This window comes from Astyanax mexicanus, chromosome 2 (assembly GCF_023375975.1).
Source record: "Astyanax mexicanus isolate ESR-SI-001 chromosome 2, AstMex3_surface, whole genome shotgun sequence".
Classification (NCBI taxonomy): Eukaryota; Metazoa; Chordata; class Actinopteri; order Characiformes; family Acestrorhamphidae; genus Astyanax; species Astyanax mexicanus.
This window is the reverse complement of record NC_064409.1, coordinates 62677665-62821843: the sequence shown is the minus strand read 5'-3', so window position 1 is coordinate 62821843 and position 144179 is coordinate 62677665. Positions and strand designations below refer to the sequence as shown.

General features: G+C 38.1%; 6 protein-coding genes across 13 annotated transcripts in view; 3 read left to right on the top strand and 3 right to left on the bottom strand.

Moving 5' to 3' along the window:
- The window catches only part of LOC125799100 (piggyBac transposable element-derived protein 3-like), a 73563-nt gene extending 23584 nt beyond the window's left edge, over nucleotides 1–49979 (bottom strand). Inside the window, exons 1-2 of the mRNA XM_049475065.1 lie at nucleotides 49875–49979; nucleotides 30040–31704 (exon numbers count right to left, since the gene is read on the bottom strand). Of these exons, the coding sequence (XP_049331022.1) occupies nucleotides 30040–31704; nucleotides 49875–49979 (1770 nt within the window). The remainder of the gene's footprint in view (nucleotides 1–30039; nucleotides 31705–49874) is intronic.
- A 9588-nt stretch (nucleotides 49980–59567) lies between these two features.
- On the top strand, nucleotides 59568–65510 carry zgc:172145 (Ferritin light chain, oocyte isoform-like). Its single transcript, XM_022672134.2, has 3 exons — nucleotides 59568–60078; nucleotides 63570–63716; nucleotides 64847–65510. The coding sequence occupies exons 1-3, from the start codon at nucleotides 59911–59913 to the stop codon at nucleotides 65138–65140; spliced, it is 609 nt and encodes a 202-aa protein (XP_022527855.1). The 5' UTR covers nucleotides 59568–59910; the 3' UTR covers nucleotides 65141–65510.
- A 1508-nt stretch (nucleotides 65511–67018) lies between these two features.
- myod1 (myogenic differentiation 1) lies at nucleotides 67019–69320 on the top strand. Of its 2 annotated transcripts, none has more exons than XM_007228103.4 (3): nucleotides 67019–67791; nucleotides 68000–68078; nucleotides 68202–69320. In XM_007228103.4, exons 1-3 carry the CDS (start codon nucleotides 67282–67284, stop codon nucleotides 68423–68425), a joined length of 813 nt encoding a protein of 270 aa, XP_007228165.2. In that variant the 5' UTR covers nucleotides 67019–67281; the 3' UTR covers nucleotides 68426–69320. The 2 variants fall into 2 exon arrangements, with proteins under 2 accessions (XP_007228165.2, XP_007228164.2); XM_007228102.4 differs by having other exon boundaries at nucleotides 68199–69320.
- Nucleotides 69321–71958: 2638 nt separating this feature from the next.
- On the bottom strand, nucleotides 71959–81329 carry tnnt3a (troponin T type 3a (skeletal, fast)). Of its 5 annotated transcripts, XM_007228099.4 has the most exons (14): nucleotides 81253–81313; nucleotides 78982–79021; nucleotides 78848–78858; nucleotides 77203–77373; nucleotides 76072–76089; nucleotides 75136–75154; nucleotides 74900–74945; nucleotides 74686–74802; nucleotides 74506–74583; nucleotides 74287–74400; nucleotides 74023–74132; nucleotides 73840–73930; nucleotides 73624–73664; nucleotides 71959–72199 (listed from the first exon to the last, which is right to left on the bottom strand). In XM_007228099.4, exons 2-14 carry the CDS (start codon nucleotides 78999–79001, stop codon nucleotides 72163–72165), a joined length of 873 nt encoding a protein of 290 aa, XP_007228161.3. In that variant the 5' UTR covers nucleotides 79002–79021; nucleotides 81253–81313; the 3' UTR covers nucleotides 71959–72162. The 5 variants fall into 5 exon arrangements, with proteins under 5 accessions (XP_007228161.3, XP_049330658.1, XP_049330657.1 ...); XM_049474701.1 differs by lacking the exons at nucleotides 76072–76089; nucleotides 77203–77373 and having other exon boundaries at nucleotides 81253–81329; XM_049474700.1 differs by lacking the exons at nucleotides 78848–78858; nucleotides 78982–79021; nucleotides 81253–81313 and having other exon boundaries at nucleotides 77203–77455.
- Nucleotides 81330–83235: 1906 nt separating this feature from the next.
- On the top strand, nucleotides 83236–91326 carry prr33 (proline rich 33). Its single transcript, XM_015600993.3, has 3 exons — nucleotides 83236–83464; nucleotides 83901–83950; nucleotides 86806–91326. Exon 3 carries the CDS (start codon nucleotides 86821–86823, stop codon nucleotides 90058–90060), a length of 3240 nt encoding a protein of 1079 aa, XP_015456479.3. The 5' UTR covers nucleotides 83236–83464; nucleotides 83901–83950; nucleotides 86806–86820; the 3' UTR covers nucleotides 90061–91326.
- On the bottom strand, nucleotides 85111–131597 carry lsp1a (lymphocyte specific protein 1 a). 3 transcript variants are annotated; one of them, XM_022672135.2, is made up of 14 exons: nucleotides 131257–131597; nucleotides 111409–111555; nucleotides 106246–106639; nucleotides 105973–106109; nucleotides 103905–104160; nucleotides 103602–103742; nucleotides 100387–100428; nucleotides 99798–99841; nucleotides 96584–96665; nucleotides 95850–95990; nucleotides 94731–94829; nucleotides 92717–92809; nucleotides 92464–92572; nucleotides 85111–86150 (listed from the first exon to the last, which is right to left on the bottom strand). In XM_022672135.2, the coding sequence occupies exons 1-14, from the start codon at nucleotides 131313–131315 to the stop codon at nucleotides 86125–86127; spliced, it is 1770 nt and encodes a 589-aa protein (XP_022527856.2). In that variant the 5' UTR covers nucleotides 131316–131597; the 3' UTR covers nucleotides 85111–86124. The 3 variants fall into 3 exon arrangements, with proteins under 3 accessions (XP_022527856.2, XP_022527857.2, XP_022527858.2); XM_022672136.2 differs by having other exon boundaries at nucleotides 103905–104157; XM_022672137.2 differs by lacking the exon at nucleotides 100387–100428.
- Between the last annotated feature and the right edge of the window lie 12582 nt (nucleotides 131598–144179).

The window sequence follows — 144179 nt, the reverse complement described above, 5'->3', positions numbered from 1 at the left end:
TTAATTAACTTGTTGCTAGGTGAAACACCCGTGCAGTAATTATCCAATGGGAGGCTTGTACCTCCTATTTGCTTAGTTAAATCAATGCAATGACCTTTTTTTGGACAGGCAGTGTATTTTACAAAAAAATATTTTTATTTTTATTCTACGGGTCAGAGAACCAGAAGATGTAAAGTAAGAGACTGGGTCACTTTGAGTGACCAGTCTGATCCTGACCATTAATTAATGTGGTCCCTGGAACCAGCGCACTGCTCACAGGCGGTATGCAAACAACTCAAAAAACAGCTCTAATTTCAAAGCAATGTCCTTATGACCAGCTGTAGACCATGAGGGCATTTTCACCAGCTTTTTGAAATGAAAGCTGTGTTGGCCCATCAGAAGACCACTGTTGAGGGAGAGAGAGAGTGAGAGAGAGAGAGAGAGAGAGAGAGAGAGAGAGAAAAGAGAGAGAGAGTCTTACCAACCAAAGAAGAAAAATATAGCCATGTTTGAGAAGCTGCAGATGTTCAACTGGATTGGCTAGTGGCTGATGACAGTTTTTTGAAATAAGACAGCTTGTGAGAGATGTGCATATGGCTGTGTGTGTGTGTGTGTGTGCGTGTGTGTGTGTGTGTGTGTGTGTGTGTGTGTGTGTGTGTGTGTGTGTGTGTGTGTGTGTGAGCCCACTTCCTCAAATCCTCACGCATAATAGTGCAAGCTACTGAGAAATCTAACGTTAATTTTATTGTATTGCTTATATATTATAGAACAGTATATGTTTTAATATGTGCATGGTGTATGTTTTACCACAGTTACACTTAATTACATTTAAAGGTCAAAAACATGTTTTAGCCAGTAGAAAAAAATTCAATGATTCTTTCTACATAACAAACCTAGATACAACACATATTTAAGAGGTCTAACTATACAATACAGAATTTTAGGGTTTTACAAAAATATTGCAATTCTTTAAATGTAAAGAATTTAAACTAATACTATTTACAAACAAACAGTTCCCCCAGTAGATAAAAGGTCTGGAGTTGATTATAATTTTGCAAAGAGGTGAAATGCAAGTGAATAAAACCAACAATATGCTGTTAATGATTGCTAAATTGCCTCTTTACAACTTCTAGTCAAGTCAGTAAGACTTTCTAGGAAACCGAGCAATCACTGTCAATATCTACAATCAAGAAACTCCTTTATAAATGTAAAATACTGGTAATGCCAGTTGGGCTGACTCAGGTGCTAAAGTTATAAAAGATCCACGCTATAAGCACCGACTTGACTGACTTGATCGCATTCCACAGTTACACTTAATTGCATTTAAAAATTAAAAACAAGTTTTAATAAGTACTGTTGAAATAACTACTGACATGACTTTAATTCATTAAATTAAATAATTAATTAAAATTTCATTAGATTCTTTAGTAGATCTTTGTGATTGTAGATTATTATAGACTTGTATTTTGTATATAGTAGTGATATAGCGTATTGAATGCACACTGATCTAATAAAGACGTAGCCACTGTTTGACTGGAGGCTCCTTTCCTGAAGACATCTTCACTCAGCTGCAGCTCCAATCAGAGTTTACATTCCTCTGCAATCCTTTAATCTGCTGCTCTGATCAAAACACTGCTGTTGACACGTTCACCAATGCAAATACACCTACAAATACCCCTGAGTTTTTAAACACAACTAATGCACAACCAATAAAATGAAACTGATCAAGTCATAAATGTTTATAGTGAACACAGTTTTGTGTAGGTTTCTTATATTAAAATTGATTTTACCTTGTTTCTGCTTTTAAATGAGGACATAAACTTTTAAAGTCCAGGTTAAAAGCTGCTTTAATGACCTTACGAATAGTATCTAATGAGCCACTTTGCAGTGTATTCATATTCACAGTGTCCAGCTGTGATAAGAGCTGGGCCTCAGATCTGTGGTAAGGTGTGAGTGCAGACTGTGTGTAGTAGAAAGTTGCATGTTACACTTATGTAGTTATGTATGGAATCTCACAGGCCTTGCTTTAATTAAGGGCCCATCTGTCGACAGCACAGCTTTGGTGCACAGGCAACATCTCTTATTTAACAAAAGCAAATTTTAATGAAGATCATCTGTCTGTAAATGATGAGCAGCTTCCAAAGAGCGGATTCTCCTGTTAGATCATATTATATATTGTTTGTTCTGTATATCCTATTTATTTCATTTTTTTTTGTGGCAGCAAAACACAAAATCTTCAAAATACCAACTTTACGCAGTGTAAAATAATTTATTTCAATAATTTTGGAGCATTTCTATTGGTCCAATCCTCATTAAAATTTGGACACAATATAAAGAATAACTGCCAGAGAGTCAAAAAGTGAAAATAGGAAAATTGTGTATACAGTTTATAAAAAAACAGGATTTTATAATCTGCTCATATTCCTAATCTAACATTATCTAATCACCATTTTAATGAAACATTATAATTTTTGTTATATTGTTAGATAATATTGCTACAGCTTTATTACAGTGTAAGATATCTTATATACATTATTTTAAAACTTTTCTTTATATTGTATATGTTATATATAATATTAAATATGATTATTCAACATTTACATTCTATTAGCATATTTTACCCATAGTGTTAAATTCAGAATCAGTGTACAGGTTGCAGTTTCCCATTAGTTTTTTTTAGATTCAGATTTTATGTTATGTACCTTGTTCCAGTTGAGTAAATTGACAGAATAACAATGGTTAAAAATGAATTCCCCACAATATTAAGCAGTACACTTTTTGATGTGTCAAAATGTTTTAATGAAAAGTATCTAAGTTCCATATTTTACTAAAACATGTTGAGTTGGGGCAACATGTTGTTAAAATACAGCTACTGCACCTATAACTCAGGCATACACACATGCACACACATACACACTCACATATCATCTTACACACTAGCGTGCCACACCAGGCATACATTACACATATGCGCACGCACAAACACACACCCACTAACACCCTCCCCCCACACACATTTTTCTGTGTTATTTCCGTGCTCATCACAATTTCACACATCTTTTTCGAAGTGGCTGGATAATCCCTGTGTAGTGAGCGTTTGTGCGACGGCGAGGGAGCGGCATGCCAGTCCGGCTGACTCAGGCCCCAAACACAGCTCACAGGGAAAGACCCGCACTTTCAGCACTGACTCCACTAAAACACAGGAATGCACACTTCCTCACTTAAAATTAATCGCCAGAACCCAATACTTCTCCAAAAAAATAATGGAGGTTGTAAATTAACTAAGTTAACAGACAACATGGCAAAATGTACAATGATTTTTCTTTTGCCTCTAGATACAAAACATATTCAATATTTTAACTTTACACTACAAAATTCTAGGGTTTTACTAAATATTTCATTTCTTTAAGTTTTGAATTATTTTGTTTTACAAAGTCATTTCTCAGGGTCTCAAATATAAATGGACTAATAGTTTACTAACAAACAGTTTTCTCATTATTTGATGACATAATTGATAAAAGGTCTGAAGTTTATTATAAGTGTTAATTTGGAAAGAGGTGACAATGCAGTAGAGCTTAGATCGGGCCTAAAATATCCAACCCATACCCGCCCCATACACTGTCATTATGAGCCCAAGCCCGATTTTTTAAACCCAACATTTTTTTAGTTAGTAGAGCATAGAAACTAGCGAAATCTGTTCAGAATGATGTTAATTAACATTGTAATTAACATTAACATTGTTATTATCAGGCCATAGCTTTATTTAAATAAAAATAGCTTAAAAAAACAGATGCCTATGTTAGAAAATCTAAGAGCAGAGAATCTAAGCTGAACAATGCAGGTAAAAAAGACCAACAATAAGCTTTCAATGATTGCTGAATTGTTTTTATAGTGAATAAAAAAATCATTTTACAACATAAAGTCAAGTCAGTAAGACCTCCTCTTAAGGAGGTCAGGCAATCACTGCCAATATCTACAATCAAGAAACTCCTTTATAAAAAGTAAAATACTAGTAATGCATGTTTGGCTGACTAGACTAGATCAGATTCTAGACTAGTCAGGCTGAGTTAAAGGAATGAAAGAACCACACTATCAGCACCAACTCATGAATACACTCTTCCTCATTAAAAATGAAAGGGCATTATCCAAGTAAAATTATGAAGTTAGATTCTGTTAAATTCAATTTAATCTATTAACAAATGTAATTAATGATGTGACAAATATTGTGTCATTAATATTTGCATTAATAAACATTAAAACATTGCATTAACCCTCATTAACCCTCATTCACAATAGTATAATTTCCTAAAAATCAAATCACAGTACAGTAGATCGTCTTCTACTTGGTATTACTAGAAGGAATGGATTACTAGAAGCTGCCCTTTGGCATTAAGTCGGCGCTTATTTTAACAAGCTATGAATGACAAGTTAATATCAATTTACAGAAAGGTTTTAACACTGACAACTGTTGATGTACTGTTTATGAGAGTTAACTGTTTAGGTAGTTATAATAAATGAAGTTATACATTCAGTGATTATTGCATATTAAAACACATATTCTTAGACCACCTTCAAGTATTCAGACATGTCTACATGTCTATATGTATACTTCATCAATTTATCGGTCTGATCATTTGATTTGTAGGGGGCAGTGTGGTATTTCCTGTTATCTGTCATATTCTGTTTCATTATGAGATAATTAAAAATGAGCAAGAGAGTGTGTCATATTGTGGAGGCAGATCATTACAGTATCCCGAGCATGACTGAGCACTAACTCATAGGCTGAGCACACAGTCAGAGAGAGTGGAGCCAACGCTGTGCTGGTGATTTCCAGAATGCCCCATGAACTCTTCACCTACTAAAGTTACAGTGAAAGCTCTTCACACAGAATGCCAACTTGTCTGATTCATATAACATAAATAACAGTAAACGTGTGCAGTAAAGGCTCTTACATAGACTGGCAGCATTACTGAATCTGTTCAACAACACACCTAAACAGCCCGTCCATAACATACAGAGGAGAAATCCTATTTGCTCATCAACTACAGCGGCCATGACTGTTCTCATACTTTGCGCAGTGTGTCACTGCTTGTTAAAGAGTGCATTACCTCACTTGATTTTGCACGGTGAGGAAGCTGGCTTGTTCAACAGAGACATTCTTTCCAGTTTAGTCCTGAAATCATAATGAGCCCACCCTCGAACTTGAGCCCCCAACATGTCTCCAAATGGATCTGGATTTGTAGTTTTCTTTTATTGACTCAGAGGAGTCCAATTCATCCCCTGTTCTCTACACTGATATAGAATGATATATCAGTGTACTCTTTTATATTAAGGTAAATACACTATGGAGCAGTTTCCTAGACATGGATTAAACCTAGTCTTGGACAACACAGCATTTTGAATGGATATTTTAGATTGAAAGGGAAATGTATAGTCTATGAATAGGTTTAATCCCTGTCTTGGAAACTGACTCTATATGTTCAAACATTCATGAACAGACACCCTTTTCTCATGAATGCATTTAGCTAGTTTATTTTAAACCTATTTCTGACACAGACGTGCAATTCACACACAGCTTGTTTAACCCCTATAATTACGTATAACAGAATAATACCTTTTGGAGCAGATAAACTTTAACCTGCATAAAGCCTCACCGTATTGGGCGGCTCTGGAGAAGTGTAACTGTGGTCTGTGAAATGATGGTCCTCCATCCAATACTTGTTGGAAGAGTTAGGGACTTGGGAGTGAGGTGGGGTAATGATTGTCCAACACCCCAATCTCACTAATTCCTATGTAGAAAAAAATTCGCAGCATTTCCCCTAAAAAATTGTAGAGAGCTTTTCCTGGACAGTAGAGACGGTAAAGCATTATAAACTCTTGATTTTGGTAACAATAAGTAACAATAATTGAGCATGTGTGCCAATGTTTTTGGGTATATATAGTGTAACATGATTTTAAATATGGTGGAAAATGTTGGCCATCAATTTTATATGTATTATTTCATTAAGTTCACTGTTTGAAGTGTGAGTTTCTTGAGGACCATTTTGGGAATCTTCAATTTGAAACTGTTAAGGAACCTCTTATGGTACTTTCAGTACATACAGATGCCTCTGTCACTGAACACACTTTGCGAAGTATGAGAACAGTCATGGCTGCTGTAGTTCATAAACAAATAGGATTTCTTCTCTGTATGTTATGGATGGGCTGTTTAGGTGTATTGTTAAACAGATGCTGCACTGACATCATGTCAGTGAATGCGCTGCAATGTACATATGGATACTGTTTGAAAACACATTGTAAAAACAAACCAAGAGCTTATTAATGTAAATAAAAATGACTGTTCTTGAAAAGTGTGATATTTAATCAGACCTTCACTCAACTGAGCACACTTTTCACAAAACTGATTGCAGTAAAACCCACAAATAAGCAGCAACTAAAGACAGCATTTGGTAATGGCCATGGTTATTGGCAGACAATTACTCTTAATTATTTTAACATTTACTATATATTTACATTGAAATAATTATTCAAACATTTTTGGCTTGACTCTTCATTTAACGTAAGTACAGTGTCTATGTGATTTTGACAGCCCTGGTTTGACTAAATATGTATTACCATGTAAAATCTAAGTGTTAAAGCAGATTTTAAAAAATATTTAGTATTTGCTGTATCTGTATAATGTGTATCTGTTATAATGAGTAATGCCCAGCTAACAAATATTTCTTGCTGGTGTCATTAGTTTAATAGTGCTTTACTGGAAGAGTCTCTCTGGTTCTCAGATGTAATTATGTTGTAATACATACTTTGTATAAATGCAAAACTTAGCTCCAATTTTTGTATATAATATATTAAATATCTGACAAAAAATATATATATACAGTGAATATACAGTATGAGCAGACAGATAATCAATACAGATTATTTGAAATTATTTTTAAATTATTTCTAGTGTTCACTCAGTTGTGTGTGGTAAAATGTCTCATCAGGTCAGGGGTCAGGGATCACGAGCAGGGTCTACACCAGTAAACAGCAGTGAGCAGTTTATACAGAGGGGGTCTCTGTCAGGTAGGGTCTGTTTAGACGAGACGTTATTTATGAAGGCCAGCCGGCCCCTCGGCCACAGTTGCTGTGTGCTTGGGGGGTTTCGACTATAGCCAAGGGGGGATAAAAAGTTGGTCATCAGGTCAAGGGCCGATGGGAGTGTGCAGTGAACAGGTGGGGCAGTCAGGATATTCTGGAATAGCCTAGAAGTGCCCACACCTGCCCCACCTGTCAATCAACCGCAGTGAGAGAGAGAGGTAGAGAGATAGATAGTGAGAGAGGAGGAGATGTTCCTACAAGAGTTTTTCTTAAGGTATAGACTGGTTTGAAACCTTAACAGTCTTTAGGCCTACAGTGACATCTCAGCATGAGCTCTATGATTTCTGTAATGATTTCTTTTTTCTGGAGAGCCTGATTGATGAGCTGTCTCAGACTGCACTGAACTAAAAAAATACTAACTTATTTTAATATTTTACGGCTTAGAATATGCTGCCAGAACTGTATGCTGAGGTATAGCTGATGACAAAAAAGAAAAGCCTATAGAATTACTGCATTAACTCAACCAAGTGGTTTCACTGTAGATATGCCATATTTAATCAAAAAATAACACTTAATAATAGCTCTCAGTCATTGCAATCATATCAAAACCACGCTATAGAATTATGACCTGGTGGCACATAAACAATACAAAACAAAGCAAAAATAAAACAAAACTCAGGTCAAAACAACCTAAAAAACCCTAACAAACCAAGACCAGCAATGTCAAAAAACTAAAAAAATAATACTAATTAATTGCTATAACTTCTCACACGCAGTTCCAATCAAATTCCAACCAAAGCTTTCTGTAAGTCTACTGACAGTCCTTTTGCCCATAGTAATACCTTTAAAAAAACACACTCTTCATATGCTTCTGTAAAGAAATATGCTCCAAACAAACAGCTGATCCAGGTCATCCTGAGCCACAGCTCACAGACACAGCCTCTCAGGCCTTTCCGCCACTCCTCCCTCCTACTCCAAGCATAATCATCCATGTTCTGTCCGTGCCTCGGTCTGCACAGCGTGTAGCAGGGGTCCTCTCAGTGCTGTAGGCCAGGGCATGTGTTCCCTTGGGTGCCGGGCAGCCAGTGGCCCGGCCGTGCCGACTCCGGCTCTTATAGACCGCCTGGATCAGCCGGTTGGGCCAGCGTGCTGGGCAAGCAGCAGGTGCAGCTTAAAGAAGGGTCTTCTCCTGTGTAGAGTATGAAGGGCAGCTCAACTGTCTCTCCGAATGGACACACGCGCTCACATTGACAAACAGCCACATACGGACAGACGAAAACAGGCACACAGGCACTCAGTTAGAACTCACATACAGTATGCAGTGTGCAGATATACAGTGCTTCAGAAACATAACTAAATTAATCTGGATAACAGGTACCAATTTGATAATATGTGCTCTTACATATAATTGTAAAATTCTGGTCTTCATAATGTTTAAAATTAAAGGAATATAGACTCATATGAAAGGTCAAACTCCATGTGCTGTGGAAGCTCCAAGTCTACACAGATACAAGATATTCCACTAACAAGTCATAGTTCTCTATTAGTGAGCTCCCACTTTAAAAAAAATAAATAAATAAAAATAAAACACATACATTTAGAAGAAATTACACACATGCAGAAGTCTTAATGTTCTCCAACTGTTTGGATGTTCCGTTCCTTAACAAACAACTAAATTTACCAATTTACCCACTCATTAGGACTTCCCTTATCACTAGAGAATAACACATGGCTCCTTCGATACATGTAAAGTCAGCCATCGCCTCTTTTTGAACTGCTGATGCAGCATTGCTGAGTAGCTCGGAGAAAGCACAGCGACTCGGTTCCGATACATCAGCTCACAGACTCCAAGTGCTGCAGACATGAAATGATGTGGGAAGAAAGAACTATCTACCCACCCAGAGAGAGCAAAGCCTATTGTGCTCCCTCAGGGCTCCGATAGCTGAGGGCAAGCTGCATGAACAGGATTCAAACCAGCGATCTCCTCCTAATCATAGTGGCAGTGCCTTAGCCTGCTGGACCACTCAGAGCCCCCATCACCCACTGTTTACCCACTGCTAAATGTTTGTGGACAGCTCTTCTAATTAATGCATTAAGTAATTTTAAGTTGCAACAGAGTTGTGCAAATGCACACAAACAGCTTGTTTAGTACCTGTAAATAAGTATTGCAAATAGAGTAAGTCTCTTTGGAGCTGATAAACCAAGAACCTACTGACATGTCCCAAAGTCAAGCTTGGTCATCACTTGATTTTAATGATGGTGCTTCATCCAATATGCTTGAAGTGGTGGTGACCATCCAACATCCTGATCTAACTAACACTCTTAACACTTAAATCTTTCAAATCTACTACAAAACATTTTCTGGACAATAGAGACCATTTTTGTGAACATGTTTTATCCATATAGTGTATCAGCAAAACAAATCAGAAGACCAGATTTGAATTTGCCAGGAGAAATATAGAAATGATCCTCAACAGTCCAGAAACACAGTTGCTCTCTATCTTCCTGTGCTTCCTGTGGGTACAGCATCCTGTTCCTCATTCGTTTCAAAATAATAGATACAGCTGAACAATAGATACAGGGATTTAAATACCAAGAAGACATTTAAATGTTAATATATATAAATGTTTGGTCATGTTTGGTGACCAAGATGAGTCAATGACCGCCCCTTAACCCTCCTCATTGCAGTTACCAATGAACAATAATTTGGAGTAAGCAAACTTTTATAATTGTCATTGTTGATTATGTCAACTAATCGTTGTAGCCCCAAAATACACTTCATTTTAATTATACCTTTTACTTATTTACCAGTTTAGAGTGAGAATGAGCATTGGGCATTGGTTTAAGAATAAGATTATATTAGAATAACAGTAAGTAAAAATTCACTCCAGGGTTTTGTTCCAACTGCCTAGGCAGCTCTTTTTACTTTTTGGACCTGGACTACCCACCTCTGTGTGAGTAACTAGGTTTACATAGGATCTCCGGTGGATTTTATGTTTTACAGAGTCTCTAAGACTAGATCCGTGTGGATTAACTGCACTTAGCAGGGCATTACACATGTTGTAAAGTAACATATAACATTGTAAAGAGTGTTATTATTGTAAAAATTTCTTTATTTTAAAACATTGTTTGCTGTTGTCCGTCTGGTTTGTGCTTCCTTTTGTAGCAGTGCTGTTAGCCAATCAGAGGTGATGTGTTTGCATATATGAATATTCATGAGCAAGAGCTGAAATACTCCCCCCTCCCCCACACTCCTCCACCAGACTAAAACAGCGTTATACCGGATCACCGGAGTACTTTTTTTCACAAAAACCAGTTCATATGGCATTTATTAATTCTAGAGACTACAACTAGACATCACATTAAAGAGAAACAATGAATGAGACTTTTAAAGATTACTCTTGTAGCATGCAGCTTTACTGATTACAGTGGGAGCCTTTTGATTTTAACACTGTCACCCACCCATAGCACATGCTTTTAGGACATGGCCTGAGTGTTAGGTCCAGATTTTAGGTAAGGGTTAGGATTTGTGTTAGAGTGAGTATTAGGTTTAACATTAGTGTAAAATTGAGATTTGAGGGAGTGTTTGGTATAGATATTTCATAGATTTTGAGAATTAAATATTTATGTTATGTTGAAATTAAGAAATTATTGTTTGTATGATAGTTACATTAAAGTGTTGAGTTAGGGTTAAATAGAGTACATGTAAGGTTTGGGGTTGTACATTAAACACAAAGTGAACATCTACTAGACATCTACAGTAGATCATCATATCATGGTGTTTCCATCTTTCCTCTAGATGGCACTGTTCTTTCTGTGTGCTGGCCGCTCTCAGGCCAATGTGTGTTTTGAAGGCCATGAGGGACTTTGGGATTCTCCAGTTGCAGGCAGTCAGACTGGCTGGCACCCCAAAAGTAGCTTCTTCATCCCGGAGACAGCTGTTGTCTCCGTGACGACACAAGCGACCAATGAGGAACCGAGCTGCGCTGAAAGAGGGGGAGCTTGCAGGGCCGAGCACGATCAAGTGGCCCAGAGCTGGAAGGGCCAGTTGGCTTTGAACAGTAAACACCATTCCAGGAGCTGTAGTTGGACATGGTAGAGCATGGCCCTCTGCTGCTCATATACATCCCACCACTTCCTCCTCTCTGCTTATGTTATGGGGGATGCCCATCCACACCTTGTCAGTAGGCAGTGCCAGCACATTCTTCCAACACAGTATAGTTTGCTATATTTATTGTTGTGGACGGATACTACATAGACAACAAACAAAAACAAGGGAGGCAGATGAAGTATGAATTTAAGAATTTAAATAGTTCTGAACGTTAAAAACACTAACATTAGTCAGATGTAGCATTCAGCCATGGGCCACACTGAGCAGCCAGAGTATATTTTAACTTGCACTTACAGCCTACAACACAGGCTAGCCAAACACAAAATAATGTAGCAAATAAATACACTGCCTGGCCACCTGGATTCAACTAAGCAAATGATCTGGTGTTGCTGCTGCAGTTTGTCAGGTCTAGGTTCAGCAACAGTATGTGCTAAAAGAATGAGGTCAGCTGACTACCTGAATATACTGAATGACTGGATTTTTTCTTCCCTGATGGCTTGGGCATATTCCAAGATGACAATGCCAGGATGTATTGGGCTGCAATTGTGAAAGAGTGGTTCAGGGAGCATGAGATCATCATTTTCATACATGGATTGTTCACCACAGAGTCCAGACCTTAACCTCATTGAAAATCTTTGAGATGTGCTGGAGAAGACTTTGTGTAGAGGTCAGACTCTACCATCATCAGTGCTGCAAAATCTTGGTGAAAAATGAATGCAACACTGGATTGAAATAAATCTTTTGACATTGCAGAAGCTTATTAAAACAATGCCATAGCGAATGCATGCTGAAATCAAAGCTAATGGCGCTCCAATAAAATAGTAGAGTGTGCAGCCTTGGCTGGTGGCTGGAGCCAATGGAAAAAGTGTGAGATTTACTTATCAAGGGTTCACCACCCAAACATAAGTTTATCACCATGCCCCAGAAAGACACACTTGAGTCCTAAACCATCGATGGGGAATAAAATTAGCTGTGGGTGTGGCCATGTTAATGAATTAGACTATGTCTAATGAAGGATCACAGAAAGCTTATTTATTTGGTTTGAAAAAAAAACCCACCATACATTCATGTTTTGATGCAACATGTTATTGATCTCTCATGCAAGCATTTTTTCTTTCATTGCCACTCAACATTCTACACACTACCAAAAAGGATTCCACTGAGGGGTCAAAGAGACTCACTGTATTAATATTGGATAGGGCCTATCATTCCTTTAAAATTATGGTCAACATGAATCACACAATTCCTGTAGATTTTTCATGAGCACTTTCATGCTGTCAATCTTCCATTGTACCACATTCCAAAAATGTTCTACTGGATTTAAATCTGATGACTTCGAAGACCACTAAAGATCACGGAACTCTATATCATGATAATAAAACCAGATTAGGAGTATTTTTGCTTTGTGATATGGTACATCATCATCATTCTGGAATTTACCACAGCAATGATTAATTAGTGTTAATGAAACTAAGTGTGCCAAGAAATCAGTTAACATTACATGGCATTATACCACAGTTAGTTCTGACCCTGCAATGTGATTGGCTGAGTGGCGTTCTGTGAGTGCTGTTATCAGCCGGTAATGCACTGTAACTGAAGCTCTCCATGTATTACTGCTCCACATACTTACACAGGTAACCTAGCAATGATGCAGCGCTTACAGCACAGCTACAAACAGAGCAGCAATGGAACTATTTTAACTCGTCCTCTTTAAAGCAAAATCTTTCAATAAACAGCAAAAATGGAACTGTGGTGTAATCACAATAATACACTCGAGGTCAGATTGCCGTAGATCTGCAGAGCAGTGCCAATATTACACGTTATAGCACGACCCTAGAGTGTATTATTGCTTAATTACACCACATCTACTATACTGGACAGTTCACAGAAGACAGGTTGGGTTATTGGATTTATGCTCTTCATGCAAAAATCTGACTCTAACATATGAATTTGAGATTCCTTAGTTCAGACAATGTTTTTCTAGTCTTCAACTGTCCAGTATTGGTGAGTGTGTGCTCACTGTAACCTGCTCTTCTGCTGTAGGTTTAATGTGCTCAGCATTTTGAGATGCTTTTCTGTTCACTACAATTGTATATTTTTTACTCTGCTACTGTAGCCTTTCTATCAGCTCAATCAGGTCTGCCATTTGTCTGTTAATTTCTTTACCCACCAAGAGTTGTTGATCTTCACAACTGTCTATTACTGGACGTTTTCTTTATTACACTTTTCTGATGGTTGTTGTGCACAATACATGAAGCTGCTGACCCGTATCGGATTGATTTTAGACATTGCACTGCTGCCACATGATTATCTGATTAGATAATTGCCTGAATTAGTAGGTGTTATTGCAAAATGTGCTTGACCAGTGTATAAATTACATTGTAGTGTCTTTCTAGTGTCTTTCTATAGAAGACAATATATCATAGTCCAAAAAATATGTATTATTTACAGCTGCTGGAAGACCTATGTCTTGGCCTTGGACAGGTGTAGGAATGTAGAGAAAATGTGAAGAGCGTAGCTTATTCTGGTTTACATAGTCACACACAATACTCAGCATCTACTCTGTAGCACGACTGCTTAGAATTATGATTCAGAACATGTGGGTAACTGTACAGCATTACTCATGTAGAAAAATTCTAATTATGAATTGATTTGCTCTATTCACACACCACATGTTGCAAGCTATAACTGCAGTAAATCATGGTGTAAAGCAAAAAAGATATTTTGGACAATATACAGATTGGACAGCATGAAATATGTACTCTTTTAATTATTTGATGTCATTGACGTATGAAACCATAATATCTCATCTTTTTCTGGTCAACTTTATTTCGTAATATTGCCACTGTCCAAAGATAACTTAACGGTAAGAAACTTTACAGTAGAATGAACAAAACCTTGTTTACTTTCAGTGGAAGTCAATTTAAAATAAGTAACTTATGAGAATTTCCGTTGGCCCATTCATTCTTACATTTTGACACAGAATGGGAAGAACAATTTCTGTGTTTAAATGTAAACTAAAAAATGACAGAAATTAAAATATATGTTTTTTTTGGACTGCATTGATATAAACCCATTCTTGCTTTTTCATTACTGTCCTAACTTTCTGATTTGTGAACTTGCTGGATTTTTTTCTTATATTTTTCTGCTTATCGACAAGAACTGAGTGATACAATATACAGATCTGGAAAAAATTAAGAGACCACTTCAGTTTTTAAATCAGTTTCTCTGATTTTGCTATTTATAGGTATATGTCTGAGTAAAATTAACATTGTTATTTTATTCTATAAAATACAGACAACATTTCTCCCAAATTCCAAATAAAAATATTGTCATTTAGAGCATTTATTTGCAGAAAATGAGAAATGGCTGAAATAACAAAAAGGTACAGTGTTTTTAAACCTTAAATAATGCAAAGAAAATAACTTTGGTGAGATAACCCTTGTTTTTTTCATGAATCTTGGCATGTTCTCCTCCACCAGTCTTACACACTGCTTTTTGACAACTTTATGCCACCCCTGGTGCAAACATTTAAGCAGTTCAGTTTGGTTTGATGGCTTGTGATCATTCATTTTTCTCTTGATTATTTTCCAGAAGTTTTTAATTTGGTAAAATCAAAGAAACTCATAATTTTTAAGTGGTCTCTTAAGTATTTTTTATATTATAATATAGCTGTTACAATTGCAATATATTTGGATAATGTTAGCTAGGCAATATATTTTCTTTTTTGCAAATTCTAGGAAAATAATATTATATAAAGAAACAATTATCATAATATTTATTAACTATTTACTAATATTAATAATGATTTTGTAACAGTGTAATCAGAACAGTGGGATCTAGCATAAAGTACAACAGTCCTCAGAACACAGTATCGGTTTTGAATAGTAATTTACATTTAAGATTGCTAGCAGACACTGGTTCATTTTGTGTTGTGTTTAAACCCTGATAGCTAGATAGCGGAATTGATACAGTATATACTCTGAAATAATACAGTGTATTATTTTATAGAATATGTTCTCTTCACACTAACAAGACTTTCCAAAAAGTTTTACAAGTTTAAAATACTCCCCCTTCACTGAACTGCTCGGGACCTTCAGTGTACTGTTGAAGAGCCAAACTGAAAGCATAACCATTACAGCATTATACACACACAACCCGCACCTGCCTAAACGATAAGGGCAGCGCTCTCCCGCCCTGAGCAGCTCTGATCTACTCCACAGACGCTGAAGAACCTGTGACTCTTCCCCTCAGTGTACCCCCAATGATCTCTCTCTCTCTCTCTCTCTCTGTTTCTCGCTCTCACTCTCTCTCTCCTCGCTGGCACTCACTGCTCCATTGTTTAAGGCAGAGGCGTGCACTGCTCCCTCTGATTCCCGTGACTATAAGAGCAGCTGGACATGGCCCGCTGCTGCTTAAAGCTCCATAAATCTTATTACTACTGAGCCTCCACTTCATCCTATTCTGCACTCTACTCTAAAAATATGCAACAGAATCGATATGCTGTAAATGCTCTATAATACTAGAGGTGAACTCATTTCTTTAGAGGAAAGGCTATGAATGTTTTAAGGGATGTAATATTCTATGACCAAATTCATAGGGGAAGGGAAGTCTTGTAGTTATCAAATTATGTAGTTTTAGATAAATATGTCAGTATTGCTACTGCATTGTTTATAGTGCTATTTCAAACAGAGAGTCACACTTTATTATCATTAAATATCTATCTATCTATCTATCTATCTATCTATCTATCTATCTATCTATCTATCTATCTATCTATCTATCTATCTATCTATATATATATATATATATATATATATATATATATATATTATGTGTATATATTTTATATTTGTAATCTTAATCTTAATGCTAACATGAAATGTTACATTTATTTTATTTTGTATGTTTAGAAAGTTTTTTTTATTGTAAAATATAATTTTAAACCATTAGAATTTTCATATTATTTTAAATTCAGTGTTTTACCAAAATATTCCATATCCAGAAATGATCTCAAATTCCTATTTTTTATTTTGAATAAAGGAATGAAAAGGCATTGTATAATATTAATATAACTGTTCAATATGTTAGAAGTTTATCCAAGATATAACTATGAGCAAATCTGCAAACCTTGTCTATTTATAACATTAACTCATTAAATGGGTTAAAACACCACACGTCAACTTAAGTACGATATGTGGACACAATGTCAATAATGTTAGTTATCAAGAAGAGATTATTAATGTATATAAACCTGTGTTTAAACTTTATGTGAACAGTGTTTTTATTTTATTTTTGTTTTTTTAGATATTTAAACTTTTTTTATTTTTAACATTATTCATAATCAAAACTTCATTGCTTTATGCTGTTACATTATTATTATTACAGTGGCATACAATATTCTTAAAATGACAAGAATAGGGACAATATATCTCTCAAAAAATGATCATCAATACAGGCCTAATGCAGCCTGTCAGTAAAAATTAAGCCCAAGCTTATTAATACATGAATTAATCATTTGTCAAGGTTTAATATTCTCCATTTTTGAGGAGGAACCAATTGCTATATATCACCTACTAATCAGAGACCAATTGTTAATAATCACATGCAGTGCTGCTGTTGTAATATCACATTGCAATAGCAGCTGGTTTATTTTTGCGTGTTTCTCTTTACGAAGCTTATGAGAAACTAATTCTCTCAATGACGAGCTGATCATCAGAGGCCTTTCACAGACCCTAAACCCGGCTGATTGGGGTTATTTCCAGCCCTGGTCAGGGGGAGGTGTGGGAAACTCCGGCTAATGTCAGAATCAGGTGGAGGGTCTTAATGACAGCAGCATGAGCTGCAGCGAGCGTTAGAGAGCAGGCGCAGGCAATGACAGGGAAGGGAAAGCAAGTGAGCAACCACGTGACAGGAACCGGAGAGCTTGACATTTGTCCCCCTTTTACCTCAGGAGGAAGTGACCTGCCACCCCTTCCACACCCTCACAACAAGTCCCTTTGAGTGCGGGTCATCTCTAACTAACTTCTTTGACAGAGAAACAGGCAATGATGATCTGTGTGGATGGAAAACCTTTTGATCTCTGCAGAAGCCTTGATGGAGCTTCAGTTTTCAGACTGAGGAAACATTTGCAGATGAACATGTTTCCTACAGACTAATCCACATTACTTCAGATGAGAAGTTCTAGCTTTTAGTTTTGTCACACAAATGTCTCATTACACATATGAAATGGGCAGACAGTTTTAAAGGCAATAATTTTATTTTTACAAGACATTTTTCACACTCTTGAGACCCTGCATCCCAGGGACATTATGGTCACATTACCTTTCTGCTTCTCTGCACCATAATGCTTTATTTGATACCATGATGCTTAATTTTTTAAAAATAACATTGAATTATTTTTTGTTCAATGTCAACCAATGTGGAGACATATAGAGACATGCATGTACCATATAGTGGACACATGACAACATTGCACTCAAATGATTAAAAAAAAGGTGTCAGAAATCTCAGTTAAAAGTTTCTACAGCCAGTCCAGAAGCATGGAAGCAGGCAAAAATGCTATTTTTTTTCTAATCTAATTTTATGTTCAAAACCAGTTTATTACATATTGTAGAAATCTAAAATGTAGTTATTGGACTAATTTGGTCCTTCTGATCCCATATTGCAAGGATATTTTTTTATTTTTTAAATTTTAAAATGTACACCATGCAAAATTCAGAAGGGTCCCATTTTTAAAACTGCATGCACTGCAAAATATATGCAAATTAAGACAAATATATGCATATTAAGCAAAAAAATCTGCCAATGGAGTAAGCTAAATTTTCTTAGTAAGATGTCTTACAAAAAGCAAGGGCAAAGTCTCAAAATGAGTAAAGTAACACCTAAATCAAGCAAAAAAGTCACTGTTTTTGGACACAAGAATCAGAATAACTTGATTGCTGATTGATTTTGCTTATTTTGAGTTCAAATTACTTAAAATAAGGTACATATTCTAAGTAAGAATGATTAAGATAATTATCCCTAAAATAAGCAAAACAATCTAACACTTACAATGCTTAGTAAGACAAAAAGTCTTATCAGAGAAGAAAATAGGATTTATTGCCTTAAATTTAGAAAATTTGACTTGCTAAGATTTAGTTTTTTGCAGTGTGACCACAAAATCACATTTATTTTACATGTATAAACATGTTCACGTGTGATAATAATAGCTTAACATGCAGAAGTATCCACACACTCATTTTAAAAAAAGTAAAGGTTCATCTGCTTTACAGTGCACTCATCACCAATAACACAGGCATTTAGTTGTGTATGACAGCTTCACCACAGAAAAGCATTGCCAATAAAACACGACACTCTGGAGTCTAAAGTCACCATGCCCAATTCCATCCTGATGGTAAAGAGGTATAAAGCCCTGCAGCATTGGGCTGTGAAGCAGTGAAATTGTCTTCTCTAGTGTGCTGGAGCTCCAGCCAGAACCTCTGGTATAAGATGTGTAATCAACCATTATCAATAAATGAACTCACTAATGCTTTCATGGCCATCAGATCCTCACAATACTGCAGGGATCCAAAATCTAGTGTCAGGCCTTTGCAGAAGAGTAGAGGTTGTTACTGCAGCATGCATGTATGTAAAAGTCCAAAATGATGCCCCATCCACTATAGTGCACTACTTAGTGCACTGCTTTTTTATTTAATAGTAGTGTCCAAAAACTTAGTATCAAAATTTCAGTGCACTGTAACAAACCCAAAATGCACAGACATGGAATACAGTATAAGACATTTAAAATTCCCATAATCCATTGCAATCTTTGGCTTCTTCTCTAAGGATTGATGTTATATATTGCATGCTTTCACTCAGTAATGAGCACACACATAACAAGGTATCCAAAATTATTCACTACTGTGCCCTATAAAGTGATGTAGATTTTGACATGTAGGGAATAGTGAATACATCACAGGCATAGCTCAAGTGTCGTTTTCACATCTGGTTTGTGGAGCCTTGTGCTTAATGTCGCTAAATTCCACATGGCAGACCAGGGTTCGATCTTAATCCAGGCATAGAGTTAGTAGTATACCACTCTACCTCAATAAATCTATTGGCAAAATGTATAATGTTATGTTCTGTTGTCTGTGTTTACCTTTTGTAAATTGTTGTCTTTTTTAACATAATAAATTTTTTTGAGAGGCGGGCAGATTATTTTTTTGTTTTAATAACAAAAATATTTCAAATATATTTTAAATAAAAAGTAATTTTCAATTAGAAAGTAGAATTTTTTAATTAATTTAATTAATTAATTCTTAGCGATACAGGTTTGTCTATGGAGAGTAACAATATATATATATATATATATATATATATATATATATATATATATATATATATATATATATATATATATAATATGTGATATCATTAACTAATAATGTACTAATTTAGGTACATTTGGATGTTTGGCAAAAGTCCAAGCAAGCAAATTATGGTAGTGGATCAGCAAACCAATGTAAAACTCACATCTATTGTCTTTCTAAAACTCACTAAAGCAACATTCCTCGAGTGGGCATGATCTGGAGTGACTGTAAAGTATACACCCCAAATCTGCTACAAAAGCATCCATCTGTACTGCAACAACGAATTTGTTGATACATTTTAGGGGCCAAATCCTGCTTCCATTTGCGGGAGGTCACAGCGGCCCCCTGCTTTCTGTATGTGTGTCTGATGATGTGTGCAATTAAAGCACTGTCAGTGATGACAGCCTATGACAGAGTCTGTCACTATGAGTTGGATATGGAGGTTTTAGGGAACAGGGAAATACAGAAGTGTGTGTTAGACAGTCCATCTGGTCCTTCTCCAACATCACACAGAGCTCTGGCCCAAACTGGGGCTCCATTAAGAGAGCTGAGCTGAGAAACTCGACACTAATGATTCAGGAAGAGAGAGCGTATGAAGGGCTAGAGGCCAACGTGCACAATTATACTCAATAAATGATAAACAAAGAGGAAAAGGCAGAAAGGGGATACATTTCACTGTTTGAACCACCAGCCACGTATGGGCGTTCATTGTTCATTATTTGGTTCATTAAGGTTAACACTTGTTCACTATGGGACCGTGGCAGCAAGATCAATTTCTTTCTTTCGTTGATTTCTGTACGGCTATGTAACTACAGGAAACAGGCGTTTGTCCTCTTCCTGCAAACCCATTACTGTCCCGGGTTGTCCTCAATCTATTCTGAAGGGTACAGCTGGTATGCCAAAACCATGCCAGTGACCGAGTGAATGACAGAAGTTTGCAGTGAATGCTTTGTTCTTCTGCTTTAGCAAAGGTCAGTTAGTGCTGTAAATTTACGGGCAGCAGTCAGTGGGCAGTTGGTACTTGCAGCATGCTGGAGTTGTCCAGCTGCCACTGTATTGGTTCATAAAACTGATTTAATGCACTGAATCAAAGACCTTATGCATACTTTGCCTTTGTTTAACAACAAGGTCTGCAACCACTACAGTCATGTTCATATCGCCGCTGTACAATGAAAAACGAGTATCTCCAAAACGGCAACTTTACAGGAGAGAGGCAAAACCTTTTTAACTTTCAATGGAAGTCAATGTAAAAATAGTTTATTTCAGGTATTTTTGAAGAATTTCTGTTGATCTGTTCATCAAGAAAGTCTGACACAGAGTAACGGACAGTTTGTGAACTAAAAATCCACAAAAATGGAGATACTTATTTTATTTAGTATTAATATATTGTGGCGGCTCTGGGTTGTGTGTGTGGCTGCCTGTAGGCATGGTTCTGTTCTCCTGTGTGCGAGGATGACAGGGGTGGGGCATCTCCCTTGGGAGGGGTTATGCAGAGAGGGTGGGCACCACTCTGGATCTGCCATCTGGGAGACACACAGCTGGGTTGGTGGCCTTTGGGCTGTTTTAGCTCTGTGGGGTAATGGTTTTTAGCTCTCCTAGTCTTGCTAAAGACTGTAAGTGAGTGGCAAGCCGGTTCAATAAAGGAGCTGTTGAGCATTCAGCATGAGTCTCACGGGTTTTCCTTCCTCTTCCATGCCACAATATTTAAAAGCGCTATAGTTACTTTCAGAGTTTTAGGGGGTTTAATCTCTTGTGCTGAATAAATGACCGGTTCTGGACTCTTCTAGAGTACGAGAGGAACATTTCTCTTCAATTCCAGTCCTTATTTACCAGATTCTACCGTTAACTCCAGTGCGTTAGCTTGTTATTCTAACTGGCTAGCGTTATCTAGCGAGCTGTGTCTTCTTTGGGGGTGCTGAACTACACTGTGTGCTTTTGCACAGCGCTATGCAGCGCCTCTAGTGGTATGGCGGTGTGGGAAAAATCCATATCGGTTCAATAGTCTCCTTTGGTATACCGAATAAACCGGTATACTGCCCAGAACTAATTGCAACATTCACTTTTACTCCTCAGTTGGAACTTGGACAAAACAAAAAAGACAATAAAGAACAATGACTAATGCTTAATTCAAGCAAATACAAATCTTCTAGTTAATAATGTCATTAATTTGAGTTTTTTTTATATTGTAGAATGAGAGAAAATCAGAGCATGATCCTTGACAGCTGAAACAGCAGCATTGGCGACAATGATATGATGTGGGTCTGACCCAAGTTTTTATCAGGCTCATGCTGCTCTCATTGCAATGGCATTACAGTGGATTAAGAGCACAGAGTAAATTTCATCATGATAACTATCATGGTTACTCAGTTTCCCACCATTTTATCCGTGTGTTTGAAGAGGTAAGTGCAATAAAGTTGAGGACACATTGAGGAACATTGAAGAAACTCATTGGATAATGACTTACTTTGGCTTAAGGTTCATCCATTTACATTTACAATGAACTGCAGCACACCCGAATGTTACTTAATCCTTTTATAGCTCCAACTCAATTCTAAAAATGCTCTAATCATTCTCAATAAAAATAAAAATAAATTCTTAAACTTCATTGTTCAGTTTTACCAGGCACAATCCCCACCTCAGTGTTTCTCAAACTTCCTGGTCAGAGGGTCATTTGTCAGTATTAACATGGATCATGTCAAGACCCAGCCACAGACATTAGGGTTAGGACACAGCAGTTGAGTAAATAGTGACCGTGATCGTCCTGACGTATCCACTTTCATGGTTAAGACATGGAACGACTATGCTTACCTAAAGATAAACATTCATAACAGTAAGAGAGAGAAAGGGGCATAGCAGAAGCCAGACACTCAGGTATCAGAACACCCCAGAGAGAGGAGTGTCCGTTTACACTCGCATGTCATAGGTAGTGACCTGAGACCTTAAAAATGTGCATTATCACAACTTAATAGCACAAAGACATAAGAAATGAATAAAACTGCACTATATTATAATATTTGAAAAATTCCATACTGTAACAAATACAACTCAATATAAAAGATTGAATGACTATTCTTTTGAGTTGACTAAGCAAAATCTTTAACAAATGCACCAATACATTTGAAGTTGCATAAAAACAGTGCAATTACAATCAATAAAATCCATTAATTGTAAAAATGTTTATACAGTTGCTGACCTTTACCTACAGAACTCCAAAGTAAAACTGTTAATACTGCTGTTAATACTGTCAGCATCCATAAAAAACACAATTTTTTTTTCTTTATTTTTAAATGTTTTGTTGCACATAAAACTATTTGAGAGTAGTTGTCCATCAGAATAGACCCTGAACCAGCCAATGAACAAGTTTATAAACCAATGAAACAGTAATTTGGCCTCGCCCACTGCAATGGATAAACAGTAGTAGTAGAGACATTGAGTAATTTACTGTTTAGGGATGTTAATGAAATAAAAAGGTAAATAAGAAATATACAATATTTTTATTTACACAAAGGCTTTGAATGCAATTAAAATAAATATAGTAGAATATTATGGTATATTTTTCTGTGCATTACAGAAAGGAAACAGCATTTTTACAGTTTTTTTTTTTTCATTACTGGAAATAATTTGGGTCTGGAAGGAATAAGGCAGTCCATAGAATGTTCTAGTATTCACATACTAGTATCTAACACCTCGTTTACACCTGGTCATTTCATGTGACTAGTATTTGGATTGTTTTTAGCCACATGCATTTATACCTGGACCCTGTTTACTCCAGATTCCTTCATGCTATCAGGATTGTATATAGAATGTATCCACATGCATTTACACTCTGTAGACAAACACACTACTGGTTAGTCAGACTAAAATCTTATTGCTGTTTGGGATTAAATATATAGATATATAAATTTATATAATTTATATAGATTTATATAGATATATAAATTATCACCCAAATGCATCTCGGACAGATGCTTTTATACCGCCTTTTTCAATACCTCCTGAAGTACTATTGTAACTGCTATAACAGCTGCTAATATTCATAATAAAGATCCATTATAGTGTTGTGTTGGTAACTGTAGCATTACGAGTGTAAGAAGCATCTCTTTTCTGTTCACCTGCTTCTCAGCAGCATGCCCTCATTCTTTCTTATCATTCTGGCATTCTGTGTTTGACCTTGGACTTGGGGCCTGTTGATGCTTAGTTATTTGCTTGCGGATTACAGGGATTGTCATCCCAGTCTGGGTCCTGACAGGACAACTGACCCCTTGCTCCATCCCTGCCACCACCTTGAACCGGCTTCCCCAGCCACTGATATCTGTGTTATGTGAGGACGGGTTGGCTCTGCTGTTATTTTAGTGCATCACTATCAATCAAACTCTTAGATATCAAGGGTTGACTTGGTCTTACTGACCTGCCCCAGTAATCTGAAGCCAGGTTCACTTAAATTCCTTCTTTTTTTTTCAAGTCAACTGGAAATATATTGACCTGGAAACTACAAGCTTAGAGCGTGGGGTTCATCAGGCCAGGCCAGGTCAAGCCATTTAGCGACAGAAGACCAGACTATATATATAAAGGCTCTAAAATTGGTTCTTTCTTTGGAAGTACAATTCTAGGAGACATGTTTAATTGCTATAGAACATTGTTCAACTGATATAGACTTTTTCCACTGATCAATGTTTAGAATAAGCGGTCACAGTACAGTCCTGGTACACAATGATTAATTTGCACTGAAAAAGGCTTGTCACTGATTTGGCCACTAGAATATTCTGTTTCACAAACAGTTCTAACCTACTGTAGAATTTGATGGAGCACTTGATGATAGCTGGGTTTTAGACATGCATCCAATCTACCAAACCTGCACTCTGCCCGTTAGTAGACACCCCTAGGTACATCACTGCTTTAGATTCCTATGCTAACGCAATATGGGTTTGGACTGCATCGCAGCAAAACAGCCCCCTGGGACCTATTTATAATGTGTCCAGCACCTCCGAAGGTAACTTTTCTTTCACACCTTCCTGCCAAGTGTTAAAAGAGTCCAGCTTAAAAATGGAGTAGCCATATGTAGCAGGCTGGCAGTGTAAATGGTGTTTTCAACAGGTTCCACTGCATTTTGTCCTCCTGTGTCTAGCCACTCAGGGCCAAGGGCAGCCTCGCCGTTGACAGTTAATAGGATCTTTGGCTTTTTTTGTTTTGAGCCGGACTGACTCAGATTGATGTCCTGGAGAAAGTCACTGGTTAATTAGAGAGAAGGCTGTGTAATGTCATGGATCTCGCTTTACCCAGGAGACAAGTGAGAATGAGGGGTCTAAAGTTGAAGAAAGGGGTGAGGGGTGTACTTTTTTTTTTTTTTTTTTGCTTTGGCTTTCGATCCTGTAAAGGTGTTGGCATGAAGTTAAGCACCCTAGACTAAATATCCAGTAAAAGCTTCTTTTTTGGTTCAGTGCCAATTCATATTTACTTTGAAAATAAATTTGATGATTTGATTCCAGTTCTAATCTTAAAAGTATAAAAGTTACTTGTATAATATGGGTACACTTCTAAAAGCTAATCAATAAGTTAAAGTTATTAAATCCAAATGACATTGTGATAAAGGCATTTAGTAATGTCTCTCATGAAGCATTGTTTAACAAGCAGCATGTAAACTCCAGTCGAGTTGAACACACTGTTCCCTTTGACCCACCATTAAATTTTAAGAATGCATTCTATCTTGAGTGTATACATTCATAACCCTGCCTCAGTGGTGATCATCAGACACATTGGTTAGAGGAACTACATGATGATCCAGTTCCAGACAGTGACACGATGTACACAATGATTAGAGTTTTAAATTTTGCACATTAATCTACAGCGCTTATAAATAATACTTTACAAAATAGCTACTGGATAGCATTACATTTCAACACACACATGAATTACATAGAGCATTCCGATACAGCCTTTTTTTGTAAACAATACACTTATAAAACTGTACACTAGTTTCCTTAGCTCTTTTCAGCTATGTTGTAAGAAAATGTCCTATGTATGAATAGCTAATTAATTACTGGTGGACTTAAAAGAGGGGCAGGGGGGGCAACCGCTCCCTCTGGTGCCTTAATGGTTAAAAAAAAGCAACACTAAAGTACCAAAAAGTGGCAAAAAAGAGAAAAGGTGCCCTATTGGCTGCAGAGTAAGTGATTGGGTGCATCTTCTTGCAAGAAATTGTGATGATGTGCTCTCTCGATCAAGAAATATTGGTATCACTTTAAAATAAGACTACCTTTATAAAGGGTTTATAAATTGTTTACAAGTAGTTTATTAATGGTTACTAATTAGGTTGTAAATGCCTTAAAATCATTAATAACTGTGCTAATCTAAACCTAATGTTATGTCATCATATTTTTTATCATAATTAATATTATTGTATTGTGTGTATTATTATTATCTAAGGCACTCATTTTACTATTATTTTACTGTTATTCTTTTTATCTGACCTGCTGTTTTTGATACAGTTTCACTCTTATGTTATTGTTGCTCCTAGTAATAACATGTATCTTTTTTTTTCAACTGCAACAATACATGTGCTGCTTATGTATATACTTAAAATACCCTCATTAGCCATGCTTATTTTTATTGATCATCTTATTTTGTGTGTTAATAGCGCTTTTACTTTTGTTGTATTTATTCTTTTAATGTATGTTTGATCATGTGTGCTATATGTACAGTATTGTGACACTGCAATTTCCTTCTGGATCATTAAAGTGCTATCTTATCTTATCTTATCTTATCTTATCTTCTTCCTATCCAGTAGACATGGGTGACGTTAATAAAAATTGTATTTGAATTTTTGCTCCTGCTCAAGCAACTCACAGAGTCAACCATTGAAATGAATCATCAGTAAATGGCAGCTAATATCCTGTACAATCTTGTTTTATTATTACTAATAGCAATATTGTTATAGAGTCATTAAAGACATTTAAATCTGAGTGTAGGACATGTAGGTATTGTTTCTGAACCAGGCTGCAGAAAGCTGCAGAAAGGGCTAAATCCTGCTAGAGAGAGAGAACAAGGTTTGAGGTCCAGCTCTTGGCTGCAGCCTCCTGGTAACTAAACCTGTGGTGCAGTTGGACAACACAGCGTGATAATTGGGGAATTACAGCTGTTAGTCACACAAAATACATTGCAGTTGTGGGTCAGGGACCTGGAGGTCAAGACACAGGAAGCTAATTTAGAGGCAAAGAGTGCCAGTTTCAGCTCCCCCACCACCCAACGCTCCACCTGTTGAGTAGACCTGCGCAGGGCAAAGACTAAACATAATCAATAAATAATTAATAACAATGAATTTTCACTTCTCACTCATGACACGATGTCTCTCACCATTCAGATTGAGATTGATGAGGGGGGGGACGGGTAGCTAGTAGCTGTGCAGTGTGCAGCCAGCTCAGACATCATTTCTGTGACCTAGATAAAAAAAAGTGTGTTTTACACTAGAATAATGTTACTCATATTGTTTTTTTGAGAGCTGTCACTACAATAAGCAAACATTAATTATCTGGTGCAAATAATGTATCTTGAGCTATAATTCTTGTGGAGAACACTCCAAACTAAATTAAGATTATGAAATGTTTAATTATCCTGAATTATGTTACGCTAAAAGTATTGGGACACCAAAAAAAATCAAGGATATTCAGAATGAGCTTTTTTGGGGAGTAACTGTCTCTACTGTCGGACTGCACTGATTTTAGATAAGATTTTAGAGCACTGTGGTGAGGATCTGCTGCCATTGGATGAGCAACACCCCGCATCACCTCATCCCCAAACCCCCAACCCAGCCCATCACTAAACTACTAGATAGAGCACCATCATCATTCCAGAGAACATAGTTCCACAGCCTCACAGCTCAATGATGATGCCCATGCTGGGCATTAGGCATGGTGCCAGCTGGTTTAACGTGGGTTCATCTGCTCCAGAGAGTCCTATTCTATTGGAAACACCTCTCTACAGGCCATAAAACAAGCTGTATGTGCGATCATTTGCACGTTTTTTAAATTAAATTATTAGAATGGGGTAGAAATGTAGTACAATGGAACAACACAAGAACAATCTGCACATCTTTTTTTATGACTTGTATTTTATTACATTTTCCAATGTATAACAATATCACATTTAGCTAAACACACAAATACAAACACAACGATGGTGTAATGCTGTATACAGGCTACATCAGTATGTAAACATTTCTCATATTATTTATACACATTTAACTTACATGCAATAGTACATAAAATAATACAAATTATAACAGTGATTAACACTTCCCTGCAATTCTCTATATACCTCTGCAAGTACAAGCTCCATTTCTCATCATATTTGTTAAGCTTTCCCCATATTCTAAAGGACATCTTTTCATATGCCTGTTCACTAAGCCACTCCTGTACAGAAGGTCCTGATGACAACTTCCATCCTCTAAGCACAATCTACACATCTTAATAACAAATAAAAATACAAACTTTATTTTTATTTTTTTTTTTTCGGACAAACACAATTAGTTAGGATTTATAGTATTTGAACAAAATAAATTTTATGTCACACAAAAAGTTTCTGTCTCCTGTCTCCTTACAGGATAAGTACAAAAACCCTTATTTCCCTTATTGAAGTTTATTGAAAAATATTGTATCCCATTTCTATTGGTCTATTCATCATGCTATTTTGACACAATATAAAGAGTAACTTGGTCTTTATTCCACCCATTTCTGGGACATGTGATCGTCTGATTTAAACACACAAACACTAACAGGTAAATCAGGTAAATTACACCTATGCAATATCTTACTCTATCACTAATGTTGTATGAAAATAACCTGAACGCATGCCTCTTAAAAAAAACAGGTGAGAGGTAATCAACCATAACATCAGTGACATCAATGAGCGCCCTGAAGCTACCCAAAATCTCATTCAACTCGGACAGCAGCAACACAATGAAAATCACATGAAAAAATTGTGTGGGTGAAAATCACCCGGAGATAGCATTCTAGGGTTAACGTAAAACCATGGGAAGGTTTGTAAGAAGAGTAGATAAAACCACAAAACTGGCCCTGTACAGGCGGTATATTTAAAACATTATCATATTGATTCTTTCTTTTATTGCGAACTGCAGTTTCTATGTGTTTTGCAGATGGTCAGTTAGTGTTCAGGCCACCTGCTCTGTTTTCCTGTTTCAGGATAAACTGTCCAGGAAGGTCACTGTGCCCTCCAATGGGCGACAAAGCACAATACAGCTCAGGTCAAGGGTGATGAGAGGACTCCTAAATACACAGGTCATCTCAGCAGTATTAGATATTGCCAGCTTTAAGAAGATATTAAAGATGAACAGAGACAGAGAGTGGTTGGCTCTAACTGATGATTATTTAATGCTTTCTCAATAACAACGAAAAGATGTTTTCCTGCTGACAACGTGTGTTTAACATGAATTACGCCATGTCAGCAAAGAAAAAACACAAACAACGACAATAAAGACAGTGGGGGAAAACCCCTAGCTCATCTGGAAAGCACATCTAACTCTACCTCATTGAACCCCCTCAGACCTCTACTGCTGCCCCCTGTGGAGAGCAGGCAGGGTGGGGACAGTCCTGTGTGATTAACACTCAGGCGGGAACAGCATGTCACTACATGCCCTCTCAGAGCTCTCCTTTCATTGCACTTAAATACTGATCTGGTGTCAGCCCACCAGTCTGAATCCTTACTTACCAGCATGAAAGACCCAGTTAAACTGATCCTAGGTCAGCGCTGAAGAGCTAGTTCTACTGAGCTCTCTCCATTCAGCAGTTCTGGGATTGGGAAGGGCATGGGACTAAAACTCCCACGGGAGAGAGCTCTTCCAAGCTACTGAGGGAGCCCTAATCGGGGTCACAGATTTGTTTGGAGAGCTCAATGTGGTAGACTAATTCAGCGGAGCTTCATGAGAAAGTATAGGATTGAGAGGTGGAGGTGATTTAACCCTCTATGGGAGTATTTAAGAATATAACGTTTAAAAAATTCCACAACTAGTTATTTTTAATGTCTTTTAAGTCAAATTCAGTAATTAATTTTAATTTCTCAATTTTGACCTTTGACCTTGAATTTTTATGGATGTCATTTATAAATTACTTTGACCCATTAGGGATAAAGATTTAGTATTTAGTAAAGAAGTCATAATACCATTCAGAAATCATTTTATTTTATGTAGGATAAAAAGATAACACCTTAAACATAACATTAAACAATATTTTTTAGATAGAAAGATTTATCTGCAATTTTTTGGCAATTTAAAAAAGTTAAAATAGAAAAATAGAAAAATAGTTGGATCAACACTCGGACGTAAGGAGGTTACCACAAAACATTTTGTAATCTGAACTATCATAAAATCTTTTAAACTCATATAATCATGAAATCATTTCTTTCATCTCATTTGACTTGATCAAACTTTGGAGTTCATGTATGAAAATCTCGTAGGCAGTTTTTCTTGGGCGTGAAGCATAAGTGGACTCCACATTTTTCGCACATTACTCTGGTTTGGCCTGTGCATCCATGTTTCTTGCAACGTCCTTGCTTGTCTGAATAGTATGGCCAGTGAGCCATGCCATCTTTCCTGACTTCCTGTTGGGGCTTTGTTTCCCTCTTTTTCTGCCGTCTCATGTCAGAACTCTCAGAGCTCGGCCGGCCACGCTTTAGCTGACTGCTTGATCCTTGCTTACAGAGCACTTCGGCCACTGATGACTTGAACTCTCTCAGACCAAGCTCTTCTTTTCCTTTTTGGACACATGCATGATAGTCTCTGCGGTACAAAAGCCATGCATTTACGCAGAGCATGTCCATGAGATGAAAGAAGATGCGCAAGTACCACTTTCGAGATCTTATCTTTGTGCGGTACAGGGCAATCAATGAATCCATCAAGTCCACCCCTCCCATGTTCTTATTGTAGGTCACAACAGAGGATGGACATTGTACATCTGTGACCTTACTCAGCTTCCTGTCCCATCTCTTCACCTTGCAAGTTGGATAGGCCCCTGCAAATGTGCTCAGCATTGTCACTGTGCGGTTGTCCTGCCACTTGCCTGCAATGAGCTGCCCACCCTCAAAAGTGGCTACTTTCTCATCAAAAGCGCCGCGACCAATTGTCTTCAGATCCTTGTCACTTTTCAGTGAACAACCCTTCAGTCTGTTGGCCCTCACTGTGCCAAGACAGTATATCTTCTTCTTTGCCATTTCCATTTCAAGGCCTGTGCTTGTGAACCAGTTGTCATGATATAGCTTGAAGTTCTGCCCTTGTGGTACAATGGATGCCACTCTCAGGACTATGTTGCTGCTGGCACCAAGGTCTGGCATTCCAATCACTGGTTGGATCTTGCCTGTATGGAACTCAAAGTTGTATGCAATGCCCTTGGAGTCACAGAGTAAATATACCTTGTAACCCCACTTATGGGGCTTGCTTGGGTTGTACAATTTCAGGCGACTCTTTCCTTTGTAAGGAATTATTTGCTCATCTACACTGAGATGTTCATCCATTGGAATGTTGTTCATGGTGTCAAGAGCAAAATTGAGCAAGGGCCTCAACTTGAAGAGTGGATCTCTGCATGGGTTTGAGGGGCTAAGGTCCAGACTGTTGTCATTGAAGTGAATGTTGGCTTTGATTTGCTCCCATCTTCTCATAGGCATTACATCTGCAATCTTGTCAATGCGTGTGCCAGCCTGCCAGCACATTCGTGTTGCTGGGATCCCATAGATAGACATATGAAAAGCAACCCCAATAAACTGCTCGAACTCCTTCTCAGAGCAATTCAGCGGTGAGTTGACATCCTTTTGCACAGAGTACAGATTAGATTGTTCAACAATGTGCCGAAGACACTCAGGGGTGAACATCTGTCTGAAGTATTCAGTTGGAGTGAGGACCTCTGACACTGATGGAAGTTGACCTATCCACACTGGTGCAGGATAGTGGACACGAGCAGGAGTCTTCCATAGCAACCTACGACTTTCTGACCCTGACTGACCTTCATCCTGACCCTCATCTTCAGCCTCACTCTGCTCACTTGAATCACTGTATATCTCATCCTGTCCTGTTTTCACATTTATTATAATCTCATCATCTGAGCTGCTGCCCTCACTGTCTTCACTACTCTCAGGAATAGGTAGAGCAGGTGTTCTCCTCTTTCCATAAAAAGTACTGGAATCCTAAAGACATAATATTGTTCATTGCATCTGACTCTAAAAAACTAAAATGGTACAACATTGTTGGACATTTTTTATCCCCTTATGGTACATTGTTAGTTCTACATGACATATGTTTTTTTGGTTGAAAAGAGCAATTAATTTGATTAAACTACTGTTAAAATGAGTAAATAGTTTAGTAAACATATTGAGCTAAAAGCACAATTTTTTGGAAGGGACCTAATTACATTATTTACCTCAAAATGAACTTACCATTGCATCTATCTACTATGTGGCCCAAAGCATGGCACTGTCTCACTTACTCCCCCCTGGGTACTAAAAATTTGGTCACATGATGAAACTCTTCAACTTTATTGGCTAAAGTAAAAGTCATGTGATAGATTTAAACAAAATATGATTGGTTGCAGGTCTATGAATTTTTTTAAAGTGTTATTTTTCCTTCTGTCATTTATAACTGACAAAAACCCATAGAGGGTTAATGTTAGGCTTCTTTAAGCAGAAGTTCAATTCAGCATTAGAGCGACGGTTTAGAGCAATATTTAAAAATGTTTGCCTCTTATAAAAGCAACATTGGTATATTTCAATCTTTTATGCATTGTGCATGTATGATATTATGTGGAAGGTAAGGCAACTTTAGCCCAGGCCAAGTAATACATACTGTATTTAGATTTTTTTATTAAGAAGTAACACCTACTGTTGGTAAATAAACATTTACCACAAGTAGCACATTAGGCCAAAGTCTTATAAAATTATTTAGAAACTGTGGGGTAAAAGAATTTTAAAGCTTTGTAAATGGGCTCCTCTAAGCAACTGTTCTAAAGATCTGAAAACCATAGAAATCAGTGTTCCGAAGGCAGGGGAAGGCCATACGTAGAAAGCCAAGAATTTCCAGCTAGATATTTCTACATTAAACATACAATATAAGATTGAAAAATAAAAATGATTTAAACTTGTGTGTAAATTTTGAAGATGAAAACTATATATATATATATATATATAGAAAACCTTTCTCCCAAAATCCAAATAAAAAGCATTTAAAAAAGCATTTATTTTCAGAAAATGCAAATAAAGAGTTCAGAAATCAATATTTGGTGCAATAACCCTGTTTTTAATAACATTTTAATGCATCTTGGCATGTTCTCCTCCACTGGTCTTACACACTGCTTTTGGATAACTTTATGCCACTCCTGATGCAAAAAATCAGCAGTTCAGCTTAATTGGATGGCTTGTGATCATCCATCTTCCTCTTGATTACATTTTAGAGGTTTTCAATTTGGTAAAATCAAGGAAAAACATCATCATTAAGTGGTCTCTTATTTTTTCCAGAGCTGTATATAAACATTTTAGTTAATTCTATATTCGAACTTAAAAAAATAAATTAACTAACAACAAGAAAAAAACATATGAGTATGTTTGCTTGTTAAAAATATAATCATGATTGCAATCATTATGATGATAACATAAAAAAAAAATTATGTTGCTTTTATTATGGCTTTAACTTTATGACTATGACCTAAAGACATCATTCAAAATCAGTAACTTTAAAAAAGCTCAATTAATTCATAACAAAGTTCCCAGAGAAATGATGGTCAGTCAATCTGTCTGTGAACAAATTGGAATCTGCATTGAAAATTCACAAAACACACATTCATACATCATATTTTCAGTTGTTAACAATAGTATAGTATTTGTGGGCAGTTAAAGAGAATTAGCCATAATGCAACATGATAATGCAGCAGAGAAGCAGTGCAGAGGCTAATGGAATTCCTAACCCCATTTTATGGAAAACAATATGTGACTGATGACAAGAATGATAAGGATGATTAATTGGGTTGGTGCAGAAATGAAAGATAATTTTAACTTTTCCATTTTGAAAATATTTCTTGTTTAAGAGTGAGTATTATTGTGTTTATTACTGAACATATTCTGTTCTAAAAACAGGACAACAAGACAGTGTTATTATTTTGGCAAAAATGAAGTACCAACATCCAACAACAAAATACACTATAGAAGTGACAGAATTAAATATATATAATATATTTTGAATAAATAAATTGTGAATAAATAAATTGCAAAAAACAAATGAAATGTGCAGGAAACGATATATTGGTAGAGAAATGTTAAAAAGAAAAAAAAAAGGATTTTGAAGATATTTGTAGAGACAGTATTAAATGTATAGCTTTTTTATTGCTAGTCATTTCAATCACGTTAATTCTGATGAAATACTTTTACAACTTTAAATCGTAAGGTATTTAAAGTGAGTACATTTCTCTTTTTTATATTTTAGGATCTGTTTATCTAATTAATTGATTCATAATCAAATTAGAAATAACATTAGCCTCTAAAATACAAAAATACACAAAAATACACAGTGCAATGTAAAGTGTGTACATGCGTGTATCCAACATGGCACAAGCTTTTTCCCCAGACTTCTGATCTCCTGGTTCCACATCTGGATATTTGGTGCAGATTTTTTATGTGGATCTCAGCACACAGCATAGCATGTCCACTGCCCAGACCAACCAATTTACAACCCTGTCTGCCACCCTGACTAAATATACCTGGATACGGTGCGATTATTCACACTCTCTCTGATTCCTGCAGTGTGAGGGGTAAGACTGCATTACCACGCTCTTTAGGAGCACAGAACACGCAGAGATACAGGTCGATATTAAATTTGATACCCGCTAGGGTTCACCCAGCCAGACAGGCCAATCCAGAGCTGCTAAACCCATTGAGGTTTAACTGCGCTGTGTGGTTATTCTGCATGCGTGTGTGAGACTGGGTTAATTCATTGTGTTAAATACTGATTTAGAGTCGAGCTAGTGTTTCAGATCAGTTCCCCGGAGTGATTAGGGGTTTGTCTGCCTGGGATGTAATGAAGCTGGAATGCTGAAATTAGTAGGCTTACACTGTTAAGCTTTCATATACTCTCAATTATTCTTCATTTTCATTAGTAGTGAATAAATTCCTCTTTTCTGACTTTAACTGCAACAAAACTTAGTTTTTTTTATCTTTAAGTTTTTAATACTATTAAATTCAAAAATGTTCATAGAAGATCTACATGTGGGAGTTTAGTCCAGCACACCAGGGCATGGCTTATTAGGAAGCCTAACATTTGGGAAAAGATCCAAACACAGAGCTAGCTCTATTCCTGCACCTGGCAGAGGCATGATGTGACCAATTAAAACAGAGGAAGCTCAAAATATTTTTAATTATATATGTAGTCTCACAATAAAACATAAAAAACCTGTTAATGTTCATATTATTATGGCATTATCTTTATAACTATGACCTAAAAACATCATTCAAAATCAGTAACTTAAAAAAAAGAGAATTGATGATCAGTCAATTTGTATGTAAACAAATTGGAATCTGCATTGAAAATTCACAAAACACTGCTAGTTTACACATCATTTTTTTTCAGGTGTTAAGTACAGTATTTGTGGGCAGACAAAGTGAATTACTCAAATGCAGCATGATTAATGCAGCAGAGTGCAGGGTTAAGCCCAGTACACCAAGACATGGCTTATTAGGAAGCCTAACATTTGGGAAAAGATCCAAACACAGAACTAGCTCTATTCCTGCACCTGGCAAAGGCATGATGTGACCGATAAAAACAGAGGAAGCCCAAAATATTTGTCATTATATATGTGGTCTCACAAAAGAGCAATAATTAGCTTTCCATCGGCAGGTCCACACTACAAATATCTACTATTAGATTTATAAAAGTTGCCAAATTATTAGCAGTACTCAAATAAATATTGGGATTGATAACTGATCATTAAACTAGTAATACTTCAAGAGCTTAAATAATCAAAATTGTGATCTTAAAAATAAATATGCCAAATGCAGCCAAAAAGAGTTCTGGATCTGTAGAAAAAATGCTGTAAGAAAAAAAAAACATTTTGGTTCCCCAAATAATTATTCTAGGGGTGGTCACTTTAAAAATCTAGTTTTTAGATAAAATGCAAGAGTGAGAGCTTGGCAAAATTCTTCATGAACTCTTAATCTAAGAATGCTTTAGGAACCTAATCTGTAAGATCAAGTCAAATCAAATCTAATTTATAAGATTATTTCTGTATTATTTCTGTATTAGGCCACATAGGTGAACAGTCATTAACTCAGAGAAGGTAAAGAGATGAAATTAGTTCTGACTGGATTTATGTAGTACATAAATATGAACAAAAGTTTGGCTAGTGGCTCTGGCAGTAACAGCCTAGCTAAAAGGGGAGAGCTAGAAGGTAACACACACACAAGAGCACAAAAAAGCAAAACATTGGCATCTCTACCTCCCAGCCATCGTCCACAAACCTACTAACACATGCAAGTGACGGGATATCAGCACCAGCATCTTAGTTTACCACTATTACCTTAAACATTGATTACCAAAATCTAAACTAAAGGAGTAGATTTTCAGTCTAGCCTTTTTATTGAAACATAAAATCATACTGATTTATGCTGTATGCATAAATAGGCAGTACTACCTTTGCCTTGGAAACACACATATCACATCTACAGTTGGCCACAGTGTCCTGCAAAAGAGTTTTATTGTTCCCTAATAAAATTGCAAGATCCATGAGAAACATTTATGATTTCCTAAGTTTGAAACAGTTGACAAACATCTTAAGGTGATTTAAGGAACTTTCAGAAAGCATTTGTTTTTTGAGAAACCTTTTCTTTGAGGTTGCTTTGAGCTTGCGCCTACGCAGTTTAAAATTGACAGTCAAAAGTATCTCAGTAAACTTTTAAAAGTGTGGAATTATACTGTAGGAAAGCATTTTTTTGGTGCCTCAAAGTAACATAAAATTGACAGGTCTTTAAAGAACTGTTTTTAAATAAGTTGGACAAGCTCCTTAAAAGTTTACTGGGTAACATTGCTTTCACTTACAGTACAACAGTACAATTACAACTGGCCACAGTGTCCTGCAGAGCCTCTCAGAGCTGTGAGTGCTTGAAGGACAGAAGCCAGGAGAGGGCAGGGATGATCACACATGCTAATGGGCCATGTGAATGGGGCATGGAGGACAGGATTGGGCATGGCAGGTCGCCCACTGTCAACACTTCACTATTCCTCTCCTCACTATGGCGACAAGAGATAAGCTTTTATCACAGGAGCAAGAGACTGTACCAAGCAGTGTGTCAGAAACTACGCTAGTTTCCAGTGAAATAAAATAAGGACTATTATGTTGATGTAGATGATGAGGTCATGTAGGAACTACTTGCCAACATAAGATCAGTCTTTGAAGCAGCACGAATGCTAATGCCGTTACATACCCAGCCATCTCTTTATCCCTGTATCTGATTTGTGCTCCGGGTTCCTAGGGCTAATGACTGATCCTAGCATTAGGAGGAGGGCTGGAGGGGGCAGCTGAGGGTGAAGGCGGGGCTAAGCACAGCCTCTCGACATCTCTCATCATTCGGACCCGATCGCCCCTCTAGCTCACACTCCCCTCTCTCTCCGTGCACAACACGCTCCTATTTTCCAAGCCCATTGCCAGCAGTTTCGGACCCCCCACCCCGGGGCTGGCACAGTGCCCACGTTAAGTGCAGGACGGGCAGGATGGCGCCTCTGCTGCTTACACCAACATTTAATGTTTCACAAGGCTGTGGGAGTGGGGATTACTCGGGCGCAGTGCTTTAAAGGCCACGACGCGGGAAGTGATCTGCGTGTGGGTTTTCAGCTCAGTACACCAGGGCATTGCTTGTTATGGGGCCCAACACTTGGGAATAGATCCAACCCCCAAGCGAGGTCTATACCTGCACCTGGCATTGGCATGAAATTACCAATAAAAACAGAGAAACCCCAAAATGTTCCTCAGTGCTCCGAGACATCTGATCTAATTAAATGCATTTCGACGGTGTTTACATTTTTGAACACATTCAGAAATGATAATAATAACAATTAAAGTGAAAACAATATAAGGAGGGGGCTATGAACACTGGGGCTGCTGGGAAGCCCATGTGATGAGCCACTCTGCATGGCATTTTATGAGAAATGGAGAAAGCATGACACAAGCCAAATGCCGTTGTCATCGAGAACACAGTGGTTCTGCCAAAGTACCCATTGTGCTTCGCCGCCAAGGCCTGCAGCTCCTCACTCTGACCCCTCTTCTACAGTTGCATGTTCTCCTGCTCTCCGACACAACACACTAATAACGTCATTTCCAATCCTCGTTTTTTGGAGATTCTAGATAATTTTGTTTTGAAAAAACAAAGGTTCCAATTTCGCCCCTCAGAGCCCCACTGGTGCTTCTAGAGTTCAAGGGTTTCGCTTTAATGTAGCTGGGTGGACCTCAGAGCTCGGCTACTTTAAAACGCATGTTTGACCGAAGCCATTTGTGAGATTTGGCAGATGGTGCAGGTGCTGATAGGACATACTCCATAATGTTGTCCACGCACGCCAGAGCTTTCAGTAATGGTAGCTCTGACATAAAGGCAAGTATGACAGGATGCTGCAGCGCAGTGCAGGGCCAGACCCCAATGGACATGAAGGAGGTCACGTTTCCATCTGCGCTCCATGTTTCTGCACACTACTACAGTGGCATATTATCGTTGTCTACACACAAAAAAAATCCAAAATGTTATTTTTTTCTTCATATGTAATGTAATGCATTTCTATGTAACAAGATTTAATTCCTAATATTTAAGTGATTTTGGATTATTTTTGTTGGATACATTGATTCTAAAATTTTGGTCAAATAAAAAAAGCTGATTTAAATGATGTAAAAACATAAAAACAAATTATACAATACTTGATTAAATATCAAAATTTCCAAAGAAAACAGAAAGATTGCACAGTTAAAGTGGTTCCCACTGGTTTGCAAGTTATTTGCTATGTTATTGCTAATGTGTTACTCTACTGTAGCTCTTGGTTGCTAAGGTGTTGCTATGTGGTTGCAGCAGTGTTACTCTGCAGTTGCAATGGTAATGGTCTGGTGGGTTAAGGTGTTCTTAAGCAACTCAAAGGTATTGCTAGGTGGTTGCTAAACTGTTGCTATGGTATATCTCTTGGTTAATAAGGTGTTGCTCTGTGGGAACTATGGAAATTAATTTGCTAGGTGTTCTAGGTAGTTGCAATGGTAAAATGGATAAAAATGACACATTAAGAATTACAGGTCAGTATGGATATGGATTAAAGATTTTTTTGCCCTGATGAGGTACATTTTGTACAGTGGCTGTTAGGACAGAGAAACTGAAAGGCAAAGGCATGTGTGAAGAATATAAGGAGAGTAAATAGGGATGAAAAGAAAAAGACAAATAAATGTTTGCAGATCTAAACTACAGCGAATCTGTATTCATATGTAATAGTCAATCTTAAAAATATACCATATTTTGTTGCACTATAAGGTGCACTTAAAATCCTTTAATTTTCTCAAAAATCGTCAGTGCGCCTTATAATCTGATGGACCTTATGTATAAATTTTACCAGGTTGTAAGAAGCAGTAAAGCCACTCCGCTGAAGTACAGGATTATACAGGAGTTTCAGTTAAGTCCTCCAACACCAAGACTGGAGTAGCATTAGCATTAAGAATTATCAGCCTGTAGCCTGCCTTCAAGCCCGGCTAGCACTGCTGGAGTAGCATTAGCATTACCCACTAATTGGGCTTGCTATTTTGCCGTTCAAAGGTCATTATCATTAGCCTGTAGCCTGCTGCTAACCCCGGCTAGCATTGCTGGAGTAGCATTAGCATTACCCGTTAACCGAGCTAGCTCTTTTGACATTCAGAGGGGAGTATTATCAGCCTGTAGCCTGCTCCTAACCCCAGCTAGCACTGCTGCAGCGGTTAGCCGCTAAAACTTATTCTCCAGCCTTAGTACTGGAGAAATTCGGAAATCTAAGCTTACTGTAAATAAACAAAACCGCTTTACTCACCCAAATCAACAGTTTTCAGTAAAACAATATTCTTGTGTATTGCAACCATAATAAATCAGTTATGAATTTATAACAAATATATTCTGAATTAGCATTCAGGACATTCACACTGCCTAAAGTAGTGTTGTTAGCTGTGTACAAGAGTGTGTTCTGTTTAAGTATGATTGGCTAGCTTTAGATCTTAGGTGAAATTCCTCAAATAAAAGTTTGAATTTTAATTTTAAAGCCTAGAATCTTTTGGTGTTAAAAAACATATTGAATTGGTATTTATATTAATATCAGAAAAATGGTATTGCACAATAGAACAGTACATATGCCAAAATTACAGTTCTTTTCATAAATTAACTGCAAAAACATACCAAAATTATTTAACATTTTATATTTGTTCCTTGTAATACAATACAACAGGCAGAGTCAGACTCATAAGCACTGGCCATTGCCTAATTCTGTGTGTACGCTAGTGTAACTCTATCCCACAGTGTTACAGGGGCTCTGGCACCTCCCATTAGGAGCAGAACTGCATCACTCTGGCTATAAACACTAAGGTAAGCTCTTAACTGTCCTCAGAGAGCACATTCCAGCACTTTCGTCACAGCCATGCTTCACATTAGCATTAAGATATTTGGGTAGTAACTTAGTCAAATGGAGACACAAAGGGCAAAAGCAGGGACTCTGGGAATTAGGAGGTAAAATTGATATGATTCGTGAAAAAAACTTGTGACTGTTAAGTATGTGGTTCTTGGGTTCTGGGAAAATGTCATCAAGAAGATGCAGAATGTAGACCCCAACACTACAGCTCTGGAAAAAAATAAGAGACCACTTAAAATGACTAGTTTTTTTTATTTTAATATCTTGGTCATATTTCAAATTGATCATATTTCAAATTGAAATATGACCAAGAGAAAAATGGATGATTACCATCAAACCAGGAAGAAGCCATCAAACCAAGCTGAACTGCTTGAATTTCTGCACCAGGAGTGGCATAAAGTTATCCAAAAGCAGTGTGTAAGACTGATGAAGGAGAACATGCCAAGATGCATGAAAACTTTGATTAAAACCAGGGTTACTCCACCAAAGAGTTAAGAGTTCATAGATTTCTGAACTCTTAAAACTTTATAAATATGAACTTGTTTTCTTTGCATTATTTGAGATCTGAAAGCTCTGCACCTTTTTTGTTATTTCGGACATTTCTCATTTTCTGCAAATAAATGCTCTAAATGACAATATTTTTATTTGGAATTTGGTAGAAATGTTGTCTGTAGTTTATAGAATAAAACAATCAGATGAACTGATTCATAAACTGAAAACAGAGCTGTACATTAATATTGGGAATGCTAAAGCTTTTCTAATATTAAATAATAAAAGAGAAATTTAATAAAGCATCAGTAATTGATACAGTACACGTTTTTCAGTGAACTCTATTTTAAACAGTGTATTTGCAATAAAATCAGTGAGAAGCCATTGTTTGCCTAATGTTGTGGAACATAATGATACATTTGCCCAGTATGAACTAACAGTTAGAGCACAATAAAGGTCTGACAAATCTCAGAGCCCTGTTTTTATAAAGTGTCACTCTGGATGTGTGTCTTTGGAGGCTATGTGCTAGCAACTGCTCTGAATAGCTCTTAAATTCTGCCTGTTGACAAGCAGAGAAAAAAGGCATGTGCCATCCTCACTAATTACCGCAAATGAGTGTAATTAGTGACCAGCACCTTCTGTTTCACACCAGGCCCGGTTTGCATGCTGATAGCCCTTAACTTTAAAGTGCTAATGCTCTAAACTGTTAAGGTGACAAATGCATTCCAAGAGGAGATGAAGACAGGAGGCTAGTGTGCATATCAGTGCTGTCACACAAATAAACTTCTTGCAACGTCTTGGTGCAGTTATCAAGAAAATTTTGGCATAATATAAAAGGGCAGCTGCCATTTTCATAATATGTCAGAAAGCAACAGTGAGATTTATAATTTGTTGCGTGACTGTAAAAAATGGTTTGATTGTTTTTACCATGCCATATATGTTCAGTATTTCTAATAATTACTTAAAAATGTATTAAAAAATAAACATTTATTTAATAGATTTTATTTATGACATTTATACCTCTGCCTGTCTAAAATACAAACACAGACTAAAACTTTTTTGTGAATGTGATACAGATCTGAATTGTTCAGGGCTGTGTGGACATGTCAGATCTTATCTTTTTTTAATTCAATTTGAGACACTTTCATATGGGGTCCTAAATCAAGATTGCATCTGATTCCCAGCTAATAGAAAACGTTCTAAGCAAGTTTAGCAACGTTTTGAAAAGGTTCCAGGAAAGTTAGCCTGTAACGAGACAGAAATAATGTTCCAGGAATGGTTAAAAAAGACAAACAAGGGTTTGCATTATGATGTTATTAGATAGTTTTTCACACAATGTTCACAAATAGATGAATATTAACATTATGAAAATGTTAGAAGTAACATTCCCAAAACAAAAAAATTATATTGATAATGATATTGATATTGCAGAGACATTCCCAGAACAATTAAAATGTAAAATAAAGTCCTAATGAGTGGGTTGGGTAATTGGCTATGTAAATTTGGGAGAAAATGGGAAAAAATAGAAATAAAATTATATTTAAATAAATTAAATAAAAACATTCTAATAACAAAAAATGTTCAGGAAGCTGGGTTTATATGCATGCAAAGAAATTCAAAATGAACAGATTTCATGTATCTTTTTGCCTGTGTGCATGTGCTTAGAACTGTCAGCAAGCAGTGACAGCGCACACAATTTACAATAAAGGCGACAATTATAAATGTGTCAATGCACACAGACGTGCTGTTTCAGGTATAGATTCATTCACATTACAGGTAAATCCAAATTGAGGAAAAAATATATTTATCAATGAGGCTTGTAATGTGAACCTAGCCAGAAAGAGGGAGATGCACCAATATAAACTGTAATAGCTTGGCTTATTTTTACATTTTAAAGTAGTCAGGATGCCTATGCTCCATCACCATCATCCACAGTCTGATCACATGATTTTTAGGGTAGCGGAGGTTTTTAGGGTAATGAATGTTATGTAAAAACTTTCAGATTGTGCTGGAATAAACATACAGTTGTGAAGAAATGTGAAGAAGTGTGTAAAGAAAGTGTAGTTTATGACACCTATAAAATCTCTCTTAGTGACTTCATTATGCTCCCTGACAATAATCATCTCTTTCCTGGCTCTTTAAGGGTGTGACAGCCTGTTGACAAGTATCCTACATTAGTGACAGATCACATTCCTTACACCTGACATCCACTGAGGATGTTCTGCATTTGGCCACCATGTTCCCCAAAAACCCTTGACCATTTGCATGTGACAAAAAATGTAGCAAAATGGACCACCAAGACAAAAGCAACAAAGCGGGGAGGTGGCGGTGGCTAACTGAGATCCACACACCGTTAGCTACCTCCTCCCCCTGAATCTGGGCTAAATTTGGGAGAAGTCGCTGTGTCTTCTGCTTGGTTTTCACACCTGCCTCCCTGTCACCATGACGGTCCCAAGCCCTGGCCTAATGTCTCAACGTCCTGTTGTCACGCGACAGCGTCTGTGTGTGTGTGTGTGTGTGTGTGTTCTTCTGGATCTCTTACCCCAGGACGCAGGCCAACACAGGGAGATCAAAGCCAGGAGCCTATCATAACGTTGTGGAGCTGTGATCCTATCCCCGGGCGCTAAAGCACCAGCGATGCCCAGCTAAGGGCCACCACGGCTGGGGACAACCTTACAGACCACTGGGGAAGACTGGGGAGAGCACAGAAAGGGGGGATGGTAAAAGTCTGTGAAATAGTTTCTGAACTGTAGTAGAGTTTTTAAATATTATTAATTTAAGAGGTTATCCATTAATAATAATAATAATAATAATAATAATAATAATAATAATAATAATAATAATAATGCTGTTCAGGTATTATTATTTTTATATAAGTATGTGTGAAGTATAAGCTCCAACTATACACTTTAAAAAATGGGGCCTAAAAATGTACTTTAAAGAAACCATTTTTTGTTTCATTAAGAATATTCAAGTCTTATTCACCAATATTGTCCTATAAATGCTCTTCACTGACGCACCATTGTCCTTATTAGTAATTTAAAAATATTACTTATTAAAACGTTACCGAATTACAGAATCAATGAGAAAACTGCGTAAAAGGGTTTAAAAGAAAAGCTATATAATAGTGAACTGCCTGGCCTTAGTGTTGAAGGCTATAAGAGCAAGTTGCTATGTTTTGTGTTGCGCAGTGTGACGATATGCTGGATGGGCCCAGTTGGTCATATTTGCATTACCGCAACACTTATATGACTGACAAAAAGACAGAAATTAAATAGTCATAAATTCTCAGTTGCTAATTTATATAAACAAAAAATGTAGTGTTATGCTCATTATGTGTCCTTGATTTATGTAAAATATGATCTTAAAGGATAGTCAGCAGAACTTACAAAACATACATATGTTGGTGAGATTTAAGTTTTATGCACATGAAAAATTAATTATCTTAATTTGTTATATATAATTAATTCACTAAGGATTTCCATTTGGCACAATTGTCTGTGTCTTTTTTCTTTTTCAAAACGTAAAACGTAAAATCTCAAAAATGCCAGGATGAAATTTTTAGTTTTCTCAACTCTTTCATTTGTACTTAAGAATAGTTGGTGAATAAGACCCCATGTTTGTATAACAGATATGTAATAAAGAGAAACCTTTTGAAGGTTTAAAAAACCTTTAATTGATGTACTTCATTTAAAGTTTCATCACATTTTTTACATTAATAAGTCCAGTTTTCCAGAGCATCTTATAATGTTAACAATATCTGAACATAGACAAAGAGTGCTTGGTATGATTTTCATTCAACCAACTAAGAAACATCATTGTGGTAGGAGGTTTTGGGAAACACACCTCTGTTTCTTAATGGAACCAAATAACTCTCTTTTTTTGTATCACCTTAATTGTCCTAGTTAAGAAACTCATTTATTTTTATTCCATATAATTACCTGATAGTGTGGCACTGTAGTTTTTTTTCTGATTGACAAACCATACCACACCGCAATTAAATTCCCAATGATGAGTTACTTTATCATGTCATTCTTCTGTGTAGTAGCTTGAATTCGCCATTTCACTGATGATATTTGCTATCTTTTAAACCAAGGTTATTTCATACAGTATATACAGTACATACTTACCTGGTTATCGCCTACAATCTAGGGTGCTGTAAAGTAAATCTTAAAACTCCTTTCTGGTAGAAACCAGACTTAATCTGGCCACTGTTCTACACACTGGTTAAATGAGCTGCTGTAAAAGGTGGCACAAAATGGGGCAAAAGTAACCAAGCTGAGTGATGAACTGTGACTCTACAAATTGGCCTTCAAGAACTGCTAGAATGCCCCTTCAGCTGAGTGATGTACACACCAGCAGCTGCAGTATCTCTGTCCAGCATGCAGATAATGTAGGTATAATTGGTAAAAATGTGTGGTAATATATTGGCCCATTTGGGCTTCACTGACTGAGCTGGTCCGAAGAGTGTTGGAGGTCCCATTGCTTTGGGGCCGATGAGAGTTAAACAGACCACACAGAGAGAGCAAGAGAGAGCACCCCTCACACACCCCCCAACCTCCAAGCTCCAAACACCCACCCACACACACACACACACACACATACATATACACACACATACGCACGTACACGTGCACATGTAGACACAACTATGCACACACATACATACATGCTCACTTTTGTCTGACCTTGTGTCTAACTAGCAGTGTAATATGAGTATCAGTATCTTTAGAATTTCTCGCATTTATTTTAAAAGTGGTCTTCAGGGTCAGCGAGAAACAGGGCCTCAGCTCACTGCCCCACCATGCTTTTACATTACAAGCTTTTTGTGGATAATCTGCTTTTTGTGGATGGCTGAACAGTCATGATACAACAGGACAATGGCCCAACCTTACATGCTTACACGCGTTATACACTCTGATACTTAAAGTATTGGGAAATACAGTACACTGGCTGGACAAAAAAGGTCACTTTTCATTAGAATGACTTTAGCTTCACTGTGGCATCGTTTCCACAAGGTTCTGTAACGTCACAACATTAATTTCTGTCCAAAGTTCCTTTAACCCTTTAACAGGCCAGGATTTTTGTCAATTGTGTACCTGACATTACACCCCTAAATCTTGAGGATATCGAATCAAGCAATACATAAATTACACAAAAGGTGTCCTGTTTGATAAGGAATGTTACTGAAAATCATAATTGTAATTGTAATAGAAAATATACAAACTATACAAAATAGAAAATAAAAAATGTCAAAATATAATGTATAAAATCATAAAATTGTCTCTTCTCTGAACTTCATTTTAAAAAATCTATACAAATCCTGAATATAAGTAAACCAGTTCATGTCCTCCAAACCATTAGTTTTGTTATGTTTGTCTCATTTTTATGTAAATTTTTAAACATACAGAATTTGGGTTTGATTCCTGATACTGATCTGTAAAGATTAAGTGGAGTAGAGAGAAAACGGGCAGCTTTTCCATGTGTCCTGTAGGAGATTTTAAAGCCCTCAAACTTTCAGAATGTAAATAAGTTATTGTACTGCAGAAAAAAAGGGTTTTGTATCACCTACACCTGTAGCCTGTATATGGGACAAGGCATGATAATAGGTTAATTGATCATGGGAGATTTTAAGGACTGTGGAAAGTCATCTCCAGCTCATCCCAAAGATTCTCAATGAGGTTAAGGTCTGTGGTGAAGCATCCATGTGTGAAAATGATGATCTCATGCCACCCAAACCACTGTCACACTATTACAATGCTTTTACTTTCACTATTAAACATATGCCTGAGTTCTAGTGATGTTCTTCTACGATTTGACAATGTTTAAGGGACCATGAGCCGAGCTGATCATGATCATTCAGGATTTTTTTTTCTGACCAAATTTCTTTCTAGAAGGTGATGTTTCTCCACTGTCCTAAACTTTACAATGAAACATTGGGCAGTTCTTAACCCTATTTTTAAAAGTTTCAGCATCTTCTTAGATGTTTTGAATTTGGCCCTTCTGAATCAGATTGCCATCTTTTTCAAGACCACATGATCTTTCCACATGTTTGTTTAACCAATGAGAAGGTACTCATACACATATTTATGGACAAGCTGAGAGATATAGAACCATCACTCAGAGATGTGAAAGTGAAAGCAGCATGTGGACTGTTCAGGACATCACAGGATTTTACTTCAGAATGACTCAGGTCACACAGGCTACTCAGTTCTCACTGGTGTTGTCCTGCCCACTTTACCAAAGTCACAAAGTGCAGTTAGCAGTGTGCAGAGTCTGGAGTGGCAACAGTAACGACACTATTCTTCTAGACAATGGAGCTTTAGCATGATTTTGATTATGAAGCTGTTATTTTAATGTAAAAATGCTAAATAATACCATTTAAAAGACATTTCTCGATAAGCATTGTTCATCACAATATTTTAGCCAAAGAAAATGCATATATATTGTCTCTTTCAGTCTCAAAAAACCCTTATCTCATAAATTAGTAAAAGGACACAAAAGGTAGAAATGAAATAAAAATACACTTAAAGGTAAACATGATCCCTGAAGTTCAAATTTGTAACTTAAATATGTTGACTGTTATACTATATCTACCTATAGTAAAGGGCACAGACTCATAAAATAAAACAAACAAATTAAAACAGGAAAAAAATAAAATAAATAATAATAATAATAATAATAATAATAATAATAATAATAATAATAATAAACATATAGCCAAAGGAATAAAAACAGACAAAATATAGATAAAAATATACCAAAAAGATGGAAAATAACTAAACTAGAGAACTAAAACAAATTGTATGTAGGAATATGTACATATATGTACATATATGTACAGCATGTGAGGATGTGTAATGTATGCCCATTATGTTGATTATCATTTATCTATTTACAGTTTATTACAGAATGGACAATGATGACACATGCAGTGTCAGAATGATATAGAAAGATGACTCTCTTCTACAAAACAAACATAATGTATTCCTATGTATTCTGTATGAACTTTAGAATATAATAATACAATCTTACAAAATCTAACATTATATTTTATTTTTACAGAGATAGTATAAAGCAAGAAACACACACAGTGGCTTGAGACTGGGTGGGCCTGGTGAAGGTGTGTCTTAATGACTCCTCCTGTTGTTTTAAAGAGCTCCTCTTCAAAGAAGTGTTTACAGGGGAGCTAGGCCATGACACCTCACTCTTTCTCTCTCTCTCAAACACACACACACACACACACACACACAAACCCACTTATGTGGGTCATTGCTGGCCTTCCACTCTGACAGACTGGAGGGGATCAGTTAGAAGACCCCCACCATGAAGCCCTGAGCCTCAGTCCTCCCCTCCAGCCTCCTGCTGCCCAGATCCTGGCTCTTAAGCAGGGTTCAGTTTCAGCCATCTATCTCATAGAATTACATTGCCCTTTAAATCGCTACTAGATGCCCCTTCCCCCCACCCCACCAACCCCACTCCACTCAGAGACACACTTCCCAAACATCTGAAAAACACACATCCAAACACACAGACACTTTATACACCAGCTAATCTTCACATGCTCATCTGTCAGCTCGAGTGCCAGATATTTTTTTTTTTTTGATATCTACAAGTCTTGTTGCCATAGGTCACTTTTACCACCAGATCAATCTCACCTTTCAAATGTTTTAGGGTCAGATGGTGTGAAGAAGTGTTAGATTCATGATCTCAAAGCCTATTACTGAGTAATGACGCGTCAGAGTTATTATAGAGCAACTACTATAACTAGTATTATCTAGTCATCGGCCTACTATGTAATTTTCTAAATGGTAAGTTATGTAGTTATGAGAAAGAGGAGTGGCAGAGGGGAGTTGATAAGAGCCACATGAGCTGTGACTGTACTTCATCACTATATTTGAAGTGCTTTACTTTACTAAAAATTGGAAGAGTTTTCGAATATGGGCAAAACATTTGTTTGGATAATTTATATATACATACCATTTAAGTATTATAATATCTTAATAATAATATTATAAGATCATTATATATAAGATATTCCTATCTGAGTGTGCTTTAATTCAGAATTTACTTTAATTTGGACTTTACTCAAGTATACTTCCTAAGTTGATTTTCTTTTTTTTTTTGCTTCCAGTTTAATATTAATATATTTACTACTATATATATATATATATATATACATATAACATTATTGGAGCACATTTTTTCAGCTTCATCACTCACAACCCTACTTCCTGACAACTTGTGTAGTCACGTTTCAAATGGGTTCAGCTAAGAATAGAAATAGCAACAGTAATGAGCTGGTAGACACTCAGTTATACACTATATGGGCAAAAGTGTTAGGACACCAGATCATTAACTGTTTTTTAAGTGTTATCTCAAACATACACACTAAGAAAAATAAATACAGATTTGTACTTAAAAGGGTACAAAGCTTGTCGCTGGGGCTGTACCATGTATTGAGGTATAAAAAAGTACCTTCCAGTAAAAGTCCTTTTTTGTACCCATAGTTTTGTGTCAGTAAAGATTGTAAAAATTATAAACATTATCATCAACTAAATATGGCTCAAAAACTTGATGATCCAAAATTATTTGGCTTTCAAATAAAAAAATGTGCAATTAAAATATATATTGTTTATTAGTACAGTGATGCAGAATACTGAATGTACCCTTTGGCTGGTTAAATGGTACAAAATGTGTACTTCCTGCTGTTAGAAATTACTTTGTACTTCAGAGGGAACAAATCTGGCCCTGTAAAGACCAATATTGTACCTTTGGGGGTACAATTATGAAGAGTGTACCTATGAGTACAAAAAAGTACTCATATCGTACCTCTGTTTTTAAGAGTGTATGATAAAAAATCACCGCCCCAAATACCATTCCAGAGAAGACTGAGAACATTTATACCTCTTAAAGCGAGGAAGATTTATACCTCTCTGACCCACACCATTAGGCATGGTGCCAATAGGTTCATGATCCAGGTATCTGCTCCATAGAGTCCTATTCTATTGGCAATATTCCTCTACAGGGACTAGACAAGCAGTGTGTGTGTGCAAAAATAAATAAATTAATTGCAGGGATAAAGGTTGTAGAATCGTTCTATTTTGACCAAAGTGAAATGTTGAGTTTAGCAAGTGCGCTTCTACGAATGAGGTGTGCAGTGGAAAGCTCCAGAATGTGCAGCGTTACAGGGACCATAAAGCTAAGGTGACTTTCTGACCGTGCCAGGGTCATCATTGCTCCCGACAGAGGAGGAGGAGGAGGAGGAGGAGGGTGAGCTGAAACCCAAGCTGGCGAGCTGGGCAGCCGTGCCACAGTGCTGCATCCCAAGCATTCACACCAGCCCTGGCCCTCTCATCACCACGCTCTCCTGCCCCTGGAGCTCCGGACGCACAGCATGACTCACATTTTAACTAACGTCAGAGCGCTGGAACCTCCTGACCACTTTTACAGCCAAGCCGTCGACAAGATGTAGCACTTTAAATGCTAACTTATTTTAACTCGCCCACAGGACACGCATTCAAGGAGGGGATCTGGACCGAGCAATCTTTAGGACTGGTGCTTCTAAGGGTTCTTTGAATGATTCCTTCGAATAATCACTTGTGATTATTTACATATCTTCCAATATTATTATCTTCTTAATATTGTTCCTGAGAAAAGTCTTAAGAAAAAGTCTATGTCAGACTTAGGATGTGGTTGAAAGCACTGAATTGTTCACAGCTCTAATCTTACGATGATTTACAGTATACCATTGTCCTCATATCGGTGGAAAGCCTAGAAGAATACAATGGTGAATATCAGTATTTTCATAAAAACAACTACCTAGGTTAAGTATGTTTAACCTCCTGAGACCTAAACTCTTGCATGGCATGCATTTTTTTATTTCTCTTTGCAATTTGGGCTAATTAATTAACATCTGATTAGTGTAAAAACAAAGAATTATCTTTTTAAATGACGTAGTTTCTGAGAAACATTATGTCCACATATGAGGACTTTAGTTTTATATATAGACAGAACACAATGAAGCCTCATGATGAATTAATGACGAGTGCAAAACAAAAGAAGAAACAACAATAGTGCCTTTTTGAGCAATATGGCTCATTTGAAGTGCTGCTTCAACACGAAGACATAACAAAGTAAAAAACATAAAAAATGACTGTATTTGCTGTTCATTTAAATTTTTAAACAAAATTGAAACTGTGACGTATTAAAATCTTTTGCCACCGCTAGGTGACAATAGTGCAATGGCCTCATAAACGGACACCAGGCCCTTGTAGAGTAAAATTTATTGTTGTGGTCTAGACAAAATGTGATGTCCACATCACATCATGTGAACTCCAGGTCCTAGAAGGTTAAGCAGGAATTTCTGCTTAAGAACAATTAGAAAATAATACCCCATGTTTTTAATAGAGATGTGTGAGACTGAAGAACACTAACACATTGCTATTTATTACAAACATGGCTGTTGTTGCAACCAAACGTGGTTCTTTTATGGCATATCTTAAAGAATCTTATTTTTACCAGTGTTTCTTACACCGACAGTCTAGTCTTCAGCCTAACTAATGTAACACAGCTTATATATTATATTCACAATCTTCCTATGAATATAAGCAACACACACAAGGTTCCATACGTAATGGGACAGGCACTAGTATTGCACCCATAGGGGCTAAAAAACTCTGACCTAACCTGTGAATTTCGACACTCAATGAGTCTATTTGAATTGACTGAGTTTGCTTGGACAACTCTTGCCAGACATCGCAGGTCATGATCATTACCAACCACTGCACTGTCCACTGTGAGTAACGATGCCTTTTACAACATATTCCCTGCCCACACGAGACACTGTGGATCGAGGAATGTTAAATGCCTGTACAACTTCGGGAATAGAATATCCCATCCATCTGATACGGACTATCAGGGTTCACTACAACTCCAATAATTCACATCATCTTCTAATGAACATGCTGGACCCTGTTCAGCCTCACTCACAAGATAACACCTCACAACTTATGTGACAGGTGGTGTCGTTCCCAAGCCACCTCCTAAGGTAACACTTCTTGATCAGTTTACATACTGCCTTCTCATGACTGTTGGCATGCCAGTGTACCTGTTTTGATATTTGAGCCAATATTTGATCTGGGTTTTTTGATTCTGTCATTTGATCTAGCAGCTTCTTAACAAACTGAATCTGAAAAAGAGACTGATAAACAACCCTCAGCCCTGACTCTAACTCTAAAAAAGATCCTGCATCATCTTCATCATCAACAACAACATGGTTGCCATTTATCATTCTTCATTTCATGCTGCATAAAACAGGGTATTATGTTACACACACTCAAACGCAGTATTCTATATTTGTCTCTTTAATGAGGGGCCAGCATTCCAAGGGCTTTCTGCCTAATCACAGTGCCTAGGACAAATGTGCCCTGGCCAGAGTACACACAGACAGACAGACACACACACACACACACACACTGCCCCCTCCGCACATGCTGGTCGTCAACAAGGCGGCACGCATCTCACTCACAGCGCTTTAACGGCAACTTTACCAGAACCACAAAAGCCAAATAAAGGGTTTGAAGGGCACACTCCGAATCTCCTTATACAACAGTAAATGACCCCCATAAGCCAGGCTTTCCACTGCGGATGATTCCAGAGAAGGTGTCAGGTACCACCTATCAAACCGAGGGTCGACAAAGGGATCAGCTTTCCAGCTTTCCAGCGTTATTATCACCCTTTGTATTTTTCCTCGCCCGATTCACTGCCCTGTTCGAGTGGCAATTAGCAGAGCGGTGGGTTGGGTAATGTTGTGCTGGTGACGTTACTGAACGTTGCAAACAGACAGCTGCTGGCCCTGGTAAAAGCGCAGGCCCATTGATGTATTTACCAGGTGTGCTTGTAAGCCCCGGGCGGCCTCCCGCGCTCTGTCATGGATGAGGCCCTGCCACTATATGCAGTCTCAGCTCGTGTAGCACACAATCTGAAATATCTTAATTAGAGATGCACAAGGACAGGATGTGATACTAATCTAAGAGCTATCCTTCATGTCCTCACTGTTAGAACAGGACATCGTGTCACTCAATTGCTCACTGATCAAACGTTTTGATCTGAACTTTTACTGTATGGTATGTGAATTAGGACAGTTTTGCCATTTTTGCTTTCTTGCCATTAATGATAAAAAATAATAATATGTAATACTGAAGACGTTCATTCTGACTTTGTGGTTTCACAGTGAGGAAGTTTTTGTTTTTTACCTTTCACTCAAGAAAATAAACTTTTTTTTAGCTAAACGGTCCAATTTGACCAAATCAAATTAATTATTTGTTTATTTTGTTTAGTGTTTCCAATGTTCCAATCTTCTTTTGTTCAAAACATCCTCACATATTTCTATTATAATTCTACTAAAAACTAAAAAGTCTTTTTTTTTACCAGAATTTAATTACACATGTATGACATGTTTAATTACTAAAGCTTTTTAAGGTTTTAACTACATATCTGACTTTGTGTTAGTTACAATACAAATCTGGTAAACTGGTATGATTTTTTTTGTGTGTTTTTTTTAGGGGAGGGGGGTCGAAAACATACATAATTTAGTTGTTCCGAAAGACTCTAACTATCTTTTACTTTCCACAGATTTAAGATTTCAACTCATGAGGCTGATTTATCACTGAATCATAAAAAAGGTCCATGAAAGTATGATTGTATTTATTGATAATAGGAGCTGAATCTCAGCTGAGAGGAACATGGTTTGAACCAACCAAACAACCACAAACTAGAAGCTGCAGGAATACTGGTGTCACAGTCCAGCCAGTTTCACATGGTCATACATAAGAGTGTTGTAACTGGACAGTGACCCCCCACACTTTAAAGGTGGTTGTGAAATGGACAAATCACACTAACAATAAGTATTTGGAAAATGAAAACCTGATTTTTCTATTAAAGATGTATGTTGCACACACATAAAAAATCTGTATAACTTTGTACTGTTATTCCAACTTTAAAAAAGGTGATAAAGAGCAATTGAATCAGATTTAGTAAACTTAAATACATATTTTGAATTATCCATTTTTAATGATCAATATTAAACCTGGTTATAGTTATTCAGGTACATACATTTTTGGTAGACCTATATATATTTACTACTCTGGGTATTATAAAAATGTACTTGGACCCAATGAATATTTATTTGTTTGAAAACTGACATTGTGTCCTATTTGTTTTCTGAATTTTAAGAGTTCATTTTTATTAATTTTTTCTTTCTCCTGTGGTACTTTTTAGTTACTTCTTTGTTACTTGTAAAGACTTTTACCTAGCCAGTTAGTCACTGCACCACAATGCACTGACCACCATTTCATTCTCATTCCTGTATTAAAACATTTACTTTAAATGTTAATAAACATACTTAAATTATTAAATGAAAACAAATATCATAAATAAATAATATAAATAAATAATAAATAAATATTTTTTATTTTACTCAAATACTTTGGTAAATTCATTCTGCTACTTTTATTTGTAAGCAGGATCGGGGGTATCCATGCAGTTTTTTGTATTAATTTTTATGAACTTTTTAAGTGTATTTTATGTTTATCTCATTGTTTTCCTTGGAAATACGATCAGAAAAAGTAGTTGATGTGAGTGTCATGAAGTGAATGCATGTCAAAAAATATCATCTATTATTTCCACCATCAACAAGCAACAGAGGAATTCAAAAACTTCAACACTGCATGAGCTCAATTTTATTTTGTCTCTTGATGAGAGACGGGCATTAAAATGGAAAAGGCCACATTCCGGCACCGGCGTACTGAGAATTTACACAAACACTCCCTGATGCCTGGGATCAACAACATCAGAAATAGCAGCACAAATGAAATAATAAACCACAGGAAGACAGACAGACTTTACAAATCACCTCTGTTAGACTATGAGAAAGTCACAAACTAATATGGAACACAAGTTGTTGTTTTTTTTGTGATGGCTGCACTATAAGTGCTGGGAGAGCATAGGGATGAATCCATTTTAATGATGATAATGGGGCACAGATTATTCCTTTAATGTCTCACATAGCATTTTAATTGCCACTATTTAGCGGCATCCTCACAGCTATATGTGGCCGTGCACACGGTGCAGGGACAATGTTTCAGTGCCAAGAATGGGACAGTACAAATCCAACACAAATGGCAGACTTACTCGAAATCATTTAGCTTATTAAACAGGACCAAAAAGAATCTGGTAAAATTCATTAAAATCTGACAGCAGCATGCTCTGATTGGACAGAAAGCGATATCCCTCAGGGAGAAGCAGCTAAGCTCCTCTGTCTAACTGCGGTATGTTTGGATTGCATTTAGAGGAGGGATGTCTAGCCCTTATGAGTCATGCCAGACTATCAATAAGTAAAGACAATCCTGCGACTCCTTTAGCTGGGCAGACACGTCCAGTGCGGGTCTCAGCAGAACAAGCCCTGAGAGCAGAGGTTACGCAAGTCAAACAGCCCATCTGACCGACTCCTGCACGCCATATAAACAAAATCTGAGATTGGACAAGTAATCCCAGGTTCTTGTGTCCCTTTCTCTATATTGTCCTGAGTGAAATCCACTGGTAATGTAATCTGGAGCTGGGGCTGTCCGCACACAGAGCTGGGCTTGTAGTCATAATGCTGCGTCCTGGAGGGTCACCAAATTTACAGCCCAAAGCAGGTGTGAAGACAAGGGCTCTCCCTGTCACTCACAGCCACAGTTAAACAACAAGAAACACTGCATGAACAGATTCAGTGATTAGGAAACTATCTATGGATTTAGTCTGATAACTGCTTAGATCACTATTTAAACAGAAGTTATTTTGGGATTTGCTTTTACATTTTTTTATTTAATTTGCTGAGTAACACATAAAACCTGGCTTAATAGTCTTTTATCAGTATCCTTTGTTTTATAATGTAAGTGGTGAGTTTCATATTGATATTCAAATTGAAATATATATATATATATATATATATATATATATATATATATATATATATATATATATATATATATATATATATATATACTGTATGTTATTGTTAGTAAAGGGTGGCAATTGCATTCATTTTTATAACCAAGGCCCAAAACCTATTGGTTATTATTAATAAGGTGGCCATGTGTTCAAAAGCACAAAACACAAACTGGCTTGATTTTTTTAAATACATGTATTACTATGTGTACACTAGCTATTAATAAAACTTTTAAAGAAAATAAACGATCATTAAAAAAATGATTTTGCTTTTTTATTATTTCACTTGTGTGACTAGAAATGAAAGGAGGCCATGTAGCCCATGTAGGCTATTTCAGCTATTTTTTTGTTTGTTTTGGTTAAAATGTTCATGTTTTACCCTTTCAGACCTAAAAGGTCTCCAAGAGATTTTCTGTCTGTAATGTACTTAAAAACAAGATTAAAAATAAAAACATAAATAATAATTTTATTAAAAAATGATTATTGTTATATTATAGTTAATTGCAGTGGAATCATCTGTTTAAATTTGTTATTTTCCCTAAGCAGTCAAAAAAAAACATTTTTGGGGGAAACATGTTCTCTCCTACCTTGGCTTTTTTTTCCGAAGCAGTGGGCTTCCGAAAAATGAATGCTATTCTCCTGGACAAGAGGTCTTAATTTGTGATAAGTGCAAATATACACAAGGTGTTGTCCATTGCAATGGGCACAGACTATGAAAGGCTCTCATACTCTCACACACACACACAATGCCAACAACTTCAGTCTACTGGAAGCCTCCTGCCTCAACATCCTAAACATAATGGACTGTCATGTCCTCCCAGTGTCCAAGTTTATATGAATACATTTTAAGTGTTCAGAAATCAATACTTGGTGGAATAACCCTGGTTTTTAATCAGTTTACATGCATCTTGGCATGTTCTTCTCCACCAGTCTTACACACTGCTTTTGGATAACTTTATGCCACTCCTGTTCCAAAGATTCAAGCAGTTCAGCTTTGTTTTGATGGTTTGTGATCATCCATCTTCCTCTTGATTATATTCTAGAGGTAAAATCTAGAGGTAAAATCTAGAGGTAAAATCAAAGAAACTCATAATTTTAAAGTGGTCTCTTATTTTTTCCATTCTGAGCTAGAAGCTCGTTCTATTGTATGTGTTTTACTTATGTACTATTTAAAACGTACACATATATATAAAAAAAACAAATATTAATTTGCATGCAAAAATAAACAGCAACTTAATTGTTTATATTCACAAAACAACAAAAATAGTGAATAAATAGGTAATATAATATACATACCAGTTATGTGGCTTTCTGTGACAAAGTGGGCCCAAGTAACTGCATATTAAAACAAATAGCATGCTTGATACCCTGCACTTTAACATAAATAACCATAAACTCCAATAGTTTTAGGTCTCTGTTGTTCTCTCTCTTTATTCTGAAAAAATGTTTGAAAGCGCAAACAGGAAAGTAAGAAGATGACAGTAGAGGAGACTGGTTAAAAATGTTGGGAATCTTTTGACAGCTGCACACAGAGACACACTTCTCCAGCTCAGCCAGAGACAAAACATGGACAAAAGGCAGGTGGTGTTCTACAGGGAGGTCTACTGGTGTGCTCTCCAGCAGTATGACAAACTTTGTCACTCTGCTCTTCAAGAAAAACACAGTTCTACGATTCAATATACCACACACACTCACTCAATATACACACACACACATGCTCACTACACACACACACACACACACACACACACACACACACACACACACACATACACATGCATGCGTCACCGAGAGCTGTTCTCCCTGGATTGGATTTGTAATTTGTAGCACATAAACCTGGACAAGGTGATTATGTATATGTGTTAAGGAGCAGAGGTCAAGTCAAGGGTGCAGGTTGTGGTGACCTGGACTGACCATAAGCAGAGTGTTCTCCTTTCTTCCCCCCAGGCCGAACGGGCCCCCAGGGTCTGTCCAGTCCCTCACGTCAGTCATCCAAACCCAGGGAGAGCACGGGGACACGGCAGTGGCTGAAACAGGAGAGGGATCACTCCGGGTAGCGGATGGGGGGGATACAGGCCCCAGACAGCGACATAGGGCAAGTGTTACAGAGGTATATTATCTTTAGTGATGTGAGCGAGGAGGGTCACTTCTTCATCACTTACTTAAAATCACTGTTTTTCTGAGTTGGAAGAACACATATATTTTGGTGAAGTATCACGGTTAGGAAAAATTCTGAATCATAATGGCTCATTGGTACTAATGTGGTCCTCAGAGGTCAGTAAAATAATCTAAACTTGAGAAAAATTTGTGTTGCCAGACATGTAAAAAACAAGTGTGGATGCTCAAACACACAATTAAATTAAATATTTAAAAATAAGCAAAATTTCAATTTTTGATGAAAAGATGTGAGCTGTAAAATCTCAACATTACATGCAACAACGTTCAAACCTGTCCCAAATCATTCCTAATTCACCCTTCCTTTCCTTTTAAGTACACATGAGTAAAATACAAAGTGTTTTAAAATAATAAAAAAATAAGAGACCACTTAAAAATTATGAGTTTCTTTGATTTTACCAAATTGGAAACCTCTGGAATACAATCAAGAGAAAGATGGATGACCACAAGCCATCAAACCAAGCTGAACTGCTTGAATGTTTGCACCAGGAGTGACATAAAGTTATCCAAAAGCAGTGTGTAAGACTGGTGGAGGAAAGCATGCCAAGATGCATTAAAACTGTGATTGAAAACCAATGTTATCCAGTGTTAACCAGTGTTAATATTGATTTCTGAACTTTTAAAACTTTATGAATATGAACTTGTTCTCACAGAGCTGTACATCCATCAAATATTCACTTGTAATCTCTTGCAAAGATATTGAATTAACAAAAAATATAAAAGCCTAAAGAATATTCTAAAAATGTATTGATATTCTACAAAGTACAAAAAAATGACAGTCTGGAAAAACCCAAAACAAAAAGGGTCAATATTTATTGTGAGGAGGCTGTAGAATTCAAGACCTGAAACTAAAGAAAATGTACCAGTGCACTAGTGTGTAATAACAAAAGTCCAGTGTACAACCAGCATCACTAAAGTAAAAAACTTCAAATAAGTTAATTCAGCTGTGTGTTTGGTCAGATGAACATACAAAAATTATATATATATATATTCAAAATCTTGAGACACTGCCTATTTCTCAACAGATATCACCCCTGTCTGTGAAGTATGGTGGTGGCAGCATCATTTGGGGAGGCCTTTTTTCTTTGGAAACTGGACATCTTGGTAAAGAATGGTTAGATGCTGCAAAATTCTGGGAGATAGGGAGATACTGCCATCCAACATAAATAAACTGCTTCCAAATAAAGAGATAGAAACATATTTTAATGGATTTACAGCTGCTACTGCGGCAAAATGTGTTTCTACAAACTATGGTTTAAAAGGTTTGAATACTGATCAGTATTGTTTAGATATTTTAAGTAGTAAAATGAACCCTAAAATAAACCTTGCATGATGCCACATTAGGTGGGATGCTGCCATGCTTTACTTCAGTGTGCAGATTTTTTTTCTATTTTTTATTTTTCTTGTTTAATTGGCTAATAAACATATATTCTGAAGGACAGCCTGTATGTGTATGTACTCAGGGTCTGAAAGGGTTAAAAAAGTCAGTTATTAATGCAACACATTTATGCAAGAAAGTACACTTTAAAGTCTAAGCAAAAGGCAATGATCCTACTGTAGCTTATTTTATTTTTTTTATAATATATACAATATACTTAAAAGACCAGCATTGACTATATGTATAATGTATGTAGTATGATATGTATAATAAGGTTTGATATGTATAATGAGTGCAGTAAGAGTATACAGTGTGTGTGTGTGTGTGTGTGTGTGTGTGTGTGTGTGTGTGTGTGTGTGTGTGTGTGTTTGTGTGTGTGAACAGCAGTAGTAGTTAGTAGGAGGAAGTTATACATGCGCAGCTCTGGCTGTGTTTTTCCTGCTGCAGCGCTCCATTTGCTCACACGCACCGGATGAACTTGACAGTTTGAACGGGAAACGATTTCACGCAGTTAAATCGGTGAAATCCCCCCGCGGAAGAACTCCACCGCTCCTGTAAGCACCGCACACACTCCGCTGTACTCGCCGATACCGCCACTCTCCGCGCGCGAGGGAATCAAGAGAGCGCGAGCGGCAGGTCGGCGGTGCGGTGTATCTGAAGAACAGCGCGGGGTTCAGCGGTGCGGGACTGTTCCGTTAACTGCAGCTCAGACATGTCGGAACCGGGAGGCAAGCGGCTGAAAAGCAGCGTCCCCGTCTGTAGAGCTCACCGCGGTTCTGCCGCGAGCAGAGCCCGGCACAACCTGCCGCCTGCGGTGGAGGAAGCGCTGTGTGGAGTCTCCAGCTTGCTCATGGAGTTATCTTACCGTCTCCACGCGCTGGTAAGAGGAGACAGGACCCATACACCAGCTCTCTGCTCTCACACCTCCTCACACCCAGTTCATCACACACTCCTGCACCCAGTCCATCACACACTCCTGCACCTATAGTCCATCACACACTCCTGCACCTATAGTCCATCACACACTCCTGCACCCAGTTCAACACACACTCCTGCACCTATAGTCCATCACACACTTCTGCACCTATTGTCAATCACACACTTCTGCACTTATAGTCTATCACACACTCCTGCAACTATTGTCCATCACACACTCCTGCACCCAGTCCATCACACACTCCTGCACCTATAGTCCATCACACACTCCTGCACCTATAGTCCATCACACACTCCTGCACCTATAGTCCATCACACACTCCTGCACCCAGTCCATCACACACTCCTGCAACTATTGTCCATCACACACTCCTGCACCCAGTCCATCACACACTCCTGCACCTATAGTCCATCACACACTCCTGCACTTTTAGTCCATCACACACTCCTGCACATATAGTCCATCACACACTCCTGCACTTTTAGTCCATCACACACTCCTGCACTTTTAGTGTATCACACACTCCTGTACCTATAGTCCATCACACACTCCTGCACCTATAGTCCATCACACACTCCTGCACCTATATTCAATCACACACTCCTGCACTTTTAGTCTATCACACACTCCTGCACCTATAGTCAATCACACACTCCTGCACCTATATTCAATCACACACTCCTGCACTTATAGTCCATCACACACTCCTTACCGTCTCCAAGCACTGGTAAGAGGAGACAGGACCCATACACCAACTTTCTGCTCTCATACCTCCTCACACCCAGTTTATCACACACTCCTGCACCCAGTCCATCACACACTCCTGCACCTATAGTCCATTACACACTCCTTACCATCTCCAAGCGCTGGAAAGAGGAGACAGGACCCATACACCAACTCTCTGCTCTCATACCTCCTTACACCCAGTTAATCACACACTTCTGCACCCAGTACATCACACACTCCTGCACCTTTAGTCCATCACACACTCCTGCACTTTTAGTCCATCACACACTCCTACACCTATAGTCCATCACACACTCCTTACCATCTCCAAGCGCTGGAAAGAGGAGACAGGACCCATACACCAACTCTCTGCTCTCATACCTCCTTACACCCAGTTAATCACACACTTCTGTAGCCAGTACATCACTCACTCCTGCACCTATAGTCCATCACACACTCCTGCACTTTTAGTCCATCACACACTCCTGCACCTATAGTCCATCACACACTCCTGCACTTTTAGTCTATCACACAGTTCTGCACCTATAGTCAATCACAAACTCCTGCACCTATAATCAATCACACACTCCTGCACCTATATTCAATCACACACTCCTGCACTTTTAGTCCATCACACACTCCTGCACCTATAGTCCATCACACACTCCTGCACTTTTAGTCTATCACACAGTCCTGCACCTATAGTCAATCACAAACTCCTGCACCTATAGTCAATCACACACTCCTGCACCTATAGTCAATCACAAACTCCTGCACCTATAGCCAATCACACACTCCTGCACTTATAGTCCATCACGCACTCCTTACCGTCTCCAAGCACTGGTAAGAGGAGACAGGACCCATACACCAACTTTCTGCTCTCATACCTCCTCACACCCAGTTTATCACACACTCCTGCACCCAGTCCATCACACACTCCTGCACCTGTAGTCAATCACACACTCCTGCATCTATAGTCCATCACACACTCCTGCACCTATAGTCCATCACACACTCCTGCACCTATAGTCCACCACACACTCCTGTATATAGTCCATCACACACTCCTGCACACCCAGTCCATCACACACTCCTGCACACCCAGTCCATCACACACTCCTGCACACCCAGTCCATCACACACTCCTGCACACCCAGTCCATCACACACTCCTGCACCTATAGTCCATCACACATTCCTACAGCTATAGTCCATCACACACTCCTGCACCTATAATCCATCACACACTCCTGCACCTATAAGAGATAGGTACATTTCCTTACATGTACACAAGCAAATGTAAAAGTGCAAAATTGCCACATCCAGTCCAACTGCACATGTTTACCCTCTCAGAGTTTAATAACTCCTGGCACTGACTAAGAAAGGCTGATTTGAAGTAATAAAAAGGAGGTCAATACGCTAGCTTAACAATGGCAGGATAAAGATTAGACATGTGACCAAAAAAAACAGACAAGGTACACACTGCTGAACAATATTTAACAGAAAAATAATCATTAGCATGCAGAAGATTAAATCAGGATATGAAATAAATACTAGATAAGAAGCAGTATAAAATAGAGTATGTGGATTTGCAACTATGAGAAAAAACAGAAGATTACATACTATTAGGCCGTTTTACATTATGGTACAGAGCATTAATCAACATTTACATCATGTAGAGGTGCATTTAGTTCTAGGTTTGTTCATTTCCCTTTGAAGTGTGAGAAGGCCCAGCAACATTGTACATGATAACCCCTTTCCACAGCAATCATTTAATTTTAGACAGGGTTTAACATTTAAATTTCATTTCATCGAAAAATACGTAAAAAAAAAAAAAAAAAAAAAAAAAATTAAGCTAGAATAAGGGATTTGTTTTGGAAAACAATTTCTTTTAATATTATATATCCCAGTAGCATAATAATAAATCAGATGATCTCACTATAAAAAAGAAAATAAATATTTTAAAATACATAAATGAAAGTATAAATACTGGGCCAGTCATTTGGAATGACTGAAGCTTTGAAACTAAGTGAATTCATTAAATGGTCTCCTACCAGCCTGTTTAACTGAGCTAGATATACCAGAACAGCGGACAAAGAAAAGACAAGGACGACTTCCTCGCTTCTGCAAAGTCACCTACTTAAATATTACACAGTCTGTATTTTAATGAGTTTTGCATCAGTTATAATTTATTGAGTTTTCATCCTAATATTGTTTCTACTGCCAGTGTTATGAGCACTTCCTTGTTTGGCCTACAGGGGCCCTAAGCTCTAAACTATACCATACATTGAATAACCTTGATTATTCTTGATAATCAAAATTAAGTATCTACAATACCAAATTACAAAGTAATCGTAGTGCTAGTTTAAAAAAATCACTCCTGTGTTCATTATGTGCCACATTAAATATTAGTTGTATAAAATGTAAGCGAATATTAAGCTCAACTAAGGAAGCTGGAGCAGATGTTTTCGTTGCAGTGGCACAGACATTCAACATTTCATAATGAATTAATGAAGGCATGTTAAGTCAAATGGCTTTCAGAAATGCTTCAAAATGGTCTACAAAAATGAATACAAATAATAAAAATTAGGTTTTTATTTCTTTCTTTCCTATAAAAATGCCACTTTAGAGGTAGTGACAGTAAGATGTTATGGTACTGTCCTCTGTTCAGAATTGAACGGAATAAATTGTGGGTATTGTATATTTCAGGCCAAGATTTTTGAGCAAGATGACCTGGCTTTGCCACGTGTGGCTGCATATTTCTATCTGGAGTCCACAAGAGAGCAGGAGCAGGCGGAAGCCATGCTACACTACCTGTCCGAGCGTGGAGGACAATACTGCAGCAAAGATATCCAGGTAAACCTTGCTGTCTATGCCCAGCATATCATGTGCTGTAGTGTTACTGTGAAATATGGTGAATAAAGATGTTTCTTGTCTTCTTTATAAAATAATAGTAGAATGCCCCTTTTCAGGTTTTGATTCTTCACTTTTTATCACTTTTTCGGTCTCACTGTTAGGAAACAAAAGTTTTCACAGATCTGCAGGATTATTTTACTGCCCACAGTTACTGCCAACATTGTATCCTCATCATATTACCTCTGTACCTTTAAAAATATTTTTTGGAGGGGCTCTTGACTGGATAGGCCAGCAGTTTAGGAGGAAAAGGGGTCAGAGAGAGAGAGGAGGATAAACCCCTGTGGGCTTTGCAGGGATCTCTTCTCTAATGCCTGTCAGGGTATACGTTTTCCCTGAGTTCCGGAAAATTGGGGAGATTAATGTGAAAGCGGAAGGACAGTGCATTAATTGTAGTTCCAGATGTACACTATGGCACTGGCTCTGCTGCCACTTCAGCCTGGGTCCTCTCTTTTTTTCCAACCTCCTCCTCTTCCCTAGTTTTATGACTCATGTAAAATTGATCCGGAGTGAGGCTGGTGAGGGTCCATCAGCAGCAATTTGGAACACCTTGTTATCCGCTGATGCATGGAGAGACGAAGGCGTGAGTGAGTTTAAATGGAGCTGGTTGAGTTGCTTGATTGTGAAATTGTATGCATATAAAAAAATATATATTATTATTTTAGCCATACAGATATTTTTAATAAGTACATGCAATAGATTTAAATTGATAGTAAAAATGGTACAAATAGTATAAAAACACTATCATTTATAAAGTCTGAGATAAAGAAAAGTTTTATATTTGAATGCAATCAAGACAGTGGGATCTAAAATCAGAGATTGTGGATAGGGTTTAAACACAACATGAACCACTGACTGTCTCCAATCTTTACATAGAAACCAGTGATTAAAAATCAATACTGTTTTTTTAAGCGATACAGTATTGCTTGTCTATACATTCGCTGTTAGTTTTAAAATTAGTAGAACTACACATCTGAGCAGTTTGTGTGTGTGTGTGTGTGTGTGTGTGTGTGTGTGTGTGTGTGTGTGTGTGTGTGTGTGTGTGTGTGTGTGTGTGTGTGTGTGCTATGCAGAGACCAGGGACAGAGCAGGTGTGTGCGCTGCTCCCTGCCCTGGAACTCCTGCTGGGCCAGTGGAAGGAGGAGATGGCCATCATGGTGGAGCTGTCTCAGCTAGCACGTGAACATGGAGACCCCCACTCTGCCAGTGTCCTCAAGAGCCACTTCCTCCAGCCTCTCGCACCAAAGATCAAGCTGCTAGGTGACCTCTTGACCAATGCTCGAAGACTGGGCTGCACCAGTGATGGTGCTGGAGGATATGGAGAGTACCTCATTGACCAGCTCTATGAGGAGCTGGCCAGTGCCTAAATGTCCTGTAAAGCCCCTTGTTGATGCATTAATGGCCTGACTAGCAGTTATTTCCTATCAATACTTTCTGCACTGTTAGATCCCGTGCTCAGCCTGCATGGAGTGTGTTCTGTTTGTGGCATGAAAGAGATGATTTGTGGGTTTCTTGAATGGCGTGTTCTTGAAGCTTGGTATTACCTTTCCCCACAGCTGAAAAGTACTGAGCAAGTGGAAAATAATGTGAATTTCCCATATTGTCAAAAGAAGTGCTAAAAACACGGGAGAGATTATTAAAAATGAATGACTAAGAGAAATTTTGACAAGTTTGATATGTTTTTTAGTGACTATGAATGTGTTTTTGTAAAAACAAAAAGCCTGTAGAGTGGAACAAAACTTGCTGTTTTACATTAAGAAGTGCCCTATATGAAAAAAAATTATGCAGTATTTTATAGACAGAATTTGATTCATTGTTATATTTTTTGACTGACACTGATTAAATGTTTTGGTCTGGATTGTGTATTGGAGGTTTAGATTTTTAATCTCACACTCCACCTATTTTTTTAGAAGTATTTTTAATCATTTCTGTTGCTTTTAAAGCGTGTTTTGTGATGGGTTCTGCGTGTTTGTATTGTGTTTGTATGTGTGGAAGACAAGAGTTTCCTTCTTTGCACTGTTACTTTTCTTTGTGTTCATGTGTGTGTTTTATGTAGGATTTAAGCCATAAACCAATAAAATCTATTGAAACTGTTAAATTAAAGTCTCAAGTATGATTTAATAGTGGGGCAACAGTTTCTTAAACACCAGAGAGATAACTCTGTTAAGATTATTCCTTGTTAAAAAGGAGCTGTGAAAGCTGTGATTTTGTCACTTGTAAATGGGATTATAACCCAGGCCTCTCTCCCGGTGGCTCACTGGCTCATTACTGCCATCTGTTGGTGGACCCATGGCACTGTTGGCTTCTATTTCTGAGACAAACTAAATACAGTAGGCTAGTACATGTTATAAGTAGCCTATGAACCGAATGAACTCCTAAAATGAATTTCCCCTGTCAGAATTTTTTGATTTATTCATGTATTCTTTTCTTAGAGGTCTGACTAAAATAACTTTGTCTGTACTAATTAGACTTCTCAGCAAATATTAATCAGAGAAAAAAAGAAAGAAAGCTAAGATAGAATAGATATTCCAGTAGTGTAGATGATCTGTACTTATAGCAGACACTACAGTCAAAATATTTAACCTTGCTTTACGTGCCCACTTTTTGTAGCTGTGTAATGTATCGAATGTAATGTAATACTAAAGGATTTGCTGCTTCAGAGTCTCAGGGGTTGTTTGGAAGTGTGTGTTCCGGAATTAGAAAATAAAAACAGAATTAAATGGGTGGTGGAGTTTCAGTATTAGAATGATATATTAAAGCCAACTCAGTTTAAAACATTTTAGTATATATTAACTTATGTACTACATATAAATATAGACCATTTCACTGCATATATTGTGCGCTTCCATGCGCTTACATTATGTGTTTCTTAGAAGTCAGACTTACTAAGAAACACACACAGCATATTTTGGTTGCTTACAGGATTTGCTATGTAAAAAATATTATGAAAAAGTTTAATTTCTTTTCTTATTCATATTAATTCAAGTAAACCATAGACTAAATTTCAATCTCCAGGTATGTTTTAAGATTCTCAGCATTATTTTTCAGTCTTCCAATTCTTAAATTCTGAGTTTTTCAAATCTGACAAATTTTTCACTCTAACCTTTATTGTTGTCTTTAGTGTTCGTCCGGCACAAACGACCCCTTCCAGCCCCCCATCGCCTCGGCCAGGGCGTTTATTGGCCTGCGGTTCAGGCCAAGGCCACTCCCCACCCAGCTGCCGGCCCATATAAACTGGCCTTTTCGCCTCCTCAGCAACAAGTAGCTGCAGGCTGCACTGGGACAGGAGTTGGTGGAGCCCTACCTGCAACACTCACTCATTCCCTCTCTCTTGTCTTTCACTCACTGCAGACATTAAGAGTGTGTGTTTAAACAGGACAGAAACCTGACAGAAAGTGTCTGAGCGCATTGGAGGCTCTCTGGAGTGTTGGCTCAACTCCTACCTTATTTTACACACTTAAAAAAAGTTTCATCACTTTGGTTTTTTGGGGGGTCAGAAAAAAGAGAGATGGAGCTGTCGGATATCCCGTTCCCCATCCCGTCCGCGGACGACTTCTACGACGACCCGTGCTTCAACACCAACGACATGCATTTCTTCGAGGACCTTGACCCACGGCTCGTGCACGTGAGTCTGCTCAAACCGGACGAGCACGGCCACGCGGAGGACGAGCACGTGCGCGCGCCCAGTGGCCACCACCAGGCGGGCAGGTGTCTCCTGTGGGCGTGCAAGGCTTGCAAGAGGAAGACGACGAACGCGGACCGGCGGAAGGCCGCCACCATGCGGGAGAGGAGGCGCCTGAGCAAAGTGAACGACGCCTTCGAGACGCTGAAGCGATGCACGTCGGCCAACCCCAACCAGAGGCTGCCAAAGGTGGAGATCCTGAGAAACGCCATCAGCTACATCGAGTCCCTGCAAGCTCTGCTGCGCAGCCAGGAGGACTCCTACTACCCGGTCCTGGATCAGTACAGCGGGGACTCGGACGCGTCCAGCCCCAGGTCCAACTGCTCCGACGGCATGGTGAGGAATCTGAGATCTCTAAAGACTTTTACTGTCAGGAGCTGTCACTTTGATCAACTAAACCAGACTCTAGTGTCAACTCTTTTTTAGTTACTCTTTTGTTACTTTATATTACAATAATAATATTATTTAGACTATATTGCCTATAACTCTAAAATATTTTGTTTTGTTGATTCCATTTAATTGATGTATTTATATTTTCTTTCAGATGGATTTCAACGGCCTATCATGTCCATCTAGAAGAAGAAACAGCTATGACAGTTCCTACTTCAACGAGAGTCAAAACGGTAAGATACCACCCCAAATAAATAATCAAGCATGAAACGTCACGAGACATTTTATAATAATATATTCAAGTGAATCAACAACTACAAAAAATAACATCTGATTCTTTCTCATTTCTCCAGTAGATGTGCGGAGCAGTAAATCCACAGTAGTGTCCAGTCTGGACTGTCTCTCCAGCATCGTGGAGCGAATTTCCACGGAAGCGCCCGCATGTCAGCCGCTCGCGACGCACGAGCCGTCGGACTGCAGCAGCACCAGCAGCCCGCGTTCTCCGCACGATGCGCCCGCGCTCAGCGAGACGGTACCGAGCACTCCCTCCCCCGGGAACGCCGTGTACCAAGTCCTGTAGAACACACACACAGACATGCACACACTCATACATACATACACACACGCGCGCGCGGTGTACAGGAGCCTTCAGGACTGTGCTGTTCCTGTGCGGGAGAACAGAAGTGGGAGAACATAAATTTTTACCTTTATCCTTTCTTTCGTTCTCTTTTCTCACACTATCTTCATTTTAATTCATTTAGTCTTTCCTGGATCTTTATTTTTATTTTATTTTTTCTTTCCTTTATTTTCCTGGTTTCTTTTTCCTTTATTTCTTCCTTCCAAACTTTTCTTTCTTCGTTCTTTCCTGTATTTCCACACTTTTCTTTTTATTTATTGTCCTTCTGTTTTTAGTCCGATCTTTTTTCAGATGATATTCATTTAGGTTTTTCTTTCATTCTCTTCACTCTTTCTTTGTACTTTTATACATTCTTTCTTCATTATTGTATTTGTATTTATTTCTTGTTGTTCGGACTTTTTCTTTCTTTCTTTCTTTCTTTCTTTCTTTTTCTTGTCCTTTACTATTTTGTATCTTTTTATTCTATCTTTTTTCTGTAGAAAATATAAAATTCCATGGTATCGATGGCTCTGCCGAAGTCAGTTTCTTAAAACCTTTTATTTATATGATTGTCAGCTGCAATATTGTGACCATATCTTCCCTTGTTGAACCTCTTCTTTCTGTCTCCTTCATCTTTTACGATTTCCTGATTGTTCATGTGAGAAAACACTTCATCTATGAGAAGTAGAGGACCAGTTTTGTATATGTGTATATAAGAGCTGTTTTGTTAAAAGGAGAAGTGATCAAACTTTGTATTTAATGCTGCCTGTGTGAGGAGTTTGTTGTGTCCGACGTTTATATTTATACTTCTTCAGTGAGTGAATGTGGATTAATAAAGAAATACTTATTTATACACACACCTGCTCTCGTCTGATCTTTTTTTTAAAGGCTCTCATCTGTTTTTAACAATTTAATCATAACATATATATTTCAAAGAGCATTTACTTTAAATATTAATTTAAATTGTATTTTATTTTTATAAGCACAACTAAATGTCGCTTTAACTTAGTCAGTTTATTTGTTCGTCTTCATATATCTTTTTTTCTTATATTTAAATTAACTCCAAAACGTTCGAATAGTTTGACTAACATAAAATATTTGCCATTTAAAAAAAATGTTTTGTATTGCCGATTGTTATACCCAGCGTGTCATAAATAATTATATAAACAACGCATAACTATGCGTATATGCATAACCTAATGACAAATTAGTTCATTTCTAAACGAACTACTAAACGCAGCAGTATGATCCCACAGATTTACTAAATTATTTTTCAAATAAGTCTTCTTTTTATTTAACAAATTAAGTTAATGAACATGCAGTCAGGTTAAATTAGTCACAGTTGAATTTCTGCTTGTTACTGTATAAATATAAATATTATTAAATATAAATTAGTATAATGCAGTGCTATTGTGTAAAATTAAGTATATTTCGTTGTTAAAAAATAACAAAAATAATGTTTCGATTGAGTGTTTAGTCCTGTTACATATGTCTTTTTTAATCACTTAACTTTAAAATTACATTTCCATTAAGAGATAATACTAATAATAATAATAATAATTATTATTATTATTATTATTATTATTATTATTATTATTATTATTATTATTATTATTATTATTATTATTATTATTATTATTATTATTATCTATGTAAAATCTAAGCTGCCAGTCCTGCGGAAATAGTTGCAGCACCACCTTGTGTGAATGTAGCACAAAACACACACACAGTCTTTAGGTTTTTGAGCGGCTGAATTTTTTGCCGCACTGTGAAATTTTAACATTCATTTAAAAACGTGAGAACGCCAATCTCCAGTTATAATATATAAAGTGAAATTATAAAGTGAATTATATTTAATTATTTTTTGCTATCTGTATTTGTATCTGAAAACCATATTTGAGTACCATGCTTTTTTATTTAAAAAACTAGCTCGTAGTACCTACTGCTTTGTAAAATATATTATAATAATATACAATGCAATGAGGTTATTAGTAACAGTGGAATAATTGTATAATAAACATTTGTAGTGTAAACATTTACTGCATGTGAGTATACACAACAAAATTAAAAAATATTATAAATATATTATATTGGTTAGCGTGTGTTGTGTTATTGTTTTTTTAATTTTATACTGTATAATACATACTTCTACATGCTTCGCATGAAAAATGATGCAATGATGCAATATTTGAATATTTTTTAGGTAATCAAGGCGGATGTAGTAGGATATAAGAATGTCAGTCAGGTGAGAAAATTAAGCTAAACTTACTAACCAAATATTTTGACTAATATTCTGTATTTTAATAATCTTGAAGGAACTTGTGTTTAATATATAAAATAGCCATCTGCCTCTTTTTGAGCCCAGTAAATAAATTGCGTTTTTTCTTAGTTATATTTTAGCATTTGTCATTAACTGTTTCCTTAATAATGTTTTGTACATTTTTTAAATTTGTATCGAATATGGGAAAAAGCAACGTGATACACTCACTCCCTTACTTAACGTCGTTGATTAACTATTTCCTTTATATATCATTAGATGTATATTAAATTATTCCTTTTATAATCTAATAAGAAATAATAAGAACTAAACATTGAACTGATCTACTTACTAGATATTTTGCTGACGATTAAATGTAGAATCTGAATTGAGAACTGTGTCCGCTGGCCGCTAAACGGAGGTTTGTGTACCGCAACTGGATTCTCCCCTCATAATTCGTATTTTTAATATATAATAAACTCAACATTATTAGACTCAACATCACTGCATTACTGGAAAGACAAAAAAGTATTTTGCAAATCAAACGGCGATTGTCGTTTTTATCTTTAATACAAAATAAATTAAAACAATGATAAAGATGGTGAAAGGCTGTGTGTGTTATTGTGTTTGACCTTTTCGTGAATGGTCATTTCAACGATTAAAATGAGAAGCTGCAATATATTTTTTAATTTATAATAAGGAACGTGTCTTTAATTAAAACATGTGACAAACTTTATTCGGTGCTGTTTATTATTATTATATATTTTTTTACTATATTTTAATTTTTTACTGTGTCACATATCGCATTTATCATTATCATTTACCATGAGCATTTGAGTTTTTGAAATGCATTTGGTTGTAAATGTTTTAAACGTAAGGAAAAAAGTAATGTAAATAAATAGTTAAACCAGTTAGATGGTGCAGGCCTGTATATTTACTTTATTCAGGCATCTCTGAGAGAATCCACGGATCGTCACCGCATATTGATATTTGTCCACATTTACAAATTTTTAACACATCAACACACAATCGTTGTGCTTGGGACAATTAGGCTCTTGGCTATTCCCATCCAATTGTAGTGCAGGGGGCGGGGCTTATAGGAATACAGGTAGAGTGATTCATTTCTGAGAGATTAATCAGGTAGACTTGGATAAAGATAAGAAAGTAACCGTGAATGACAGAACTAAAAACACTTTTATTGATGTTTGGGCTAAATAACAACAGACTTACTGACAACGGCTTTAAAGGTAACACTTTATTTACATGGAAAAAAGGAAATGAGAACCAAACAGCAGTCCAAGACGAGAAAGCGTGAGTGTGGATCTTTGCCAACGTGCAGGTACAGAGACCTGCAGAGCACTGAGCAGATCTACAGCTAGTAAATATGGCGATATCACTATGACTTGAGTTTCGTCTCCGTGCCGTGGGCCTTGGAGGTGGGTGCTTACTTTCTGCGGCGAGCTGCGGCTCCCTTCTTGCTACTGTAATGGGACAAAAAGTCGAGAATGGCCACGTGAGACAGTCTCGTACGACTTTTGCTGTACGACTATAACAAACAGGGGGTTTCATTGCAGTCTTTTGGGACCCTTATCCAGTACACGGTTTTCTTTTGTTCCTAACAGGCCTCAGTCTTTGCAGGAACACTTCCCTGAAATTTGTTTTTCATCTTTAGGATTGTAGCTGATTGGCCAAGGCATGTTTGGAGCTTATTTAAGGTTGCAGTGGAGCCATAGGACTAACGAACAAGAATTTTGGACGACAAAAACAAACTTACAGCAGTATTTGTCTTACAGCTCCAGTGCAAAACTAAAAAAAAGCAAATGCTGGACACTTAACATGCCTTGGGCATTGCTACATTTGTTGTGAATGCATATTATTACATGACTGAAGTGTGTTTGCTGGAACTGAATAGAAAAGTGTACTTTTGAGCTCCCCAAATACTGGTTAAAACCCCTCGAATTAGGCATCGTGCTACCCAATACAAATCAAAAACTGGCATGACTTACCTTTGTGAATGAAGTCAGGCAATTGAGGTCTAACTACTCAATTCAGGACTGGTAGAAATTTGCATGCTCTGATTGTATGGCATTTTTTCACTAAAAGCTACCATTTGTAGGTTGAATGTGATTTTCTTACAATAAAACTTACCATGCATGTCACCACAGTAAATGAATCATGAGGGGAGATGATTGATGTTTTAACAGCGATGATATGTTTGCCAAATATTACATTTGCAAGCAGTTTCTAGTTAGGATGGAATGGAATGGAATGGAAGGGGATGGAATGGAATGGGATGGAGAATCACAGATACCACTGTACTGAACTTACTGTTTCTGCAGTTCATCAATGCGGTTTCTAAAAGACTGAACCTGAAAACAACACATCAACACTTATTTAACAAACACGGACGCATTCACAGAGTGGGACCTTGATCTCACCTCAGTAAGTGCAGCTCTCTGTCCAAGGCGGATAAGAGGACCAAACACTGTAGTCTGTTGAACTCAGGTTAATTACTCTGACTACTTGCCTACTTGTGTTTTACTTAGTTGATGTGAAATCATAGAGTATTAGATTTCACATACGATTAGAAGCAGTACACAGTGTTTTAGCTTGCGATTACTGTTACTTTGCTGTGGTTAGATCACCTCCTGAACTGAAATTTGAGTCACCTGTTTTTTTTTTTTTTTCTTAAAAAACACCCTATAAAAATTAATCGGGTTATTTCACATGCTCCTGTGTTTTAGAAAAATAAAAGAAGAGAAATGTAATGGCATCCTTGTTTGCCAGTCACCCGTACTTCCTCTATGGAGCTTCTGCCCTGGGACTGTACTCAGCAGGCAGATACACAGATACACCATGCACAGCAGGGGGCACCCTGCCTTCTACTAAACCTGTAACAACTTACAATTTACTCAGCTCCTCCACTCTCTTACGCAGTGTTGTAACCTGGAGGAGATTGAAGTTGTGTTTACATGTATCTCAGTGTCTCAGAATGAAAGTTCTGAAGCAGCAGGACTTCGTAAAAGCAAATCTGACAACAATCTTTATAACGATTTGAGCCACATTTGATGAGCACACGTCTTGTGTACGATTGTCCACTTTAAATATTTCAGATGCTCACCTCATACTTCTGTCTCTTCAGTCTCTCCATGTGCTGGAACTTTTCAGCCTCCAGGGTCTTCATCCAATCGTGCAGTTCCTTGGCCTTTTCCCTAAAGCGCAAGAAACATGACACAGGTCAGTGAAGTCTACAGTCTGCCTCCATCTGCTGGCCAAATCTCATAATGAATAGAGGACTACTAACCTCAGCTTGTCCTCATTGAGATGGTCAATGTTGAGTGGCTTGCGTCTCTCAGCCAGGATCTTCTTCTTCTTCTCTCTCTCTGTCTGTTTCTTGCCTCTCTTGGAGTCAGCCTGGAATGCCACAAGTTATACCCGAAGCTAAGTGATCTAGCAATCTCACTTACATCTAATTACAGTTTTTCTTCGATTATCTACAATTTTTACCCAGTAGTTAATAATTTATGCCATGAGAATCAATTGAAAAATCAAAAGAAAAAAAAAACACCTTCTGCAGGTAACTGCTGTACTGGGAGCCCATGCTAGACAGAGCAGACTTCTTCTTGGCCTCCTCATCTGCCTTCTTCCTATCATCAGCCTCCTGCCTCTTCAGCCTCTCTTCCTGTTGAAGCCACCAACATAATGTCTCAGTATGCAGTAGTTTTGTACAAGATGGGCATTGATGAAACAGACTTTAGCAAGACTATGTGTCTGTGGGCACACGTACCTCACGTCTCGCCTGGCGCTCCTTGTCCTTCTCAGCCATGATCCTCTGCTGCTCTGCCCTCTCAGACCTACGCTTCTCCTGTTGATGATCACACGCAACACAACCACAGGCTTTACTGCTCCTGTCCCCTCCTTATACAGCTTTCAATTACCCAACTTTTCCTCAGGCACATTTACTTACAATTCTCTCCTTGAGAGCGATCAGCTCCTCCTCCTCCTTCTTTCTGTGCTCGAAGTGAGCATCGATCAGGGCCTGCAGCTCAATGAGGTCCTTGTTCTGACGCTTCTTCTGGATGTCCTGTGTGGCAGAAACAAAGACAGGTGAGCTTTGACTAATTATTCACTATGCTTACCCCAAACACCTTACTCCATGCACTATTAACATCAATGCTTACATCAAAGTCCACTTTGTCACCCTCTGGGATCTTGGGTGCACTGGGCCTTTAGTGAAAGTAAAAAAAATAAAATAAAGACAATTAGCAAAACTATAAAAAAAATATCAGATCAAATGTTAATACATACATATATAGAAGACAATTCAAGAAAAAATATTACAAACAACATTAGCTAGTTAACCGTTTGCGGTTTTTGGTGTTCGCAATGAAAGCTAAATGTGAACACAGTTACTTACTTGAACTTTGGCTTCTCCTCTGCAGATTAATGAAGAATGAAGAGGAAACAAGTACATATTACTGGGTTAGAAAGGCATTCATGGTAGTGAATGTATAGAAAAGTGGTATATCAAACCAAAACATAAATGTTGGTAGTAAACTGCTTAACAAATGAGTAAATGATGGTCAGAATATGAGTTATATGATGGTCAAACCATTAGGAAGCAAAAAAAAAAAAAAAAAAACAGGAAAAAAGAAAGAAAAAAGATGATGTTTCAAGACACACATTAATACATTATTAGACATTATATTAAAAGCATGTAAAGTAAAAAAGTAAAAAAAGCTATGATTTGAGGTAATTACATCTAAATTAATGCCTATTCTATTTATAACTTATGTAAGCACATATCCATAGTGCTTTGTTTAAATTGTATAAAAGTTACTCAAAGTGAAATGTTGCTAACATTAATTTGCCTTATGCCTTGATCTTTTTTTTTATTTAATCCCCACACCAGTCAATGTGTGTCCATTCTGGATTCCTCCAAAATGATGGCCTTGCCTGGTGGCTGAGTTAGCATCTGGTTCTCCCTCTTTCAGTGAGTTGTTCAGGCATGCCATGCAGAGGTGAGAGGCGTAGCATGGTGGGATGACTGTTAGTGGTTGTTAGCATTTAATATTCTTTCACCCTTTTCTTAAAGTATCCTATTGTAAAGACAGATTCTTTACATTTATAAGCTAAATTTTCTATATTTGATATACTATTTCTGCATTTTTGCTTTTCTCTCACTAGATTATGGTCAATTCCCGCAGTGCTCCTTGCTCCAAAAGAACGTTTTGACCAGGAGGAACTGTTGTGCACACATTCTCCAACAGAGGGAGACTACAGACAGCTAAGACAAGGGACTACAACGTCCTTCTAACATACAAAAGGTTGTATATATGTGTAATCAACATACCTTCCTCTTCAATGACCTCTGCATGCAGCAAGCGATGAAAGCAAAAGCAGAATAGACAACATTAGCAACAGCACTTTAGCCGTATGTCCATCAGATTACATTTAAACTCTATGGTGTCAGAATTCAGACATCCAGTACACGTTCTATCAAACTGAAGACATAAACTTTTACTTAAAATTTTACTTTTAGGTAGTGTACTGGAAAACAATCATTTGATTGTATAGGACATAAATACATGATACAGTCTCTTAGTTGTAAATGCTTTCTTACTGTATACAAATTAACTTTCTTTTATATCTTACTTTGAGATGGACATGCAGATCCTTAAATGGGGTAGTAAATTATAACTTTACGAAATGGCATGTAGATGGCAGATGGCCTGCTAAATTAGCTTTTTAAATCATTTTATGATCCCCAAGTAAGGATAAACAAAGTGAAAGAACAGAACATTAACTGACTGTCATTATTGTGATTGATTGTATACATGAGCAGTTCACAATTTATTACACTGCGATACATTTATTCGGTTCTATGAAGCATTGTAATCCAGTGTTTTTCAACCCTGGACCTGGAGACCCACTGTCACATACCTTTTAGTGTTTTCCCTGCACCCAAATGATTATTAAATTAATGAGGGTGTGTCCAAACAAAAAAGTTAAAATGTGCAGAACTGGGTAAGTCCACGACCAGGGTGGAGGAGAAACACTGTTCTAATCAATATAGAGGAAGTTAGTCTAGGTTTTGAAAATAAAAATCCACCCTGTGAGTGGCTGGGGTGGATTTTCACTTTCTTAACCTGGATTACATACATATTGAGAGCTTTATCTAATTCATGAACACAGGTAATAATATCCTGGCACAGAGAGGCTTAGCAGGCATGGCCTGGTAGCTATATTAAACACTGTGCATTGTAAGCATAAAGGGGCGGGGGTAGGTAGAGGCAGTTATACATGACACAGCACCCTATACGACTCTAAAAGCTATAAAGGTAAGAAGAGGAGGTTATGTCTGATTGTGGAAGTTAAGGGAAGTCGGGGTTAAGGGGTATCTTTATTAGTCCACTATTTGTAATAGGGTGGAGCGCACTGCTACTTTATGGAGAAGGATGAGAGAATATTCCATGCCACATACCTTCCACCACAGGCTCTGGTTCAGGTTCTGGTTCAGGTTCTGGTTCTGGTTCTGGAGCTACTGGCTCAGGTTCTGGCTCTGGCTCTGGTTCAGGCTCAGGCTCAGCCTCAGGCTCAGGCTCTGGTTCTGGGGCCGCCTCAGGCGCCACCTCTACATCTACTATCTCGTCGACTATACACGTGCAAGGGAGTGGGTTTGAGGAAAGGAGGGTTATGGTGAGAGAGGTTAGTAGATGCATGAAAAGGCATGGGATTATTTGGTTTTGGAGGAAGAGACTGGTTATTGGTTGGCTGGCTGATAATGGTAATATAATGCAAGGCCAGTAGGTGGCACTGTCAAAGGAAAGGTAGTACATGGTGCAGGGGTGGGGCAGCAATTACAGTGACCTGTTAATAATGGTTGATGCATAAATAGGGACCTAAAAATCACTTTTAATTAATGTCATTTTAATAGTTACAACATCAGTGTTACTATTGTTATTGGTATTAATTATGGCACAGCATTGTTTATTGGTTGATGTTGGTTTTAGTCAACCTAGCACTGTATTTTGGTAGTTTCAGTATATAGTATTTTGCTATTTATTCTGTCAAGCTACACAGAAAGTGAGTTGTTTTCTTAACAATGCAACCAAAGCTAGGCATGTGCTTGCAGTTAAAATGATGTAAGGAAATGAGAAAGTGAGGATCAGTAAGCTGATGGTGTGAATGCCAAGATTCAAATGATTTATGGGTCCATAAATGACAGCTAATAGGGTTAAAACATAGGAAAAAGAGCAATATAGTTAAAAACATGCAAGAACACATATACAGCATCTCTAGTGGTAAAAGAAACATCTAGAATTACATAGATTCCAAGTGTTCTTGGCGAAAATGCAGCATTAGAGAATTAGTACTGACGGCAATAAAATGCCATCTAATATAATGTTGTATTTTACCTTCATCGCCGACTTCATTTATAATTTGGAAAAAGAAAGCAGTAGATCAGCAGAATTACTTAATGTACCAAACTGTGCCCAAATCCGAGATCTGTGCACAGCTTGGTAGTCATGCCAAGCATACACTGTAAATTCCTCCATAGCTGATAATTTGGCCGGTTCATTCAAACACCAAGTTGAATCAGTTCAAGTTTAAATAAGTCTGCATTTGTCAAGCCATGGAGTATGCATGAGTATGCACTTTTAATACAAAGTTGCAGGGATTGTTGCAAACAGGTTTATTTATATCATTAAAGTAAAGTGAAATGGTTCACAGTTTAGGTTAGTATATAGAAATGAATTGTCTTTCTGCTGGCAACAATGCTTGCAACCATGCATAAGTAAGGAACTGTACATTCCTAGTTCAGTTGACAATAAAGAAGCATCATTCATCCAACAGTGTAAAATTAACACAAAATGAAAAAGAAAACCTCTGAAACGTCCATATGCAGCTGAAGCCAATTTGTGGTATGGGGTATTTATTTTTTAATAAGAGATTTAAGCTGATATTTATACAATTTGACTGATTGTAATCATTAGAGTGTGGGAAGAATACAGACATTAACTGAATTAGTATAAAAAACATTTAAACTAAATTTACTGGCATTAATTTTTTAGCAAATAATTAAAAACAAATTTAAATTATTATATGTAAAAAGTAGCAGTACTCACCCTGCTGCTCACTGGGGAAAAATCAGAGGAAAACAATATGTAAGTAAAATATTTAAACACTAGTTACATTTTTAAGATGCAAGAGTATAATGGTAGTATCTATAATCCAAAATTGTGAGGTGAAAGATACTTACACGTCTTCTGTGTCAGACATGATGATAGTGGACTTTGTGACTATATAAAAGAAATATTTGAAAAAAGAGATTAGATACTTTTGCTAAACCCACACAGAGTCCACAGAATAGCTTACTTGCAGATACTTAGTCTATATATAGCAGCTTCCTTGTAACATTACATGCAGCCATAAAAAGGTCTCCTCCCCAACCAAATAGACCCCGCCCTTTACCACTAACCCAAGCCTACATTTGTAAGCTAATTTTCTGCCCAAATGGCTGCATTTAACAATGATAAGATAAGCACAAGAAACACTTTTTAAACCTGCAACAGGGTTTCAAGCACTTCCCCGCTGGGTTTTAATAATCACTGAGAAAGAAAGTCATGAAAGTAGATGAACAGCTATATAAATTTTCTGAAACTCAAGCTGTGCTGGGCTGTAAGTGAGAAGGCCCCACACATGGTTTTACAGCATGTTCTTTTTTGACTCTGACAGATTAATGGGCTTGTCAGAAATCCAGGTTCCACTGTAAAGGTCAGAAGTTAAGCACCTTTCATCACTAATGCACCACTTAATGGTGAAAACTGTTGCTTTTTAGCAAAAAAAAAAGATCAATCGAAAATAGTTTATTACTTTTGGCGTCTCTTTTTTTAAACAGTGCTTTAAAGCAGATTTTCTGGCATAGGCCAGAACCAAGAATTTAAGAACTCAATTGGTTCTTTAAGTTGTCATATATCTTTATAAAACAATTACCTTTACTCAAGAACTCATAAATATAATTGCTATTCTTTGCATAATCTGTCAAAATCAATTCTGGACTTTAATACAGAAAAGAATCACAAATATTCCGAGGCACTGAGACGCTGAGATTTGCTGGATGTAGGTATTCTGTCTGAAGACAGCTGCAAGCGTCTTCCTGACATGATTCAGGATCCAGTTTCCAGCTCCAAGATCAAGTTCATTCTCTTGGAATAGTAGCTGTAACACTAACTTCATTGCCTTATCTGGTCATTTCATACACAGAGACATTTTTGACCAGTGGTTTTATGGTTTTATCTGACATTTGTGCCATTTATTGTTCATTTGTCAAACCTATTTATATCTAATCCTGTTTAAACTTGAACTCTGTTATGTTTCTGTTTACGGACTGATCTGAGTCTTACACACTTGATTTCTTAAAAACATTAATGCAATTTTACTGTTTAGGCATCCTAATGAAAATCTTCTTGATTATCTGGGGTGCTTGTCTGACGCTTACCATCGAATCACTGCTCTGCTCTGAAAACCGTTTAACTGACATTCTCAAAAATAATTAACAGACAAAACCTCTAAAGATATTCCATGCATGTACTCTGTTAAGCCTTAAGGTCCCTGTGGTAAGCCTAACAACCATCACTGAGCAGGCCTAGGATGTCAGAGATGCTGGCAAGTTATTGTGTTGGTTCTAAGAGCATAGAGCATAGAGTAAGCTTAGAGCATAGAGTAAGCTTTGAGACGTCTGTAGAAGAAGCCAACCATAGTGACCTGCCTGAACCTGGCCTGATTTACAGTGATTTACACCGATTAATCAATTACTGTGACATGAGTTACTGTTACATTAGCAACTGCAACTGATCCTGCGCACTCGCACACACTCAAATTTACTCATTCACTTTTGGTCTTAGTGACCTTAGGGCACTAGAATGTAACCTTAGGGTACCGCCTTCTTTTTTAGCTTTGTAAATCAATGACTGACAGCAACTTCGAGGCTACTGTTTCCTCCTTGAGAGTCGTCTTTAACCCCTTATGCTCTGTGACTCTTATTGCACTCTAAGGATTTCTGTACAGTAACTACATGGAAAGCCATGCATATTGGTTTGTTCCCGAGTTGTTTCTAAAGTATATAGAAACCAGTGTGTAAAAAAGCAAGGGACCACCGGTGGTTCACAACAGTGGCCTGTTTAATATAAAAAAACAGGCTAATATCTCCATCCTTTTGAGGAGAACATCTCAGCAAACTTCAAAGAGATGATGTATAATTTGCTCTTATTCTAGAGTGTCCAGAGTGTTACTGTGGACTGTCCCCTGCTTTAAAGCATAAACATGGCTATGCTTTCTGTATATATCTGTATATTCATGTATATTATACTAAAATAAAAATGTCTGCACTTATTGCTTTCTTTCTTTAATTCATTCTTACATTCATTCACTCACACGCACACACACACACACACTCATACACACACACCTAGCCCCTCTATGCCTCCTATTATCATTGTCCCTTTCTATATCTTGTCACTCACTGTCTTACCTCAGAAAGCTGAAGGAAGTGAGCTCCCTGGAGATGGAGACTGGCTGTAAAGTTCTGCAAACATCCAGGGCCGATTATGTCCTTCTGTTATAGTGACACTTGATCTGCGAAGGCCTGCCATTGGCCAAGTTGGCCCCGTGGGCAGGGCAAAAGAGGCCAAGTCCAGGTCCTGGCCTAGGCACTGAATAAGGAGATGGATGGATTGAGGGAATGTGGAGGGAGGCACAAGTTTGGAATGGAGACAGCATCGCTATATTTGCTATTGCATTAGGCAAGCAAAACCAAGGCTGCGTATGAAAGGGAGTGGGAGAGGTGCTTGAAACATGGAGGCTCCAGGCATCCAGGGGGGTCATCAGAGGCTTAGTATTGGGTGTTTCCTGAAGGAAAGAGATTGCAAACGCACAGATGGCATGCGTTCAAAATTGGAGGGCGAGAATTCATGCCACAAGAGGTATTACGTAACTCATCTGGCCTCATATAAATTCAGATGCCTTGTCAGATGTAATGAATTGTACTCAGATAACACCACAGGGGTATGCTGTGGGTTGTTTGAAATTAGTATGAGTAATTTAGTCATTAAAAAGCACTTCAGTTCTTGTTCTTTAGAGTGTGTCTAATAAGTTAACCCTGTTAACTTATTTAAACTCTTATTTAAAAAATATTTCTTTTTAAATTCAGTAATAAAGCTAATACACTATGGTTCAGTTTTCCTGACAGGGATTACGCCTAGTAATATAATATATTTTCCTTTCAATGGAAAATCTCCATTTAAAAGAAATCTGGGTTAATTGCTCCTTTAAGAATTATGATTTTGGCCACCTCTCCCAAATGCACCTCCAATTTCTGACACAGTTGCACAAATATGCAAATACAGCTTGTCTAGTCCCTTTGGACAAGTACTACCAATAGATTAGGACTCTCTAAAGCAGATATATATATAAACCCGTTGGCACCATGCCAAGTAGCAGGCACGGTCTGGAGGGGTATAAAGCTCCGCAGCATTGAGCTGTGGATCAGTGCAACTGTGTTCTCTGGAATGATGGTGCTCCAGGATAAGCTAAAGTGGTGATCATCTAGTTTTGTGACTGCATTTACACTTTTTTCACTGAATGCAATCGAATTCTCACAACCATGCCCCACAATCAACATTCTTGGACAGTAGAGATCTAACAAAACAACAACAAAAGCAGGATCCTTGATTTTGAAAGTAACAACAAAATGCGTGTGTCCCAATACTTTTGTCCACATAGTGTAAAATATGTGTAATGTATTTTTTTTTTTGAAGAGGGAATTAAAATATAGGACATCTTGCAGACATTTAAGGTTAAATGAGTTATTGCTAAATGAACAACAAACTATTAATAATAATATACGTCCTTGGTTTGAAGTGTTGTTTCTATTAAGCACTTGTTATTTTGAAATTATAGGATTATGTCACTGTATTTTGTTTTCTTGATCTCTAAATGTATAAAAGAAAGATTCTAGCCTATTGGAAATTATGTATATTATTTTGTATAGTTAAATTTACAGTAAGAATTTTATCACTTTTATTGAGATTATTATAGAATTATAAAGATATATCCAGCACAATCTATGGACTTGTACAGTGCGCAAAGAATGTACACAGTGATTGATGAAGTTAAAAGTTAAAACTGTACTCAAATAACAACCAAATATTTTGTAATATATTTGTATATTTTCCTCAAAATAGGATCATTCTCATGAATAGTTTTTATGTACAGTTTTAGTACAAGTTCTCACTCAGTTTTGATGCATCAAAACTGTCATGGGGCCGATTAGTGAAGTGTGCACTTGGTAAGTAATCATGTTTAGTGATATCACACCCTTTTCACACCCAGCCTGGTGTGTGGTGTCAGGTTCTCTGAAGCCTTGGCTTCATCTGCTCTCGGTGTCCTGCAGATGGCAGTGCTCTTGTAGTCTCTGAGGCTTTGGGTGACTTGAGTGGGCAGGTGGGGGTACATGGAAGGTCCTCTGGACACCTCCTGCCTTGCTGGCGGTCCCTGTGCAGCAGTGCTACTCGGCGCACACATTCTAAGTAAAGGGCTCTGGTTTTATTTTTGGACTGCTATGGAGCCATTGCCTTCCATTTGGAGGAAAGGACTCGCTGAGCTCAACATGAGCCTCTTGTTCTGACACTCCAGGCTGGGAGAAGCAGGCAGCAGCCAGTCGCCCCTGAGCAGCAGAAACACAGGTAAAATAAACCCAAAACACTTGCAGCTTTTATTTGTCCTGGAGGAGCGCATGTCGGTGTGTTGATGTCACTGTCGCTGAGTGGTCTTAAGGTCCTGGAACAGGTGTTGTGGGTGTTGTAGCCAGCCCCTCAGCTTGATTCCATTGTAGAAGGCTGCATTGACAGCTCTTTGGAAGGCTGTGATATATATTTTGTAAAGGTGCTAGTGTTAAAGCACTATTATAACAGGATTAGTACTGGAGATGGTGGGCCAGAAGTTCATCATACGAACCAGATGTCATTACTGGCAGGGGGAATACGTGGCTACATGAAGTTTCAGCTCAGAATGTGCTGTTTGGGTTGTTTGGTTGGTTTGGTTCCCCCTATGACTGCTGCTTTGTGACAGATAGTTTTTGCCTGTGTTCTCTGGCTGAATCTGTTTATTCTGTATTTAAAGGGGACTCTGACTAAAGTGAGCCATCTGTCATCTGTTAAAATCATCTCTTGGTAAGTTGTTGTGCGTGTTCCTATTTTTAACCAGTGTGACAGCCATGAAACCTGAGCACAGGAGAAGACCTGCTTTGTGTGCATGTTTGTTTGTGTGTTTATTTGTTTACTTATTTACTTATTTTCACTCGCAGCTAATGCTAAGAACGATCATTGTGCAGGGCCTGAATCTGCCGCCCGGCTATTCTTACGCTTTCCTCTTTTGAGCGTATGTGTTGGAGTCGCTCCAAAACGTATAACCTTCCAGAGCCTTAAAAGGATGACCCCTTCTCATGTGTCATGTGTCAGGCGACAGGTTCAGTTTCTGTGGGAGTAAGGCTCCTTTAAAACTCTTATGACTGGCCTACTTTTGAACCCGAGTTATGGGAGCACTCTGCTGGCACTGGCGCTTCCATTTGTTCATAATTAAATGAGGATCATGTTTTAAAATTCAAGACAAAGTAAAGTAATTATGTGTTCAGTTGTTACAGTTAATACACTGATTTGATTATAAAAAACTCTAAATTAAAAAATGAGAATAAATAAATATTATTTAGCTTATTTTTTTAGAAATAGAAAAAACTACAGTCAGAACATCCATTGAATTCATTTAATCTCTTTGCCAATACTTAGCCTGTGCAGCAGTGAAATTTAACATTAGTCTTAGTCTTAACTCAGTAAAGCATGAATTGGATAGTAGTGAGTGCCTTATCTAAGCAGTATTATATGTTTCATATGATTTATAATTTACATACTTTCAGAATCAACCTGACCTGCAGCCTGATCTGTAACTATCTCTATAAGCATCTATCTCTATAATCTCTATAAGCAGAGCACTGGTCTCTTGGTTTGTAGTTGGCTGACAGTAAAGCACCAAAGTCCATGACGAGGAGCAGGTGTCTCTGTCCTGCCTTAGCTTTAAGCCTAAAATTAGGCCAAGACGATATCCAGCATTAAACATGGTTGGCTCACTGCAAATAGAGATGCCGTAAAATTTACTGTACTATTTCATTTACCCCAACTACTGTTACACAAAACAGCTGCCTGGCATAATCACCGGGAATGAAATATGAAGAACTGAACTCAGCCTGAACACTGGCACAAAAATAACTGATTAAAGATTAAATACAGTATTAAAGATATGCCTAATATTACAGAGTGCAGTACAAATGAGAGACAACTTTTGAATAAAAAAAGACAGATTTATTCAACAAAATACAAGTACAACAGAAAAAGCCTTAAATCCTAAAACAGTATATATATGTCTTACAGTCATATGCAAAAGTCTTTCAACCCTGATCAAATTTTGTGTTGATGAAGTGTAAATAAGTCACGTTCCCTAAAGAGCATGCACTTATCCACACTATAAGTATAATTATTTTTTTGTCACAATTTAACCTATTGACAAAAAATAATAATATAAATTACATTTATTTGATTTTTCTTAGGTACCCAAATGTGTCATTTGACCAGAGCAGCCTGCACTTTGTTGGCTGCATATATGTATGTGTAAAATATACCTTGTGTATCCTAGTGGCTCAAATTATGCCCATCAATGACAGATGTTTCCCACATATATATCATAAATGGTGAGCTGGACTGAACTGTACAATGAAAAATATAATTTTGGTGACCCAGTTCAAAAAGGCCATTTTTCCAAAAGGTATATTAAAAGGCCAGTGTTCTCTAAATAAGAATTTGATTTTCCTTGAAATTTACTGTAGTCTATACCATAGTCCAAACACAGCTTTAGACTATGGTTTAGAGTCCTCTAGACCAACTCCAGCGCATCACAGTGACCTTTCATTTCCGACATCCTATTTACATCAACATAACAAAGTCTTGACAAACTTTAAACTCTGAATAATATAATTGCAAATGTTGCATAATGAATATAAGATAAAAGCACAATCAAATAAGACAAATACAATACATAGTAATCTGATGCAGTGGTCTAAAAACAATAAACAAGGACAAGTGAGGAAAAAGAAAAGAAGTAAACATCATGTTCTTTATGACCTACTGATATAATTATGTATGTGATTTGTATGATAAAATAATAACTGTTGTGGACCTCTTCAACCAAGATGTGCTGTTACATTGTTTGACATTTGCCTGTGGTATTTATGGATATGAATTTGGTAATGTAAATAAATCCTCCAGATAACCGCATCATGGTAGCATGCAGCAGGCCTTTACAAGTCACTTTGGCACAGGTCACCTGAAAAAGGAAAAGAGAAGAATAAATGTTAATATTAATTCTATAGTTTCTTTTTTATTGATGCTTTATGCAGGTTTTCTATGGCATGAGATCTTTAACTATGCTTTCATATACAGCTCTGGACAAAATAAAGAGACCACTTCAGTTTCTGAATCAGTATCTGATTTTGATATTTATAGGTATATGTTTGAGAAAAATGAACATTGCTGTTTTATTCTATAAAGTACGGACAACATTTCTCACAAACTCCAAATAAAAATTTGTCATTTACAGCAGAGTCTTCAGACCTCAAGAAAACAAGTTCATATTCATAAAGTTTTAAGAGTTCAAAAATCAATATTTGGTGCAATAACCCTGGTTTTTATTCACAGTTATCATGCACCCTGGCATGTTCTTCTCCACCAGTCTTACACACTGCTTTTAAATAACTTTATGCCACTACTGGTGCAAAAATTCAAGCAGTTCAGTTTGGTTTGATGGCTTGTGATCATCCAACTTCCTCTTGATTCTATTCCAGAGGTTTTTAATTTGGTAAAATCAAAGAATCTCGTCATTTTTAAGTGCTCTCTTATTTTTTTCCAGAGCTGTATTTTTATTTATTTAAGATCAGTATGGAAAATAATCTATATATGCAAATTTTGCCTGTGTGTTTAAGGGGGCTGACATTTCCATGGCTGTAAATATTGGCAACGCTGCCCAAGCAGGCCTGCTTTCCCAGCAGTACCCACCACCTCTGCTTCCTAAACCTGGGAAGGAAAATGTCCGCCTCCAGAAACTACTTAAGAAAACGGCCAAGAAAAAAGCTGCCTCACAGGCCTCCCAGACACCAGTCCCCTTCCGCTCCAGCCTCTCTCCTGTAAACGAGGCAAGTCCTGACCTGGAGCACAGTGACCATTCTACTCCCCCCAGGACACCAGAGACACCCATCTATGGAGGTACACTACACCCTCGTTTCAATGTCAGGCCACTGTATCAGCATATAGCCTCCCCTTACCCTCACCAGCGATCCTTCAGTTACGGCAAACCAACAAGGTTCTCTCCACAGCCCTTTGTTCCTCCGGGCCTTAGTCCACCACACCACATGGCTCCACTGTTCTCCTATTCAGCTCCATCTCATTCTGTTCCTTTAGTAACTGTTACATCTGTAGCAGCTATAACTACCACCACTGAGTTCATCAGGCATGCAGACATCAAACCAGGTTCAGCCGTAAAGCAAGTAAACAATGTTGTGCTCACTACACAGCTGGAGTCCAACTCAAGTCTTACACCCACCTTCACTACTTCTAAACAATCAAAACCCATGTTTGACGTTCCACAAATTACAAATTACACTTCCAAGTCTGCAAGTCTAAGAACTTACACGGCATCACCAAAACAAGAAAGGAGTAAAACACCTCTTGCTGAGATAAAGCGAAGTCAAACCCCAACATTTGAGGTTAGGAGGATTGTGACACCAACATCTGAGCTAAAGAGAGAACGAACACCAACCAGAGAAATTAGAAGGGGGCCGACACCCACATCTGAAATTAAACGTGGTGCAACACCTACATTTGAAATCAAAAGGGGTCCAACACCTACATCTGAAATCAGAAGGGGTCCAACACCTACAGCTGAAATCAAAAGGGGGTTGACGCCTACATCTGAAATCAAAAGGGGTACAACACCTACGTCTGAAGTCAAAAGAGGCTCAACGCCAACACCTGAAGTCAAAAGAGGCCCAACACCAACAAAAATTCCTACTACAACACTGGAAGTTAAGAATGGTACTACCCAAACATCTGAGATAAGAGGTGATGCAACAGTAAAAACTGAGACAACGAGAGGACGAACCCCTACAAGAGAACGGACACCGACATTAGAGTTGACAACAACAAAAACTCTTACAGGACGACCCAAGACACCCTCCTATCATGTGTCTCCTGCCAGAACCCCTGTCATAGAAATTTCAAGACCTAATCCACTTCTATTTGCTGTTTCCCCTGTGCATATGGAGGGTAGAAGATCCAAAACACCAACCTCAAGTCTACTGGGGCCAAGTGATGAAACTCCTAAAGAAAGCAGCAAAATCCCAGAAGCTATCCAAAATGGGGATGTCCAGATAAAGCCACCTGAGATTTCCGCAGATAAAAAGTCATCTGACAAAATCAAAGAACCTGAATTACCAAAGCCAAAGATCCCCACACAAGATGCTCCAAAGTTTACAGAGACCTCAGAACCCCAAGGTCAGATGACCCCTTCACATGAAAGTTCTAAACCTGTTCCTACAGCTGAGTTCCCATCACCCAAACCACCAAACCATGAGTTTGATAAACCTGTGCTACCCTCACCAGGACTTCAGAGACCAAGAATACCTCCATTTGCAGGTCAAAGACCTAGAACACCCACATCAAAATCACCCAAATCAACATATTATGGATTAACCCCATCTGAATATGTTGCTCATGGGGGGATACAGAGTTTTACACCTGCATTTGGTATCTCAAGACCTATTTCACCAACTACTGCGGTATCCAAACCTCCAGAACCGGTATCACAAGAACCTACACAAAACGCTCAGGGAAAAGCAAAGGATCAGTCTACTCTGAAAGAGGCAGCTAGGCCTGAAGCAGTGCCTAAGCAGTCAGAGACACCTGTGAGTAAAGTACCACCGTCCACAAATGCTGCACCTACAGCTACAGTCTCAGAGCCAACACCGACACCAGCAGTGCAGAAAATACTCAAATCTGTTAAAGAGACACCAAAGTTACCAACACCAGAAATAAAGAAAACTGAAGAAAAGGTCTCTGCAATTACTATTCCAACGATTGTGGTGTCTAAAGCTGACACACCACCAGCAGAAGTACCTCAGGCAGTGACTACAGTTCCTGTGATGCCGAGAGTCAGGACCCCAACATACGGCCCTCCTAAACCAAAATCACCGCCCTCTGACTCCACAGTGGAACCCACTAAGCCTGAAACTAAACCAGCCTCAGCACCTGCACAAACTACAACATCTAACCAAACTGCAGACGTTGCTAAAATCTCAAAGCCAACGCCAGCAAAAGATGCAGTCACTGCAAAAACAGACAAAGTCTCAAAGAAGCCATCAGCGCCCCAAAAGTCGTTATTAGAGAGGATTAAAGAGCAAAAATCTTTAACAACAGTGGCTTCTGACAAAACTGCAACAGAAAAGACACAAGATAAGCCTCTGGTCAAGCCAGCAGATGACCAGAAGGACAAAGTGAAACCTGAGAAAAAAGATTTAGCAGAGGCTAAAGAGAGTACCCTACAGGAGACTAAGCCTGCAGCGGAGGAGAAGGGGGACGGCAGCTCCCCTCCAGCAGCAGAGCCACTCCTGAAGGCATTTCAGAAACCAAAAGGCATGAAGTCAAAGCTCAGCGGCTGGTCTCGTCTCAAGAAACACATGGTGGTGGAGGTCGAGGAGCCTACATTTCCTGATGCGGAGACAGCGCTGAAAAAAGAGGCCCCTGATGGCACTGCCCCGAAACCAAGTGAGCAGAAACCACAGGGCAAAGAAGCAGATAAGATTACTGAAAAATCTGAGAGCCAAGAGGATACAGACAGCCCCAGGGCTGCGAAAATGTGGGACGCTGTCCTCTTCCAAATGTTCTCTACCAAAGAGAGCATCATGCAACAGATAGAAGCCAGCAAAACCGATGAGCAGAAGAAAGAAGAGGAGAAACTGGACAAACCGAAAGAAATTCCATCATTTGCACATCGCCTTCCAGTTCTCCTGTATAGCCCTCGGTTTGATGCTAGAAAACTGAGAGAGGCAGCCTCACGGCCTGTGACAAAGATTGCAACAGTATTCGAGATGGGTCTCATAGGCCGCAAAGGCAAAGATGAAGAACCAAAAGACTTTAACAGAACCGCCAAAGGCTTCGCTGCTAGTAAATCCACTGACGTGTAGCTGAAGAGTAGATGTTAAACGGCCAAGGATATTTGTAATTTTTTCAGTGATAGTGTACAGTTCTGTTTATCACACATTCAGTTTCTTTAAAATTTCATTAAGTTACTTTAAAAGAGCTAAACAGAAAATAAATGTTATTTGTATGAAATACAGTGAGGAATTTAAATGAATCAGTAGTATTGTTTTACTTCACTGCCAGTTTCCCTGACATGTTATTTTTTTGGCAGGGAGAAGTACAAAACATAGGCCTTTCACTTAGATATCCCCCAGTGATTAAAGAATGCATTGATAACAAGCATTCGAACAGCTTCATTTCATTGATCTGTCATCACTGATAGTGAAAAAAATGAAGAAAGTATGGTGAAAGAATCACAGCCCAACACCTATGCAGTTCTTTCATGGCTGAAGTTTGCCATATGAGTTACACAACAAAATCCAAATCCTGACTGATGTCTCGGAAAGGAGATTTGAGGTTTTTTTTTTTTGCATAATGGAAGTGTGAATATTAGGCATCATGGAATATTAAATTGATGTACTTTAATACTCAGTATTCATCATGGTGCTTATAAAAATCCTTTCCTTTTTATTTTTTCTCTTTTATTGTTTTTTTGCCTTTTTTTTTTTTTGACAATGCCAGGGAGGCGTAGCTGGCAGAAAAAAGCTGTGATAGTGTGTTCAGTAGAGGAACAGGTTCGACAGGGTAAGGAAAGTTTTATGAGGGTGGAAGGGTGGGAATGGGGTGACTGTGACGTTAAGTAGATGTGGGAATAAGAGAAAAATCTGTATGATAGTGACAGAGCTTCTGATTCTACCATGAACATCCGGAGTAGAAGCAGACAGTGCATTGAGGTATATTGATGACCAGAGCATGTCTAAATGAAGCTGCATGCCTGAAGTGTTGACAGGCAGCTTTCACTGACAGAACCCTAAAACTGAGCATAAAGCCACTGGGTTCTGCTGAACTGATAGAATAATTAGGTTGGGGATAGCACACAGCAGTGCATACTGACTGTCAACCCTTACGCTTGGCAAAAAAAAGTGGTCAGGATCTCCTTCAGCCTAAAGTCCTCTTAAAATCTGAGATGAATTAATTGTCTACTGTATGTTTTATGCTTGGCCTTTTTTGCATGTATGTCTTCAAACGTCAGACTGGGTACAGGTTCTCTGTGTGGGCTGTGATGTGTATAATGCTTTGCCTTTTATGGTGCGTTGTACTAGATGTTGTTTTATATTTATTTTTGTAATAAAAACGCTTGATTTGGAGAAGGCTCACTTTGGTCATTCAGAATTTATCAAATACTTCAGCTATTTTTTTAAGTTGTACCCACTGCTGTCTAATCCCTGTAAAGTACTGACAATAGAACAGAATTCTATGGAGTAGAAGGACACAAAGCTATTGGCACCACGCCTAATGTAATTCATGGGCTAGAGGGGTTTAAAGCCCCCAGCATTGGGCTGTGGAGCAGTGGAACTGTTTTATCTGGAATAATGGCGCTCCATTCAGTACTTTTCAATACATTTGGGCTAAGTTTTGAGAGTTAAAAGAAGGAGAATAGCATTCCGACCATATTAGCCTAGCCTATTTGTTTTAGTATGCAATCAAATTCTCACAGTAATGCTCTGAAATGTAATAGAAAGCCTTCCCTGGATGTCACAGACAGTTAGCAAAATAAAATATTTTACAATATCCTTGAAAAAATTTATATCCCAATACTTATGTCCATATAGTGTATGTACATAGCCAGATCTGAATGTTAAAAATATGTACTAATTAATGCATAGAAAATATCACAAATTACTGTGTTAAATAATCATTATTATTGTTGTCAGGCAAAAACCTTTCACTTTATTTAAAAACAGCTGTTGTTTATGATTAATGGATGAAAAAGCTGAAAAGCAGTATGATTTGGACTAAAAATCTTTTACAGAGACTTCCTTTGCAAAAGCAAAATGCATAATTTCACAATTAGTTACAACGTAATTATAATAAAAGCCTATCAAAGGTGGTTGTAAGAGCTTAAGCGTTAAACACAGCTGTAAATGGATGTTCTAAATCCTTGCAATGCATAGCCTGGCATGTGTGAACATTTCCAGCAGTCTTTATTTAAGGCCACTGCAGGCTGAGTGAGAATGCATAAGCATGTGTTAGAATCCTGTCAGCACCCCATAAATTTATATCCTGCCTCAGCTTAGCAGAGCTTTGTCTAAAATGGCCCAAGCCAGTGTGATACAATGCAAAAGGCACTGCTTAAAGACCTGTGGGACACGCAGATCTAATGTCAGTGATGTGAGTGACTAAACTATTCTATTTTCCACTGTAAAACTACAGTGACAGTGATTTTATTGCTGCATTGAGATTTATGGTTAGGCACAAGTCCGTAATCAGGTTATAGAGAGACTTACTCGATTTTCCGTTTGTGTAGCCATCATACTGGTCATCATCGATGGAAATCTTCTCGTATTTGCCATGGCCAGTCACAACAAATTTGTAGCGTTTACCAGCAGAGGTGTTCTAAAAAACAAAACAAAAAAAAAACAGATCTCAGAGGGAGGTAGGATGGAGGATGAGGTGAGCTACAGAAGGGAAGACTCATCTTTTCCCCTGTTTTTCTTTTTGTTTTTGGTGCTGGTGGTGGTGCAGTAATTTAATAATTACCTTCCCTGCAGCTCCTGACTGCCCTCCTGCTGATCCCTCTCCTATGATCTCCCACATGTTCTTCTTTTGTAGCACATCTCCTGCTTTAACATCCTAAAAAAAAAGGCACGGAGAACAAATGTCTTAAATATCTTTCTCTACCACTTAAAACATAAAACCCCATAAAACTAAAACCCAACTGGAAAACAGGCACAATACAGGCAGAATACTGGTATCCCACCAGAGGGCAGTACAAACAGGGATGTGGAACAGATCAACCAATTTCTCCTAAACACATTGCCCACAGCATACTGTTAAAGATTAAGATGCCAAAAAGATAAAAACAAGAACTTTAGATTCCTAAATCCGTGTTTTAACTCCAGTCCTTAGGAAACAATGTCCTGCACAATTTTCAGGTATTCTCTATACCCAAAGTATGATTAATTGGGACTGGCAACAACACCAACTTGACGGATCATGGTTTTGAGGGCTCAGTGAAAAAGTGCCCCTTTGCCAGGTTCACACTACATGACTTTTTGAGTTGTCAGTCGTTGTGCTGTTTACACTACATGACTGGTTGTGCTATAATCTTAAGTTGTTCTCTCAGTTGTTGAGACTTTCACACTATACAACTGATTAGCGACACGGGGTCACAAATTACATGATTGTCTCACTGGGAAATCTCTAACTCAGCTGGCTGCTCTCCAGAAACACGTTTAACACAAGAACACACCAGAACTAAACACACGAGAACTAGCAATGCCATGCCAGAGAATCTCTATAGAGGGGAATACGCACTTGAAACGAAATATCTGATTAGGTTTATACTGAAATATGTACTTACGTCCTCAACACAGAACTATATCAAATGTTTCAGCACTGCAGAATTAATTTAATTTGTATAATTTTGAACTTCAGTTATAAGCCTTTTAAACATGCTCTTCCTGTATCTCCAGGATCAGCTTGCCACCAATCAGCTCACAGTAGCAGTAATGGTAGTACTTGACAGTGTAAAACCTGTTTTTTTTTTTTTTTGTAGATAAACTGAAATATACAGGCACGCTTTTAGTAAAATACATTATTCTACTTTCTAAAATTAAAGAAAAACTAAGTTAATTAGTATTATTATTATTAATTAGTTAATTTTTTAGCTTTTAGCTCCATTCACCCACATTCATGAAGAACTTACTCATAGGCTCCCTGTAGAGTTTAACAGTCACTTAATTTCATGGTAATGCCTCTGGTAATGCAGTAGTTGTGTTTTGGACTTGTTATTTTCTCTTTCTCTGTAATTCCATTGGCAGTATGTAGCCTCTGCTTCTCACTCCCAGTCGCCGACTGGGACAGATATCTAAAATACCAAATATTTGCCAGGCATCTGCGACTGGTCTGCAATTAGTCGGTGAGTGTCTTTCAGTAGTTCACGCTGCGCGACTGAGCAAGTGGCAAAAAACCCTGATTTCTCCGAGCAGAGTTTTTGTCGGCGATCAACAAAAAACAGTTGGTGTAGTGTGAACCTGGCATTAGCTAATGAGCTGTATTAGGTGTGAAACACAGCTTTGGTCCTCGGGACTGGATTCAGCAACCAAGTGCCCAAAATAACCTTATAATGGATTAATGGATATAATTTAGATAAATTTGATATTTTGGTAATACATAAAGGTTTATTACCAGTTCTTCTCTAAATAAATATTTAAACCAAGAGGCAGTGCACTGACATTCCACACAAAAACACATGTAACATTTCTGCAATCTTCAGCAAGGAAGAGACAGACTGAATTAGTCATCTGTTTTACCTTAGGAGGGAAAGATAGGGAGGCAGATGAAAGAAGCAGAGGAGAGAAACTGAAAGAAGATAGAAGACAAAAAAGACCTTGATTTATTCATGTAGGGACAAATAAATGCCACAGATATCGATGCGCCTCTGGCAGATTTAATACTGAAAGAGCATTGTTGAGGCTACACCACCGAGTAGCAGTGAGAACAATGGGACAATAGAGTGATCTGATTAGAATCACAGTCAGCTGATACGTACGGATGGTTTGGAGGGCATGTTTTTGTTGCCACTCTCTGGGCTCCCTTTCACCCACTGAGTGATACGTTCAGCCACAGCTACCTTCAGCCCCTCAGTGTCCTAAAACACACATAAAAACAAATTAAGACTTTAGGGTAAATTCAGTTTCAGATTGAGAAGATTCAGATATTGAGAAGTATTGGACAATGATTAAAAAAGATTCTACTTCATTTTGCAGTTCCCAACAATGATTATGTTTACAAGTTATACAAATAAAGGTATCCTCATTTTTTTATGTTTCAGAGGACGTGTAGACTCCTACAGACCCCATGCACACCTGGTCAGCACATGTGTCTTGTATCTGGATTGTGTCTTGGTAAAAGGTCAAAGGCAGCTTTAGTTAATCAGACTGAAATCAGATTCCTGTTTATGATTATAAAAATTCTCTTTACTTGTGTTTTGCTTGCTCTGGGAAGAACCTTAATAGATAAATGCAAATTAAAGAAGCATTTACACTGCTTTAACATGACATGGATCAAATGTGTCTCAGACTAACTCTTTGAGAAGTATAAGTGATCAGACTTGTATCTGGTTTAAATGTATCTTGGCTGTGTTTACACTTCCATTTTTATGTGGCTTAGCTGTTACCTCTAGATATAAACAGGGTAAAATATAGCCAGGTGTAAATGGGGTCATACTTATCACTGTAATGAGGTCACAGTCAGCTGAACTGATAAAGTGTCAACATCTGCGGCCCGGTGGCATTATCTCTGTCCCAGTACTGCTCAAATATCTGCTCCAAAAACAGACTCTCAGGAATACTTATACTGCCCCAGAGGCACTGGTGATGATGCAGGAAGTTGTCTGTCACTGATCTTCAGGATAATAGCAGACATTTGGATGAGCTATGATATGTTCTGTCTTGTTTATTTGAGCCCTTCCAATGAGTAACTATACAATATATCAAACATTTCTGCCTTTAGGTAAATAAAAGTGACACCAACACTCCTAACGGTTATGTTCCAGCACATATCACTTTAAACCTAAATCTAACTACCTCATTTAGCCAATCAAAAACTTTTAAAGGTCAACTAAAAGTTTGCTAAAATAAAAAAAAAAATGTTTAATTTGCTCTCAGACCTTTGATGGAGTTCCTTTGAATGTGGTCTGGTTCCAGGCTTCTCCTGCCTCAAACAGATTCTTTTTGGCTGTGACAGGTTCAGGAACACTGGGCATGTCCACTGCAGCTGCTTTGACTGTCTTTGGTTCTTTTGCTGAGATCTACGGAGCATAACACAGATCATAGATCATCACAATTCTTCCTTCAACATCAAAAAGCAGTAGATATGAAGGGAGGGCTCTTTGGGATGCATGACGGCAGAAAGAAGAGATCTAACCGTGCCCCCCTTCTCCCTTAACACGCTCTGACCACGAACATCTGCTTTCCTGTAAAACCTTCACCTCAGAATATCTTGTGGTTGTTTGCCTTCTAATAGCATGGAAGAAAAGACCCTCTAAGTACCAGACAAACAAATACAGCATGAAAATGTATGGCAGGCTTTTCCTATTCATCTCTAAAAAGTGTTAAATGACGGACTGCCTGCTCCTCTTGAAGTCCAGGCAGGTGAAGAACACTATGATACGTCAGGAAATCTATGACACTCTGGCTGGACCCAAAACTGGGGTATGATGATAGAACTCCTGTACAGTCATCACTGAATCATCCCCCACAACAGAGCTGCCAGCGCTTCCCATGAAGTAAAGCTGATCCGGGATCATATTTCTTCATTACTGTACAATTCGTCTGTCAGTACATGTCTGAAGTCAGACTGATCTACATTCAGTGCTTTACCTGTAAGAGAACACTCACTCACCTCCACAGCGTGAGTGTACTGCTCCAGTCTGTCATCAATCTTCGACAGCAGTACCGGTGGTTGAGTCTTCTTAAAACTGTTGCTGTTTCCAAAACAAAGGCACTTGGTCAGGGCATGTAAAAGACTACGCAGCATAGACGCAGCGTATAAAAGCTCTAAACCTCATCGTCTGGCCAGACGCCCGGATGGGGATAAAGAGGGATTCTTGTCCCAGCTGGAATATTCCTTTCTCCCCACTGGCACTTCACCTAATGATAATGTCCCCAACATGCAACCAGATATTTTAGCTACCATTCACTCATTATCATTTCAAAGCTGATATCTCTGTCTGTCTGTAACAAGCTGCTGTTGTTGTTGACTTTGAGGTGCAAACTGGGTGAGCTCTTTATTCTGACACAGGTTAACAAAAAATTATGTAATCCTATGTGTGTCCTTATGTGTGTTTTTAAGGCTTAATCTTGACATTATAGAATAAGGAGAAACAAACAGAGATGTCAAAATTGTATCCTTAGTTCACAGCATGCTTTTCATAAAAGCTGCATGTAAATTAAGGGAGCACTACACTTTCATTTTGGATGACTCCACCCTCAGCTCAAATTTGAAAAAGGCTAAAAATGGGAGTTTAGGAGGGGCACTGGGTGATGTATGGGTTTAGAGGAAGCTGATTGGCTGAGCTGCAGCAGCAGCAGTAGTGTGCCACTGACAGCAGTGAGACTTAGGTGATTGGATGTCAGCAGGGGGCTGTATTATTGATTGTCTAATCTGCATATTGTGATGTGTCTGAGTACCAAAGTACACAGACACATCATACACACCTATAGCACAGCTGAAACTGAGAGGATGCTATAGAGGCAGAAATTACCACAATAAAAGCATTTTTAAATGTTTATAAAAAATGTATAAAATGTTAATTATTTCAAAGCTATTAATGGAAAAATGCGGTTTAGGGTTTAGTTTTAGGTTAAGACTATTAAGAAGTTTACATTTAAATAAGGCTTTAAAATGATGATCAAATATAAATTAATACCTGGGTTATAGTTTACAATACACTGATACTGTATGATAAAAGTCATGGGACAGAAGTTTTTAAATTGATCATGTGTTTTTCAAGCCAGGCATCATAGTTGGTGCAAGAAAGATGGGACCTTCCTTGACCCATGTCATAGAAGACATTACCACCCACAATGGACAGCACATAACCAGCACCATGTGGCTAGAATTGTCCGTGCTAACTCCAGCAGAAATCCTAACCTTTCACTGAAGCAGGCCCCGCATCCATAACCCGCAGATTCTTTAGCTTCCATAAGACATGGCATAAGTCATGGGATATGATACTAGTTCTTATCACATGAATCAGGGCATGTCAGTGTAGAGTGGCGCCAAATGACCTTGTGGTTTTTGGCTCACCTCTCCAAGAACTAGTTCCCCCTGCTTATGTATACACTGTAAATAGTAGTGTACATATGGGAGATACTGTTGCTGTTCTCACAAAACAATATATACACAAAATGAATTGTGGTCCATTTCACTTAAGCCATTTATCATGAACTTCTATATATTTATTCTATATATTTATATTTATTTAAGAGAAAATGAGGTAGTGTTAATGTCATGGCAGATCATATTGAATTTTTGCACCAGAAGTGGCATAAAGTTATCCAAAAGCAGTGTGTAAGACTGGTGGAGGAGAACATGCCAAGATGCATGAAAACTGTGATTAAAAAACAGGGTTATTCCACCAAATATAGATTTCTGAACTTTATGAATATGAACTTGTTTTCTTTGCAGTGTTTGAGGTCTGAAAGCTCTGCATCTTTTTTGTTATTTCAGACATTTCTCATTTTCTGCAAATAAATGCTCTAAATGACAATATTTTTATTTTGAAGTTGGGATAAATGTCGTCTGTAGTTTATTGAATAAAACAACAATGTTCATTTTACTCAAACATTTACCAATAAATAGCAAAATCAGAGAAACTGATTCAGAAACTGAAGTGGTCTCCTAATTTTTTCCAGAGCTTTATATCAGGACATTTTCTAAGAAAGTTTGTGTTTGTGTATTTAATATCCTGAACCCTGGACCCTTTTTGTGCTCTGCAAGAATACAATAAACTCCCAGCATCTGGCGCGAACAAAGTGACCACTTAGATCTGGTGGAAATTCTGACCTTATTCACAGGCAAGTCACTTCATATGTGTAAGATATTAAATCAGTGAGCAGAGGGGAGACATGTGTTAGTCATTAGTGATGGGGTCGGTGATTAAGCAGCTCCCTTACAGATGACGCAATGCTTTCCCATGACAAATATGGTCCATAAATTTTAACTCTGAGCTGTCTTGCAATGTAAAACAGACAGATATGGTAAGTGATGTCATTCTTCCAGCAGACAGACGGTATACTGCGAAGGGTGCACTATCACAGTGATCTTTTGCTGTTATGATGGTTCAACCAATCGCTCTATTGCAGTCAGCCTAGGGAGTCAACATCAACCTGCATGTGTGGACCTGTCTGCCATGCTGATGTCCTTGACGAAATGCTGCAGGCAGTTATATTCTGAGAAAAAGTATCATTGCTGACGTCAACCACACAGGTACAGTAATCCATACTCTATTAGGATTATTAGGATATAATCACCATTTCCTCTGCCTCTACCTTCCTTTTGTTTCTCCTGTTAAAATACATATTATAGCCATAACATTAACACCACCTCCTTGTTTCTACATGTAATCCATTTTATCATTACTCTGTCCACTTTTTACACATTTGTGTGCATTTTTACATAAGCTCTAAAAACTCAATGACATGAACCTGTACATTGCTTCAAGCTGAGTGTGTAAAGGCTGATAAGTCACTGCCTCAGACTGCATGGAGCCTGGTCTGAACCCACCACAATATCTCACAAGCCACCAGAGGAAAGACACACACTCCACATCTGGACCAAGTTAGCCTGCTCATAAATCACAGCCGACAAAGGTGATGAACTAACAGCGTATAGAGGTGACCCACAGCACCTATGTCAATGTTTACTTACAGACATTCGTCATTTAGCCAGAATGCCTTTGAGTTTTGGTCTAAATAGACCAGTTATGTATATTCAAGTTGAGGCAAAGAATAGGCAGCAATCGCATTTGTATGATTCCTGATTATGTAGGGAATATGCAGGCTGGACGTGCTTTAAAGTGATTGGCAATAAAAAACACTATAGAAAAACTCACCTTTTCTTTAAAGATCGATTCAAGGATTCTGTTCTCTCTGTAATCTGCAACGGAAAATAAAGCGCAAGAGAAAAACATTTAAAATGCTAAAAATATTTTGGAGAAAGTCATTACACATACAGTAGCTGGGGGTGTGAGTATTCCATTACCTCACCACCAAGGCAGATCTGATCGTAGTGTTTTGATTTATTTTTATAGGAAATGATTCATTCACAATCACAAAGCAAAAAAAAAAAAAACTCATGAGAACTAGCTGTCCTACAAGGGAAGCACTCAACATCCCCTTCCATAAAAGGAGGAATTAAGCCTATTCAATCCATTCATCCGCTCTTCCCGCATTATATAATGGTGTCTTCTCAGTGACTAAAAGAACATGTCAAACTGTGAGCAGGTGAAGAGTTGAGTTCATACGTGCATGAGTAATAATGTGTTGGTGGAAATTAAATGGCCCGGGCCCCGACCAGTTCTTCGCCGACTCCTTTACTTCAAAGCAGGCTAACACTGCATGCTCAGTGGCTCTCATTTCAACCCCACAAAAGATCCCCTTGTGCTGCTGTCGAGCCTGCTGGCCTTTTGATCCCCAACTCACCAAGCATGTATTTTCAGCTGTCAATCTCTCCTCATGCTCTCTCTGAAATTACACATGCAAGCAGAAGGTAGCTCAGGACGACGAACACCAACACCAACTACCACCCCACAGAGCGAGGTTGGGAATGAACACACAGTAGTATAAACATGCATGCTTTTCATATGTCTGAATATAAACTGAACACTGAGACTGACAAAAACTGACAGAGTGTGAAAACCATGAAAACCCTTTCAGCAAGAAACACACTGCACACTGTGAACATACTGAAACTGTATAAAGAATATATAGCTTATGATCTTTAGGTAGATGCATGCAGTGCCCCAGGTAGAGAACAAAGATGAGATGATGGTCACTGTAGACATATAGTAATGCACTCTTAGAAATAAAGGTGCCTATCTAGTTCTAAACAAAGGCAACTGGCATAGGAAAGAAATATAACTGCTTTGGAACCTAAACATTATGTACAGGTTCTTTAAACTGGTCATTTGCTAAATAGTTTCATAAAATTTTTAATAAAATATATTTGTTTTAGGGTGACAATATCCACAATTTGTGGTGGAGTAAAGACCAAAATATCATATACAGTAAAAAGTTAGGCTTATATCTTCTTATTTGATTCTCTATAGTCACTAGTGCACTATCTAATGGGAATCACTGGATGCAAGGCAAGATTAGACGAAAAATATATCTGGTAGGATTACATGTACCTCAAAAATACAGTATTAAACACAAATAAGAATTTAATAAGTTATATTTACATTGAATGGGGAGATCCCTACTATTTTACTGTTCTAAAATCAAGGGTAAGTTTCTCTACTGTTGCATTCAGCAACAAGAGCACTAGAGTGAGGTCAGGATGTTGGATCTCCACCACACATCATTCTCAACTTGACAAACTAAGTGTGTGTTTTGCACATTTATGTTTGCAATGGGTGAAAATTAAAGTAGCTGAATGCATTCATTACATGGTACTGTCCATACTGAGTATTTAGGCAAATAGAGTCCTTTTTTGTAAATAGAACCATCTACAACTTATTTCCACCAGTTGAACCATTTAAGCATCCAAATCATTTTTTAAAGGTTTATCTTAGTCTCCTTAGAGGATGGGTGGGATTTGAGTTAACAGTTTAGGTAACCATGATCCAACAGGCCATTTAAAGCTCTGTTAGGCACCTTTATTTTTAAGTGTGTATTAAATAAAGTAATACAGTAATGCGTAAAATACAGTGATGCATTAGGTAAACCAGTAGTCTCCAACACTGCTCTTGGAAAGTAGACTTTGGATCTAATCCGAGTCATCCCCCACCTGACCTTTCTGCTTTCACAAGTCTCTGATTGGCTTAACAGGGTGTGTTAAATATGGGTTGGACCTGTAGCAGGGTTCCTGATACATTTTAAAATTTAATGTTTTTTAAGACCCTTTTAAAGCCCAAAAAAATGTAGTCATAATTTCTTTAGTAGAAAACAATTTATTGTGTTGGTAATCAAAACCTAACGTTTCTCATTTGTTCATTTTTTTACATTTTGTTCTGTTTTAATGTAGAACATGTTAGCATGTTAGCTATGCTAACCTTAGTTATCTCTCTGGTAATGTTAGCTAGCTCGCTGCTAATGTTAGCTAGCTCTATTTTAAACTTACGTATTTGCCCAGTAGTGTTAGCTAGCTCACTGCTAATGTAAGCTAGCTCTATTTTAACCTTAGTTATCTCCCCAGTAACATTAGTTAGCTCACTGCTAATATTAGCTAGCCTTATTCTAACCAGTTATCTCCCCAGTAACATTAGCTAGCTCACGGCTCATGTTAGCTAGCTCTATTTTAACCTTAGTTATCTCCCCAGTAACGTCAGCTAGCTCGCTGCTAATGTTAGCTAGCTCTACACTTACCATAGTTCTCACCCCGGAAACTCGCTACCAATGTTAGTATGTGCTTTTCCACCGGCATTAATCACACTGTCTAAAAATGTTATACCTACAGCAGATTTACAATAAATTTAAGACAATTTAAGACCAGATTTTAATTCAAGACATTTTAAGACCTGCGGGAACCCTGTGTAGGAAGGCAGCTTTCCAGGAGGAGGGTTGGACACCACTGATTTAAATAATAAAACATATACAATTAAGCCATATTACGATATTACACACAAAACACTGAGCTTGAATGTTAGAACATCAGATATTTGTGTGGCTAAAACATGGCAAACTGCAGATCACAAAATATACAGTGATACCAGTTTATGCAAAACAAACAAACAGAGAAAAAAGAAAAAACTATAATTCAAATATTAATACATATATATTGAAGCATGACTGAAATCCTAGTGTCCTATAGCTTCATCCCATCATACGTGCATGCTAGGTGTATCCATTAATGTGTAAAAGACAGTGAAAACACTTTGAAACAGAACAAATAAAGGACACACATCACTCAAATGAACCACACGCATGCGACTTACAAGTTTAAACGGACCCTATCATCTGGAAAAACAGTCATTTCATCATAAGGGTTTTGAATATGAATAGATGACAAAAAATAGACTAGCTTTGAATGCTGTACATAACTTCCACATGAACAACATGTTGGCATGAATAATGAATGTTTTGTGTGTTTGGCTGATTTATGCATCTATAATCAGGGATGCAGTGGTAAAAATGCTTGGCCTAAACCCTGAACTCTAGCCAGTGCCTAGTTGTGTAACTATGCAACGATGGAGTAAGTACATAAACCAAGCATATCAGCCTATTTTTGGCCTTGTTTGACAAAGTATCTCAGTTATATCACTCTGCTGGACATTGTCAGTGGTCAGCTTGTCTCACGCTTTGTTAAGCAAAATATTTTTTACAACATATATTAGATATGTATAGACTGCTGTCTAGAGAACATGACTGGTTTAAATTGTTCCATTACAAACACTGACCGATTTCCTTTTTCAGGTAATTGTAATGTTAATTAATTAAGGTAATTAATGTTCTTGACCAATTTAGGGTTTCTTTACGCTTACATATCGCTTTTCTTAACAAAATACTTGCATTATAAAAACAGAATTAGTTCTTTTATAGCATTGTTTTTGTGTTTTTACTGAAACAATGTTGTTTATTACTGTAGACATTATGCATATTCAACGTATTGTTATATTTCATTGTACAGTCAATTAAACTATGGCTGTTTAAATATATAACATGCTCAGTGAATGATCAAATTAAATGTGTTTTTTTACCTTATTAGTGTGACTCTTTGGACTAAGAGGGTTAAAGGAATCATCTTTATCTGGGCTGGATGTGCTCAGGTTCTTCATCCTCTTCTCAGCTGCCTCCATCCTCCTCCTCTCAATATCCTCCTTCATCTGCCTCTTTTCATCCTGCATATCAACCCACACAACTTATCATCAACAGCGGACTTATTAAGTGTGTACACACAGCTTATCTCTCTCAAAGTTGAACATCTCAGGAATGTATGTCAGGAAATGGGTGTAGAGTATGTACTGTATGTATTGATGTGTTTGCTTTTGCTGTTCCATCACCTCCTCCTTCACCAGCCTCAGATGCTCCTCTTCTTCTCTCCTGCGTTCCTCCTCCTCACGGACTCTCCGTCTCTCCTCTCTCTTCCTCTTGAGCTCCTCCAGCTCCACCTCGGCCTCGGCCTGCCGCAGGCGGAGATGCTCCAGCTCCTGGCTCTCTTTCTCCTGGTGGCTTCGCCGGATCTTCTCCAGCTTCTGCTCTGTTTCCAGATTCCCCTCGGCCGGCTCCCTCGGCTCAGAGGTCTGACCCGTATTCCTGCTGAAACGGGGAGGGAAGGGGAAGATGAGCAAAAGAGGTCATATAATATCAGTCACTGTGAGCTGTGCTGGAAGTTCCCTGGCCTGAATCCATATCTGAATGCATGACATCAGCCACTTTATTTAACTTCAAACTTTATGCAGAGGACAGGGATGCATTCCTTCAAAAACAGTCCTGATGAGGTTGTACCCTTCTTTATTATGTATGCCTGAATTCACTGGTTTAAGATTACGTTTGTTTTTTTAAAGCCATGACAGCACAGCAAAGACAACAATAACTTTTCCTGTAAACAGTTCTGGTGACTGCAGCAGTGGTGAAATACGATACATATCAGGGTCAAATCTAGCTTTTTTTCCCCATTCTTTGTGCTTCATTCTAGGTGTGTCTCCGAGTTCAAATAACAGCATAAAGGTTGTTATGTTGTTGCTCAGCCCTGCAGAGGATTTGAACTCCCTAAAGTGCAAGGCCAGGTTGAGAGCCCACACCTAAATTCCTCTTAAAACAACATAGCTTACATATCATAACCATCCAAAAACAACGTCCAAACAGGTCTCATTTTTTCTGTTCTTATTTTTCTAAATCATTATTACAGCAGCTTTTCTTTTTCACATCATGTGAGAGCAGCTTGGCCGCTGAGAGTCTGATGTTAAGTGATGTTTACTTAATCACTCAGTGTTGTATCTTTACAACTAAAGCTGTATCTCTGAAAATATATTGTCCTTTGCGTTTTAGAGCTGTAAAATTGACTGTGGGGGAAGGCAGCTGCAATGCTGTTAGCCAATCAGAGGCGATATATTTACATGTATGAATATTCAAAATCCTGTCTTTCCTCAGAGACCACTAATTCAGTGAACTACAGCAGGGCTAAACAGAAACACTGGAGCACTTTTGTTTCACAAAAAAACGGCTCACCTCTCATTCATTCATACTACAAGTAGAGTACCAGAACTAGACATTTTAAAATGAATTTAAAAACAATGAAATGAGACCTTTAATAATGTCTCTAGATTTATTATAACCTTAAAACAACATTAAAACAAATCTATTTCTTGTGTGAAATTACCATTTGCAAGATATATGTGACTTTTGGAACAGTGGTAATATTAGTTAGCAAATAATATACTCAATATTTCTGAAGATTAATAACTAGAGGCTCTACAAAAGATAATTATTTACAAATGAACAAATATTCTACATTTTAACCCATAAGAGCCCAGACTCACCTCTGAATATTGATACCAAATTCAAAATTACATCTGATAAATTCATTCATGTTTTTTCTATTGTGGGCACATAACCGTAAATATTATAAGGCTAAAATCCTCACATAACACAAATGGCACAACAGCAACTTTATAACATGTATTTTAACATTTTGTTCTAGAAATGGTGTCAGAACTAGTTCTATATAATGTAAAAAAAATAATTAAACATTTGAATTCTTAAAGTGGTTGAAACGGACATTTAGAAGCCAAAATCCACTTTTATAAGAAGCTACTTTTATCTCCAGCCCTAACTTAGCTCACCTACACTCTGTAAATATGATCAGATGAACTAACACAGATTCACATACTGTCCTTTATAGTGAAGCTGTCAGAATGTCCAGTATATGTCACCTAGGAACTTCATGAGTTAAGGTGAAGGACAGAGTGCTGTAAAGAAATGTACACAGCTTTTAATGGAGCTGTTAATACTGTGTGCAAATCCTAACACCAGACCAAACATCTTAGTAATATGTTTAATATATGCACTGCCTGTGTTTTCTTTTCCTATGATCACGGCACACAGAGAGATGAATGTTGTTCCACTCACCTCACAGTCTTTTTGGTTTTAAACAGCTGTGAAGTCACTTCCTCTCCAGCAGTGTCCTCATTGTTGGCACTGGGCATCCTGTCGTGCTGCAGGAAGACTTTGGATGTGTATGAGACCTTTACTTCCTGTCTCTTCACCTGCAAAGGTCAAGGAGATAAGCACAATGTAAACAGAATTAAATATAGCAAATTGGAAGTGCATATGACACATTTATCACATTTGTATAAATGAAAATATACAATTTAGAAAAAAAAGTATTATTTTGACTCTTGCCTTCTCCTCAGCGTGTGGTCTTGGATCTTCCTCTTGTCTCTTGTTTATTCTCGTCACCTCTTCCTTCCATTCTTCTGCCTCTTTGTCCTTGAAGCTGCTCTGTCTCTCTCCAAACTGCATCCGCTTCACACTGCTCTTCTTCACGGGCTGGTACTCCTCCTCTTCCTCCACTTGGTATTGGGCCTTAAGTGGTTGAGTCAGTACGCTGGAGCTGATCTTGTCTTCTCTTTTTGTTGCTCCGTTCATGGTTCTTTCCACCTCCAGGTCCTCCTCTCTGGGGCCGTTCTCCTCCTGCCTGGCTCGTCTGTCTCGCTCTAGTCTCTGGGTCCAGTCACTGAAGCCTTCGTCTTCCTCCAGACCTCCAGGGCTGCTGGGCTTCAGACCGCTGTGATAACTGTAGTTAAAAGCATTGGTTTCAGATGTGTGGCACAACATGAGACTTTACGCTTTTGCATTTAGAGCAAAAAAAAAAAAAAAAATTGTCGGAGTAAAATGAAAACAGTTGAGAGCGTGATTATGCAGGTGTTAGAAAAATTCTCAGATTTCATAGAAGAGAACCACATTCTGTCATCCAGAGCCAGCGTGGAACAGGCTCTGCCAACTGTATTTTTTAACTTTAGGTGCCAAACCCAGTCTAAAATGCCGTCATGCCTCTGAGACATGAACTGATGTGCTGAAGCCACATCTTAAGATCAGACTGTGATGAGAGGATTGAGAGAGATGGAAAGGTAAAAATGAGAATGAGAGTCAATACATCCAGGTTCTCAATCAGTTTCTCTGATTTTGATATTTATAGGTATATGTTTGAGTAAAATGAACATTGTTGTTTTATTCTATAAACTACAAAGAACATTTCTCCCAAATTCCAAATCAAAATATTGTCATTTAGAGCATTTATTTGCATGAAATGAGAAATGGCTGAAATAATAAAAAAAAGATGCAGAGCTTTCAGATCTCAAAAAATGCAAAGAAAACAAGTTCATATTCATAAAGTTTTAAGAGTTGAGAAATTAATATTTGGTGCAATAACCCTAGTTTTTAATCACAGTTTTCATGCATCTTGGCATGTTCTCCTCCACCAGTCTTACACACTGCTTTTGGATAACTTTATGCCACTCCTGGTGCAAACATTCAAGCAGTTCAGCTTGCTATAATGCTTGTGATCATCCATCTTCCTCTTGATTATATTTCAGAGGTTTTCAATTTGGGAAAAAAGAAACTTATCATTTTTGAGTCGTCTCTTTTTTATTTCCAGAGCTTTATTTTAAAACATTATATTTATACCAGATATAAAAATGACCATATCATAATACATGCATTATACTATACTACAGTATATAATAGAAACTTTATTTTTTTTTTATTAAATTTTAATTAAACAAACATCATACAATGCTGTTTAGAGTTTATTTGTAGTGTTACAAATACATACTGATATTTTACTATTATGCTTTATTAGTGCTTTCAGTAGGCCTGTCACCTTTTAATGCAACTGACTTTTAATGCAATAAATGGACATAACCTCAATAGTTTTATTTATGTTTACTTAGTCTACTAATTAGTAATATTTAATAGATTTAAAATGATATAACTGTGTTTTGTTTTAATGTTATTATATTATCTAGAGATGCATATATATGATTTTTGCAAATTATGATGATTATATCAGTTTCATAAAATTGTCTTAAAAATACTATAATATTGTTTATCGCAATTATTTCTGAAAATAACAGAATTTCTCTAAAGCATTTCAAAATAAGAGTTTTCAGTCATACTGCCTAGTGCACACAAAGCACAGGAGGGGAATTTAAAAACAGATTAATTCCTGTAGAGGCCGGTGCACTGTTTTACAATCTCTGCTGCCCTATATAATCACTCCATGAGAACTGTGGCCAAGGTAACAGCCACTGAAGCGTGCACAGACTTCATCAGGACAGGCACCATATGGAGCCCACACCTGTAGCGGTATACGGCAACAAATGCTCAGTGATAAAACTATGCGCTGAAGTCATTCTGCCCATCTATTAAGACCGGCGCTCAGCTTCAAACGTGATCCGAGGAAACAGATGTTGGAGAACCCAGGAGTGCCTTTGTTGTTGTTGTTCTCTTGCAACACGGCAGCCAGATCTCACTATCACCTACAAGTGAGGAAGGTGTGGAGAACATCTGAAATGACTTAACACCTCTCATACCAACACCTGATATTACACAATACTCCATTTTCCAACACCTGATATTACACAATACTCCATTTTCCAACACCTGATATTACATAATACTTCATATTCCCACACCTGCAACAGTAGAGGTCGTCATCATCAGAATGATTCCAAATACATGTTACTAACTAATGATGCAGACTGACTACAGAGCGCTAAACATCACTCTAAAAATCATGTAAAGATCGAAGTCTTAGATGACTCCAGAGCAGATACACCTACAAATATTAGCTCTAAATTGATGGTGAAAAAAGTATGATAGTATAATGTGTGTATTATGATATGGTGATTTTTATATATGTTATATCTGTGAATTGAAACAAGAATATAATCAAGAAGGACATGGATGATCACAAGCCATCAAAGCTGAACTGCTTGAATTTTTGCACCAGGAGTGGCATAAAGTTGCCCAAAAGCAGTGTGTAAGACTAGTGGAGGAGAACATGTCAAGATGCATGAAAACTGTGATTAAAACAAGGTTTATTTCACCAAATATTGATTTCTGAACCCCTAAAATTTTATGAATGTCAACTTGTTTTCTTTGCATTATTTGAGGTCTGAAAGCTCTGCATCTTGTTTGTTATTCAGCTATTTCTCCTTTTCTGTAAATAAATGCTCTAAATTACAATATTTTTATTTGAAATGTGGGAGAAATGTTGTCTGTAGTTTATAGCATAAAACAACGCAAAGGTGTGTGTGAGGAAAGTTCTTTTAATTTTTTCCAGAGCTGTACATCTTATTTTCTCATACTTCTTTTTTAGTTCTTAGTTTTTACATTTTTGTTCTTGCCGCAAATGTAACAACCTGCTTCCACTGCACCTTTACAAGCCTCTTAGAGTCCTGACCAAAGCTAAATCACCTGCTGTACTTCAGCTCTCAGCAATATCTCATTTAGTGAAACCAGAGAAAGTGAAGCATGTCCGTTTTAATGGCACCAACTGTATCCCTGACAAGTCTCTATTCATTAAAATAACCTGAAATGAAAATGTTTTTCATCTGTCAGGGTGCTGCTTGAAAGGAATGCAGAGCAGGTTCTGGTGAATGATTAAAGCTTATTTCCATCAAATAAAAATCCATCAAACGAAACCTTATAATAATGTCAGGTAAGAGCAGGTTCCATAAAAATAGCTTGGCTTTGGCCAGGCTAAATATTTAAATGGAAATGTAATAAAGTGAACAAGGACATTAAGCATGAATGTGTTTTATAGCTACATCATATGGACATGCAAGTCATTGAAATCAGGTGTTTCATAGAGTACCATTGACACATGTTTATAAGATCAAGCAGCTAGCCATGCAGTCTGCTGTTTCTGTTACAAATACTGGTGAAAGAATGGATTGTTTTAAAGAGCTCACTTAACTCATTACACTAAAGCACTCGTACTAAAGGGATGGCATCACCACAACCAGTCAGCTGGTGAAATTTCTTCCCTCCATTAACAACTGTGAGTGGTGTTATTGGATAGTGGAAATTGATAAGAGCCACAGCAACTCAGACAGAAAGTGGCAGACCAAGTAAAGTTACAGAGCGGGGTCATTTCCACTGAGAAGCATAGTTCCACACCTGCTGTTAGATCTTTAAAAGGGGGACTGATTTCAAACCAATGCCTACCAATACTAGGGCTGCAAGTCATTGGAAAAAAATTCCATTGCAAATGTTCTTTTTTCGACTATATATATCGCAATATTAAACAATGCAGGGCCCATGACCAGCACCGCCCCCACCCGTGCACTGTCTCGCTTCTGGACTGATCAATTCAATTCAATTTTTAATTCAATTAAAAGCGCAGAACACTTAAAATCCGAGGAAAACAGCAAAACAACAGTAATCGGTCCTTTAATTAGGCATTTAAATGGATTTTTAAAAGGTAAATAAGAGCTTTCTGGGATTAAAAGCGTAAATTCAGCTGTAACTGGAAATGTCTGCGGAAAACTGTGCTGTGACTTCTGATTACCGCTTGCACTCCCCTTCCACCTCATGCTTCTCAGGCAGCAGCATCCTGTTACTTACACAGACACAGAGACAACACTGTGTATCTACTTCTTGTGTCAAGAATCAAAACACTGCAACATGACGTGTTTGATTTAATTGCCTTAGGTGACATTGCATGTTCTGCAATGTGACTATTGCGCATGCGCTCATCGCGATGACGATGCCTAAGCGATATATCGTGCAGCCATACCCAATACTTTTGTTCAAATTGTGCACTTGAAACGTTAACGTGTGGATGTACACAACAGGTCCTTGCAAGTACTCGAAAACTCTCAAGTCTAAAGCCAGGACTCTTCTTTCTCTGATTAAAACATAATTACAGAGCGCACAAAATCAACTTGTTCTCTACTCTAAACAGTTTGACTCATGAGGGCCAGAAATCTGCGTCTCTCTCTGCACGTCTGAGAGGTGTGGCCCGTGGCCAGGCGGCCCATAATTATGCTTCTCTGATGCAAAATGGAAGCAGTAGGCCCCAATAAAGAGCGAATCCTGTGCTGAGGGCAAGAGGGCCAAGCAGCCCTTTCCCCAGACCTGCTGTAGTATACATTCTTTACTGCTTAGGTAATAATGAAAGGGTAGGTACAGAATGAGTGAGTGAGGGAGTGAGTGAGAGAGAAAGAGAAGGTTATAGAGAGTGAAAGACAGACAGAGGGAGAGAGAGAGATATAAAGAAAGTACTATAATTTCTACATGATCATTCTTTCTCAACCCACTTGTCGGAGGCACCCTGTCCTGCACATTTATTGCTTTACCTTTTTTTTTTCAATACACCTGATTCAACTAATCAGCTTATTAACAGGCTCTTTTAGAGCGTCAATGTAAGTATTAAGGCAGGGAAACCACTAAAATGGGCAGGGTAGGGTTCAGAGACACTGTACTAGACTAATGCTACATAGGAAGAAGAAAAGATAAACTAAATCTAACCATATTAAAAGGTAATAGTTAACTCACAGGCACTCCTCTGTTGGTCCCGAGCCGTCCTGAGGGGACCCAGAAGATCCAGTGAGGCTTCGTTCCTTCCGGAGAGACTCTCGAGCCCTGCGCCGCCGCTCCCTCTCGATCTCCTCTGCATCTTCGATACTGCGCTGGGCTGTCACTCTGCGGAGAGAGAATAGCCTCAGTGTAAAAAATATGTTCAGTTTAAACTAAACAAATTACTTCTTGTGGTAACAAGTAGATTAACTGCTTTTTTTAAACTCAAGTTTGAACACTGAAATACTGAAACAATGCTAAACAAAATAAACAGGCTCCATGAACAAAATGAACTGCTGACATAAGTTTAAATGTAAAAATAAAATAATCTTTCACTTTTTGGTGAATAGAAGAAAACATAAAACACAACAACTCTTATTCTGTAACAATATTAACTCTTGCTCTAATGGTCAATGACAGCCATTAGATACCTTCCCTAAGTTTCACCTGAACATAGGAACTAATCATAGGAAATTAACTAGGCTTGGGTACATTTGACAAGCTTTTAAATCTGTACAATATGTAAATTAGATGCATGTTATCCCAATATTCTGGATGAGGGTGAGAAATTAGGCTCACACTATATTGAAAAAGTATTGGGACACTTGCATATTCATCGCATCTTCTATATTTTTTAATCTGAAGCCCAGGGAAGGCTTGAATGATCACCACCCCCCACCTCATTTCTCAGCTCATCTCAAAAGTATTGGATGAAGCTTCGTCATTCCAGAGAACACAGTTCCACTGCTCCACAGCTCAATCCTGGAGGTGTATATCTCTCTAGTCCACCTCTGGCATTGGACATGGTGCCATAATGGTGCTTCATGTTTCTCAGCTCCAGAAAGTTGTATTCTGTTGGCAGTACTTTTCTGCATGGACTAGACTACAGTGTTTGCGTGCAAAGACAGCTCAAAACTATGTGACTAAGTTAGATACATTTGGCTATCTAACAAGAGATTTCTTTACAATTTGAACCAAAAACCTTAGTGATCCCACTGAGTAAGCTTTAGAGTGAATTTAAGTATGATAAAAGCATCTGATTGCTAGTGAGCTTAGCTCATGGAGCAGTTTACTTAAGTGCTAACCTTAAAATGCTATTAATCATCCTGACCTGCACTACTGTATAGGAATAGATACGTTGATTTACAATATTTGATGATATAAAAAAAATTATCTTTTACTTTAAACATTACTAACTTTGCAGGGAGCAAATCTCCTCAATTTCCTCAATTCATGTAGCCAATTTATGTAGCCAAAGTCTCCTGCTGACATTACATTTTGGATTCTAGTATCTACTGGATCAAACTGGATGACCAGGATACCAAATGGTACATTTCACATAGTGATAAGAACTATACAATAAACTCCTCCTCTCCTAATCAAGGATAACCGCATATGTGGGTCTAAGAATGGAAGAACCACTGTTCCCCTACTTTAATCAGAATAATAAGAACCCCTCAGTCCATAGCAGCCCTGCTTACTGACTCATCCTCAGTGTCTCCAGAAGATTCTCTAAACAATGGCTCATTAAATCTGCAGGAGGAGAGAGAGGAAGAGCCAGTGGAACATCTGCTTCTGGGTTCAACAACAGCCGTGATTGAGCAGTGACATCCCACACACATACACAATGGAGATGCTGATGCATCCCTGTGTTTATCCAACAAGTAAACACACACACACACATAGACACACACAGAGACATACATTCATTGGCCACACATAATCCCTGGGCATGTGTAAGCACGTGTGTGTACATGTTTGCGGTTGTGGGAGAGGAAAGTGTGTTTAGACTAAACCAGAAAGCCTTGTGTAACTCACCAGAACGAGGATTATTATTTGGGCAAATCACTGCATTTTGAGGTAAAAGCTAAATTGGCGAAAGTTAAGAGTCAATAACTATCAAATAAAAGCAAATTATTCGTCTGCTGTAGGGGTTCCCCTCTGGCCTGTGGCTCTCAGTCCTGAGGGAGACGTTGATACCAGATTCCATCTGGCTGCTTTAGTGTCATATTACAATAAACACCCCCACTGTAGCTTCTGGATCAATTAAAGGCAAGCATAGGTCACTAATGGACCCTTAACGCATACCAGACCTGCCTACCAGTAGAGTCACCGTCTGCTCCAATGGCTTTACAGCTTGCCCTAACAACATGTATTGCAGGGGAGGTCCATAAGTTTTCCCCATGATCACAAATAGGGGCTGTCTCGCCCCCCCACTCCGACACATTCTTGTATTAGCTGTTTTGTTGTAAAGGGACATGTGTTCTAGCCTGCTAAACGTTTTACTTTCCCCTGCGCTCAGCACTGTGATACGTCTGACCAAGCCAAGCCATGTCCTCGGGCATTCTCACAGGAAGGGAAAGTAGCATGGGAAGTGAGGGTAAAGGGGTGAAAGGGTTACAAGCCAGCTGGACCACTGCAGTATAGGAGCACTCACACTCTTTCTCTCTCTTTCTTTATCCTTTTTTCCCTTTCGCTTTCAGGTTTCATACACTGAAAAAAATGATGCGTAAAATTTACTTTAAAAAAGTTTTGCAACTTTCTGCATTTGCTTTTTTTAAGTAAATTTAATTTCAAATAAATGTAAGTAACACTCTTTTCAAGACTTAAATGTTACGTAGAGTAAATAAGTGGACTGAACTTCAGTCAATCCTTTCTTTTAGTAAACTTCACTGAATTACCTAAATAATTTACGATACATAATATGTATGAAATGTTAATATTTTTAATTAAAACACACATATTACACTTTTTCAACTCATGGATGGCACGTAATACTTTCTTTTTATTACTTGCCATCCATGTGTTGAGACAGCGTAATATGTGTGTTTTAACTAAAAATATTTACATTTCAGAAATTATATTATATATATCATAAATTATTTGAGTACTATAAATTAAGTAATTGTAATTAGGTAATACTGTATGCAGAAATTAAGTAAAAGTTACTAAAAGAAGGGATTGATTCAGCAAAAATAAATTAAGTAAAGTTTACTAAAAGAAAGGATTGACTGAAGTTCAGTTCACTTATTTACTCTATGTAACATTTAAGTCTTAAAACCAAGTTGAAGTTACTTAAATTTATCTGAAATTAAATTTACTTAAAAAAGCAAATGCAAAAAGTTGCAAAACTTTTTTTTTTCAGTGTATTACATGCAGTCACAACCATAAGTCACAGCACAGACACAGCCCAGCAGATCTGAGCTAAATCTCTATTCATTAACATTTAAAAGTTCACTACAGTACTAAAAAAGAGAGCACCACCACAGCATGGAAACAAGCTTCAAAGGGTCTATTGACACAGAAAAGGCATGCGGTGAGATCAACTGTTTCAACCCAAAGCCTTTTTTATAGACCCTTATTATTGAAACCTTTTAATCAGTACAGTGGGATTATTTCATTTCTGGCACAGGCCACCTGTATGACGTCAACTTTCGGAGATGAGGTCATCCGTCTTGCTGTGATTTGTCTAGCAGAGACAGGCCCACAAATCGCTCTATTCTTTCATTCTTGTCGGAACACACAGCGTGTGTCTCCGTCGAGCTGACTGGAAGCCATTTTTTGTCCTCTGCCGACTCATTTCCAGTACAGTCTAAATATTCAGTGTGCGAAGTCACAGAACAGACGGCTGCTTATTCTCACGCAGTTCTCGCTCTCACCGGGGGGAAGAGAATAAAAAAAGAGCAAGAATCTGGCCGACGTTCCGCATATATCACCTTTCTCGACACTCTGTTGACTCTGCTTCATAAGCATAATGCTGCAAAGCCCAGGGGCAGAACAGCGGAGAGGAGAGGAGGGGAGTGGGCTTCACTTTTGCTGAGGGAATGCTTCTGGCTATTGTGTTGTATTTGCTAATTCACAGCAGAGCAGAGCAAGACTGAACATGTAGCACGAGACAGCAAGAGTCACTCGGTGGCTGCAGAGGCAAACTGGTCACTCTGGGGTGTGTGTGTTTGTGTGTTTGTGTTTATGTGTGTGTAATTGAGTGTCAGACAAAGATAGAAGATGGCCATAAAAATAAAATGAAAAATGTCATCAGCTTTTTTGTTACTATGATTACTGTCAAGCTGATCTATTTTACATGAACAATACAATTATGCAAAGTATTAATGTGCAAAATAGCCATAGCCACACCTCTTTCTATCCATTATAATTAAACACGCTGTTTTTAGTCATCATGTCATAAACACCGATTTAGTGACACTTTAAAAAACTTTGAATCTCCAAAAAAGTAACAAAAAGTTCATGTAATATTATAGCATAATATAGCAAGTAGCACAATATTTAATATTGGTCCTACATTTCTACTGGCCTCATTCTTCATCAGAGTTTGACACTGTGCTAATAAAAGCTGACAGTTTTTTTTATATTATTTAAAATTATTTTTTTTTTTTAAATTATGTGAAATTTAAGATTATTCTCTAATAGCAGCAATTTATAAATGACTGTATCCTGATTAGTTGTGCTGTTTTATGCCTTATTAAAAACAATTTTACCTTACCTACAGCTTATTACTTCTTACTAGGTAATTGAGATTGGGAGATTCATTTGCTTCTGACCTGGTTAAACAGATATATGTAAATGCATAAAATTATGTTTTGTAATACAAAAGTGTTTTTTCAGAGTATTTTGTGGATTTCATCAGAGCTTAAATAATAATGAGAACCTACATGTTTTTTTTTCCAAGGCTGCAAATATTTTTAGATAGTCTTTTAACAGCAGTTTGTAAGAACCTTCCACTTCTTGTGCATTTGGTCTGGTATTAATAAGTTAATAACACAATAAATATTATATATTGTAAAAAATATCTGTCAAATATTGATATATTATATATTTTTTGCTGTATCGCCCAACCTTAGTAATGCTGCATTAATAACTTACCAACAGTACACCACAAAGCTACATTAACTTGACTTATTTTAAAGTGGTTCCATATAAAAAAAATACATTACATTCAAAACATTCATGTGGAAAGTATTATTTTATAAATATACACATCACGGTTGCAATAACAGAGTTATTCTTTTTTAATTTGCTTGCTTTTGAGTATAATTTTATTGATGTTCCCCTTTTTACACATGTGGAAATGATACATACATTTTAAATCAAATTAAATCAAACCCCTGCTTTTCAAAGTGTGCTATGGTATTAAATATGACTAAAATTATGAATTTCCTACCACTATCGCAGTGGGAACAGCGTATAAACTATCTCCAGATCCAGAGAGCTGCCTTGCTGAGGGTTAGAAAAAAAGAAACTGACAATATGAAAGATCTGTCAGCTAATACAGAGCAGACTGGAGATTTAAAACTCCTTTAAACTAACAGGGAGACGCTTTATTCACCATGCGCACTTAACAACAGTGAAACCTGCTGGATTTATAGTTTGCAGGAATGTATAAGACAAACCTCTCTTTGCTTTGGAAGTATAAGAGCAGGAATGTTTTAGGGAGCTTTGAGCTGAGGCTGGTATTTGTGCACAGAGAACGTAGGAGGAAATATTTACAGTATCCAACATTAACAGTCACCTGGAGACAGATGTGAGTTTGGGGACAGTTTACAAGTGCAAGAAACACAGCAGGATATACCAGTACATCTAATAAAACACACAAATAATGTCACACCTTACTTATAGGTGCGGGTAGTTGTGCCGAAAAAAGGTTGTGGGTTGAATGAAAAAATGATGGCAACTGCAGTAGCACATCCAGTGCAAGTGAATTTATTTGGTGAAGGTGCACAAATGCAGAAAAATACCAAAAGAAAACAAAAAAAAAGAAAACCAAAAAAAAATAAACAAAACAAAATCTATTTACAAAAATTTACATAAGGAATCAACATATTCCTTAAGTCGTACATTGGTTCACACGACAACCAACCATACCATATCTCAACCTTAACCATCTTCTATCCAACATGAAATGAGACCTTAAATAGGCCACCACTGGTCTACCCAACCCAGCCAAAACCAACAGATTTTCCATTGCAGGGGGATACAATTATAAACAAAATAAACAATAAATCAAATTAACAGACAATGGAAAAATACATTCTCAAAATAATCATTATTCATGTCATAGGCCACAATCCAATATAATAAACATGAAAATAAGAAAAGGAAAGAATAATTAAAATATTTAAAATCCCTAAAGAACCCCCTCAAAATGGTATGGCCCAAAATGGGCCCAGTGAGCATGCCCCCAATTTTGCTCAGGCCCTATATAAGGGCAGCTAAAACAATTGTAGGGCCCTTTGCCAGACCAGGAAGAGAGTACAGGTGAGTGTATGAAATGCAAAAATTGTACCGGCAGCTATTAAAACAGAAATGTGTTCCCAGTAGCATACTTTTAACTGTAAAATATGTTAAATGTACCAAGCTAGCAGAATGTTAAACTTTTAAAAGGGGGAATTAGTATTAAATGGAAAAAATAGCTGTGTATGTGTATGCACTGAGAAAATTACAGCAGGGACAGAACAGGGCTGAAAACTAATTTGTTTGTTCTGTCACATCACCCTCCACCCCTCCTGGATTGCACAACGTGGGCAATCGGGAAAGGTAATCTGCCATGATGTTTTGTCGTCCGCTTCTATGACGAATTCGAAACAAAAAAGGCTGCAGCGCCAAGTACCACCTAGTGATGCGTGAGTTGTGGTCTTTCATTGACTGTATCCAAGTCAGAGCTTTGTGGTCAGTTTCTAAAATGAATTCTCTTCCCAGCAAATAATAACGAAGACTCTCCAAGGCCCATTTAATAGCAAGTGCTTCCTTTTCCACTGTGGAATATCTTGTCTCTCTCTGCAACAGCTTCCGACTGAGGTACAACACAGGTTGTTCTTGACCTTCAGTACCTTGCAGTAAGACAGCACCAATTCCAACTGCTGAAGCGTCAACTTGCACCGTGAATGGCCTGGAAAAGTTTGGGCTGATCAGAACTGGTTTGGAGCACAGTGCTTCCTTAAGAGCTGTGAAGGATCGTTCACAATCGTCTGTCCATCGAACTGGATTCTTTTCACACTTGAGGGTCAGTCCAGTAAGTGGGGCAGCAATAGTGGCAAATTGGGGAATGAGTCGACGGTACCAGCCAACCAAGCCAAGGAAAGAGCGTACCTGTTTCTTGGTGTGGGGACGAGAACTTTTCCTAATGGCTTCCACCTTGTCCACTTGCGGTTGGATCAAGCCCCTCCCCACCTGATATCCAAGGTACTGGGTTTCCAACTGACCCCACTTACACTTGTTCACATTAAGTGTCAACCCAGCTTCAGCAATGTGTTCAAGGACAGCGTCAACATGCTTAAGATGTTCATCCCAACTCTTGCTGAAGATCACCACATCGTCAAGGTATGCGGAGCAGTAATCTTCACAGCCTCTTAAAACACGGTCCATTAATCTTTGAAATGTCGCTGGAGCACCATGTAGTCCGAAGGGCATAACAGTGAACTGGAAGAGCCCCAGTGGTGTTCGGAATGCTGTATATTCCCGAGATTCCTTAGCCAAAGGAACCTGCCAATAACCTTTGCATAGGTCAAGGGTTGTAATGAACTGAGCATGCCCAAGCCTTTCCAACAGGTCATCAATTCGTGGCATTGGGTATGCATCAAACCTTGAAACAGCGTTGATCTTCCTGAAATCAATGCACACCCGTAGAGACCCATCAGGCTTTGGAACAGTCACTATTGGGCTACACCATTCACTTTCAGAGGGCTCAATGATCCCTAGATCCAGCATCGTCTGAATCTCAGCCTTAAGAGGTTCAAGCAGCCTTTCAGGTACTCTATAAGGTCTTTGCCGGATTGGACTGTCATCTTTAAGATGAATGGAATGCTGTGCCATGTTAGTGCATCCAGGTCTTGTTTGGAAAATGGAGGGATGATGGTAAAATACCAGGGTTAAACCATTTTGTTGCTGAGCAGTCAAATGGCGCAGACATGGCTCACATGAAGATCTCCAAGAGGGAAGCTGATCCACCGCATCTTCACCGTCCTCCTCTACATGCTGGACCAACAGGGCAAGGTTTGGTTCTTTTCGATCCTTCCATTCTCTCATCAGATTCACATGATATGTTTGTGTTTTCTTTCCCTTCTCAGGATGAAGCACTTCATAGGTCACAGGTCCTTGCTTCTTCAGGACCTCAAATGGACCTTGCCATTTTGCCAGAAGCTTGTTGGAAGAGGTAGGAAGCAGCAACAGAATCTTCTGACCAGGTTTGAATTCACGCAGACGAGCTTTCTGGTCATACCATGTTTTCTGTTTTTGCTGAGCTTTCTCAAGGTGAAGACGGGCCTGCTCTCTATAGGACTCCAGGCGATCTCTCATCTGCAAGACAAAGTCAACAATGCCCCTCTCTTTACCATCTTCTGTCTGGTTCTCCCACTGGTGGCGCAAGAGGTCAAGAGGTCCCTGGACAGACCACCCATACAGGAGCTCGAATGGCGAGAACCCAGTTGAAGCTTGAGGTACTTCACGATAAGCAAAGAGCAGGAAGGGCAACCACTTGTCCCAGTCTTTTCCAATGTCTGACACAAACTTTTTTAACATGGATTTCAGGGTCTGATTGAACCGTTCAACAAGGCCATCAGTTTGAGCGTGGTAGGGTGATGTGCGAATTCCGGTGATTCCCAGATGCTGGTGGAATTGGGACATAAGTCGAGAGGTAAAGTTTGTGCCTTGGTCAGTGAGGATTTCGTCAGGAAACCCCACCCTGGAGAAGAATTGCACTAGTGCAGAGATTACCTTGGGGGTGGTGATAGAGCGCAGAGGAAAAGCCTCAGGAAATCTGGTGGAGTAATCACACACAACTAAGATGTACCTAAAGCCAGAACTACTCTTTTCAAGAGGACCTACGATATCCATGGCTACACGTCTGAAAGGTGTGGCAATAATGGGCATAGGCTGCAGAGGTGCTCTGTCAGTATGTCGAATGTGGCTGGTTGTTTGACATTCAGGGCATGAACTACAGTATTTCTGGACGTCAGAATACATAGAAGGCCAGTAGAAGCGACGGCTAATCCTAAGGTAAGTTTTGTTCTGTCCCAGGTGACCTGCCCATGGAATAGTGTGTGCAAGGTGTAGAACCAAAGGTCTGCAATTTGTGGGAACAACCATACGTTTGTCAGGGGAATCTGCCAAGTAAAGGATGTTATTCTCTAGAATGTATCTGTCTTTACAGGTAAATGACCCAGTGCTATCATCCTGTCCTACTTGGGCATACAAGGGAGCAAGGGAAGGGTCCTCTCTCTGAAGAGTGTCTATGTTTGTGGGGACCTGCCACTGACCAGTATTAAGGTGTGTGGTGTTTGGTAGATGTGTGGGTGATCCTAAAGCTTTCTCAAGACGACGTTTCTGACGTGACTTTTTTGGGCCCTCCTTCCCACCCTCAAACAGGCTATCAGACACAGAAGGAAGTGGCTCAATACCAACTCTGGTTTGGGAACGTGTTAACACTGGGCAGGAGACATTAACAGGGGACTGGGCTTCTTCTAACAATTCAGCCAAGACAGGCAAGTCCCTGCCAATCACCATGTCTTTGGGCAAGTCATTAACCACTCCCACCCGTAAAAGAAACACATTCTCAGAAACCTCAAGAGTTACATCAGCTGTAGGATAACATTTTACATCACCATGTACACATTGTATTTTGGTCAACACAGAATGGTCAATCAGACTAGGTGGCAAAAAATCCCCCTTTACCAAGGTCACAGCACTCCCAGTATCCAACATAGCTTGTAAAGGTTGACCATTAACCACTACAGAAATGTCAGTAGAATTTCCCAAACTGCTGGAAACAAAATCTCTAGGCTCAGTTATTACTGCTTCCCCTCTGTCTGATAAGAAAATGTCCCCCTCTCTTGGCACATAACAGTAGCTTGACAGTTTAGGTCTTTTAAGAGGACATACAGATGCCTTATGTCCTTGCTGCCGACAATAAAAACAAATCAAGGTACCTTTTGTTTTCTGTCCATCTCGCATGTCTTTAGGTGGTCCATGCTCTGGAGAAGGGCTGACAGTACCTTCAGTAGGTCTTGGGTCCCTCTGTGGTCTTGATGAAGAACAAGGCAGTCCTCGTCGTGCATTCAAGTACTGTTGAGCCAACTGTGCAGCAATCAGTCCATTTGCTGGCTCATGCTCCTGGACCCAGGTGCGGACATCTGTTGGTAGAACGCGCAACAACTGTTCCAGTATGATGAACTCCCCGATCTCTTCTTTGGTATGCAGTTCTGGTTTAATCCAGCGACGATAAAGTCCTTTGAGACGGTGGTATGTCTCCTTGGGTGTCTCTCCTGCTGGGGTGAACCTCCCCCTGAAGCGCTGACGATAAGTCTCGCAGGATATGTCAAACTTTGCAAGCAGTGCCTCCCTCAGGTCTGGATACGAGTTTGACAAGTCCTCATCCATGGACGTATATGCCTCAAGAGCCTTGCCCGTCAACAACGGAACAAGCCGGCAAGCCCATTCTTGAACTGGCCATTCCCAAGTCCTTGCCAGACGTTCAAAACGGAGAAGATAATTCTCAATGTCCTCCCCAGCCTGGAAAGTGGGCATTTTTGGCTCAGTCCGGTAAATGTCTCTGGGTCTCTGGCTGAGAACTGCTGCAGGGTGAAAACCCTGTGCCAGTTGTGGAACTGGCTCTGGAAACTCCGGGAGATCCAAGGGACGAGGCCGTCTGGGTGCTGGTGTGGGAAGAGGCACTCTGGGACTCTGGTCATCTGCAGACAACAAAGTCACTGAAGACCTTGAAGTCCCAGCTGCAGCAGGAGCACCTGGATTAATGCTCATCTCATCTGGTTGTAGGTGTGGTTTTGAAAGGCTTGTTCTCAACTCACGGAACTCGTGAAGTAGCCTCTCCTCTCGGTTCTGCTGGGTGGAGAGAAACTGGCCCAGAAGCGCTGTAAGTTCAGACACTCCAGATGACTTGTGCGGCTCAGCAGGTGGACGATCCCGTGCCTTTGGACGTGCACCCTGGGCTGTGTATTCCCCCTCTGAGTCCATTGTGTCCCACGGTTCATCTGTGTCTGATCCTGTAAAAGGAGCTTTGGTCTTTACAGGAACCACCTTCTGTGAACGAAGACCAGTTCTCTTCGGCACCTTCACTGTCCTGCGTGTTGCCATCCCACCACTGCCACCATCTGTCACACCTTACTTATAGGTGCGGGTAGTTGTGCCGAAAAAAGGTTGTGGGTTGAATGAAAAAATGATGGCAACTGCAGTAGCACATCCAGTGCAAGTGAATTTATTTGGTGAAGGTGCACAAATGCAGAAAAATACCAAAAGAAAACAAAAAAAAAGAAAACCAAAAAAAAATAAACAAAACAAAATCTATTTACAAAAATTTACATAAGGAATCAACATATTCCTTAAGTCGTACATTGGTTCACACGACAACCAACCATACCATATCTCAACCTTAACCATCTTCTATCCAACATGAAATGAGACCTTAAATAGGCCACCACTGGTCTACCCAACCCAGCCAAAACCAACAGATTTTCCATTGCAGGGGGATACAATTATAAACAAAATAAACAATAAATCAAATTAACAGACAATGGAAAAATACATTCTCAAAATAATCATTATTCATGTCATAGGCCACAATCCAATATAATAAACATGAAAATAAGAAAAGGAAAGAATAATTAAAATATTTAAAATCCCTAAAGAACCCCCTCAAAATGGTATGGCCCAAAATGGGCCCAGTGAGCATGCCCCCAATTTTGCTCAGGCCCTATATAAGGGCAGCTAAAACAATTGTAGGGCCCTTTGCCAGACCAGGAAGAGAGTACAGGTGAGTGTATGAAATGCAAAAATTGTACCGGCAGCTATTAAAACAGAAATGTGTTCCCAGTAGCATACTTTTAACTGTAAAATATGTTAAATGTACCAAGCTAGCAGAATGTTAAACTTTTAAAAGGGGGAATTAGTATTAAATGGAAAAAATAGCTGTGTATGTGTATGCACTGAGAAAATTACAGCAGGGACAGAACAGGGCTGAAAACTAATTTGTTTGTTCTGTCACAAATAAACACACAAGCACTAACGCAGCTAGCTTTCCGTTTCCTGTATCTGTTTTAAACTATGTACATTAGACCTCCAGTGGACAATGATACTCAGGATTAAGCTAAACAACAACTTAAATGCAATACCAGAAAAACTGGTTAGAAAACAATGTTTCGGGCAGATTAAGCCAATATATTCTTTGACTGCTAGAAGGCCAGTTAAACCATCGTGTTCCAAACTGCTTTTTTGTCCGTTTCTTCCCAGGAAACCAAAGACACACACCCTCTACTCAAACGGCTTAATGCTTCTTTCTCTGTGGCCATTGTCTTCACAGAAGATAAATGCTCTCCTTTTCTTGCAAGTCAACCAGCAAGCACTCTTACTTCCTCCCTGTTCCTACATGCAAGGCCATCTGAGGTTTAGGGCATGGGGTTTGCAAGCAGCTGAGCCAGATGATGTCATTGCAGTGAGCCACATTTTGAGAGTAAAAGAGAGTTATTGACCCAGACCAACAACTCAAATGTCTCCCAGCTGACGGTGTGCAGCTGAGATTCGACAAACCCCCTCACACAAACCAGTCAGTGTCCCCAGAAGCGCACCAGTGGAAATTCAAAACACCACTTAAACATGTGGAAAGTCCCTATGCAATAACTCATACTAATTATTACATCTACAAACATTTAATTTACACACTGGGAAAAGGGGGGGTTATGGCAGTTTGAGGACGTCCCTCCGCTCTAAGATGAATGGCAGCTCTCTAAAGTTAGATATATCTTTCAAACCATGCATCATATCAGTCTGTATTTATGCATCCCGCGCTACCACGGCATGACTCAAAGCTCTTTGATGGTAATGTGGATCATCATGTAGGCTATCGTATTAAAGATGAGGGCTGTGTCCTCCGAGCATGTGAAAGCTCAGCTCTGGTCATGGTGTTATGTCTGAGTGTCCAGACATCGACAGAGCAGTAACTGTGAACACTGAACAGCCCATTTCCTTTGGCCGCAGTCTGGAACCCCACAGGCTCCACTTGTCTAGCTGCAGGGGGCTCCTGGCAAAGCAGAGTTTTTGAATCAGATTAGAATTTGTGTAATTTATCGGTGTTGAAAGCTTTTACGTACCTTTTTAACATCATTAAATGACCAATGGAAGAGTGGAAATGGGCAATGTAGAATGAAATCATTAATATACATGGAATTTTTTTTTTTCCTTTTACTGTTAGATTACCATTTTGGAGATTTTTTAACCCCTTTAAATGCCTTGTCCCACATATGGGCTACAGGTCTAGGTGATACAAAACCCCCTTTCCTGCAGTAAAATAAGTTATTTACTCCTACAGGACACTTGGAAAAGCTGCCTGTTTTCTCTCTACTGCACTTAATCATTCCAGATCAGTAACAGGAATCAACCCAAATTCAGCAAGGTTGAAAATAGACGTAAAAACATAACAAAACTAAAGGTTTGGAGCACATATACTGTTTGATTTGTATTCAGGATTTCTATTGATTTCAAAATAAAGTTTAGGAAAGAGACAATTATATGATTTTATTCATTATATTTTGACATTAGCAGATTTACGTAAATATTTTTTATAGTTTTTATTACAATTACAATGATGCTTTTCAGTAATGTTCCTTCTCAAACATGAAAGCTTTCTATGTATTGCTTAAATAGAAATCCTCAAGATGTTGTGGTGTAATGTCAAGCAGACAGAAATCCTGGCCTGTTAAGTTAAGGCGTAGGTTTTGCTGTAACAGTGACACTTTTGGCACTATTCCACTGCATGGTGCACACACTAATTTATTCAAGTCTGCTCTGTTGTTTTGCTTTTCTATTAGGGAAATTTGGTTCCTGGTAGGGTTCAGAAAATGTATTCAAATTTGACAAATATCTTAATATTGCATATGCTACATCTGATTGGGATTTAATGCAAAAAAAGAACATAAGTTGGGTGGTTTGTGTGGAAAACTGTTTGGTTTGTAGGGGGATGACACTCAACAGAGAATAATCTTGTGCTAATTACGCAAAAAAACAGGATTCACTGCAGTTTACTGAAACAGTGAAATAATTACTTGTATATACAGCTAGATTGGCTCTTTAAATATACCACATTTTATTTTGTTACAAAAAATACTAATATTTTTATAAGTTAAATAATTATACTTTATTAATGTTTTCATCATATCATAGGCCTATCAGTTTTTAGTCAAATCGCCCAGCCCTACTTTGTAGGTACCTTGTTGGAATCGGCCAGCCCTAGTCAAATAGAGAACAAAATGTGACGTGTGAACTTCGCAGAACATTGACTGACCAATGAGACATCTAGCACAAACTAGCCATTTGTCCATGGCCATGAGTCACAATGGTAGCTTGTAAAATTGCACTGTGGGCTTTTGAAGATGAACAAATGTTTCAACAGTGTTTTGCGACATCAACATTTACAGCTGTGTTTTAGGGAATTAACCAAGTGTCAGAGTGATTTAGAGCTGTTCCATGCAGTGGAAAAGAACCAGTTTCTATAGATTGAACACTGATTACTGCAATGTGTGTTAATACATGTGTGTTATTACAGTGACTCAGCAAAGTTCCATTAGGGACAATGACACAGAAACTCCCTGAAACACGGAAATTTGGACGCTATGGTTTGGATCACGCTTAGCTAAACAAGGTCTGGTGCAGTGAAGCTCAGGACTGTTTACCTTTCCCTGCTCCTGCCTGTAAACTTTTGGAAAAACACCGTACCACTGGGATGGCAGATGGCAGTTTATTGGCCCTTTCCCTCTAAAAGGCTAAGCCCCCACACCTCCCAACCTGCATTCCTGCTGCTCTTATCACAGTATCGTAAACAGAGGAGAGGACGACGTAAGGCCCAGGGATCATGAGGGTCATGGTTCAACACACACTGAGAGAATGTATCAATGAGGGTCAGTCAGCAGTTAGAGATGTTTTACCTAGACATTTCACAGAGTCTCTTTCCATTAAAAACAATATGCCACACTGACATCACCTCTTCTGCACCTCTTCTGACCTTGTCTATTCATACATAAACACTGTTCCAGCTCAACAGAGAAACTGGTTCTGCAATTTTACACACATTTTATTGCCCATGTACAGATTTAGTCCCAGATTCTCTCATTTATCTCTCTGTTATCAGAGGTGGCATGTTACAAATAATTAAAACTTTGTTATTCACTGTTAAATGGGTTCTTCAATTTGTAAAAGTGGAGAAACCACATAAGGTGCTTTGAGGAACCTCCAGGAATAGGAATAATGATCCCTGAAGCACCGTAATCTTTCTTAAGGGTTTACTCAGTGTACAGGTTTCTCAAATCGGGTTCTTCCACAGTCTCAAACAGAAAAAAAAAATCCTACAAGTTCCTTAAGTCACACACTTTTATAAACAATACACTTCTGTTAGATTTTGTTTTAATATAACTCTGTTTTAATTGAGTATTTCTGCCAAACTTTACTTTTTACTACTACCCCCTATATTTTACTACACATTATAATCATGCTTGTAACTTTAATATTTTTATTAACTCTTTTTTTTAATCATTAGGTTTTTAATCAGGTAGCTAATCATGGACACTGCTGTTCAGAATCTAAGGGTAAGGGTAAAACTTGGGTTTTTAATGGTCTAAAAAAACAATTCTTAACCTGAATGGACAACACTGACAGAGGTGAAGTTTTTACTGTGTTTCTGGTAAACTGTGCCTCTTAGCTCCAAAAAAATAAAATGAAACAAAAAATGTATTTTACTGAAATATTTGTACTTTTACTTAAGTGTGTGACTTGTGGATTTATGCCATCTTTGTATATAATAAATAACCAACAGAAATCTGCTCTCAGATAACAGTCCAAAACTTTTTTTTTTACTTCCACAAAGTTTTTTAGGCACACATTGATCGCAGCTTTCACCTGCATGCTTCATGCCTGAGATCACTCCGTGATAAAAGCTGGTGCAGACGGGGGAGCCTTCTAACTAGGCTGATTCAGTCCAGATCACTGTGATACATCATATGCCCCCTCTGGCAAACGCATAAGCTGCTTATTACCCGATGGGCCTGATGGGCCGTTCTTTAGCTCACAAACGCTCTTTATCTGCCTTTCAGACGCAGTTTTGCTCTCTTTCTTCCTTATCTAGTTTATTTTATGACACACTTCCTCAGCCCCACTGTTGTGGTAGTAATAAACATGACAGAGACCACAAATTTTAAGGCTGCTTGGAAAAGATTTCACTAACAGCTGCAATTGCTTTGCTTTAAGTTAGAGGAATTCCTTCGTTTGAGTGTTCGAGAGCCCAAAACCATCCATCTCTCTTACATTTAGCATAGGGTTGCAACGGTATGAAATTTTCACGGTATGATAACCGTCTCAGGAAATACCGCGGTATCACGGTTATCACGGTATCACAGTTTGTTACATATATTATAAAACTGACCCTTAAAGAAATTACAACAAAGGTTTTTTGTTCAATTAACTATTTATTGTAGAAACCTGGAACAATTATAATTTTAATGTCTCCTTAAAAAAAAATAATCAAGTGAAGGAAACCAGGTTTTTGCACTACTCTTAAGGGCATTAAGAGTGCATATAAAAAAAAAAAATATATATATATATATATATATATATATATATATATATATATACTCACACACATACACACACACACACGTTACACACATTACATGTCCTCTAAGAAGTATTTAAAATATTCAGTACAATTATTTAAGTTTAATATCTGATAAACTGATCCTGGGTCCGTGTCTGATCAACAACTGTTGTAAACGTCCGTTTTACTGCCAAGTAAACATGATCCTCACAATAGAGATTTCTATTTTAAGGCTTTCACAGCGAGTCTGGTTTTAACACATGAAAAACAGGCACGTCAGAATTGGAAAATGAACGCATGTAAATGAATGGCGTCTTTCACATCCAGTCCGGCCAGGACCTTTACACGGACACGTGAATCCATCGTAGCACGCACTTCACGCCTGTACCTGCGTGCCCAAATTTCGGATAACTCAGCGCTTTTGCGGGCGCTTACCGCATGGGTTGTGCACGACTACAAAGAGGTTTTATTTAGGTTCAGATTAAAACTAAACACATACTTTGCGCTGCACGGCGGGGTGGTGTTCTCGGAGATGGGAGAACAGGTTTGATGTATGTCCATCTTTAGCTGTGACTTTACGGCCACATTGATTATAGATCGGATAACCATCCTCGGGTGTGTTCGGCGGGTATCTGAAATAGTCCCACACTGCTGATTTTAGTTTAGTCTTTTTTTAGGCGGACGGAGATTTGTTTAGTCTGATGCACTTTCTGCCGTTCTCACCGCTGTGTGCTGAGCAGCTGAAGCGGAGCAGAGTTGCGCATGCGCGGGTGAGTTTCTCCGCTGGCTTGCCTTTTACCGGTAATAAGCAAACACACACGGTATGATAACCGTGCATTTTAATACCATGGTATACCGTGAAACCGGTTACCGCTGCAACCCTAATTTAGCGGTACCACTAGCTGATTAGTACACAGCGTGGCCAGAGATCCCAGCACTTTAACATCATCCAGATCATTCTTTTGTATCTGTTGCCTTCCAGGCGAGAGACATGCTGAAACGTACACAACAGTGTCTGAGATATGTACAAATTAGTTCCTTTAGTGCCAAAAAAACCTTTAAAGAACCCTTTACACTGGATTAGCACAGGGTTGCTTAAATAAGGAAGGTAAATGCAAAAAGGAAATAATAAATGATTGTCTGAACTGTGCTGAACTCTGTACGTAATATCATAAGCGCTGTGTACATGTCATCATTAGTAATGTGTCCCATGTCTGTCTGCGCAGTGATGATAAATCAGGGCAAATAGAGGCAACTCGACTGTAAGGCCAATTTGTCGACTGTGAGAAAAGACTGTTTTGGCAGCTCTTGTAAAGCTCTGAGAAATGGATCCACCCCCTACAATGCCACCTGTGTGTAGCTCCCTGAAATGCTTTTGACAAAGCACACCTGAGCCACCTGAAGGTCTGTCTTCACAGGTATGAATGCAGGGTGAGGTTCTCTCACCATCTTGATGTATGAGATTCCAAATTAACTGTTTTAGGCTTTTTGCTTCACAGTATATGCAAGTCCCACGTGATAATTTACAATTTTTACAGTTAAGGTGTGAAAAAGGTCATTTGGAACATGAAATAACCCATTTCAGTGTTTCAGTGTAAACCTTTTTGAAGAGCTTCCACATACCAAGAAGAAAAGGCAATATTTATTAACTAGGTCTGTCATAATAACTATATATTTTTGGATTATGCATTGTCCCTGAAATAAATCTGATAAACAATATTATTAAATAATTATTTAAAATAAGTTAAATATTAGCATTGTTTTTAAAAAAAATGCTATATCTGTTTTTGGCATAGTGGCCTATTCTGTTTAATTAATGGGCTGTAAAACCCATTGACAATTAATGAGATCATGTCCGTATCATCGCTGTCCAATTAAAAACAAGTATCTCCAAAACAGCAACTTTTCAGGAGAAAAAATCTTCAAAACTTTTAATGGAAGTCAATGTAAAAAGAATTTATTTTAGGCCATTTTAAAGTACTGCCTTTCGTCTGTACATCAAGAAATATTGGCACAGTGTAAGGGACAGTTTTTCTGTTGAAATTATGTAGTAAACTAAAAAATTACAAAAAAAGGAGATACTTGTTAATATATTGTATGTCACTAATATAATTATCATGATAGGACTATCTAGACCCATAAACACAAGTCAACAATCATTTATAAACCCTTATCTTGTCCAAAGACAGCTTGTTTGTTGCCTCGACAGAGTACACAATGCATACAGTGAGACAAAGGATCTCATAGGGAATGCTGTTGTCATATAAACAAGCCCCTGAACACCTAGTAGCCCCCTGCAAAGAGTCTGTCATCAGTTTGGCCCCCAGACATAGGTCACAGGGTCACCTCTCCCAAGATCTAATCACGGGGCATTTGCTCCAATCTAGTACTCACCTCAGCCGCTTCTCTCCTTACAACCATTTGGCATCTCCTAGAGAAACAATAAACTCAACAGCAACAACTGCCACCATGACAAATGGCCTTTCAATACTAATACTAAGAGTGAGGCAGCACTGAAGAAGAACAAGGCTTGGACAGGAAAGAGGATGGATCTAATCAAACATCTGAGGCAGGTATAAAGTTTCAGTGTCCACTGTCTCTCGGCCATTGTGTCTTCTTACAGCACAGATTTCTCAAGATGACAAGGTAGCAGTTCAATACTGAACAAGTACTGAATAAAATATGAGCACTTGCTTTATATCAAGGTGCTGAAATAAAGGTTTTCCAACAGTGACAAAAAAGAAGAACTTCTTTAAGATCCCAGAAAGTTTTAATAGATGATTCTTTGGTGATAAAAGTTCTGGGAAGAACATTAAACTGGTATAGAACTTTACTTTATTAGAGGTTCTACAAAGCTTTTATTAAGGTTTATTAAAGCTTTAAAATGTTTTTCAACCATTTAAAGGACCAAAAGTTGTTCTATTATGGCATCACTCAAATAATCATTTGTGGTACCAGTAAAAAAAAAAAGTGAAGGAATGCAAATATGACACATAATTATGGGCTACACATTGTTCAATTAACTTTAGCCATTTTTCTTGACCTTCTCTTCACGATAATGGTAAATAAAGGTGAATAAAGGTAAATAAAGATGAATAAAGCCATAACACATGATATAACCCACACACTACACCTCTAAACCACCTCTGAGCCTCGCTATAAACATATAACAGAATTCCTAGCCTGGTATTAAATGACATTACATTGAAAGATTACTGCCTCACCTCAGGAGGTTCTGCAAGCCCTGCTTGCTCGAGTTTCGTCTCAGGATTGCACTTGACATGTCTCTATCCTCTGTTTCTGGACTGCAGCACTGTTTCCCTTCTGTCCAACAGCACTGTCCTTCTCTCTCCTGGTCTGGTGGAGCTGACAGGGCAGTTCTTTGTGTTGAGAAAAGCTTTGTATTCCTTTGTGTCTGGATCTGCTGTGCTGCTCTCCACACATACACACACTATCACTCTTCCTAAGAGTGCTGAGCCACTTCCTCTCAGGTCCTCTCCTCTGCTCTGCCTGCTGAAAATATCAAGCCAGACCCACACAGCACACACTCCTCTCTGAAAGACAGGCAGGCTTTAGTCACAGCCCTCCTCCTCCTCCTCCTCCTCTCTTCCTCCTCCTCCTCCTCCTCCTCCTCCTCCTCCTCTCCTCTCCTCCCTCACTCCCCCTCGTTCCTGCATGTGGTTCTCATTGAGAGAGAGCTCAGGCCATAGTTCAACATCTTTTCCCCCTCCCTTTACTTCTCCGTGAGGTCATGTGGCTGTCCCTGAGGGAAATGTAAGATGATACTCTCCACCCCATGCCACTAATCCACCCCCCTGAGCCCCCCAGTCCCCCTCCACAGAACTCAATCTCACTCAATCTCTCCTTCTCTTTCTCTTCTTACAAAGACATGAAACCAGCAGAGGCTATTGAAAACACTTCAAAACAAAAAACATACAGCAAGAAATATGGAGCTTATTTATCTTGCCTTACATCACAGCACACTAGTCCTCAAAAATCAAAGCTTACATTTCACGTATCGAGTCTCATGCTTTATAATGATATAAAATGTCAGTTTAATACGTGTTGTACAAAAAAAAGGAACTAGGTCGCATATCAAGCCTGTTGTAGTTTAATAGTTTAATACACTGTATTACAAAAGGAAAAATTGTGCAATACAGTAATACTCCACTCTAATTGGTTGAAGATGGGAGGAGTGCTAAAAAAGCATTTGTGTGATTCCAAAACTTCCATAGTGACCCTGATATAAAAAGCAGCCCTCTTTTTATTACACCAAGCATGCTGTATATCGCATTCATTAAAGCTGCAATTAGAAATTGCTACAAGAAATTGGGCAGGACAACTCTTACCAATAACTTATTACTGTGGCTAAGAAACAGCATCGCCACATTCATTAAAATGAACTCCATCTATCTTTGCCAAGCTTTCCACTGGTAAATTCAGAGCTAGACCTCAGCTAGAGCTACAGTTCAGTGTTTTTTTATTACTCTATTCTTTATCAGTAATTTAAAGGCACAGTAAGTGATATTTAAGTAATGTAGAAATGTGAACTTACAGTGACAGTTTCAGACTCATTTTGACGATACAGTGATGTGTAATAAGCAAAATAGCATGTGTTATTGCCAATCCAGGACCAGAACACAGCTACTGTACCCTGTAACTTTGGTGAAGCTGCAAAAGAGTTCTCGCCTGAAACACTTTTTTTTTTTCAGTGCTGTCAGCTTGTCAATAAATACATGTTCATATCTGTCCATGAAAGAGCTCATATCATAATTTGTATTTTTGATGTAAATGTGACCAAAAGATTCATTCACTCAACACAACACATTTCTTGATGTACTCCATTCATTGTCAAACCTAAGTAGACAGATGTCTAAGAAATAGCAAAAAAGAAGATCTAAAGAACAAAGATTGAGAATGAACTTCAGGCAATGAGGCAAAGAGCCATGTCAACACAGGAGAGGGTTGGAGTTTTAATGGTGGACAGGATTATGTGAGCTAAAAGGCATGGAAAGGGATAGACAGGACAGTATCATTAACAGATAAAATTGTGTTGTCCATTTTACTAATATTTGTGATATCTAGTGTGAACTGGTTAGCTTGATCGTAGCACTTGTAGTTTTCCAACACACAAACAAAGCTGACATTGGTTACATTATATGCTGTGATGTTTGTTGTAACGACAGCTCACGCTATTTGTCTTTTAGTATAGTATATTTGGATTTTGAATACAATTGCCACTAGATAATGTTACCTTCCTTTTTAGCTTAGCTGATGCCACTGCTGTTTTGTTAGGAATATGAGGTGCTTCCTCTTATTAATACTAATTAACCCACAGATACCAGACTCTCTGAATTCCGATATTTTTCTCTTGGTGTTCAGATGTATCAGTTTTTCCATTGAGTTCAAACCTCAACAGTCTTTCTTCAGACGTGCAGACTCCTAGGGATGGGAATTGATAAGATTTTTCCGATTCCGATTCCCTTATCGATTCTGTGAAACGATTCGATTCCTTATCGATTCTCTTATCAATTCCAATTTGGGGAAAAAAGGAGAGCAAACAGTTTCATAAGCACCAACTTTGTTTACTTAAATATCATACGACCTTACAAACTCAACAACAAGGTCAACATGTCCACAACAATGTGCAACTGGCAATATGGAAATGTAGCAAATACTCTCTAATAACAAGTGTATGTGTGTGTGTGTGCACTCAAGTAGTGTGTGTGTAGGAAAAATTAACAGTTATTTTGCAGAAAGATAAACATATCTGCTTTTCACCAAAAGGGGACTTAAATACTCTAGATATGTTGTTTACTGTGTGTGAGTGTGTGTGTGTGTGTGTGTGCACTCAAGTAGTAGTAGGGAAAATTAAGAGTTCTTTTGCAGAAAGACGAGCATATCTGCTTTTTTTGGAAGGATACAGGATCTTTCGGGGCTTATGGTGTCTCCAGCTGTGGAGAACACCCTCTCAGATGGGGTGGAGGAAGCCTGCACACAGAGGTAGTTTTCAGCCAGTTGCCATCCTTGTGTAGCGTGAAATGAAGCCAAACTTTCGTTTTAACCTAGTGGACGCCATTGAAAAGACGTGCTTACTCAATCATGCGTAACTTGCGTAACATGCGTAACTTGCGTAACATGTGTAACTTGCGTGATCGTGCTGTCTGGAATCGATAAGAGAATCATTAAGCAAGGTGCCAAACGATTCCGTGGAATCGAAACACACGGAATCGATTCTCAACAGGAATCGATTCTCGATTCCCAAGCCTACAGACTCCTCCTTTAAGAAAGCAGAATATACACCATATATAGCTCTGGAAAAAATCAGTTCAGTTTCAGTTTCTGAATCCGTTTCTTTCATTTTGCTATTTATAGGTAAATACTTAAGTAAAATATATAAACTATCTATAAACTACAGACAACAATTCTCCCAAATTCCAAATACAAATATTGTCATTTAGAGCATTTATTTGCAGGAAATGATGATTAGCTGAAATAACAAAAAGATGCAGAGCTTTCAGACCTCAAATAATGCAAATAAAACAAGTTTATATTCAAAAAGTTTTTATAAAGAGCTCAGAAATCAATATCTGGTGGAATAACTCTGCTTTTTAATCACACTTTTTATGCATCATGGCAGGTTCTCCTCCACCAGTCTTACATGATACTTTTGGATAATTGTATGCCACTCCATGTGTAAAAATTCAAGCAGTTCAGTTTGGTTTGATGGCTTGTGATCATCCATCTTCCTCTTGATTATATTCCAGAGCTTTTCAATTTGGTAAAATCAAAGAAACTCATCATTTTTATTTCATCTCTTATGTTTTTTTAGAGCTGTATATATGTATAGAATTGTTTTGGGACACTTGCTCATTCTGTGATTTTGTCTGAAATTGAGGGTATTAGAAAAGAGTTTCTCCTGCTTTTGTTGGAGTAACTGTCTCTACAAACCAGATGCACTTAGTACTACATCTTGGAGCATTGCTGTAAGGATTTTGATTGCTTTCATTGACGAGAGTGGTAGTCAAGAGGTCAGGATGTAAAATGATTACCACTCAAACTCACCCCAAATCCCTTATCTAAAAAAAAATAATTATCTGAAAAGTATTAGAACCATCAGTCCAAAGAACACAGTTCCACTGCTCCACAGCTCAATGCTTTATATCTCTATAGTCCACACCTGGCATTGAACATTGAGACAGTAAATTCAGGTTAATGTCCTAAATTGTATTCTTAGGCAATACATGTCTGAAATGGACTAGACAAGCATGAGTGTGTGTACATTTTCACATCTGTATCAGCAATTGGTGCCACTTAAAGTAGTTCAACGCATGCATTAGAATATTTTAGAATAAGCCTAGTCTTGGACTAAACAATATTTTGAATTGAGTTTTTCCATTAAAAGGAAATTATAGCTAATAGCTTTCTTTATCCCAACCATAGTATATGTTTGTATTAGTGTTTTATAGTGTTGGATATTGAATATATTGTTGTGGATATGTGTATAAGTCTGTGCAAACAGTGTCCACTGTCTGTTAGTCATTATGTCTCCTTAAAGAAATGTTTCTCTAATTCAGATTTTTTTTTCAATCCCCTGTTCCAAAATCTTTGTTAAAATACTGTAAACCACTTATTTTATTTAAATTTCTGACATTTTTGCAAGTTCCATTTTAGGTTTATTCAACTCCTTTTTTGTCACATTTAACACACTAAAACTTGTTTTTATCCCAACCATAGTATAAGTTTGTATAAGTATTAGTGTAACTCAGATATTGGATATATTGTGGTGGATTTGTGTATAAGTCTGTGCAAAGGTCTTAACGGTTTATCAGCATTGCTCTTTCACTCTTTCAGTGATGTGCATTCCGGGAAGACACATTGTTTCAGTAACACCTCCCTCAGCAGCACATTCTTGAGCAGCTAGTACCACTTCCCTGCGTTTTCCGTCACGGATCACAGATCACTCCGTAAAAGACGCCCATCCCAGCACTCACCCCTTTATGTCCAGCATCCCCTGCTGTGTTCTGCCGCATGCGCGCACATTCACACACACTCACTTACTCACAGAGACCCCTCAATTCACCAGACCAACAACATTAACACTGTTGCCATGGCAGAGAACCCACCATTCACATCTGGAGTGCTGGTAAAGTCCTGATAATTTCAGACAAAAGAAACAAGCAGGTCTCAGTGTTCTGCCCAGTTCAACATATTCATCCCTTCTTTTAGCACTGCCCACCTATTCAGAGAGAGAGAGAGAACTTGTAAACATTAGGGACAATTCAGGCATTAAATGCAGGGTTCTCTGTGTTTAATGTGTTTATCATTAGACCTGTAATGAGGGGTCTTCTCTTCTCCCACCATGACAAATAAACCATCCAATATTGAGAGTAAGAGTAAGAAAGCACAAGATGAACACAGCTTGGACAAGAGGCCAATCTATAATCAAACTAATCTGTGGCAGGTATAAAATATCAGTGTCTGTTAGTCATCGTGTCTCCTTAAAGCAATGTTTCTCAAATTTAGATTTTTTTTTATTTACTGTTTACAGTTTAACTTTGTTGAAAGACTGTAAATCCCAACCATTTATTTTACTTCTGCTTCTGTAATTTTTGCAACTTCCACTTTTTAGCATGTCTTAATTATATAGAAATAAATAAATAAAATTTGCAAACAATACAAGAACAATAAGCAATTTAAATATTTGCTGAAAAAAAAACAAATAAAGTGTTTTTGATCAGTTTGTGAGAGCTCCGCAATTCCAGCTGCAAGGAGAATGTTTGCACTGCCTCCATTTTTAAATTAGGTGGTGCTTTAAGTCTTGGTTATTCGAGTCACATAATCCTGCGTGTCTTCCGTGGTGGACTGTGCCAGGGAAGTTTAAGAGTGCAGTGCAAATTTTTATCATTTATTGTAAAAGCAGCTTAATGTGAAAATGCAATTTATTTATTTAATTATTTATTAATTGTTCCACTGTGAAACAATTCTAATGTCAAAACATTAGTTCCTAATTAATCATTATTTTTTATTTATACATCTTTATAAATGGTGTAAATGGGATCTGTAAATTTAAAGAACTTTTATATAATGTAAATGGGGTAAATACTTGAATTGGTTAAAAACAAGGTATGCAAAGGTTCTTTAAAGCATTTAAATGTTCTCCAATTCTCCAATAATATTACTCTACCATTTCAGTCCACATGCTTATTTAAACACATGTCCTCCTCAGCTTGATGAGGGGGTTGTGGGTAGAATCTTTTCTCTTGGAGGGGTTCATTGTGAATGTGAAAGCAATGGTGTCACTTTTGTTGAGAGTAACAGACTGAATAGAGTCTGAACTGAAAGCTACATTTTCCTGCCACAGAGAGACAGATCCACTGAAGGCGGCGAGCGTGCATTCTTCTGGCACTCAATCCAGGCCATGGCAGATCGCCCAGAGTAAGGGCATTATTAAGACACGGGAGGAGGATCATCAGACACTGCTTTGTGTGAATGTAGTGTGAGTGTGTGAGAGGAAGAGAGCGAGAGAGATGGAGTTACAAAGTGTGGGCCAAAGGAATAGGACGAGTAAAACATTTGTTAAGTATAAGTGTAGATTTACACTTCTCTTGTAGGAACATCAATTAATCTCAGCCTGGCCTGGCAGAGCTGCGTGTGCATGGATTTAGAAGACAATGCATTTTAAGGAAAATGACATCATGTTTTGTACACCATCAAGTGTCACATCACTTGGGTGATTATTTAAAGTAGTAAACTTACACAATGCATCTTCTACCAGGTTTGAATTACCAGGCATTTTCACTGAGAACAGACTATCCTTCTTGCTCTACTTATTCTTCTTAAACCCAACTTCTCAATCAAGAATGCCAAAATATTTTGGGCAGCATGTTATCCTGCTCTAGCTCTAGTAAGACAACTGAAGATCAACTCAAGACACAGTTTGTGATATATGTCTGTCACAAACAAGGGATGATACGGACGTACGCACAAATATTAATAATTTAATTGAAACAAACAAGATAAACAAAAACTAAACAGAAAACAAAAAAAAAACCAAATAAACAAGACAAAGCAAACTAAACTACAAGTACAAGACTAAAAATAACAAAACTAGACAGAACAAACGAAACTATGAAACCAAGAAACAGATGAACCAAGACCAGACTATGAGCAACATAAACATGCAAACCAAAGCGAAGATCACATAGCATACAAAGAATATGTAAGATACAAGACACAAATGCTACGAGTATGAGGGAATACAAAATAACAAACCCGATATGGAGCACACAAGGCAAACAAAAGACTTGACGAGGAACACTGAAACAAAGGGGCTTATATAAACAATGAGGGTGAGGAACTCCTGGGATCAATAACAAGGGGGCGGGGTAACAAACAAGAAAGGAGGGGCTAGGCCGGATGCAGGACAATAACAAAACAGGGTCATGTGCTCAAAGAGCACATGGCTAGGAACACAAGACAGGAGAACAGGGGACCAAAAAAAAGGAAAAACACAAGACAGACACGGGCTAAGGTGTGACAACGTCAATGAGGAAAGTATAAAGCATCATCAATAGCCAGGCACAAACCAATAGTGGGCTTGTTTTCTTGCCATCTGGCAGGTAATACCGTGGATTTTCTGGCCTATACCACAAGGTTCCAGAATGGTTTTTTCCCTCAGGTCAATAGAAAAGCTAAATCTGGGAGGGATAGTAAAACATTGTCTGTTTGTAATGCACTATATTGTTACATCTGTTATCAAGAAAACCTTTAATAGAAAAGCAATCACAAAAAAAAGAAAAATAAAATTCGAGTTGAGATCTTTTAAAGGTCATTCTAATCTTCTATGCAAACTGAGCTTGAGCTGGAGTTTCAACACTAGCGTGTAACTAAGGCCTTCGTCACAGCAGATTTATTTCTTAAATCAAATTAGTTCAGATCTCAAATTTTAAGTGACCAAATCTGATTTGTATGGTCATATGGGAGTCCTGTAAGATCTCATATCAACATAGTTGCCAGAGTAATTAAACACACATGAGAACATTAACTGGAGCGGGGCTTCTATTTAACCATTATCACTTATGTGCTTAGATGTTGATGATAAACTTGTTATGAGATAACTATAACTATGACTTTACACAACTACAGAAGACCTGTTAGAAAGACAATAAATACTGTAAATAACTTATTATATAAACAACTTATTAAACAATTAATATATGCATGTTAAGTAATAAGCAGTCCTTTTGTCATGTTTCTGAAGTCAGTTCTTTGTTCTTTTTTATAATCCACCAGGGGTCGATTCCAGGAAGGAAATAGTGAACTGTTTTTCAATCTGCATACATGTGTGCATTGAAGCACAAAAACTGTGCAGAGCAGCTGGCAGCCACTACACCTGCGATTCTGGCAACAAGTTGGAAGCAGGAAATTCAGTAGAAGGATTTGTATACTTGCTTGTTTTACTGATTTTTAAACAGCAGAATTTATAGGCTTTTCATATTCTACACTTTTCTAGAATGTTTGCTCAGGTACAAACTTTCCCTTTGGTTTGGTTTGGTTTGGTTTCACACATGGAAAAAGTAAACTCACAATAAGAGAACCAAATTTTCTGTCTTGGGCAGGAGCAAAACTGTAAATCCAGAACTAGTGCACATTTCTGTGCTCTTTAACATGGAGCAACTACAGATGTAGCCTTTAAAATAGTTTTAGTAGTGATATAGATAATAAACCAAGTTAACACTTGGCTACAGGAACCACTCAAATCAAGCCTTCACCATAGAAAACCTGCTTTATAGTTTGTTTGGGACAGACCAAAACCATCTCCTATTAAGGGTCTTGGTGCAGTTTTTTTGGTCCACATCCTAGAACGATTATTGTATTAATTGCTGTATTTACCCCTGTCCTTTTAATAACTATAAATTACAGAGTAATTAAAGAAGAAATCAAGGCAACAATGTGTAATCCTTATCTTGTTTTATGTATATTTTGTTTTTTTTTCTGCTTGTGACCTGTTTTGCTCCTTCACACTACAAGTACTCATGCACATTAAAGGCTTGGTGTCAGTAGCTTTGGCTAACTTGGATTGTTCAAAAGACAAGACAGGACAAGACAAGAAGAAAAGTGAACACACATAAACACTAGTGAGCACACATGCCTGGAGTGGTGGGCAGCCATAGCTATTGCACCCAGGGAGCAGTGAGGGTTAAGGGCCTTGCTCAGGGGCCCAGCAATTGCCGCTTGCCCAAATCAGGTATTAAAACCAGAAACTTGCCATTGATGGCACAGTGCTCTAACTGCTAAGTCACCCGCTGTACATACAGCTCTGAGAAAAAATAGTAGACCACTTGAAAGTGATGAGTTTTTTTGATTTTACCAAATTGAAAAAATCTGGAATATAATTAAGCAGAAGATGGATCACAATTTTTGCACCAGGAGTGGCATAAAGTTACCCAAAAGCAGTGTGTAAGACTGGTGGAGAAGAACATGCCAAGTTGCATGAAAACTGTGATTAAAAAAGGGTTATTCCACCAAATATTAAAACTTTATGAATATGAACTTGTTTTCTTTGCATATTATTTTTTGTTATTTCAACCATTTCTCATTTTCTGCAAATAAATGCTCTAAATGACAATATTTATATTTGGAATTTGAAAAAAATGTTGTTTGTAGTTTATAGAATAAAACAACAATGTTCATTTTACTCAAACATATACCAATAAATAGCAAAATCAGAGAAATTGCAACCATAATGTTTCTGCAGACTGGTGTCAGATATTTGAGATTCTATGCTGTCCTCCAAAAACTCATAATAAATAACCTGGACAAAACACTACCTTGGGATGTAACCTGTAGCTTTCCATAAGCTTTCAAGCAATACTCACAAACAGCTACTAGGTAAGGCCATTGCTTTACCCAGAACCCTATTAAAAGGCTTACTTCCCGCTGAGCCACTGACAACTGCTGGAGACTTATTACTAATAAAGAAGCCTTGGCTGCTGAGCTGCTGGCCCCCTCCTAGTTCCTCCTGGAATAAAGCTCATATCCCACACTTCCAGTAGCATGTATGCATTTCAACATACAGCCAAGCTATCTTGGACAAACTTTTTCTCCTGAGGCACATCAAGCTTGTGAATTGGGTTAAATGCTCCCTCACGCTGGTTCTGCGTTCAGTTTATTGCACTATCCGTGGCCTCACACTTCAGGACAACCTCACTGACCCAATACGTCTTTGGCCTCCTTTCCTGAATCAGTCTGGCCATTTCAGTTCTTATTCTCCTAGGCTTGTTATGGATGATAACAGCTGCTATAGCAGGCGTCCTCTTGGGGTTAACAGAGTTTTGGCGGTTCCAGTTACAGGAGCACATTTTGCATCGTAATTTAGTGAAACGCAAACACTCCATGCTGATGGCTGCACATCAGCGTTTGGCAGTCTTTATTCCCTAGAGGCTGAATTTCTCTTCACTGGCATGCCTCTGGGTCAGTTGCCTTCATACAAGGAGTGTGCACAGGGTGCTGTGATAGGGTGTCAGTGTGTGATAGTTCAGATTGATGGCCTTTCAACACATGGACAAGATGGAGATACAGTCAGTTTACGTAAAAGTTTTTTTTAGAAGATGGTTTCTGGAGGTTTCTTGATACACATTTAAAGTTTTTTTCACAGTTTACCCTCAAAAAGTCCCTAATTATACTTTGAACAGTGTATAATTCACTATCAAATACTGAAATGGTCAGATGTCACAGTTCTCCACTAAACTGCCAATTGGATAGACTGCTTTGAAACTGTTGACCAGCACAGACTTGACTCTCTGAAAATGTGAAATCCTCCTAGTCCTAGGGCTGGATGCTTTTTTCACAATAAGCTACTTTAGGGCTTGCCTTCATTTTCTGTAATTAACTTAAAAGGTTGCATGAAATTCTGAATTAGAACTAGGGTTTCAATGTTAAAGAGATTTCCATGCTTAAATATTTAATAGTTTTTCAGTATTACAGTTTATAATGCATTCTTCTATGTATTAATGTTTTTCTTATTATTTATTATTTGATTCTTGTGAATTATTATTGTCATTTAAAGAAATGCGCAATAGTTCAAGTTAGTATTTTTATGGAAGTATATGTGCAGGAGGTGAAGCTCTCTCAATCTATTTCATCATTATAATAAATAATAAATATATTAATTATTGACTAATCTGTTGATTTATATTGCATTTTAAACTCTGAGAATAGTAACAATAGTACAGATTTGTTTCCTATACCAGTATTATGCATATGTACATTGTATGTAACCATCAACTTCCATATCATAGTATGGCTGACAACCACTGTAAATACCATTGCAACCACAGTTTTTAATTGTGATTCTCTTAAAATGACTAATGCTTAGTCATCAGAAATTTAGCATGTATTCCCACCTTTATAGCTTCATCTAGGACCTCCTGTACCATGTAGAGCACGTAGTTGACACCTCCATTTACAGTAGATCTTCAGCTTCATCCTCACCTCCAACTGTGACTCCTGGACAGTAATCACAGCTAAAATTACTGTAAGCAAGGAGATAAGAGATGCATTAGGCACATCACTGTTTCACAAATGCTTTTGGTATATTTTCACTAATTAGATGGAATTATTCTCACACTTTAATCAGTGTCTTCCTTAAGGGCACTCTACAGCGTCACACCTATAAGACAGCCTCAAACACAAGCAGACTTTAAACAGATTATGTTGAAGGCCACTTTATTACTGTGGAGAAGCTCAGATATGCTATCTGTAAACAGTGGAGTCAGGTTACAGTCTTATCCCCTTAGAATGTTAATGAGTGTATTGAACTGGCTTCCTTCATGGATAAGCACGACGCTCCCTATTATCCGGCAGACAGGCCAGTTATTAGTTGGCTTCGTTGACAGCAGTAAAGGGTCCACTGTCAAAACAATAAAGTGGATAATGAGATGATCCCCCACCCAGAGGATTTCTACATCCTGGCACTGTTACAGGGTGTTCAGTCTAGTTTAGGATCAGCTTTTAATGGTACGGGCACAAACTCCATGCTGGTAAACTAGCTGGTTATCCAGCTCCTGGCCAGCATAATGTATGTTGCCTCTATTTATTTTGGTCATACTTGGTCATACTAATCATCCAGCTCATTGATGCTGTTCGTATTGATCAACCAGCATTTGGAATGCAGCTAATGTCTGTGCGACAGTCAGTTGTTCATTATGCTCCTAAACTCAAGTAACTTTTTTATGACAGGCGACTGTATTATTTCACACAGCTAATGTCGCATCTTTCTGACCATAACTAAATAACAATTGCGAACTGAGTGTACCAGGGGTCTAATGCTCTGGCACCATGAACAGGAGGTCGCAGGTTAGAATTCCATTCATGTAGCTCTGCCATCAGCCGCCGGCACCTAAAGGGGGCACAATTGGCCTTGCTTCCTACGGGTGGGTAGATGGCGCTCTCTCCCGGCACGAGGCTTCTGCGAGCGGATTTGTCAGAACTGAGTCACTGCGCTTTCCGCCGAGCACGCTAGCCGCTCAGGCAATGATGCATCGGAAGCAGCTCAGAAAAAAAGGGTGACTGTGCTCCTCTGCACCCTCCTCGGGTCAGAGGTGCAACTAGTGATGGGGATACGCAAAGGGTGGGACAATTGGATAGCCAAATTGGGAGAAAATGGGAAAAAATAAATAAATAAAAATAAAATAAAAAATATAAATAAATAACTAAATTAAATAACAAAAAAGCATCAGTCTAGCACTTCAAATAGTTCTCTTACTTTGAGAATACATTGTTTTATGCAAAAAGGATTAATCTACAGTTACAGTAGATACAGAGTAACTGAGAAAGGCCAGTGGTCGAGAACAAACAATGTCAGTGTGAAAGTACACTAAGATTGAACACTTTGACTAAGAAATTGAGACAGAACAAGAGATTAAGTCAATTCACAATTTCACATAGGGGACCATATATCTGGACCTGTTTGCCACTCAACCTGAGAGCCTTTAAAATATTGTTAAAGTCTACTTCCTCTTACTAATATATATTTTAATGCCATTCAGCACTACTTTCTTCTTCCTCCTTCCTCCTTCCCCCTTCTTATTTGTAAACCCAAAGTTTATATAATATGAATTCAATCAGGAATGCCCGTTGGGCT

Bases quoted from the DNA above. Each gene is read 5' to 3' on its own strand.
- tnnt3a (XM_049474700.1), bottom strand. From the start codon at position 77,440: ATGCATCTACTAACCTCTCTCACCATAACCCTCCTTTCCTCAAACCCA. The intron at 74,803-74,899 runs GTAAGCATTGAT...TCTGCCACACAG, and splicing joins GTGACAAAGTGGACTTTGAT to GACATCCAGAAGAAGCGTCA. The intron at 74,133-74,286 runs GTGTTTTTTTTT...GTGGCATTCCAG, and splicing joins ACAGCAGTTACCTGCAGAAG to GCTGACTCCAAGAGAGGCAA.
- myod1 (XM_007228102.4), top strand. From the start codon at position 67,282: ATGGAGCTGTCGGATATCCCGTTCCCCATCCCGTCCGCGGACGACTTC. The intron at 67,792-67,999 runs GTGAGGAATCTG...ATTTTCTTTCAG, and splicing joins CCAACTGCTCCGACGGCATG to ATGGATTTCAACGGCCTATC. The intron at 68,079-68,198 runs GTAAGATACCAC...TCATTTCTCCAG, and splicing joins CTTCAACGAGAGTCAAAACG to TAGATGTGCGGAGCAGTAAA.
- zgc:172145 (XM_022672134.2), top strand. From the start codon at position 59,911: ATGTCGGAACCGGGAGGCAAGCGGCTGAAAAGCAGCGTCCCCGTCTGT. The intron at 60,079-63,569 runs GTAAGAGGAGAC...TGTATATTTCAG, and splicing joins CTTACCGTCTCCACGCGCTG to GCCAAGATTTTTGAGCAAGA. The intron at 63,717-64,846 runs GTAAACCTTGCT...TGTGCTATGCAG, and splicing joins ACTGCAGCAAAGATATCCAG to AGACCAGGGACAGAGCAGGT.
- lsp1a (XM_022672135.2), bottom strand. From the start codon at position 131,315: ATGTCAAGTGCAATCCTGAGACGAAACTCGAGCAAGCAGGGCTTGCAG. The intron at 92,810-94,730 runs GTACGTATCAGC...CTTTTTTTTTAG, and splicing joins ACATGCCCTCCAAACCATCC to GATGTTAAAGCAGGAGATGT. The intron at 86,151-92,463 runs GTAAGTCTCTCT...TTCCTTTTTCAG, and splicing joins CTACACAAACGGAAAATCGA to GTGACCTGTGCCAAAGTGAC.
- prr33 (XM_015600993.3), top strand. From the start codon at position 86,821: ATGGCTGTAAATATTGGCAACGCTGCCCAAGCAGGCCTGCTTTCCCAG.